This window comes from Heterocephalus glaber, unplaced genomic scaffold (genome assembly GCF_053883595.1).
Source record: "Heterocephalus glaber isolate CG9 unplaced genomic scaffold, H.glaber_assembly_v1.0 deba00000937, whole genome shotgun sequence".
NCBI classification, from domain to species: domain Eukaryota; kingdom Metazoa; phylum Chordata; class Mammalia; order Rodentia; family Bathyergidae; genus Heterocephalus; species Heterocephalus glaber.
The window spans coordinates 955506-1056985 of NW_028258173.1; the positions used below are offsets into that span (position 1 = coordinate 955506).

Sequence of the window (101480 nt, forward strand, 5' to 3'; positions counted from 1 at the left end):
CTGTGTGGTAGGCTGCATGGCTGGGCAGGCGAGGGCTCCCCAAGGTGATTCCCAGCTGGGTGTTTTCATCTCCCAGAGGTTTCTCAGAAGCGCCGTCGGGAGCAAGGAGCATCTGCCTGTGAGGACGGAGAGGCAATGGGTGACTAAGTGGGGTGACTTCTGTGGGCCAGCACCAAGTCACACCCCACAGACACTGGGGCCACGCTCGCCTCACAGGGCCCAGGGGCAGCCAGCTCCCCACATGTCAGGCCCCGGCCCAGGCCCAGGCGGAGGGCTGTGAGGAGTTGACTGAAATGAGGAAGCAGCAGCTTCTTGAAGCCACCCCAGGATTGTTCCAGCACACGGCCCACCCCTGTGTGCCTGGCCCACCGGCGCCCGCCCTTACAGTGCCTGACGCAGGCCTGCTGCCTCCTTTTCCTCTGGATTTTCCTCCTTCCCGAGCCCGTGCTGCAGCTGCCCCTGGGCCCACGCTGGACAGTGTCCTTGGCCTGGAGGACCGGTGAGAGCAAGTGCACACCCGCGGGAGGGTGCTGAGGACTCTTCCTGCATGGGGTGCTACGCGAAGCTCTCACGTGGGCTGTGGACCTTCTCCTGCCCTGGGAGTTTCCCAGAGTTAGCTAAGCTTAGGGTTAGTGCCTAAGGTCAAGGGTGCCACCTCGGCCTGTGGACACACCCTGTGACCTGCACCATCCAGTCCCGCTGCTCACTGAGGGTAGGAAGCGGCAGGGGGCCCATGCTGCCGCTTGGTGGTGCTGGGTGTGTGAACTGACCCTGCCCTTTCTCCTTTGTTGATCCCAGTTCAGGCTCACTTATGAGGCCCAGCAGCCTTTCTCCTAAGGGACTGGTCACACAGCTCCTGCTGTGTTGTTAGAACGATTATAAACTCTGAGCCAGGGCCAGGGATTTAGCTCAGTGGTTCCACTGCCTGCCTGGCAAGGCCAAGGTCCAGAGTTCAATCCCCAATACCAAAAAAAAAAAAAACAAAAAAAAACCAACCCAGTAATTTTCATTTCTTTTTTTTTTTTTTTTTTAGTAATTTTTCTACTTGGGCCCAAACAGACCTTCCTGGGTGAAGACAGCAGGCCGCTCATTCTCTGGGAAGACTATGGCCTTCCCCTTTGACCCCAGGCTTGGGGGGTCAAGGACAGCAAGGGGGCCAGGCATCAGGAGCAGGAGCAGGAATGGGGCCCAGGCACAGGCATCAGGGCACCTGGTTGGGCACAGCAGGAGAAGCCAGCCAGGTCCTCGAGGCAGGTGCTGTGAGGCAGCAAGGTGGGTGTCCAGACAGGTGACAAAGAAATGTCGGGGATACAGGCCCAGGAGAAGGTCCAGCTGGGCCATAGAGTGGTCCCTGTATGGAGCTCTGCCAGGACCACCTCAGGCCCCAGGTCACAGCACAGTACCATGCTCTCAGAGGAAGGTGGGATGGGCAGAAGGCTGTGTCCTGGCCCGCAAGTTCAGCCAGGGGCAGCAGAGACAAAAGCCTGGAAAAGAAGAAAATTGGAAAATGTTCTCTCTCTCTCCTTTTTTTTTTTTGAGGCAAGGTCTTGCTATGTAGTTTAGGCTGGCCTCCAACTCACAGCCATCCTCCTGCCTCAACCTCCCAAGTGCTGGAGTTATCTTGAGTTTGACAAAGTAACTATAATGGATATCTAGTAGTTGCATAATCAGAAAAACTGAAATCATATCAACTAAGTCAAATATTTAACCATGTTGGGGCAGGGTGTAGATGTGGGTGTAGCACTTGCCTGGTGTGTCCAAGGGCCTGGCTTCCATCCCCAGCAGCACAAAAGAAAAAGTCACAGGCCCCACCTCACTGTTGCCCTGGGCCAGCATTTGCTGAGTGTCAGCGAGCCCTGGGTGGTCCTCACTAGGCACTGAGCAAGCCAGGGGGACAGTGCCCTCCAGCTGGGGCTGAACCCTGAACCGGGGGGAGGAGAATACAGTGGGTACCTGGGAGTGCAGATTACTTGCAGTTCCCCTCCTCCCTGAGGCTTCTGTGTGACCCGAACCAGGGCTCCCTTTCCCGGTCATTTACAGGCAAGAGCTGGGAAGAAATTGAGCCCCTTCGGGCTGCTTTCTGCCCCACGGTTCGGGCTGTGCCCAGCAGGGGGCGCCATGGGCCAAGCCTGCCGCTGGAGCGCGGGACCGTGGGAACCTGGTTCCGCGGGCCACGAGGCCTCAGGCAGCCACTGGAGGGCTGTTTTCTCTTTTGTTTTATGGAGAGAGCAGAACCAACAGAATGAGTTGACTAAAATCCTCCTAAGATGTTTGTGTGTGTGTCTCCTAGCAGCAGCGCTGGAGTGTTAATTCAATATTTGACGGTTGCACAACTGTGAACATCATGAAAACCACAAAAGGGGGGGCCCAGGCCCTCTGAGATGGGGCCCCCTGCAGTTCCACAGGAAGCAGCACAGTTCCCATCATAGGGGGAACTTGGGGCACTGAGCTCATCCTCACAACCAACCCCAAGAGAAAAGGGACCCTTGCCTGGTCTGGACCCAGCGGGTGTCAGGGTGAGGCTGCATGAGGGTCCAAGGAATTCTGGGTCAGGAACACGCCAGGTTCTTTTAGGGTTTGGGCAACAAACTAAGCACTCGCATCTGTGTCTGGGAACAGCGTCCCAGGGCAAGGCACTCTAGTTTTTTGTAAGGACACAGAAAGAAGGGGAGGGGACCTGCACTGTCAACAGAAAGTGAGTCCAGAGGAAACACAAAATTGGAGTAGCCCTGTATTTGCTACACAATTTGATTTGTGTGTGTGTGGTGGGAGAGATTGAACTCAAGGCCTCCCACATGCTACGCAAATGCCCTACCACTGAGCTACACCCTCAGCCTTCGTAATATGAATTTATTAACTTTAACAAGAACATTTGCACCAGAAATCTCTAGGGTCAGATTAGGCACAGTGGCACAAACCTGTAAGCCCAGCTACTGGGGAGGCTGACAGGAAGATCAAAAATCCAATTAAAAAAAAAATCCAATCGAGCCCGGACAACATGGCAAGGTCCTGTCTCAACATTTAAGAGAAGGGAAAAAAATGTACAAATAGAGAAATCTCTAAGATCAGATGGCTTCACTGAATGCTACCAAACATTCCAGGAACAAGTGGCAGTCATATTATACAAGCTCAGCAAAGACAAGACATTTCCTAACTTACTTTCTGAGGCCAGCATGAGGCCTGGACCCAGGTCAGACAGATACATTATGAAAAAATGGCCCAGTGAATCTAAATTTACATTGCAATGATAAGGCATTGAGATATCAAAAGGCACTGAGCTGTTATTGGTGTTGCATGCCTGCAATCCCAGAATTTGGCAGGCAGGTGGATCACTGTGAGCTCAAGATCAGCCTGAGCTACACAGTAAGTTCAAGGCCAGCCTGAACTGCAGAGCCACAACCTGTTTCAATAAAACAAACAAACAAACAAAATACCACTGGACCCTGGACAGAGAACAACAGAGAAGGAATTGTGCAGCCTGACCTGGAGGCTCACTGAGAAGCTGCAGTTGCCAAGATGGTGGTCGCAGACAGGCCTGGGGTCAGAGACAGCCCAGGGCAGACCCTCACTTACACTGTCCCTCAGTCTCCTGTGACTCCACCAGGAGACAAAAGACAATCTTCCTGCACATGGTACTGGAAAACTGGATGTCCTGGGGCGGGGATTTAGCGCAGTGGTTTTGCCGCCTGCTGCGCAAGCGCAAGGACCCAAGTTCAATCCCTGGTACGCCCCCCCAAAAAGAATGTAAAGCCGTGCTGCTGCCAGAGAAAACAGTTAGGAAGAATGAAAGAGAACTCAGAAGGAGACCTCTGTGAAGATGACAGAGTGGTGAACAGCACAGAAAGAGCCTCTCCAAGATTTGGTGTCCTGACAGTGGAATATAGTGGTGTGAGGAGAAGAAGGAGGGAAATGGATTCCCAGGACCCAGGCAGGAACTGAAGTGAGAAATGAAGACCATTGGAGAGTGAAGAGAGTGACTTCAATGAAAAGGAGGAGGTAGCAAGTGGGATTTTCTTCCTGACCCCCAGACTCACAGGGCAGGAAGGGCAGCTTGAACCTTCAGATGCATGGTGACTACTGATGACCCCAGAGCCCTCCAGAGAGAAATGCACCAGTGAAACAGAGCAGTGGAAACAGAGGACTGCACTGGCTGGTGAATTATTTGGGTTCAGACATCCCCTAGGAGAGGGCAATTGGCTGGCAGCCATCCTGGAGAGCGGCCCACTGAGCCCGGAACTCAGAACAGCTGCAAGCCGACCCCATCTAGTGGTCCTGGTGTCTCAGTGCAGGTGCTGAGTTCAAGCCTGCAGGAGGCACTTGGAATGTTGTAGGCTCAAGGAATCCGGTTCCAGCCTCACAGCCAGAAACTGGCCTGAACTTCAGTGGAACTAAAGGTGCAGGCTTGCTAGGACTATCCAGTATCCCACTGTTAAGCTACAGCTGACTTGCTGGGATTAATCAACTCATATCTAGACTCTGTCTGCCCACATTGTCTAACAGTGACAGCAGAGACATGCCTTAAATTGACTTTTTTTTCCCTCTCTTTTCTAACTTTTTTTTCTTATTTTCTTCTCTTTTTTTGTTTTTCTCTCTCTTTTCTTTTTCTTTTTTTTTTTTTTTTTGTGCCAAGGATCAAACTTGGGACATTGCACTTGTCAGGCAGGTGGCGGAACCACTGAGCTAAATCCCTGGCCCTTCTTTTCTGGTTTTTGTTCTTTTTTTTTTTCCTGATTATTATTGTTTTTATATGAATGTGAACATAGTTTCTAGTTTTGTTGTTGTTCTGTTCTGTTCTTGTTTTTATTTCTTCCTTCTTTCTTTCCCTCCTGTCTTCTTCACCAGTTTTCCAGAGTTTGCATGATCTTCCTTTGTCCTCCAGCCTTGCTTCTAATCTCTTCCTCTTCTTCTATTTCTCTATTTTTCCACCCTAACCCCTTTTAAATCTTCTCCTCTATGGGTAAAATCATCATATTGAGAGTTTATTTGTTTTGTTTTGTTTTGTTTTGTTTTTTCAGTACCAGGGATCAAACTTAGGACTTTGAGTTTGTCAGGCAGGTGAGGGACCACTGAGCTACAACCCTGGTGAAGGTTTATTTATTATAAATTAAATTATAAATTTATTATACCATTTTCTGGTTCATTTTAGATTTTGCTACATAATCTCAAATCTAGTTCATATACTTAAAAGTGGTAAATTGATAGTTACCACAGTTTGTCATTCTCTAGGCTGTGTTTGGTGCTATTATTATTGCGATTGTACTACTGTACCCAAGGTGACATAATTGACCTAATCAGTTGTTCTTCCTTGTATGCCAGGACTGAGATTGCCTAAAGATCTTCAAAAATACTACAGGCCAGGGATGGGGATTTAGCTCAGTGGTTTCACCACCTGCTGCGCAAGCGCAAGGACCTGAGTTCGATCCCCACTACCAAAAATAATAATAATAATACAGGCCAGTGCCATAGAGCGAGTGGCTGGGCCAAGTGGACAGAAACTTCTCATCCCCCATAAACTGAAGAGGTAAGATCTTGCAACAGATTCAAAACCCAAAAGCCAGCTATACCTGGAAGACACCTCTGAGAAGCAGTCATTTCTTAAGGGTTCTGAATATTAGCAATAAAGCTACCTACTATAAGCAATTTACAAGCATCAACCCAGAAAATAAACTTAAAAGAAATAGAAAATGAAGGGCGGGGATTTAGCTCAGTGGTTCCAGTGCCTGCCTTGCAAGTGCAAGGTCCCAAGTTCCATCCCCAGTACCAAAAAAAAGAAAATGAGAAAATACTTACACAAGATGCACCCCCCCACACACACACACACCAAGACTTTCAGTTCACCAAAGACAAACCCAGGGATCACTGAGGTGGAACAATCTGAAAGCGACCCATCTGGACACTGACATGGTAACAGTGGAAGTAACAAAGTAGATGAATGAGGCTCTAGAAAAAAATCAAAGCAGAAATAATTTCTCAGATAACTACAGAGATGGTGACCAGAATGAAAGACATGCTTAGTGACTCTAGAGCAGATACAGATTTAAAAAATAAAATAGAGGAGCTTAGGATGGAAACTCTGCATGCCCAGCATAGGAAAGAAATGGAATCCGTGAAACAGATTCAAACATATACCCAGGAGATTAAAAGCTCCACTGAAAGTATACTTAGTAGAATGAGGCCAATGTCAGGACAGAATATCAGATATAGAAGACAGGATTGTGGTTAGTGACCACAAAAAGAAAGATTTCTTAAAAATAGCGAGGAACCATGAGAAACCAATCCAGCAGCTGCTAGATGATGCAAAGAAGAATAACATAAGACTGATGAGAGTCAATGAAAAAGCAGGAGAGAGTGCAGATGAGAACTCAGAAGACTGAAAAGGGAACTCTGATGGAATGGAAGCAGCAGAGGGCACACCTGTAGTCGGGGCCATGCAGGAGGCTGAGGCTCCCTTGAGCCCAGGATTTTGAGACCAGCCTGGCAAACACATAAAATCCTGTCTAAACAAACAGACAAAAACAGGGAAAAAAAGGAAAGAAGAAAATTTTGATCTGCACTGCACTGTGGACACACTTTGAGGACACCCTGCCGACTGAGAAAAGCCAGTGCCGAAATAAAAAGTACGGCCTTTGCTTTTCTGCCTTCTCTCTCTCTCTTTTTTTTTTTTGGTACTGGGGATAGAGCTCAGGACCTTGAGCTTGCAAGGCGAGCAGCAGAACCACTGAGCTAAATCCCCGGCCCAACCTTCATTTTATTTTACATTTATTTATTTATTTATTTATTTATTTATTTATTTATTTTGGCACCAGGGATTGAACTTGGGTCCTCACGCTTACACTGCAGGCGGCGAAACCACTGAGCTAAATTCCTGGCCCCCGAACCTTTCATTTTAAAATGAAGAGTATGGGCCAGGGATTTAGCTCAGTGGTTCCGCCACCTGCAGCGTAAGCGTGAGGACCCAAGTTCAATCCCCGGTACCAAAAAACAAACAAACAAACAAATAAAATGGAGAATCTGGGACCCATGCCTGAGAAGGGTCCCATAGAAAATGTTTCCCCAGGAATCATTTCATCATGCTGAGCTATTCAGGCCTCAGAAGCCACTACAGCCGTGGTCCAAGGGGACCCTGCTGCTGCTCCCACTGACAGCAGACCTGGACATCATCCATGTATGTAATGCTAGTTTTAAGGCATGACAAATGTAAGAGCTGTGGTGTCAGGGAAGCTTCCACCCAGATTACAAAGGAAGGACTGGGAGACCAACCAAGCAGTCCCTGAGAGCACCGGTCATGAAACTGTGGAAAGGAAGCCAAAGGTGCAGTTAAGACCCCAGAAAGGAGGAGATGCCAGGAATGTGGAACATGTGCTGAGGAAAGCTGCAGGTCAGAAGTGGAGCCAGCTCAAGAGAGAGGCCATGTGGACTGCAAATGGACAGACCAAGCTCTTTAACCATTCTGTACTCCCAAACCTAGATTCCCTGCTCCAGTACTTGCTCTACTGTTTCAGTCTTTATTTGGTGCAATTCCTTTTTTTTTTTTTTTTTTTTTTGGTGCACTTATTTTCTAGCTTTTTGTTTGTTTGTTTGTTTTGGTACCGGGAATTGAACTTGGGTCCTTGGGCTTGTGCAGCAGGTGGCAAAATCACTGAGTTAAATCCCTGGCCCTCTAGCTTTTTATTCTTCCCTTTTGGGATGTGAATGTTTGCCCTGTTCCACTGTACCCTGGAATTATGTAACTTGTGTTTGGTTTTAACAGAGTTTCATACTAAGAGCACACCTTAAATCTCATTTCAGAAGAGACTTGGACTTGGACTTTTGAAAAATGCTGAAACTGTTGATACTTTGGGGGGAAGGATTATTGTATTTGTGGTTGTATGCTGAATATTTGTATTATGTGGGCCAGGGATTTAGCTCAATGGTACTGTGCCTGCCTTGCAAGCACAAGGTCCTGAGTTCAATCCTGGTACCACAAAACACAACAAAAAAAAGAAATATTTGTATTATGCTAGGCAGAATTATGAACTTGCTATTGGTTTTACTTAGAGACTATAACTTGAGGAGATTTGTTTGGGTATGATGCTGGAAAGAGGTGATTTGTGACTGTTAATCCTGATATGTCAACTTCACTGGATCAAGAAATCCCCATACCAAAAACAAAGAAAAGAAAAACAATGAAATGCCCATGCCAGGTTAGTGAAGCACATTGCTGGGTGTGTCTGGGTGGCACTGAGGTGTGACCTTGGGGACTATGTGGATCCCCTTCCTCTCTGACACTGTCTCCCTACTGGGCTTTCTGGCCACCATCCGCTGACCAGCCTTGCTCCAGCACACCTTCCACCTTGTCCTGCCTTCGAGCCAGCTGGCCATGCAGAAAATGCCCTCAACTGTGAGCCACACAGACTTTTCCTCCTTTAAAAGAAAACAAAAGGACCTTACGACTTCCCTCAGATGAGGCCCTTGGAGTGGCCCAGCCCCACAGACCGGAGGAGAAGGGGGGTTGCCGGGCCCCAGGAAGCGAGCAACGAGAGTGAGTGCTGAACGGGGATGGAGTTCAGGTTTGCGAGGTGCGCGGGGTGCTGGAGATGGGGCCACAGGTGGCTGGGCGTGGAGAACGTACTTAATTCAGCTGAGCTGTACATGGAGAAATGGCTGAGATGATAAAGGCTATGTCGAGTATATTTTACCCCAATAAAACATTTCTGGAATCAGGGCATGGTGCTGTACTCCTGTTATCCCAGCACCAAGGGAACCTGAAGCCAGAGGATTGCAAGTTCAAGTTCCACCTGAGCAACTTAGGGAGAGTGCGTCTTAAAATTGAACAGACAGGGCCGGGGATTTAGCTCAGTGATCCCACCGCCTGCCTCAAAAGCTCAAGGACCCAACTTCAATCCCCAGTACAAAAAAAAAAAAAAAAATTAAACATAAAAAGGGTTGGGGATGTAGCTCAGTGGCAGGGTGGCACCTGAGTGGTAGAGGGTCCCCACTACGGCAAAAAGAAAAAACTCGGAAGGAAATGTCCAAATCAAGCCAAGTGGAACACATATAATCTCAGCCACTTGGGACTCGGAGGCAGAAGGATCTCAAATTAGGGGCCACCCTGGGTGCCTTAGTGAGCCCCTTGTCTCCACAGAAATGAAACAAAACCCAAACGGCCCGCGGATGTGGCTCAGTAGTAAAGTGGAACCTAGAACCCAACAGGCCATGGGTTAGAACACAGGACCACAAAAAAGGGGGGAAGCCATCCAAAACAGAAGTAAAGTTCAAGATCGTAAGCATAGAAAATCCTAAACTATTCATGAAATAATTGTTGGAGCTAATAAAAGAATTCAGCAAAGTTGTAGAATACAAGATCAACACACGAAAACCATGTTGAATGTACACAGCAGTAATGAACAACTCAAAATTACACTTCGGACAACAATTCTATTTAACATCTAAAAGAATAAAATATCGAACAGCAAATTGAATCAAGCATATGAAAGACTTGAACACTAAAAATGATAAATTGTTCCTGAAAGAACTAGAGGAAAAAAAAGCGACCCTGTGTCTGGAGGCAGAAGAGCGCCCCAAGGCGGGGGTGTCCAGGACAGGCCCCGGGGACCTCTGTCCAGCTCCGGCCACTTACAGTGGGAGGAGTTGGGGCATGTCACCGCCACAAGGCCCGGCTGGGCAGGTGCGCACAGGCCAGCTACTGCAGAGCACACTGAGGGACACACCTCATGCTGCTTGTGACATGCTCCGCTTGCCCTGGGCCGGGCAGGACAGCTCCTTGGGGGCCAGCCCCACAAGGAGGACAGACATGGCCCAGGGCTGGGCTCACTGCTGGGGAGGGCCTGCCGGACTTCCCGGGACTGCAGACTGGGGGAAGGACGGGCCCTGAGGGTGCGCTGAGCAGAAAGGGGAGTGAGCAGCCAGCAAAGGCCTGGAGAGAGACCCTCCCTACTTTTTGTTTGTTTTTATTTTTTGAGACAGGGTCTCACTTTGTAGTTCAGGCTGGCCTAGAACTTGCCTCGGCCTCTTGAGTGCCAGGATCACAGGTGTGTGCCACCATGTGCCTCCCTACTACAAGATCTCCAACCCAAAGGGGGTCTTCTCCCTTCTACACCCCAGCCAGGTCCCACAAAGGGTGTGGGGCTCAGTTCCCTGAGGAGGGAAAGGGGCCCACACAGGGGAGCTTTCTGGCAAGGGTGCCCTGGCCTCCTCCAACCCTGGACCCTGGACTAATCTTGCCAGAGGCTGAGCGGCTTTTCCCAGAGTATCATCTTACACTCACACAAACATCCACAGCCCCCCTCAGAGCACCCACCCCGGGAGGGAGAATTCACAGCACAGCAGCTCAGATTATACAGCCCTTGCCCTATGCGGAAGTGGTTAGTGTCTGGGAACGTGGCCAGCTGGGGCCCTCTGCCAGTCCATGCCTCAGAAGTTGTGTCATAATCCCATTATATAACGGGGGTGGAGGGCAGATCTTTTTTCCAGAGAACTCTGGGGGGCAGCTGCCCACTCTGGGACCCCAGCTGGGCACAGGAATCTCACTGTGAGCAGCTTCCTGGGGTGCTGGGTACTGCCCAGAGGGCTTTCCACACCTAGAAGATGCAGGCGGGGGCAGGATCCGGGAGAAAGGCGGAGATCCTAGCCAGTGCTGTGCACGGCCGAGCCCCAGACACCTCTACACTTACCCCTCACTGGGCTCCTGGGGCAGCCCGAGCCCCAGCTTCCCCCTGAAGGAACCACTGAGGCTCAGAGAGCAGGACCAGGACCATGAGGGGCAACCATGCATCAGCTCTGGGGACAGCGGCCTTGCAGGGACCAGGCCACACGGGACTGTCCAGAGAGAGCTGTCCGGAACAGCCAGGTGCCTGTCAGAAGACCTGGGCTATATGTACAGGAAGCCCAGAACCTGCGAGGCCTTGGGGTGGTCCTGGGCCCCGCACTGCGCAGAGCCCAATCCCACCTGGGATGGTTACTCTCAGAGACGCCCGGCCTGGCCAGGATGGGCACCCACCAGGTACAAATCTGCCTCAGCCAGGAGTCCGGGAGCCACCTAGGCACAGGGGTGGGGTGGGTACAGCCACCTCAGGGACCCTCTCTGTGGCCCATACGCCTTCAGGTGACCTCCAGCAGGACACCGGGCCCAGGACAGGGTGGTGACCAAGCCAGGCTACTAGCTGCCACAGAGCATTAAGAGTGACTGACTTCAACCCTGTGTGCCAGTGTGTGCGGACGAGGCTGCTCACGGGTGACTGTGTTCTGTGCGTACCTGTGTGCGCCTGTGTGAGGGTGTGCAGATGCACAGTCATGCCTGTGTGTGTGCACGTGTCCTGCGTGTCTGGCCTTGTTCCTGTGTGTCCACATGGCCCTTGTACGTGCTCACATGTGCCACATGCCTGTGCCCAGTGCAGGCCCACACCCACATGTCCACATGCCTGTGCATGAGTGCACACAGGCGAGGCTCAGGGACAGGGTGGCCTGAGCAGCTGTCTCCCCCTGCCAGGGTGCCTCGAGCTCTCTCCCGGCCAGCCGCTGCCCGCCTGCTCCGGAATCTGAATGGTCCCCACAGCACCCACACTGCCTCCCAGGGCCTGAACTCTGGCAGCCCCTCGGTGGTCCAGGCAGCTGGCCCAGGGCTCCCTCTCGCCCTTGAGTCCACTTCTCCCTAACTCACATGGCGCTGGCCCTGGCTCTGCCCCCATCCTGATTTCTGTGACCCCAGGTGAACCTGGGATCCAGTTTCAGGTAGGATCGCCAAGGTCACCCTCTTCACCTAAAAGTGGGAAATGCTGACAAAACCTCCTTCCTAGGGTGCAGGGGTTCAAGGGGAAGGAATTAGAGACCAAAGTTCAGAGGCTTCTGGAAGGATCCTGTCCAGGTCTTGCTGCAGCCCCTGCCTGTGCCCTGGAGGGTCCCCGAAGGTCTGCATACTGCAGCTCACCAGCTCCCGGGGCCTCTGAGGAGGCCAGAGCCTGTGAGCTACCCCAGCCTCGGTGGCACCTGCACTCTGAGGCCCCAGGCACCTTCTCTGTGCTGGATGCCTGTGTGCACAGGTGCATGGCGCAGGGGGTGGGTGTGTCTGTGCCTGTGCAAGCACCCAGCTTCCCTCCCCAAGGTGCCCCCACCTTCCCCTGGAGCCCTGGGACAGGACACTGTGCCTGGTCTCTGTCCAGTGGCCTGAGACAGCCAGGCCAAGCCAGTTCTTCACTGACCAGCTTTGTGACCATGGACAGGGAGCTGGTGCTACCTCCAACCTGTCCCCTTGACAGGGCACATATCCATAACCCAGTGCCAGCCTTCTGTGCTGGGGGACAGCCATGTGAGAACCACAGTGGCATGAAGGCCCCAAGTGCGGAGTACATGGTGCCCAAGAGATAGGCCCCGGACCTTGTAAACAGGCTTCAAATGGAAAAAGGAATTTGGTGGATAAAACTGAGGTAAGGAAGCCAAAATTCTAGTGAGTCCTTCCCCTGCCAGAAGGACAGCTCCTTCCTGGAGTCACAGTGGAGTCCAGGAGGTTGGGGCAGTGGCCCTCGATGTTCACCTGGCCAGTCCTAGGGGCAAGACACATGCAGTTTCCGGGGAAGACATCTGCATTCCTGAAAGATTCCCACACTGGGCTCCTGACCCACGGGCCAGGAGATTCCCACAGTGGTGGGAAAGGCCACCCGGAAGACCCTAGAACTGCACCACCTCCTCAAAGCATAAAGCAGAACCACACTCCTAGATGGTTTCAAAGATTCAGGTCACGGTGCAGAACAGAACAGACAGGGTGGCAGCTCCTGCCACATCCTGGTTTGACCCCCTCCTCCTCCGCTGTGCAGAAGGCGGTGGGCGGACCCCAGGAAGTGACAGGGAATTCCATGAAATAGTCAGGTGGTGACTCCGCTGAGGCTGGGGTTTCTTAGGAGAACACCGCTACATGAGCAGCACCCCAGCCCCAGCTGTTTCAGCTTCTAGCTCCATGTGACAAGGTCAGGAGCCTCCATGGCCTCTCACTCTGCACACGCCAGGCTGGGCCACCTGGGCATGGGCACGGGTGCGGCAGGGACAGGCTGCAGGGGCGATGGTGTGGTAGATCTGTGTCCCAGAGGGAGGGAAATACATCCTTCCCACGGAGAAGGCAGGGTGCCTCGAAGGGCCCTGGGCTGGGGGGAAGCTCACACTGCATCTGTGCATGTTCCTTCCTCTGCCTGACTCCACAGCTTCTAAGGCCAAGAGCAAGCAAAGGCCAGGTGCGCAGCCAGCAGACCTAATGGCACATGACTCGACCCTGCCAGACAGGGACGCTGTTATACCACTTGGCAGAACCCTGCAGGAAACACCACAGGCCCATGGCTGTTTTTTCTTTCTTTAGTTTGAGCGTGTGTGTGTGTGTGTGTGTGTGTGTGTGGTAGTAGGGATTGAATGGAGGGTCTTCACACTAAGCTACAGTCCAGATCTTTTTAATTTTTTTATTATTTTTTATTTTTTATTTTTTTTGGTGCCAGGGATCAAACTCGGGACCTTGCGCTTGCAAAGCAGGCAGTGGAAACACTGAGCTAAACCCCACTCCCTCTTTTTTATTTGTTATTTTGAGACAAGAGGATCCTACCAGGTCAGTGAGCTACCTAGACTGGGTTTGAACTTGTGTTCCTCAGCCTCCCAGAATGCTGGGATTACAGGCATGCACCACCACATCCAAGTCCACCGGCATTTCAGAGCAAGCTATGACATCTTCCATAGATTATTCTTTTATTTTCATTTTTTATTTTCTATTTTTTTTGGTACTGGGGATCGAACTCGGGTCCCTGCACTTGCTCGGCAGGCGGTGAAACCACTGAGCTAAATCCCCAGCCCTACAGGTTATTCTTTTCAACTGGAGGAGTAGATTATATTTGGTTCTGGGACCCAGAGGACACTTGGCCATGGGCCACCAGTTTACCACGTGACCTGAGCTGGCTGTCATTCATGCGTGTTGTCTGATCCACTACAGCATACAACAGGGACTCTGGAAAGTTCCTGGCCCAGGCAGCTTCTGGAGATACGAGTGCATTTCATGAATGAGCTGCCCAAATGTCTCCAATCCCTGACCTGCCCTGAACCCTGGGACAGTGGCGTTTGTCCCATGCACACTGTCACGCAGAGTGGGAGGTGCTCAGGACACAGGACAGACAAATTTCCAGAAGTGGCATTGGGAGAAGGGTACATTAAGTCCTCTGATTGTTTTGCCAAACTGACCCCAAAGCCCTCAGCCTGAGATGGGGATTTTCTGGCAGGGGGTCAGGGTGGGACTCCTGGGCAGGACAACCCCTTCAGCTTTTACATACTGCTGCAGAGGGCAGGAGGGTGCCTCAGCAGGGCCCTCCAGGGAGGAGGCCCATGCTAACGGGGAAGTGAGAGACACCTGGGAGGGACCAGGTGAGGGCTCTGGAGGCTCAGTGACCATGAGTGTCGATGCCGTCAGGTGGGCAGGGCCACCTTAAGCGGCAGGTTGCCCAGCACCTGGGGACAGGTCATCTGCGTCAGGGAGCTCAGAAAGGGTCTCACTGCCTCCTGCTCTATGGGTGGCTGTCCCCACCCAGGGCAGCAACCCAGTCAGGGATGCCAGAGCAGAACTAGAGCTGCCATGAGGTGTGGACAGCCACCCCATGCCCACGGCACAGCTGCTGTCAGGGAGGAAGGCCTTTCTCTTCCAGTGACCATTACAGGGAAACACTTCTGTCCAGAATAGACAACTCTCCCAAAAGCCACAAAAATTCTACTTCCCTAGGGTGAGGGTGTGGTTTAGTGGAACATCATTTTCTACGGATGCCAAAGGCCTTGAGTGGGATCTCCAGTAAGGTAAGAAATCATATCAAAACAAAACAAAATTCCATAAAAACAAAAACAAAAACAAAAACAAAATTCCATCCCCCGTGCCCTGCTCCCCTTTGCACAGTGCCGCCGTGTCCAAGCGCTTTCATGACCTTACTTTTCATTTACTTTGCAAACCCCAGTACAGAAGTGTGGCTGGAGGGTCTGGGAGTGAGGGCCACTCCCCAAGAGTAACGAATCCTGCCTGCCCCGGGCCACACACCCTCACACCTGCCAGCCCAGATTATAAAATCCAGTCCTCCCCAGCCCTGCACTGGTTCAGCACCATGCAGCTGAATTTCAGCGGTCTGCGGGCCCTGGTAACAGGGGCTGGGAAAGGTGAGTGTAGCAGGAGCTGTGGGTGCCAGAGGCTGGGGAGAGCAAGGGACGTCAGCCTTTATGTGACAAGGCCCCAAGGGGACCCCATCACAGGTTACCCCCAGGCACCTGAAAACCACACCACCCAGGCAGAACTCTGCCCAAACTTGGCTGGAGTCCCACTGAACCAAGATGCCAACAAAAAACCCCTCAGAGGGAGCTGGCTGTGCTCCAGGGCAGCCCTAAACTCAGCCTGGGCCGCTGGGAGTCCAGCTATAGCTCCTCCCTTGGGCACCCTGGGAGGCAGCTGCCTGCAGGACACCCTTGCTTGATCCTGGTCAGCTGGTGCTCTGACCTGGGCCACACAGGGTCTGGGGCCAGCAGCAACTTCTCGAGGCTTATCCCAGGGCAGTAGGGGCTGACCTCACGCCCACCCGCTCCCCTGACGCCCGCTGTGGCCAGGTCCCCAGTGCCACGTAGCCATGAGTCCCCCTTGCAGGGATCGGCCGGGACACTGTGAAAGCCCTGCATGCCTCTGGAGCCAGAGTGGTGGCTGTGACCCGCACCCACACCGACCTGGTCAGCCTCTCTAAAGAGGTGAGGCACGGGACCCCGAGGCTGCAGTATGCACCCTAGCCCTCACTGATGCTTCAAGTGCCACCCCACAACATCTCCACAGTGTCCCAGGATAGAGCCTGTGTGCGTGGATCTGGGCAACTGGGAGGCCACAGAGCAGGCACTGGGCACGGTGGGACCTGTGGACCTGCTGGTCAACAATGCGGCTGTGGTTCTGATGCAGCCCTTCCTGGAGGTCAGCAAGGAGGCCTTTGACAGGTGGGAAGCCATCGGGGATGTGGTAGGGCTGGGGAGGGCCGCCAAGGACTGGCGCGGGGAGACAGGTGGTCACGGCCCATCTCTCTGCCAGGTCCTTCAATGTGAATCTTTGTTCTGTGTTTCAAGTGTGCCAGGTGAGCCAGTGGGAAGGTGTGGCCTGGGGCCAGCTGGCTGGGGGGTGCAGGGGTGAGCTGCCCCCAACTCTTGGCTTCCAGATCGTAGCCCGGGGCATGATCGCCCGAGGGGTGCCGGGGTCCATTGTCAACATCTCCAGCATGGTGGCCCACGTGACTTATCCCAACCTGCTCACCTACAGTGATTGCACCCCACCCACGGGAGGCCTGGGCTCCAGGGAACATCCTGGAAGAGACTCAGTCCTGAGTGGCCTTTGGTGCTGCCCTCCCAACAGGCTCTACTAAGGGTGCAATGACCATGCTGACCAAAACAGTGGCCAGGGAGCTGGGGCCCTACAAGGTGAGTGTGGGGGTGGAAGCCGAGCTCCGGACTCAGGGGCCAGAGGCAGGCACTGGGGCCAGGAAAGGGCTTCCAGGATGAGCATGGGCTGCAGGAGCATTGGAGCAGTAGGGCGAGGGCTTAGCTGAACACAGGAAGCTCAGTCCTGGGGATCCAGGGGCGGCGGAAGGGGGCTAACCCACGGGCTGAGGCCACCAACCCTGCCCTGGCCCCAGATCCGAGTGAACTAGGTGAACCCCACTGTGGTGCTGACCGATATAGGCAAGAAAGTCACGGCCGACCCTGAGTTCTCCCGACAGCTGATGGAGCGCCATCCGCTGAGGAAGTTTGCAGGTAAGGGGGGACAATGGGGTTGCGGGCCCGGGAGAGGCCGAGTCACCGCCCTGACATGCTCACCGCTCTGCAGAGGTGGAGGACGTGGTCAACTGCATCCTGTTCCTGCTCAGCGACCGCAGCGCCTCTACCACGGGCTCGGGGATCCTGGTGGACTGCGGCTACCTGGCTTCTTAGGACCGCGCAGGCTCCGGGCCAGCGGAGCGTCCCGCTGGCACCTGCAACAACGCCTGACCCGCCCCTCCATGGCCCCTCCCACAGGCGCGTGCGCGCTCTGCCCTCTACCGCTCTCCAGGCCAGATAATCGCGCCCCTTTACCTCGCCTAGACCTGGCCTCGCAGACGCTGCCCCGGCTCCGCCCACGCAGACCACGCCCCCGCCTCATAATCCGCCCCTCCCCCAACCCGGCCCAGCCCACCTGCCGGCACCCGTCTCCTCCCCCCATCCGCACCCAAGACCCTCCCCACCGACGGTGTCCCCGCTGCGACCCGGCACTTTGCCTAAATAAATGGACGCCATTGTCCGGTACCAGCGCGAGCCAGCGTTCCGAGTGGGCGCCCCGCCAAGTGGGCGGTACCTCAGGGATGGGGCGGCTGTCACCTCGCAGCCAGTCTCCTCAACCGCAGACCCTGCCGCCCCGACCCAAGGGCCGCAGTGCTTCGCAGGAGGGCGCGCTCCCCACAGCCCGCCAGCCAGGGCCCAGGCCCAGGCAGAGGCGGGGCGGCCGCGGCCACCTCCCTCCCCTGCCAAGGCCGCGTCCCTGGGCGCCGCTGCTGGCGCTGACCCCTGTCCACTAACGGGGAGATGCTCTGGACCGTGGCTCCCTTAGGTCCAGTGGGGCCAGCGTTCAGAGCAATGGGGTGGATCAAGTGTAGCCCACCTGCTCTGGCCCGGTACAGAGTACAACAGCCCTGCAGCCGGGGCTGGCCCAGAATCCTGCTGGCCTTGCTGGAGGGTGGCTGTGCTTGCCTGACACTGCCCGTGCTGTCTGGGAGGCCACCTGGCCTGAGGTGGCCAGCAGCTGGACTGCCACAGGATTCAATGGCCAGGGGCTGGGGTGAGGCCTTCCAGGCAGTGACTGGGAACACAGGGGCACTGGGTGGGCATGGGAGGTGGTGAGGGTACTTCTGATAGTCAGCAGGGCCGGGGAGGGAGGTCCAAGCTTCAGCCATCTTGGGTCTGTGTGGCCAAGGACCACAGGACAGACAGTGGGTGAGGTGCAAACACTCCTGAGGCCAAGGTTAGCTGCTGAAGGAATCTGAGGAGATGACCTTGGGAGGTCATCGTGGGGGATGTCCCTTCCTTAGTCTCTGGCAGGCAGTGGGCAGGGTCTATGTCTAGGAGCAGAAGGTAGGGTTACAGGGTGGCCTTTCGGGTTGGTTAGCAGGGAGAAGGCCTGGGGCCATCTTCCCACGGTCCTGGTCACCCCTGCCTCCAGACTGTCCACCCTCCGGATCCAAAGCCCCAGGAGACCCAGAGGCCCTACCTTCACGCATTTCCTCTTAGTGGCCACAGAAAGTCCCAATGGTGATGACTGTAGACTTTCCCACAGTGATCCACAGAAGAAAATATCTTTTGTGAGGAGACCTAGTGTCACATTTGTAAGTGACCCTAGGCCCAGGTAAGGAATGCTCACCATGTACTTCTATCTTTCCAATCCTATCCTCTCCCATCCTGTTCCTTTTTTTTTTTTTTCCTGTTCCCTTTTTAAAGGTGCTGTCTCAGTACTCAAGGAGGCTGAGTTAAAGGGATCAACACAATTTCCAGGCCGGCCTGAACTCCATACCTAGACCATATGTAGGCTGCCTGGGGGCGACCTCAGAGTTCATCTCTTGTAGGCTGAGGCATGGCATTCTTGCTAATGTGTCATCTTCAGTCTTACTCTATTACCCTAATTCTTTTGTGTGTGTGTGTGTGTGTGTTGTACCAAGGATTGAATTCAGGATCTTGCGTTTGCGAGGCAGGCACATAGCCCCTGAGCTAAATCCCCGGCCCCTAATTATTTCTTTTTGAGCCTTCCATATAAGCTTGGTGACCTGCTGTCAGTGCTGGTCCTGGGAAGGGGTCCATTCGAAGCTCTCTTTGATATGTCAAAGTTAACACTGGGTTCTCTGCTTTGTGCATAGCTTCATGTCCCTTCAGGCCTTTACTACATCTATTTCTTTTTTCATATTTTAATGTATATTAGTACTCTCTGGAGTACATAATGATTACATTCGTCATGGGGAGTTAGTACATGTACATAATATACAAATTATTTTTTCATTCCTTTTCCTCCTTTTTCTCTCCCATCCCTCCACCTTTTGGTCCCTTCCCACTTGCAAAAGATCTATTTCCTATTATCTTTTACTTTACTCTTTATTCATGCTTTGGGTTTCTCATATGAAAGAAACCACGGGTATTTAAGCTCGTGTCTGGTTACCTCTATTCTTTATAATAATCCTCTTGTCAGGGAAAAGCATACTGACCCGAGTTCCCTAAACCAACCCGCCCAAGCGGTCACTCTGGGAGTCTTCGAAAAGCCCCGCCCCTGCCGCGCCCACTGTCCTTTAGCCAATCATTCCCGAAGGAGAGCCACTATTTAAATATCCCCGCCCCCTTCTCAAAAGTCGCCCTGGGATCTCCCGGCCTCGTTCAGTCCCCGGATCTTTTAAGTCCCAGCTGACCGCGGGGCCCTGGACGCGCCACCATGGACCTGGGGTTGGCTGGCCGCTGCGCACTGGTCACCGGCGCCGGCAAAGGTGGGTCGGTGGGTGGGAGCGGGCCAAGCTGGCCGACGGGCGAGGGCCAAGGGCCAGGCCAGGCAGGGTGCACCCGCGCTGAGCCGAGCTCCCCGCAGGCATCGGGCGCAGCACGGTCCAGGCTCTGTCTGCGGCGGGTGTGCGCGTGGTGGCTGTGAGCCGGACACAGGCCGACCTGGACAGTCTAGCTGCCGAGGTAGGGCTGCGGCGGTTGGGACCCTCTGTGCCCCGCCCCCTCTCGCGGCGTTGGGGCTTGCGGGGACCCCAGCACCCTTTCCCGTGAGCGCTGCTAGCGTGGACGACCCTGGGCTGGGGAGGAGGCTGAAGCGTCTGCTGAGCAGGCCTGAGGCCGGAAGGAAGTGAACTTCTGGAGGCGGTCCCGGTTCCGGTAGTGCAGCCCAGGATCTGCTCACAGGCGCCCCTAGACCTCTGACCCTTCCAACTGGAAGCCCCTCCCAACTCCAACTCCTTCCAGTTTGGGCCCCTCCCTCAGGTGGCAGAGGTCCAGCTGTGCCCTCTCTGGGGTATAGAGCCACTGGTAGCTGTGCCTCGCCCCAATACACACAGTGTCCCGGGGTAGAGCCTGTGTGCGTGGACCTGGGAGACTGGGAGGCCACAGAGCGAGCACTGAGCCGCGTGGGCCCCGTGGACCTGTTGGTGAACAATGCCGCCGTGGCACTGCTGCAGCCTTTCCTGGAGGTCACCAAGGAAGCTTTTGACATGTGAGCTGGCAGAGCCAAGGGGACCCTGGGAGAGGGGCTGTTTCCTCCAGCTCCCTCCCCCGACCACGGTCTGTCCATCCACCTCTAGGTCTTTCGATGTGAACCTGCGGGCTGTCATCCAGGTGTGCCAGGTGAGCAGCCCTGAGGGGCCCTTGTCGGGACGGGACCGCAGAATGTCAGGTCTGCTGATTTCCCTTTGTGATTTTAGATTGTGGCCAGGGGCATGATAGCCCGGGGAGTGCCAGGGGCCATTGTGAATGTCTCCAGTCAGTCCTCCCAGCGTGCACTCACCAACCACAGTGTCTACTGTGAGTGCCTTTGCTGTATTCTGATCCCCACCCACCCCAACCCTAGCCCGCTTGAGCTCCATGATGTTCCCCCTCACAGCCTCCACCAAGGGTGCCCTGGACATTCTGACCAAGGTGATGGCTCTAGAACTCGGGCCCCACAAGGTGAGAGGGCTGGGGTGACCCCCACCACTCAGACCACTTGTCCAGGGTGCCCTGCCCACCTTGCGGAGCCCTGCTCATCTCTATGCAGATCCGTGTGAATGCAGTAAACCCCACAGTTGTGATGACGCCCATGGGCAAGTCCAACTGGAGTGACCCCCACAAGGCCAAGGTCATTCTGGACCGCATCCCACTTGGCAGGTTTGTTGGTGAGTCAGTCAGTGGTCCCTGTGCCTGCTTGCGGCAGGGGTCGGAAGGAAGGAGGGTGGCCTCTTCTGGGTCCCTGACCCTCACCTCCCTCACAGAGGTGGAGAATGTGGTGGATGCCATCCTCTTCCTGCTGAGTGACCGAAGTGGCATGACCACAGGGTCCACTCTGCCAGTCGATGGTGGTTTCCTGGTCACCTGAGTTGCCTCCAGCCACACATACTTCTACCCCATGCTGAGCCCACCCCCACTCTTAACCCTCAATAAACCTGACTCTTCTGCCTTGGCTTTGTGCTGATTTCCAGGTGGGCAGCGATCCGTTAGACCCACAGTCAAGGTGGAGGGTAGCCTGGCTGGCATACCTGAGGCTTTCGGGCCTGGCCAGCCCCCTGGGAGAGAAACCTTCCAGCAGGCTGGTTCCTAAAGGGGTGGTGAATCTGACCCAGAATGGCCACTGGCCCTGCCAGGTGTGATTCGCAGGGGAATGCTGGCTAGTTTTCCTTGCAGTTCATGGGTAAGGTGCATGAAACAGGACGACATATGTCAAACCTTCCTCATCTGCCAATGGCCGAGCAACTTCTTTGTTGAAATGGACAATTGTTTTCCAATACTGGAAGAAATTTCCCAAAGGTTTTGTGTTACTTACAAAGATATGAGAACAGGCATGGCGCACCTCAGTTGATCCTGCCTGTGCTCTGTCACCTCAAGTCTAGAAGTTGATGATTAATCAAGCCCTGATCTGTGGAGTCTGCCCACTTTTCTAAGGTGGAAACGTGCACCCGGGCCAACTTCAACCTGATGTCATTGGATCTGTTGAGGTGTATGCAACACCCTCTGAGCCAAGACCCTGGACCTTGGCTTTGGGCCCTCCCGGACTGTCCAGCCTCTTCTCACTTAAGCAACACCAGTTGTTATAGTGTCTATGCCTTGTTATAGTGTCCCTACCCCTCTGCCTGATGCCTTTAATACCAGCCAAAAGGGGGCCAGGTGTGGTGGTGCATGCCTACAATCCTACCACACAGGAGGCTGAGACAGGAGGATCGCCATGAGTTCAAGGCCAGCCTGAACCACATAGATGGACCCTGTCTCAAAAAAGAAAAACAGGAAGTTGTGGGGGGCTGATGAGCTGCTGGGGGTCCCCTAGGGCTCCAGCTGACCACCCTTCTCAGCACATTTGGGAGCTGCTGCACAGCCCAGCCCGCCACACCCCAGCGTGTCTCCCACCCCCCACCAGACCCAGGCCAGCACCAGGCCTGCCTGCCAGCACCTGAAGTCATGGAGACACCAAAGGCACCTGGCCCTTCTTTTTTTTTTTTTGATAACAGGAATCGAACTCAAGCTCTTGCGCTTGCGCAGCAGTAGGTGAAACCACTGAGCTAAATCCCTGGCCCACCTGGCCCTTCTTTAGTCTGGTCTCCCTTGGGTGGCGGAAGCCCCTCCTCTTACCAGAGGGCGGGGGACCCAGCTTGAGGCTTCCTCTAGGTATAGTATTTCTTTATTTTTCCTGGTACCGAGGATCGAACTCAGGACCTTGTGCTTCTGAGGGAGGTCTGGCGCCACTGAGCTACATCCCCAGCTGAGCCCTCCTCTAGGAACTTGTACTCCAAGGTGCTGCTGGGGGAGCCGCAGCCTCCTGCACCTGCTGTGGGGGTGGTTAGGAGCACTCCGAAACCCAGGCGGAGGGCAGTGAGAAGGAGGAAACATTGGTGGAGAATGTTTATTGTATAAAATAAAAAGGGGCTGCCCCTGCCTGGGACCCGACAGACAGACCCCCCCACCCTCCCCATCAGGGAAGCCCATCCTGGGGCTGCCCTGGACCTGTCCCTGCAGCCCTGAGGGAGACCCTGCTCCCTCCTGGCCTCCCATGGGGGCCAGGGAAGGCTGAAGCTGCACACCAGAAAGAGGAGGCAGAGGGGACAGGACCCCATCACCCCAGCCTTGCCCCCATGCTCCCCCTCCCACTCCCCACGGCAGACTTGGACACCAGACAGCTCAACATGACAGCACATTCGGACCAGGGGCTGCCCCTCCACCGGGCTGGGCCAGGGCCAGGGGCTCTAGAAGACCGTGCACTTCTTGCCCGGCTTTTTCACAGGAGGTGGGCAGAGCACCGCCCGGATGGCCTCGTCAAACACTGTCTTCAGGCCCCGCTGGGTTAGGGCCGAGCACTCCAGGTACTTGACGGAGCCTGGCACGGCAGAGGAGGGATGGGGACAAGGACAGTGAGGCAGGGGACGGGAAAGTTGGGGCGGTAGGCTGGGGGTGGAGGGCAGTGCGGGCAGGGCAAGTTCCAAGCCCTCCTCTTCCACTGGGCCTGCTGTGCCCGCTCACCGATCTCTCGGGCCATGGCCAGGCCCTGTGGGTAGGTGATGGGTGCCAGCTTCTTGTCCCGCAGCCGCTCAATGGTGTCCTTGTCATCACGGAGGTCAAGCTTGGTGCCCACTAACAGGATGGGCGTGTGGGGGCAGTGGTGCCGCACCTCTGGGTACCACTGTGGGGACAAAGACTCTGACTCTGAGGGCATCGCGGCCCTCTATGCCTAGGGGCAACTCTCCCGGCCAGGCCCAGAGCAGGCCACAGCTCTTGAGGACTCTTCCTCACTGCCCCTGGACACACCTTTGGTTCCTCCTGCCTTGTGGGGTGACCAGGAAGGGACTGGTGACTTTGTGCGAAAATGACAGGAACGACAGTGCCCAGCCAGGAAACCCTACTCTGGGACTATCACCACAGTGCTGAGATGCCCCTCCATCCCGTCACCACAAGGGGAGCAGCATCTCATTTGCCGCTGAGGTCTTCAGGCAAGAGACCCCTGTTTCCTGAGGGCAGGTCCTGAGACAAACCCTGTCCCAGGAGACCCCCCAGCCCTGTCCTACCTTGGCACGAACATTCTCGAAGGAAGCTGGGCTCACCAAGGAGAAGCAGATCAAAAAGACGTCCTTGGGAGGAAAGGACAGACAGGAGCGGTGAGGAGAAGTCCAGACGCTCCCTGTGGCCCTCCACCTACCAAAGCCACCCACCTCCTAGGGCTGGCCCTGTTGTCACCCACAGTTTGAGGATAGGAGAGTGGCCGCAGCCGATCATAGTCCTCCTGCCCGGCAGTGTCCCACAGCCCCAGGTTGACCGGCTTCCCATCTACCATCACGTTGGCCGAATAGTTGTCAAAACTGCAGAGAGAGTGAGAAAGGCAAGGCTGGACAGGAGCCCCAGGCCAGCTTGGGTCCTCCTGCCTGAACAGTGGGAACGTGGAGGGCACCTCAGTCCCACCGCGGACGCTCAGAACCAGGCCCACCTGGTCAGGACCCTGCACCCACGGGAGAGCCACACAAATGTCCCCTCCCCACTGCAAGCACTCACACGGTGGGGATGTATTCTCCAGGGAAGGCGTTGGTCGTGTAGCTGATCAGTAGGCATGTCTTCCCCACGGCGCTGAGGACAGAAACCAGCACACGTGGCTCACAGCCCAGGGAAACCCTTCCTGCGGAGCCTGGGGCCAGTTTGGGTGGAAGGGTGATGACAGGGGTCCCAGCCCAACAGATTCCCAGACACCTGAAGCTGCAAGAAGACCTGGGCAGGCCGGCCTTAAGGTGCGCAACGGTGGGCTCGAGAGCAGCGGCTCTCCAACCTGGGATACACCTCCCCATCTCAGGCGGAGCTCGGGGCTCCCAGCGCCCAAGTGGGCGCGGCTGTCCAAGGCTCGGTGGAGGTGAGGCCCGGCCCCACCTACTGGCCGCACGGGGCTGGGGCAAGGCGGCAGCAGGTGGGCCAGGGCCGGTGGACCGCGCCCCCACCCCTGGGCCCAGGAGGTGCAGGGTCCGCCCAGCCTGGACCTCGTGCCCGGGCCGCCCCGCCCCGCCAGGCTGCGCCCCGCAGCCCCGACCCCGCCCCCTGCACCCCGGGCCACACACTCACCCGTCGCCGACCACCACGCACTTGATGGCCTGCATGGGCACGGGGCCAGGCGGCGGCGGGCGCGGCCGCGAGCCGAGCTGCGGAGAAATGCCCGGCGCCGCAGCGGCCGCGGACCCGAGCGCCGAGCGAGCGGCCGAAGACAGCCGAGCGCCGCCGAGCGCCGGGCGCGGAGACAGCCGAGCGCGCGGCGGGCGGGGCGGAGCGGGACGGCGGAGAGCTGCGGCGGGGCGGGGCGCAGGCACCCTGTCCTACCCGGCGCGCGCGGGTGGGGTCGAGGCTCCGCACCCGAAGGGGCTGGGGCTGCGCGGGCCGTAATACCGACCTGGACGCACGGTGCTGCCTCGAGGCGCCGCCCAGATCACCGCGGGCAGACGTGTGTTTGCCACACTGTTATGAGCCGGGCAGAACCCCACAGCACTCCCGGCCAGCCGGCGGCAGTGGCGCGCCTGAGCCCCACCTCGGAGGGCCCGCCCGCGGGAGAAGACCCCGGTTGATGGACAGGCGCTGGCCCAAAACATATCAAGTGCAAAAGTTCTGTATTTAAGAAGTTCTGTATTTCCCGCCTCACTTTCGCGGCACGCCAGCTCAGCTCGCGGTCACCTCTCCCACCGCGCTGCTCCGGGAGAAAGAGCCTTCCTGGGCCCGGCGCCAGAGTGCTCCGGGGCCTCCTTGCCTCCCCTCACTTTGGGGGGCTCAGGGACCTCAGGGGGGACCCCTGCACATAAGTCAGAATGGCATTTTGCAGGAAGCTTGCCCTCTGGGCCTCCTCGTCCCGCATGCGCGCGATCTCCGCCTCCTTGAGCCGTAGCTTCTCTCGGAGGGATGCATTCTCGCTCTCCTTGTCCAGCAGCGCTCCCCGGTGGTCACTAGTGATCACTGCAGGCGAGAGGTTCAGGGAGTTGGGGCGGGCCCTGGGGCTGAGACCCAGTCCCGGCTCAGCCCTCCAGCCAGAGTGCACTCACCTTTCAACTGGCGCTCCAGGGCGGCCACCTTCTCCCTCAGCGCCTCCTGGCCTATCAACTCAGCTTGCAGACGGCCTATCTGCTCCTGCAGCTCCACCCGCACTCTGCTCACCTCGGCCACCTTTTCCTGGTCCTTGTTGCTCAGCTCCTAAGGAGCACGGTGGATGAGACAGAAGCAGAGATGGGCACCCCACAACCTGTAGTCCCCAAAGCCTGGCTACCTGTTGCAGCTCCTCCAGGCGCCGCTGCTGCGCCTCCACCTGCAGGCGGAGCTGGCTGGCCCGGGCCTGGGCATCAACCACCATCTGCTTTTGCTGTGTGCAGACACCCTGAGCCTCATCCCGTGCTTGCGCCAGCAACCGTAACTTCTCCTCCATGTGCGCCAGGTGCTGTTGCTGTGGGCACAGGAAGTGCTGTGCACGTGTGGGTCTCCCCTGGGGCTGGCAGCTGGAGGAGTCATCTGCTGCAGACTGACCCTCCGGCCATACACGTGAAGGAAGGATGCCTCCGGTCTTGTTTAGAAGCCACTGAACTCTCCAGGGCTTCCAGCACCCCCAGACTGACTCCACCCATTGCCTGCTGTCTGGGTGCCTGTCCAAGCCCTCCACCTCCAGGCTTGGGTCCAGCTCTGCTGGCTCCCGGCACCTCTCATGTCCCAGCTTAGAGCCCTATCTCTGGGGCTGACAGCCCTGGTCTCCTCCACCCCAGCTGTGGGACTGGCGCCCTTGAAAGGTACTGCATGGGGCTGTGTGCACCTGTGGCTGCACCTCACCTCCTCCAGGCGGGCCTGGTTCCTGGCCTTCATGAGCTCCTCCTCAGCCTGGCCACGCTCACTGAGCGCTGCTGCCTTCACCCGGCTCAGCTCCTGCACCATGGATGGCATCTGCTAGCCGGTCCCCCTGCCTCTGACCCTGGGCCCCTTCTGGGACACCCAGTAGCCCAGCAGGGGAGAACCTCCACTAGCCTCCCAAGGGCCCTGCGGCTGCCTCTTCTGAGTGCCACCCTAAGCCTCCCTGGGCACTGGTGGGCGGATCCTCAGGGTGAAACCTGATTAGGCTGACAGTAGGAAGCTGTGTTCCAGGGTCCTGAGGCCAGGAACAGCAGGAGCTGCCATCCCTAGCTCACCTAGGGCCAGAGCTTGGCCCTTGTCCTGTGGGCTCACCTCCTCCAGGGACAGCCGCAGGGCCTCCAGCCTGTGCACCCTCTCCTGTGTGGCCTTCTGGCTCTCTTCTAGGTGGCGGTTAATGCACTCCACCTAACCCAGTGTTCGAATCAGTCAGGCAGACAGAGGCTTCCCAGCTCTCCCCCTAAGGAATCCCCACCCTGGAAGACAGGCATCTCTTGGGAAAGGGCTCCCCAAAGGGCCTGGCAGGAATCCAGGATGAAAGGCGTGCCTGAGCCCTTGCTCCCCAGGACATGCACCCTGATGAGGGGAAGCTGGGTGCCTCTTCAGTTGCAGATGCCACAGGCCCTGCTGCCTGCCACCCCCAACAGGCAGCTCTGGGTCTGACACCCATTCCGTCTGGTGAAGAATGAGCAACTCGAGGATGGTGAGGAGACCCCAGGAGAGTGTGCTCTGGGAACACTGAACCACGCTGAGGGCAGTCTACAGCCACCGTGGGGAGCTGGGACAAATGGTGGCACTAGGAAGGCACCTCCTTGAAGTGCAGCTTCTCAAAGTCCTCCAAGCTCTGCCGGGCCCTTCTCTTCTCCATGTCCAGGCGCTCTGGAGGCCCAGTGGGGAAGAGCAGGGGTGAGTCTTCTCTGGGGGTGTTCTGTCCCCGAGGCTCCCTGTCCCTTCAGTGGTAGGCCTGCCCCTGGCCTACCCTCAGCCTGAACAGCTCGCATCTTCAGCTCAGCCGATGTGTGGGTCAGCTCCTGCCTGGTCAGAAACAGCTGCTCCTGCTGAGACTTCACCTTCTGCTCCAGCTCATCCACCTGGAAAGCAGGCAGCAGGGGAGGAAGCTGGACCAGCCTACTGCTCCCGCCCTGGGCATCTTGGGTGGCTGGCCCCACATCCCCCCTACCTGGTTTCGAAGCAGTAGGTTCTTTTCATTGGTGACTGACAAGTCCTTGAGGAGCTTAGACTCCCTCTGTGCAGCTTCCTGAGTGGAGGTGGACACTTCCGGTCACCCTGCTGCTCCACGCCACACCTGCCCGCCTGCAGCCCTGCCCCCACCTGCTGTCCCAGCCTGTGCTCCTGCTCTGCGGTGGCCAGCAGCTCCCCCAGGTCCTGGGCCTTCTGATTGGACAGGGCAAGGGCAGCTTCAGTCATCTGCAGCCTGCAAAGAGGAAGGACCAGCACCTCCACAGCTCCACCAGGGGGCGTGACCTGCCATGCCAAGACCTCCCATTCCCCTCCTGCCAGGCGCCTCTCCAAATGCTAGCCAGCGCTCTGCTCTTGCAGAAAGCCTTCCTGAGTCACTGCCCACCTCTGCCTGTGTACCCTCTACCCTGTGGGCATGTCTCCAGCCTCCACGGGGCTCTGGACCCATCCCCTCAGGTGCTTACTTGGCCTTGAGAGCTTTGACGATGGAATGCCTCTCATTCAGGGCTTCTTGAAGCTGCCCCACACGAACTGCCACTGCCCTGTAGGGAGAGGAGAGGCTGGGAACCCCAAGCCGTAGAGCTTTCCAGGGCCCACCTGGCCTTGGCCACAGCTGCCATGCATCAAAGTCTCCAGCACACAAGCGCTGAGCTGGGGAAGTGTGTGGTACCTGCCTTAACCCTCTAGCCACCTCTTTGGGAAGCCCATTATGTTATACTCTTTTTCGGGGGGTACCGGGGATCGAACTCGGGATGTTGTGCTTGCAAGGCAGGTGATGGAACCACTGAGCTAAATGCCCGGCAGGAAGCTCACTATGACCATTCCCAAGCAGACACATACAAGGCCCACCCTCGACTGCAACCCTCCCACCTGAAGTCCTGGGCCCACTTACCGGCTGCTCTTGGCCATCTCTTCTCTCTGCTTATCAACTGTCTCCATCAAATCCACAAACTGGGAACAGAGCCGGCCAAAGCCCTATCAGGGTCCAGAGCCTGCCCACCCTGGCCTGGTCAGGAAAAGAGGGCAGGCTCCCAACACAGCCCAGCAGTAAAGGACTCAGCCTTCCTGGTCCCACTGTCTCATTCAAATTGAGGTGGCCCCTACAGAGGGAGGCGGAATGCCACTCTCAGGTCGGGTCAGGGGGACCCCCTGCCCTGGGTATCAGCAGGTCAAAGGAGCTATGGGGTCTGGGGGAAGGAAGGGAAGATGGGTAGCCATGGGGGTGGGAGAGGGAGAAGCCAGCCGGCCCGCACCCACGGAGCCAGGGTGGGCTGGAAAAAGCTCCAAGGTCTGCGAAGATGCCATGCTTACCTGCTTGGACTTCTCCTCCTGGAGGTGTTGGACCTCCTTGCTGAGGATATGGGTCCGGGCCTGGTTATCCTGGAAGGCAGCATGCTGGTCCTGGTTGTGGTCCATGGCTTGTTCTGTTGGGAAACAGAAGACTGGGTGGGGACGGCTCGGACTCGGGCCCAACAGCTCGCCCTGCGCTGCCCTCCCCTGCCGGCTGCACTGGAAGCTGAAACCATCTCCCCAAGTCTGGTCCCCCCACCTCCAGAACACTAGCAGGTGAAGTGCTTCAGTGGGGCAGGGGCGGAGTGCAGGAGGGGTCCAGAGTCAGGGGGGCTCATACTTGTCGGGAGAGGGGCTTCTCTATCATAAGGGATGGGCACCATGCTGTGGCCTGTCCCCCACCCCAAAGGTCAAGGGCATGACTAAGAGGTAGATGCTGTGTTCTGAAAAGACCCAGGTGGCTGCAATCAGAAGCAAACACAACAGTTTGGCTATGCTGAGGCAGGGCTGGGACAGCAAGAAATTGGCGATGACGCAAGGGTGAGGCAGGAGACAGCAGGAGGCAGGGACCCCACAGCACAGGGGTGTGGCAGAGGCCGGGGTCAGCCCCAAGCTCGCCCTTCAGTGGCTGGCACAGTGGGATGGATGAGGAGCCAGGGGTGTGAATCTGCTGAGCCTGAGACCGCAGTATCATCTACAGGACTTGGGGGTCACCAGAGGCAGGGGAACGTGGAGGCTGTAGCTCTGCCAGAAGCTGCACAGGCCAGGCAGCCCCACACCCACAAATATAGGGGTGACCAGGAGCTACCTCAGGCATCAGCACAGCCACCAAGGGCAGGGCTCGAACCATATAGGGCCTCAGCCTGTCTGTGGGAGGGGTGATCCCCCTTCTACATAGATCCTAAGAACTGAGCAACCACAAGCAAACCCTCTAGCAGCCAGCACTGGGCAGTGAGTGCCCAGCTTGATGTTCACCTTCAGCTCTCTCCCTTCCCTCTTGGTGCTCACCCAGGTGAGGCTGCTCATACAATGCGCTTACCATGTCCTGAGCCCTGAGCTACCCGCCTTGCTGAACAGGCCACTACTCAAAGGCTCCTGGCCTCCCTCCCGAATGTGAGCAGTTAGCAGCCCCATACCCACGGCTCTGAGGACATCACCAGGGACACTGTTCCCAGCCAGGTCCAGCCTCCACAAGGTTCTGTTACTGGGTAGACAGTTCACCAGGGACCTGCCTCCCAAGAGGCCAATGTTATTCCAGCGCAAGTCTAGAAGGAAACCTGTTGTCACCTGACAGAAGGCACCTGTGAGTGGGGGAGCTGGCCTAGGTATGACGGCTCCTTTCGGAGGCTGCCAACAAACCAGGCTTGCAGGCCAGACCCTCCTGCAGCAGAGGAATAAGGAGCAATGAATACAGCCCAGTGCCCCAGGCCTCACCCAACTGCTGGAGGGTGGTGTTGCCCTGCAGGGCCAGGGCCAGCTCCTCTGCACCTTTGTGACTGATCTGGTTGTTTCGGAGGTCCAGCTGCCGCAGGGCCCTGTTGGCCGCTAGGCCCCTACAGAAGGTGGCAAAGGCATCTTCCCATGTTCCCAGGTTGTTCCACTCCAGGGTGAGGCTGCAGTAAGGGTGGAGACAAGGTGCTTGGCCTGGTAGGGTTCCCTGCCCCATGGGGTCCCCAGGGCCCCTGTGTGTGACGGGTTGAGGGGCCTCTGGCAGTCTAGAGGCTCCCGAGTGATTTTCACATGCTTACTCCCAACAACAGATGTAAAACATGGACAACTGGCCTGAAGGAGCAAATGGGCCACAGGACCGTGTTCTCTGGGGCTCAACCTGACACAGAGAAGGGCTGGGAAGGAAGGGCAGTTCGTCCAGGACCACGGCCTACCTCTGAACGGACTGGTTCTGTCGGAGGAGTTTTCCCAGCGCCTCAGCCCCTGCAGCCCGAAGGTTATTGCCCTGGATAGAAATGGCCTGGCCAGTCACTCCTGTCACCCTGGCTGGCCTTTGAATAGCATGTGGGTGCTCCACAGGGCTCTACTCAGGCAGTGGATAAGGCCAGGGAGGCAAGCTTTTGGCAAAGGTGTGCTCATCTTAGTTCTTGTGACCTTGGTGGGTGTCCTGAGACCAGTCTGTTTACGTGAACACTTTGCCCTCAAAACACAGCAACGCGGAGGCCCTGGGACCCTGTGTCCCCCTCTACTGCCTGGAGAACAGCCTGCTCACCTTCAGATCCAGAAGCCGCACGACAGTGTTGGCACACAGGCCTTGAAGCAGCAGTGTGGCCCCTGAGTGAGGATGCGTGTGTAGTTACTCTCTGCCTCTGTGCCCTGGGCCCACCCCGGGGTCCCATTGCAGGGCAGCTCCCAAAGGGACAACTGTCCGGGTGGCCCCAGTGCTCTGTGTTCACACTGGAAAGGAGTTCCCCGTTCAGTTCTAGGTTTATCTTTCAAACAACTGCAGCCCTGCCGGGCAGAATCAGCCACTGTGACCGCTTTTGAGCCTGAAGCCTCAAACTACAAGTCAGAGGATGTCAGAGGATGCTAGGGTTTCTCCTCCCTTAGACTGCCCTCCATGTCTAGTTTTTTGGGGACACTATTGCCACTAGTACAGAGAGAAGGGAGGAGGCAATCAGGGGGCACAGAATTCCTGCCTGCAGCTTGGAAGGCTAAAAGAGCCAGGGAACCTACTCTCAGGCTAGCCCCGAACAAAGGGCCGAGCCAAGCCTGGAGCTGCCGAGGTGCCCTCGTGCCCACCTTCCTCGCTCAGCATGCAGTCGCTGAGGACCAGCTCCGTCCACACTGTCTGGTTCTGCAGCAGCTTGCCCAAGGCCCTGCAGGTGTCCACCGTCAGGCTCTGCCCAGCCAGATCCAGTCGGCCCTGCGGGGGTTGGTGCAGCTGCCGCAGGACCGCATCCTGCGGCTCGGCCCCGCACTCCTTGCACAGGTGGCTGTAGGACCGCCGGAGCTCCTCCATGTCCCCGAGTGCAGGGGACCTTGCCTGCATACTCCTAGAGACAGGCTCCCGCGGGTGCCGGCTCTCCCCCGGGGACCGGCGTCGGAGGCAGACGGGAGCGAGCGGCACGGCCTGAAGGGCGGGACCAATGGGGGCAGAACAGGAGGACCGTGGGGCTGCTGCAGGAGGAGGCGTCCCCGAGCGGCAGGGAAAGCCAGGGAGCGGGGATCACTGGCCCGAAGCAGAGGCCGCGTCGCACCACCTGGAGCCCAACCAGACCTCGCGCCGCGGACCCTGCCGGCCGCCGCCACGCTCTACAAGGCTCAGCGCGCCTAAGTATCCAGGAAGAGCGGGGAGCGCTGGGAAGGACGGCTTGGGACTCTAAATCCCAGGAGGTGCTGCAGGACCAATGAGAGCGAAGGGCGGGACTACGCACCGGACCCAAGGCGGAGTAGAAGAGGCAGAGCCATCTGGCTGGATGGATGGGGGAGGCGGAAGGCGCCCTCCGGTTCATTGGCGGGAAGCCCGGGGCGGGACTCCCGGACCGTGCTCTCAGTGTTCATTGGCTGGGGCTGGAGGCGTGGCCATGGGAGCCCGCGTTCCATGCTCATTGGCTGAGAGGCGGAGGCAGGGCTACGCGGAAGGCGAGCGGAGACGAGACGGCGGTCATGGAGAGCGCCAGCGCCGGCTTCCGGAAGGTGAGGGTTGGCGGCGGGCACTGGGTGGGCGAGGACCCTCCACCCCTCACGTGACACCGGTGCGTGCCCGAGGCTAGCCCCGTGCTGTTTGCCCATGCCTCCAAGGGTGGGCTCCTGCTGCCTGGCGGTGCACGGTAGGGCAGCCCAGTTTGCGGCTGGACCGAAGTGGTCTGCAGAGGCGGACCGGCAGAGAGAAGCCGGGAAGCCTTAGGCCCTCCCACAGGCCGGCGCTGGCTATCAGGTTCGGGGGCGTGGCTCAGGTCGGGACTTCGCCGCACCTCCGAGGAGCCAGGGCAGACACACCGGACTCTACTCCCCACGCCACTCCCCGTGCGGCCTAAGCCCTTTTGCCCTTCGCTGAAAGGTTCGGAGGGGCCGAGCATCCTTCACATCAGCACTGCAGGATGGCCACTACTGCCGAGGGAGGGAGGTCGCGCTGCGCCCGTCCCAGAGGCACGCAGGGTCACCGATGGCGGAGAGGCCTGGGCCATTACTGGAGGGGCGCCCGCCCGGGAGGGGCACAGACCAAGCCTTCCTGGCCACCTCGAGTGCCGAGGGCCCTGGCCCGAGCAGGTGAGGGTGATGGAAGAGAGGGGCGTGCACCCTAGCTGAAGCCTGCTCGGCGCCTGCCGGAACTTGACGCGTCCCAGGCTCCTCCCGGAGGCCACTTCCACTTGTGTGGAGCGATTTCCAGAGCTGTCGTCTAGCCCCGTGCATTGGCCAGTTCTGTGGACTTTTCTGCGGGGTACCCGGGGATCGAACTCTAGTCCTTGCGCTTGCGCAGCAGGCGGCGAAACCACAGAGCTAAATCCCCGGCCCAGTTCTCTGGACTTCTTGTACAGTGCAGTGGGAGACCTGAAGCAGGTCGGGTTTTGCCCTTTCGCCTTCCTGGTAAGTGCGCGAGGTAAACGGGCCCAGCAGGTGGCGCTCCGCCCTCGTGGTTGTTTGCAGGGACCCTTTGGTTCCAGCGCTGCTGGGAAGTTTTTCACCTGCCCCGCCAGGCTCCATCGGGCGTCCGCTCCCCTGCGCCGGGTGTGGCAGCGCAACACCCTATGGCTGGGGGTGTGGCAGCGGAACACCCTATGGCTGGGGGTGTGGCAGCGGAACACCCTATGGCTGGCGTCGGTGCTAGCTCACCTTCCACTGTCTGGGATCCTGGTGCCCAGTGGGCCACCTCAAGTGATTTCTCTTGGGCCCTTCCTGTCATCCTCCCTCCCTGGGAGGTCCCACAGGTAGGCCTTGCTCTGCAGCCTCCCTGGAGACCCAGCAGCCAGCATCCTTCCAAAAGCTCTGCTGCTCCCCTCAAACCCGGAAACAACACCCACTTGTCCCACCAAGGGAAGCCAAGCAAGCCCTTAGCCTCTGTCCAGCCTTCTCACCACACAAGTCACCTCCGACAGGAGTGCACTTTGGTGCCATGGGCACAGCAGGACGGAGCTGGTGCAAGCTAAGCAGAACTGGGGGGACAGCCACCCTCAGTAGCAGGTGCTTCCTCCTAGGGAGGGGAGGGAAGCAATGGGAACACCCACCTCTTCACCTCTCTCTTCCCCTCTTGCTCCCTGGAGCCCCAGAAAGAACAGATAACTGGGGTGGCCCCTCCCCCAACTTCTTGTCCCCTACAGAGAGGTATCTCAAGCCCCTCCTAACCAGTCCCCTACTGAGAGAGGCCTCAGGTGGCACCAGCTCCACGTGAAGTCCCAACCTCCTGCCCAGAATCATTGCCCCTGGCTCACAGCCCCCGGGGGAGCTGTGGCTGGCTGGCACTGAGCCCGCCCTCCCCCTAGGAGCTGGTGAGCAGACTGCTGCACCTGCACTTCAAGGATGACAAGACCAAAGGTGCGGGTGCTAGCAAGCAGCGGGGCGGGAGGTAAGGACTGAAGTGTGGGACCTTTCTAACCTGTTCTCCCCCTGCAGTCAGTGGGGATGCCCTGCAGCTTATGGCAGAGCTCCTGAGGATCTTCGTAGTGGGTAAGCTCAGGGATGGCAACCACCAGAGCACTTGAGGTGGCTGGTTTTATTTTTCGGTGGGAAAACTCAATTTTTCCCAGTTTCTCAGGAGTATCTGAGCTCAGTGCTCTGAGAAGCTTTTGGCAGGTGGGGTGGGGCCAGAACTCATGGCCCCAGCTTCCTCTACCTCACTTTTTCTATGTCACATCAGAAGCGGCTGTCCGTGGGGTGCGGCAGGCCCAGGCAGAAGACACGGCCCTGGTGGATGTGGACCAGCTGGAGAAGGTGCTTCCTCAGCTGGTATGTGGATGTGGGGTGCAGGCCTGGCGGCTGCAGTGCCCTGAAGAGTACCAAGCCACTCACTTTGGGCACCTTTTCCCCCCACAGCTCCTGGACTTCTAGGGGTATCCGCCTCTCCCAGGCCACCCCCAGGAAGCCAGTACTCCCCTGCAAGCTGCTGCACCCCCTGTGGCCAGAAGGGTCTGGGCTAGATTCACACCAGCACTGCCACCTGGTCCCAGTACTGTCCTCCAGCCTCTGAAGGATAACGAGATCTTGGCGGCTGCCGCCTTCCTAGCATCCTGCCTGTGGCTCACAGGCCCCTGGGAACAGACCTGTGGGTCCTAGGAAGGCAGGTGCAGGGGGAGGGGGACTGGTCTGCCTCCTGGCTGCAGCCACCCTAGATAGCCCATGTGTTCTACAAACCGACCAGCTGCCTTGCCACCCAGACATCAAAGCTGGTGTGTAGCTTTTTAGCCACCTGATACTTCCCTGAGCTATAACTTTGTCCTCACAAAGCAACACCAATAAATTAACACCTGTCTCCTAGCCGTGGCCTTCTTGTTGCTGTTTGTCAACCAAAGTCAGCTTGCTTCGGACCCACCCCCACCACCCCACCCCCGCACACACACACACACAGTGTAGTGGTAGGGTGCAGGCAGAAGCCTGTGAAGGGCAGGGTAACAACGCACGTGGGGCCCACTGCCTGACTAGGAAACTAGAGCCCTCACACTTGGCTGGTCTGCCTGGGAAATGACACTCCTGCCTTGGGCCACGGTGGGTTAGGGTTAGGGCCAGGGGACAGACACAGTGAAAATGTGAGGGACCTGGGAATCCGCTGCTGAGCCCTGTGCCTGCCCTGAGACTGTGCTGAAATGGGGACCCTTCCCTCAACCCCACCCAGCTACAGGCCACTCTGACCTGAGAACTCCACCCAAGCTCAGCCAGCTCACCCAGCCAGCTCTGCTTATGCCCCGCTCAGGCATGTTGGATCCCAGCACCCTGCTGAGTGACCTAGACCCCCTCCCTGGAGCTCCCTAAGCTGCTCTGTCAGGGCAGGAGCATTTAGCTCTGAGGTCAGAACTTAGGCTCTAGGAGCCATAGAATTCTTGGTGGTTTCCCCTTCCCCTTCTAGGGAGAGTATACACTCAGACCTCAGAGCGGAAGGGACAGCAGCAGCCCCCTGAGGCCTCAACAGCTTTGGAGGACCTCAGATTAACCTGAAGTTGCAGGTTAGTTTGCCAGGGAGACCCTTCCTTCCATACTCTGATCCTCGTAGAAGGGGAATTGATGAGATCAGCCGGGAGACATGAGAAGAACCCAGTGAGCCCAGGGCTTTGCCTGCCAGGCCTTTTGGGGACACCTGGGCCCCTGCTGACAGGAACACAGGCCACACTGCCGTCTAGCCAGACTCCCTGGGACTGGGTGGGAATCCGTGGATGAGAGCAGGTGGACCAAGGCCTGGGGGCCTTTTCTGTAGAAAGAACGATGGGAAGGAGGGCCTTGAGCATGTCTTTATTCCTGGTCTGGGTAGGGGTGGGGTCCAGCAGCTGGCAGACAGGCACCTCTGGGCAGAAGCTTTCACCTCTTGCTGGCTGCAGCACAAACACCAGGGTGACTGCGGGTCCTGAGTTCCTGCCAGCCACCTTGCCCCACCCAGCCAACCCATGGTAGGTACCTGGCAGCTTCAGCCACTTGGGGACCATGTCCAAGCTCTTCTTCACAGGCTGGCCAGACCCTGGGGTGGTCTCAGCAGTGACTACTGACCCCTCCTCAGCAGCTGGCTCAGACTGTAGGGGCGCGAGGTCAGGGTCTAGCTGTGGTGGTGGGGACCTGACAGCCCTGGACATGCACCTGGGGGACAGACCAGGTGAGGGGGGCAGGCGCCCCCTGGGAGGCACCCCCTCCCTCCCTGAGCACTTACCTAGCCACCAGCATGTCAGCTGCGGATGGGGAGATGGTGCGTGCCAGCAGCCCAGGCTCCAGGCAGACACCTGCAAAGGTCCAAGCCCACTCAGCACGTGGTGCCCCAGGGAGCAGGTATCAGGGCTGCACATCCCCCCAGGCCCACATGAGGTACCCCGCTGCCCTTCCAGGCCATCCAGCTCAGGGCACCAGATGTGCTGGGGTGCAGGGCACAGCGACGGCTGGCAGGGTCTGCAGAGCCCTCTCACCTGCTGGTTCTGGTGCTCCGAAGTGCACAAGGGCTGCAGGGAAAAGATTCGCCTGTAGGGAGGTAGGGAGGCAGGGGGCTCAGTGGGCAGCAGGTGGGCAGAGGCTCCATGGGGTACATGGGGTCCTGGCCAGGGCTCTCCCCTCAGCCAATCTGCCCAGCTTGGACCACAGGGCCCCCACCCACAGGACATCCCTTACCACCAGCTGGGAGCTGCACTTCTCATCTGTATGAATGAATTCCTGCATTTCCCCTCACCTTCCTCTCTGCCTCCTGTCCAGCATTAACTTTCCAGAGGTCAGGGCAGGACGTGATGGTGGCTCACGCCTGTAATCCCGGCACTCGGGAGGCTGAGGCAGAAGGATTGCTGTGAGTCTGAGGCCAGCCTGGACTAGATAGTGAGACCTTGTCTCAAACAAAACTTTTGGGAGGTCAGTCTCAAAACTCAGCATGAACTCTGGGATATCCTGCACAACAGGAAAAGTCCAAGGAGACGGGCATGGGTGGATGGGGTCAGGGATGGAGGGCACTGGGGAAGGGCAGCCTGCTGCTGTCCAGGAATGAGATGGAGGCCGGTGCCTCCCCGCTGACCACCCACCCCAAACACTGGGGGTCTGTGAGTGCTGAACCTGCTGGGGGGCGAGCTCCCCGGAGGGCAGAGCAGCTGGCTTCGAGGGGTGGGCTCCCAGAGCCAACCTCCTTGGGCCCCAGGCTGAGATGTCCTTGGAGAGAGCACCAGCCAGGCCGAAGCTGTCATGATGGGGCTAGGCGGGGCCAGGCAGAGCAGGCCCAGCCACCAGCCAGCCACCAACTCTTCACTCACCAGAACCAGGCAAGGAACGCTCTGAAAACCCAAGTGTGAGGCCTGGTCTCAGCTCCCTCCGTCCTGGCCACTTCCTTAGGAGAGTGGCTTCTCCAGGGCCTGGGCACAGGCCTTGGGCCTCCCAGCAGATGGCTCGACAGCGACACAGCATCAGGGCGAGCCTCCAGTGTCATGGCCTCCCATCCTCCCCTCCTCATCCCCAGGGAGGTGGGGTGCTGTGGTAGGCCCTGGCCATGTGGCCAAATTCAGGACTACTGCGGGAAGGCTGCTAGCTCCTGGAAGGGGCCGCAGCTGCCGGCTGAGGGCGGAAAGCTGTTCAGCCCCAAGCTGCCGGGAGTGCCTCAGGCTGTGGGGTGGGGGCTGGGGTGGGGATGTTAAAAGATTAATAAGAGCAAGCTTCAAAGGCCAGCCTAGGAACGCTGAAACCTCAGCTCCAGCCCACAGCGAGGGACACAAACAAGGGCGGTGAACGCTTTGAAACCCAACTGTGAAGCCTGCATCAAAGCTCCTAAGCAGGGGCCTAGGGGGAGGCTGCCCTAGCACCTCTGGAGAGCACTGGAAGCCCAGGAGTTAGGAAGGAGCCAGGCCCACCCTCTGTACCCCAAAGGTGTGTTCCCACTGCAGAGAAACCGGCCAGGTTCATGGCAGCTGTGGCACCACTTGCCTCGGCTCTCCTGGGAACCCGTCGGCCCTGCCCTGCCCTGCACTGCTCCACCTGTTCCCCATGCACTGCTGGCCACAGGGTCTCCCTCCGAAGGTGGTCAAGGAGAGGGCTTACAACAGTGCTGGCATCACTACAGCCCCCTCCCACGGGACCTCTTGCCTGGGACTGCCTGAGAGGAGGCAGAGAGGGGTAGGAGAGGGAAGGGCTCTGGCCCCAGCGCCACTTGGCCAGCTGTTCAACCCATGCCCACATGCCTGTGCTTAGCCTCCAAGGGACAGTTCACACTGCTGCCATGAGGGCACAGAGGCACCGGGGGCAGCCAGTTTCCAGGAGGCGAGGCCTCCAGATGGGCCCCTAAATGGGCCTCCCCAAGCCCCCACGACACTTTCCTCTCCCACTTGTGGGAGCCCCAGCCAGGTCCTGGGGACAGGCACCCACCCACACAGGACCCCAGGAATTCCCCCACCTTGGTTCACACCCCTAAGAGCCACAAGGCCCTGCAGGAGAGAGAGGTGGAGCAGGGACCCAGGTGTGGTCAGACATGCGGGGGTGGGATGGGGGACTGGGGCCGGGGCCAGGGCCAGAGCGAGGCCCTTTCCTTTAACAAGGCAGAGCAGCTGTGGCTTCTAAGGGCGGGGGACATGGAGGCCCACTGAAGAGGGGCTCATATGACCCTCATGGTCTGAGGCCCTGCGCTGGAGCCTGGTCTCTCTACATCCAGTCTGGGGACATGCCAGGACACTGGCATCGTCCAATCCTGCCAGTAAGCTGGGGGCCCACCCTGCCCCTCACCTTGGAGCACTCAGCAGGGCCAGCCTAGGGGCACAGGGCCTGAGGCCTTGGGGAAGGACCCTCCCTCAGGGCAGAGCCCTGTAGGCCCCTCCTGAACCAGGCCTCTACTCAGGCTTGTGTCTCTGGTGTCCCCATCAAATAAGAGACAAACAGAAGACCACCCTGGCCTGCAGAAAGGGGTTCCATGCCTGCACTTTCAAAGCTCAGTGGACCACTCCTCAAGCACTGGCTGGGACTCCAGACCCTGGTGTAGTCCCACCTGCTAGCCCTAGTCACTCAGAAGGGTGAGGGCAAACAAACTCTCCCCACTGGCTTGGCCTCAGGGACGGGGGGGGGGGGCACAGACAGAGGTGGGTGACAACTGACCCACAGTCCCCAGAACACACACTGAGAGCAAGAGAAGTGAGCCCTCTCCATGCTGCAGGGGCTGTCACAGGGCAGGTGGGGCCTGGAGCCAGTGCCTCAGCCACCATCCTGCTGGCTCGGCTTCCTGTCGGGTGGAAGGGTCCCTGAGTGAGGTGGTAGGTGGGGCTGGGATGGGCAAGGCTAGGATCCCAGCGCTCGGGGGAGGAAGGTTTGGAGCAGGGACTTGGGCATCTGTTCCACATTCTTCTGATCCTGTCCTCACTCCCCACTGCCCCCACCGGCCCTCCCAGAAAACCACTGCTCTTTGTCCAGTGAGACCCACACATCCCCCACACTCCCATTCCTGGAGCAGGCTGGCCCCGGACACCCCTGGGCGACAGGCAGCCAGAGCGCAGCCCCAACAGACATGAAAGCTCAGCCTGCCAGCCCACTGCCGCTGCCGGGGAGGGGGCAGGCTTCCTTCCTCCGCCCTGCCAGCTCGGATGGCAGCAGGCTCCAGGCCGAGCTGACAGATGAAAGGAGACGGCTGCTGGGGGCAGGGGCAGAGTGTCACCAGGAATCAAGGCTGGCTGGACAAGGCACCCCAGGGCTCTGCGGGGCCTCCTAGCTGTGAGCAGGGGCCTGGCCCTCCATCCCAAATCATCTTCCAAACTCGGTGTTTATCAACAGGCTAGCCATGGGGGCACAGAAGTGAAGATGGAGCAGAGCCCTGGTGCCTGGGGGGGTCACAAGCTGGCCTCGCCTCCACCTCCACCCCTCTCCCCATTATCCCTGGTGAGCTTCCAGCTGATCCTCTGCTGCCTGCCTGCTTCAGGCCCCATTTCACCCCAACAAGAGTGGCTCTAGGCAGCAGCAGGGACTGTTACCCTCAGCCCAGACCTCTGCAGAGGCCTTTGGCCACCTCTGTTGTTAATTAAAATATCTGAAGCAACTTTGAAGAGGAAACCATTAGGCCTGAGGGGAGGGGAGGTCTCAGCTGTTCTCCCAGGGGGGAAGGACAGGACATTCAGCCCTCCTGGCTCTGGAAGGAACTGGAGGGACACCCGGTCAGACTTCTCAGGACCTGTAGGGCCCACCAGGGCAGGAGAGCATGGCCCAACAGGCATTTCCACCAGAGGCCAGGGTACCCGGGGAAAGGCTGGGCCCAGGAGATCGGTACAGAAAGGAGCAGCCCCGGACCAGGCCTGGCGCTCCCAGACAGCCACCTCCATCCAGCAAGGGCACCCACCCTCCTGGGGTTCCCATCAGCCTGTGCCAGGCCTGCCTGGCTGGGCAGGGGGCTGGTGTTACTCGGAAGCCCAGGGCCAGGACCTTTCAGCAGCCCCAGCTCAGGACTGAGGCCAGCTAGCAAGGCAGGCCGATCTCCGCCCGGGGCCAGGCAGGAAGCGGAGGAGGCTGGAAAGCCCTGTCAGAAACAACTTCAGAGGCTCCTGCTCCTTCTGAATTCACCGGCTCTCAAAGGCTTTATTACCCGCTGGCAGTGCCTGCCAGGGTGGGTGCTCCTTCCCAACCGCAGGCCTCGCCCTGCATGGCGCCCTGCCCTCCGGGCATCCCCCCACCCCAGTGGCACCCCCAGTGAGGCCCTGGGTACCTGAAAGAGGGTCAGCGTCGGGTCGTCCAGGACTGTTTTGGGAGGAGTGATGACTGCAGGGGTGGGGAGAAGGTGCAACTGTCAGGAAATGTGCTGCCCTGCACACCCCCAGGGACGATGGGTCTCGGGGCCTCTCGAGGGCCCCTCAGGTCTCAGCCCTTAGCCCCCTCTCCACTGCTGCAGAAACCTAGTGGGGGGGGCTCAGGAGGGCTCCTCACAACCCAGATGCCCTCCGGAGGCCGCAGACCCCTCTCTGCAGCTTGAGCTTCTGGGGAGAGGTGAGGCTGGGGAATAGGACTCAGAAACGGGGGTGGCATGAGACTGCCCCCCCATCTCTGGCTCTTCTCCTGTGCTCTGGTCCAGTAGGACACTGATTGGGGCCTGGGGGCGGACAGCTGGAGCAGACAATGCATTTGTATAGAAAGACCACTGGGAGGGAGGCAGTCCTGAGCCTCCTCTCAAAGACAGGACCAGGGACAGGGGAGACCAGGATGGAATTGGGGCAGGCTCAGGAGGGACTCACACAGGTAGAAGGACAGCTCAGGATTCCCCAGGTGGCCCCGCACAAAGTCTTGCAAGTCCCCCACTGCAGAGGAGAGATGAGCAGAAGGCTTTGCAGGACAGGCCCAGGCCACTCGCTTCCAGGCCTTCCTTCCCGTCCCCCCACCCAAGGGCCTGTTGGCCTGGGCACCACAAAAGCAGCCTGGGGACACCAACCTCAAACTTAGCTTCCACCCTCGCAGCAGAGGCTAAATCCCAGGGGCGGGAATTTGATTGTCTCTCCCACACCCCCCGGACGCTGTGCAGGCTGCCACCTCGACCCCACCCAGGAGAGGCCTGGCCCCTGCTAGCCCGGTGCCTATCATGGCCCAGAGTACCCCAAGTCTCACTCGCCAATCACGGAAGTCTGAGCTCCGCTGGCGGAGGCCCTGCACGGTCTGGGACTGCCCCACCCAGCTGTCTCCTGACAGGTCCCAGAAGCCCACTCTGCACTGGAGACTTCGCTACATCTGTCCTCTGGGTACTCCAACCCACTTGTGCCGAGAAGAGGCAGCTGCAAAGAGCACCCAGGACTGAGGCTCCCTAGGATGGCATGGAGGCCCTGTGCTAGGAGTGCTGTCCACGCCTGGCCCCATCTGACACTGCAAGCCCAGGCCCCTCTGAATATCCCTCAAAGAGGAGAGCACCCTGAAACTGCCTAGTCTCCCTGGAGCCTGAAGGGCAAATGGCCAGAGAATCCAGAAGGGCCCAGTGAGCCTCCTTTCCCAACCTGCCAACACCACAGGTCTGCTTACCTGTCTCACTGGGGCGGAAAAAGCCCTGCAGCATGTATCGGTCAGGAAATAGGACCCTCAGGGCCACCTAGGTTGGGACAAGCAAAGTGGTCAGCAGGGATTGCCTCAGCTGAGCCCGCCACAGGGAGGGGCCTCACCACTCAGCCCCTCTCCGGGCCTGGCCAGGCCCCCACGCTCCATCGGAGCTGGTCTGGCACTCTAGTGTGCACACATGTAAATCCGCTCTGAGACTTTCGCCGTAGGACTGGGGTGTAGCTCAGTGACGGAATACGTGCCTAGCACAGAAGAGGCCCTACGTTTGAGTCCCAGTACCACAAAAAAATTTTTTTTCCATCACAAAATGCCAAGGGGATTAGTTGGTTAACAGAGGTGGTTAACAGAACCTGGCTGCGCAGGCCTCTCCGCCAACATCGGGAGACACCTGTGAGTGCCCACTGGTGATAGCTGCTCAGCCATGGTCCATGCTGCAGTGAGTCCCCCCATGGGAGACACAGGACACCCCCCAGCCTCCCCCATACCTTTGGGTAGCGCTGCAGCTTCTCCTTCATCTGAGCCTCCCTAAAGGCCTGGGTCACTAGGGGCGCATCCTCCAGCTGCTTCCTGTGGTGGAGGAGGTAAAGGGTCAGGTCTCCCCCAGAGTTCCCACAGGAAGGGACCAGGAGGTGCTGCTGAGGGCATGGGTGTTGGGGACCTGGGCAAGGGCCCATGCGGGGGGGAAGGACAAGCTGTGGCAGGGAGCACCCACCGCTCACTCCTGAGCTGGGCCAGGCGTCTCCTCACGTCATCCACGGTCACCTCAAAGAACTCATCGGGCAGCTCTGCCGGCCAGGCCTCCAGCAGGTCCTCCAGGTCAGGGTGGCACACCACAGGGTCTCGGTCCGTAGGCTGGGGGCAGAAGGCCTCAGCTGACCTGGGCTTCCTGGGGCTTCAGTCTGCCTGCAGACTGATCCTAGCTGATGCCTCCCCAGGCCACCTGCCTAGACAGGGTGAGGGCAGGACCCCCAGCTGACCCTGTCCAGAGCTGGACCCAGCCCGTTCAGCCTCTGAAATGGAGCCCCTCGCTTACCAGCAGGGGTCAGGACTCTAAGGTCTGGCTCAGGCCAGGATGGGCACCAACACTGCTCAGGAGAACTCAGGGAGTAAATGCATGCCAGTATGGGCAGCTCCCCTGCATGCTCTGCCTAAATGGGAAACCCCAAAGTCAGGGAACCAACTTGGGGAATGGCATTCCTGTTCCAGGCCACGTCAGGGGCTCCGTGGAGGGGAGGGGCAGTGACAGCCACCAAATTAGAGTGTTGGCAAAAACCCTAGCAATCTGCCCCCAGTGCCCTCTCAGCCACAGCCCATGGCCGTGCTGACCCCATCTCTCCCTCCCCTGGGGAGCAAGCTGGCTCTCCTTCTGCCCACCCTGGGGACAGAGGAAGGGACGACGCACTCCTAATTGGCATCAATGGTAGTGAAAATTACAAGGCAGGCCCGCCTGTGTGCGGTGTCCGGGAGGGTGGGACAGGGCCTCAGTGCCGAGGCTGCTCCATGGAGCCAGCCTGACTGAGGTGCCCAGCTGGTCCTGTCCTGCTCACAGAGTACAGAAGGCAGGGGTGGGCGTGCAGGCCAGGACCCAGGCTCAGTTCCCTCTCTGGCCCTCAGTGACCCCTTCAGCTCCCTGACAGTCTGGGAGTCCCACATTCACACAGTCCCGGCCTGAGGCACGCCTGTTTCAGGTGCTCTGGGCCACTCCAGCCACTGTCCCCGAAAGCCTGGCACATGGTCATGCACGTCTCACCTCCTCATGGGGCTCCAGCCAGGGAGCCCTCTGACTTCGAGCACGGGCCTGGCAGAGTGACCAGGAAGGCCTGGTGGAGGCTCGGGCAAGGGCCCACAGGTGGCTGACCAAAGCCCTGGGGGGCTACCCTTTCCAAGCCACAACCACACAGCAGCTGCCACCACAGCAGTCTGTACGAGGCCCTTCATAACAAGCTGCCAGGCGCCAGGCTGCCCCATGCCACAGCGCCTGCATTCCAGCAGGGCCAGGAGCTTGCCTGGACTCCCAGGGGAGGGTGGGCAGAGCATGGCCGCACCCTGAACTAGGAGCTGCCGTGTCCACAGGGGGCCAGCCCAGGCTGGGAGTGGAGGTGGGGTGGAGGGCAGGCGGGGATCCTGTCTGACATAGGCACAGCCTCAGGGCACTGGCCCTCAAAACCCAGAGTAAGGCTATGTGCAGGGGCCAGGCCTCCCAAGTCTCCCGCAAGAACTGACAGTGTATGTAGCCAGGATGATGAGAAGTGTCACTTCCACCAAGCAGTGTCAGGAGGAGCCAGGGAACTCACAGGAGTGGTGACGTGCCATCGGCCCTAGAGTCTCCCCAGGATGGTTTCCAGTACAGATGGAGGGCACTGGGCAGCAAGGGGCTGAGGCAAGGCAGTCTCAGGCAGGAGGCCAGGTGGGCAGAGCACTGCTGCAGGCCATGCCCTTACCTTAGGGAGGTAAGTCTAATCTTAGGTAGGGAGTCTACTCAGGACTCCCTACCCAGCACCTGGCTCTCACTTGCTGTTCTGTTGGCCTCGACAGTTGTCTTAGTTAATTTGCTCATTGCTGAGACAAAATACCCAATGCCCAAAGTTAAGGGAGGAAAGATTTATTGTAGCTCATAGTTTGCAGAGGTTTCAGTTCATAGCTGGCTGGCCCCAAGGCAGGGTGGCACATGGCAGAGGGTCACCTTGGGGAAGAAGGCAGCAAAGCACGGAAATAGCAAACCAGCAAAGGAAGCAACAGCAGCAAGCAACAACAGCAGCCTCTTTCTGTTCTTTATATTCTACCCAGGCTACTCCCACTTAGGGCAGACAGCACTCAGACCCAGGTGGGGCACCTCTAACCCTAGCATTGCACCCTTAATCCCGGAACCACACTCTCAATCCAGCCACCTCTGAAGAGCTCCACCTGTGACCACATGAGGCTTTGGGGGGACATCTAGACACAAGCCATACAGCTGTGTTCACGGCTCTCGTCTTAGGTGGACTTATAGAGAGGGTTTTGCATGGAGGACAGAGGCCTAGGAATGAGATCATCAGGGAAAGAGGAAGCACATGGCCAGAGTCATGAGGGACAGCCAGGTCTGCTGCTGGGAAGACACCCGGGAAAGCCTGTCATCCAGAGACCATGACTCTGCCAAGGCAAAGGAAGGGCCGGCTTGTGCCCAAGGCAGGAAGGAGCTGCAGGAGACAACCTCACCTCTGCTTTGTGCAGTTTCACCAACCCATCTTTTCTTCTTTCCTTTGAGTCAGGGTCTCTCTATGCTGTCCAAGCTGGCCTTGAACTCACTATGTAGCCCAGGCTGGCCTCGAACTCACAGCAATCCTCCTGCCTCAGCCTTCCCAGTGCTGAGATTACAGGCGTGCACCCCCCCCCCAGGCTTCACCAACCCATCTTGAGGCAGCTTCTGCTGCCCCTGGAATAGGACACAGACACTAGTTTTGTATTTTCTAGACACTCAGGGCTCTCGCACCCCTACTCCGCCAACTTGTGGAAGAAGCAACCCTGGCCCTCCAGAGCCATGTCACCAAGGTCAAGACAGAAGCCAGGGATAGGCAGGTGGAGGAGGTCCACAGGTACAAAGTGACCAGGCTGGCCCAATTTCTTGTACTGAAAAACAAAGACCTATAGCCACGTTGGCAGGTGGTGCTATGAACACCTCGGGCCGATGTTAACATCGTCCCACTTCTGCTCTCCCTCCAGTGCATGTGCATACACTGCACACATGCTCCCTGGAACTGTCTGCGGGGAACAAGGGACTTGCTGCAGTCCAGAGCTCATCAGCATCAAGCCCAGGGTACCACTGCACTGGTCCCACAGTGCACACCCCACCCTGGAAATGTCCTCTTGTCCCCCAAGTAATAAGACAGCTCTTCTTCTCACAGGCACTTGTCTCACTGGGGACCACACCCCTCCACTGCCACCCTCCCTGCTTCCTGGGTCATCTCACGGCCAACAAGGGGCTGATTCAAATCCTACCCCATGGAATGGCTTCCACACTCATGCCCGCAGCAGGGCGAGGCCACAGGTCCACGTGGCAGCACCTGAATGCTTCAAGGAGGACTAAGGAGATGGAGCCCAGAAGCTTCTTGGGCTCCTCACAGGTGGCCATCGGAGGCTGCTGAGGGGCCTTAGTGCCTCTGCTGTGTGATGCTGTGGGGCCTAGGTCTCTGGACACACTCAGCCTCCAAGGACGAAGCCTTCCTCCTACTCTGAGGATGCTGTTCCCCCTAGAACTCTTGTGTCAGGAAGAGCCCAAGGCCCGGTCTCTCCTGAGGGTAAAAGGTACTGGAGCCAGGGTAGGGAAAGGCAGACCAGGAGTCCAGCCAGGATGGGCACTGGGGGCATGTTTTGTTTTTTGGTTTTTGAGACTGGGTCTCACAGCAATCCTTCTGCCTCAGTCTCCCAAGTGCTGGGATCACAGGTGTGTGCCACCATGCCTGGCTAGGGGCACACTCCGAGGCTCACTGTGTTGGGCTCCTTAAACCCTCAAAACAAGCTCGAAGGATGACTGCCACATGACAGATGAGGAAACTGAGGCACAGAGTGCCTGAGGGGCAGCTGTCCCTGGAGGGAGGAGTCTCCGAGGGTGGGGTGTGTCACTGCTGCCCCACGGGCTCTGAGACCAACCTTGGCATGAAGTCTGCTCTGCTGAAGCCCTCTCCAGGGTGTCCTTTTCCTGTAAATTCAGGGCCCTGGCAAAGACTTCCAGGACTTGAGCATGCTGTGCAGATGGAGTGGACATTTGAAAATGAGAAAAGAGGCACAGGGGCAGGGGACAGACCGGGCTGGGTCAGACTGAGCAGACAGGAGCAGCAGCCCCCAGTGGTCTGTACACTCTTCAACCTTGACCCCAACCAGCTCAAACCAGACACAAGAGGCCAAAGGTAGACAAGGCTGGAGCTACCTTGGGGCTAACTGGAGGTGTGGAGTCACTGACACCCCAAGCAAGGAAACCCCAGGGCCAGGCACCAAATGGTCTGTGACCACATGGGGTCCACTCTCATCAGAAGTGGCCCTGCAGCCAGGTGTGATGACACACACCTATAATCCCAGCACTTGAGAGGCCGAGGCAGGAGGATCACTTAGAGTTCCAGGCTAGTCTGGGCTACCTAGTGAGTTCAAGGCCGGCACAAACTACACAGCGAGATCCTCTCTCAAAACAAAACACTAAAGAAGTGGCCCTGCTGGGGTTTCCTTTTTTTGACAGTGATTTTCCAGGATGGGATGACACACAGAAAAAAAAATGTAAAAACTATTTAGAGGTGACCCAATCTCAGATTTTCCAGCTTTTCTGGGAAGGTTTCTGTTCTCCCTCAGTACTGTTCTGACACTGGTTTTGTTTCCCCTTGAGGTTTTGAGTTTAAATGAATCACTATGAGAGGGACTCAAGCCAAGCCTCCTGAGTTACTCACCAGGCCCAGCGGCCTGGGGAGGGAGGCGCCGAAGCCCACGGCCACCATCAAAGGCCCTAACCTGACCCCAGGCTTGGGGGCTGCAAGGAGGGTCCAGGCTCAGACATACGAATCCTGGACCTCCCATGCACAGCCCGGATATGTTGTTGGCCGCCCAACACCAAGCAAGGCCTCAGCCCTGCATCCCACACAGAGGAGACGGCACCAAGCCTGGGCCTGAAGACAACAGCCGTACCAACACCATCGGCTGCCTGCCAGCGAGTAGCCACACACAGCCAGGGCAGAGGCCGAGATGGAGGCCCAGAAGCTGGGCTGAGATCCTGGAGATGCCTGGGGTCTATACCGTCCACCGGGAGAAACACAGGCCCAGCCCCAGCCTGGCCCACAATGAGCTTGAGCCCCTGGGCCACGCACCAGCACACCTCCAGGGCTGCACTCAGGCCCAGCTCAGAGCCCTCAACCCCACGGCTACATGCTTAAAATGACAGGTGTGGCTCCTAATACCAAAACATCCCCAAAGCCCCCACCACTCCAGGACTCAGGGGGGGAGGGGAGGGGCCTGGGGTCAGAGAAGATCATCACCTGCCCCCGGCCCAAAGCCAGCCCACACTTTAAGGATGGATGAGCTGCAGGTGTCCCTGTGCAGACAGCCTGCTCTGGCAAGAGCACACTTGTGAGACAGCTGGAGCCAGGCCACAGAAGAGAATCTGCACAACTCCTGTGGGAAACAGGAAGAAGAGGCATCTTCTGGCACAGGAGAGAGTTCAGTTTGACCAACAGTCAGGAAGCTCTACACCAACACGACAGCTCTCTGGGCCGGGGGTTTAACTCAGTGGTTCCACTGCCTGCCTCGCAAGTGCAAGATCCCGAGTTCGATCCCCAGTACCAAAACAAAACAAAACAAAAAAACCAGTTCTCTGCAGAAGGGTTTTCATTTTAGGAGGGCTTCTGTTAATTCTCACCTTCTGTATTATGACTGTAAATTACATCATAAACAGATGAGAAAAGTTTTTGAAAGAGAAGATAACAGAGCTGCTAATCCTGAGTCACAGCAGTAGTGTACTCTTCGGAGCAGACATCTACTGGTGTGCACAAAGCACATGAACACCCCTCAAACAATGAATGAATCAGTGCAGGTGCTGTGAGTCCCCATGTTCACAGGGCCTAGCCAGCCCAGAAGGGACTCCCCACCCCAGAGGCAGGATAGGACTCAAACCCTGGGAGCAGCTTGGCAGAAAGCAGGCAGGGATCCCGGCTCTACAGGGCACTCTCCCCCACAGCTCCCACAGTGCACATCCACCCGGCTTGTCAACACTGAGGTACACGCACGTGCCAGTCACCAGGGATCAAAAGCAGCTGAGGGCCAGGGATTTAGCTCAGTGGCACCAAGCCTGCCTCGCAAGCGCAAGGTCCTGAGTTTGAACCCTGGTACAAAAAAAAGAAAAGCAGCTGAGATACTCATCAGCCACCTGCATGGCTACTGACCATCTGCCAGCAAGCCTCAATGGACATTCCAATTATGCAATACCTTTTTTTTTTTTTTGGTTCCGGGGATCAAACTCAGGACCTTGTACTTGAGAGGCAGGTGGCGACACCACTGAGCTAAATCCCTGGCCCTGGACATTCCAATAATGGCATGGCCTAAGGCTCTTGGACAGCTGGACTTTAGCCCTCAGCATCCAGGGTTGTCCACAAACCCCCAGTGACCATGGTGGGCACAAGGCCAGCCAAGAACCAGTCAGTAGTCGTCCCAGGGCAGAAAAGAGGAGGGCAGCTGGTCAGGCCAAAGGGTCCCCAACCACAGGGCCCTGGACTCCAGCCCTCAGAGGGTGCCAGCAGCAACTGCCCTGCCCAGTGTGCTGAGTTCAGGTAGGGGCATTCTCAGCTCAGGGCAATTCAAATCACACAGCCACAGGCAGGGACAGAGGGTTTGGGCGCAGAGGAAATCTTGAAGGGGAGGGTGGGTGGTCAGGGGACCTGGGGCCTTTGATCAGGATCAGCCCTCATGCCAGCTGCTGGGGAGGCTGCAGGCATGGGGGTGCCTGTCGGGATCAGGCCAGTGAGCGCAGAGATGTGGGGCAGCCTCTGGGGCTGTGGAGGGACTTCAAAGGACAGGGCCAGGGGGCGCCGGGCAGCCCCAGCCTCTCTGAGAGCCCGGTTCTGATCGCCAGTAAAACTACCTTCTAATAATTAATGTTTGACATCAAAGGCAGGAACCGCCCGGGTCTGTGAACCATCCTGGGCCTCAGCGAGGACCTGCCTGTATTTTATCCTGTCTCTTTCTTCTGAGTCTTTATTTAAATCCAAAAACCACACACAGGCAAAACATTAATGGGAAACTTGGAAACTCTGTTTGATTACTAAAGTGTACCTTTGAAGTTCCCCAAAAAAGTCCTGTCTTGTTCCTGCCCCTCCTCCAGGACTGAGCAGGGACACAGCAGAGACGCTTGCTTGTGGCCCCCACCCTCTGGATGTGTGGGTGACAAGAGATGGGAGGCAGTGGACAGGAGACCTTCACAGTCAATCAGCTGCCCAGGCCCCAGATCAAAGGCTGAGGAGGAGCAGAGGAGGCACACAGACCCTCCCCGCCCCCAACCCAGGACCTAGGATCAGTGCTTGGGGGGTGCAGCAGACCAGGCCAGCTGCTTAAACTGCAGCACCACCCACCATGGCTCTGTCCAGTGCAAAGCAAGTTTAAGGAGGGCCCACTTTAGCTGCCCCTGACCCTCAGACGGAGGGGTCCCCAGGAGGATAAGGCTTAGAGGCAGTCAGGCCCCTGGTGTTGGGCTGAGAAACCTGGGGACTTCATAGTCCACAAACATCACAGGGGCTGAAGTCAGCAGGGTCCCCCAAAGGCAGGGCAGGGTGACACCAGGATGGGCTTGGAGTCCCAATCCTGGGACCTGGAGCTCTCTTGCCCCTGAATTCCACTCACGTGTCCACTAAACAAGGGCACGTGGAGGGTGGCTAAGGGTTCAGGGTACCACGACAAGGGCCAGGAAGAAGCAAACTTGTCCAGTGCAGGTACAGTGTGTGGCCAGAGTGGGCCCGGTGGGGCCAGGCAGGCTGTGGGTACCACCACAGTGGCGGACTCTACACACCAAGCCCCGTGTTCTGACACCCACCACCAACTACTGGGCCCTCGAGAGGCCAAGGCCAACACATTGTCCTGAAAGACCTGGGTAAGGGGACCTGGCCAGGGACCTTAAAGGACCCTCTGCCTACTCATGATTATAGACAAGACTTTCTACCACAGTTCCCACAGAGCTGGGCTCATGAGCTAGGCAGGTGAGGTCAGGGCCCAGCAGGCTGCAGGGAGCCATGGGCATCCCCTTTAGGGCCTTTACCCACTCCACAGTGATTAGTGGTCACCTCTTTAGACAAGAAAACCAGAGCATGGAGAGAAATCACAGCCATGGAGATGAAATCTCTTAAAAAGGTAGAATATACCCCCCAAAAATGCCTTTTATAAAAAGAATGAGCTCTGTGAATGGAGTTCCACGGACACGGAAACCACCAAACATGAAGGGCCATTCTGACCCCAAGTTAAGAACCAGATACCACCAAACACTTTAAACGCCTGCAGCAGGTGCGGGGTGGGGGAGTAACATCAGCTGGACCACCTTAGTTGGCAGGAGCTGGCACCTGACCCTGGCTGTCAGCACATCCCTCAGGGACCGTGGGTCAGAACTGCCCTCCTACGTGCCACTGGACCCCCTGGAGCCTCCTAGCCAACCAATGGCTGCCCAAGGTCCCACCTGCTCCTCTGGCAGAGAACTACAGATGCCATGACCATTCTCATTCTTCATACAAGGAAGCTGGGTGGCCAGGAGGTCACAACTGCACAGGGCCAGGACAAGTCAGCCAAAGGGCCACACAGTGCCCCAACAAGCAGTTCCCAGAGAAGGAGGGAGTCCCACAGCAGAGGGCCAAGCCGCGGCCCACAAGGGCCTGCTCAGAGGTCACCGCCCAGGCCAGCGATGGTGAACCTTTTAGAGCTTTCAATGATACAAACAGCCCACTATGGCAGGCATGCCATAGGTTCGCCACCAATGACCTAGGCGATCAGCATGTGCCCATCACAAGCACCAGGTGCAGTGGTGGACAGGGCCTGGGGCTGGCGGCAAAGATGTTCCACAATGGACATCCTTCTACTGCAAGTGCCACTTCCAGGACACAGAAAGGGAAGGGCACTGGTAAAACTAATCACAATGCTAGTACAAGTTTGATATGCAAGCTGGACAAAGACTGAGTAAGAAAAAACACACAGCCTGTCTCATGTATACAGATGCACAAGTCTAACTAAAGTGCTAGTTAACCAAGACGAACAGTGTGGCTGAAAATGAAACACACTGCTGGCAACCAGACAGACCCCTGGAATGCCAGGGCAGCTCAGTATGGAGAACTACCCAGAACCTCACCACACAAGTGACCTGGGGGGTACAGCAGAGCCTCACCCTTGCCTCAGCTGACACTGAGGAGGCTGTCTGCAAACTGCAGCGCTCATGTGTGATAAGGAAAATGTAAGACAATTAGGAATAGTAACATCCTTTGTCTGAAAAAGGCTTTTTACAGCACAATCATCCTTAACAAAGAAACCATCTTGTCCCCTCTAAGACCAGGACAAGGATGTCCACTAACACTGCTACTATTCAACAAAGACTAGTGACCCAGGAAAAAGACAAGAGGACAGATGCAAAGGAAAGACAAACCTGGCATAAACTACAGAGAGCCAAATAGAAACTAGGAGAAAATACTGGAACTAACAAAGGAGTCAGCCAGTCACAACATAACAGGAATTGTGACACTAGCCAGGAAATCGGTCTACAGGACACCTTCATGTAGGAGGGGGAAGATTAATAAAATTCTGTTAAAGAACAGAAGACGACTGAGTGGAAAACAGTTGAGGTCTAAGACGAGACAACACAACAGTCTCAAAATTTTCTTTCTCTCCAAAGTCCAATGGAAACTCAATGCAATTCTATGAAATATCCAAAAGTGATTTGTGAGGAACTGCAAACTTTCTAAGGCTTACTTGAAAGGAAAAAGTCCTTTAACAGACAGGTCACTTCTTTCTCTTCTCACTGGTATGTGTTTGTGATACACAACAATTCATCTGTGCTGAGGATTGGGGTACATACTATATCCTGATCATTTCCCCTACACCGGTCATTTTTTGGCAAAGGAGGGCAAAAATGTGACTTGCTCCAGCAGCCACTCCAAGATGGGCCACAGCTGGAGCCTGAGTGGGGCAGAGTGGGGCAGGAGGCCACAGAGCTGACAGATGGTATTGGGAAAACTCATTTGACACTGAGGAAAGCCAGCTGGATTGTCTCACATCTTGCACGAAGATGACCCCTGGGAAGCCGGGTATGATGGTGCGCACCTGTAATCCTAGTACCTGAGAGGCTGAGGCAGGAGAACTGCCATGAGTTGGAGGCCAGCTTGGGCTACACAATGAGACCCTGTCTCAAAAAGCCACACACACCCACACACACCTCCCCACAAAGACCTCCAGGAAGGCTGAAGACCACTGTGTGAAATACAAGTTCACAAAGCCAAGGGCAGAAAATGCCAGGAGGTGGCGCCTTGACCCCGAGACGAAGAAGGGCTTCCTAATACACCGAAAGCACAACCCACAGGAAAAAAGGTTTGACAGAGCTGTGCAACCACACCTCAAGACTTTCTGTTCAATAAAGGACGCCATCAACACTGCCATGACAACGCGACTGCTATGGCCACCCCACCCAGAACACACAAGGAAATCTCTGCACAAGGAAAAGCAAGTGGCACAAAGGATGTCCACGCACAAGAAGGTAAATCTCAGACAGCTAGTAACTGCACAGAGAGCTGTACTCAACATAGCATTTTTTGTTTTGTTGGTTTGAGGCAGGGTCTCACTATGTAGCCCAGGCTGGCCTCAAACTCATGGCAATTGTCCTGCCTCAGCCTCCCAAGTGCTGGGCTGACAGGTGTGTGCCACCACGCCCAACAGTGACATTGCATTTTATAAAATATAATTCTATGGGCCAGGGATTTAGCTCAGTGGTTCCGCCGCCTGCTTTGCAAGCACAAGGACCCAAGTTCGATCCCCGGTACCAAAAATAAATAAATAAATAAAATAAAATATAATTTTATAACCATCACACTGCCCAAAACTGTCAGACACAGTAATAAGCCAGGGCGCACAGCAAATATGCCAGATGGTGTGGACTGATGCAAGGGAACTGGCAGCACACGGCATAGTAATGGGAGCCAGAAGTGGCAGGTGCACCTTGGTGGGGATGCGGGGGTGCAGAATGCAGCAGAGGTCGCATCTTAAAAACAAAGGCATCCTGCTGGCTGTTGCAGCACATACCTATCTCCTAGCATTCTGAGAGGCTGAACCAGGAGGAGGACAAGTTCAAGCTCAGCCTGGCCAACTCAGTGAAAGTGAGACCTGTCTCAAATAACAGAACAGAACAGAACAGACTGGGGATGTAGCTCAAGGCAAAGGCCCTGGGTTCAATCCTCATGGGGGGATGGACACTAAGTAGAAAAGAGCAGGGGCCAGGCATTTAGCTCAGTGGTTTTGCTGCCTGCTGCACAAGCGCAAGGTCCCAAGTTCGATCCCCAGTACTAAAAAAAGAAAGAAAAAAGCAAAAATGACAGGAAAGATGGGGGCACTAGAGGACAGTATCACTTACGAAACTTTTACAAATCCTTACAAAATCAAACACTCTTTATTTTTCAAAGAGCTGGACATAAACTATACACACCAGACTAAACAGGGGTGAGAAGAGAGCTACGGGACCAGGGACACAAGGAGCCCTGAGTGTGAAGAATACAACGTAGTCATCACTCACCTGTAGCCTCACAGTTACACAGGCACACTCACACCTACCTGACACACACTCACGTGCACATGTGCACACACACACGTGCCAGGAGAGGACTTTGGAAAGAAACTGCTAAGTGTGTCACAGTAAAGGGGCTGGAGTGACTTGTTCTTCAGTTCTCAAATTTCCTCTAACATGATTATTTTATTTTTGATAGTGAAAACAAAGTTGAGCCAGTTGTCCAAGCATCTTGGGAAACCAAGGCAGAAGGACTGCCACTTCAAGGCCAGCCTGGGCAACATAAAGGCCCTGTCTCCAAACAAAAATAAAAGGGCTGGGTGGGGTTCAGTGCTAAAACTCTTGCTCAGGCTGTGGGAGGTCACCAGTACCCCTCCCCCTAAAAAAGAAAACAAACAGAAACAAAGCCCCAGGAGCTCCAAGTTACCACCACTTGCCCACCATCTTTTTTTGTCTGTCTTGACCCCCTGAAATCCCAGCCCCCACCCTAGCTGCTCCTACTCCAACTTCCCAGGTGACCCACAAACCCACAGTGAGCTACCTCCTCCAGGTAGAGCCCAGCCCCACACAGTGAGGCCTCAGAGATGCTTGGGAAGCCAAGAAGGGTAGCAGGAATGAGAAAGCCAAAGGCTGAAACCAGCAAGAACTATGCCATCCAACAGCTGGCTCCTCTGCTGATCGTGCCCCCAGGACAGGTGGTTTGGAAAAGAAAATGAGCATGGAGCCAAGCCCTCACCTGCTGGGCTGCCGGCCTCCCTCCACCCCAGGAATGAGGGCTCTTCCTGCTGGGCCCACCAGATGCCTGACTATGGGGGTGTTACTTCCCACTTTCCCTACATGCCACACACCTGTGGCCTCAGGTATCCCCGCCTTCTCTGCCAGCTCTGTGGCACATCTGAGCACATGGTGTAGGGAAACCTTTGTCCCTTCCTGCTTGTCACAGGGTTTCATCCTGACATGTCTCAGTTATATGGCCAAGCAACCCCAGCCCAAATGCACACCACAGCCTACAGGTTTGGGATCCAGGTGGAGGAGCCCCTCCCTCTGATGTCAGGGTCCTGGCCTATCGCACCAAACCTGAAAGCCAGCAAGCTCTGCTAGGAGACATCCCAGGGAACAGAGTCCTCAGATGAACTGGCCAGAGACACCTGCAGCCACACCACACTTGTTGGGTGCCCAGCACCTGCCCCAGGGACTCAGCCTCAGCTCCTCCTGGTGCAAGGGGCATCACCCCTCCACCCCATGGCCACTTTCATTGAGGCTGTGACGGGTGTCACCTCCCCTCTGCACATCCTACCTCAAGTGCATTAACACTCAAGAACAGGTTGGTGCATGCTACTTATACCCCAGGGCCAACACCCTGGCCAAACTCTTCCTAAGAAGAGCTACCTCCACCACGGAATGTCACTATAATGACCTTTTTATGTCACTTCCCTTAAGAATCCTCCAGTCGCTTGCCACCATCTGAGAATTGGTTTCCCTCAGCAATGGAATCCTTTCTATCAACTTTTTTTTTTTGATACCGGGGCTTGAACCCGGGACCTTGCGTTCGCAAGGCAGGCAGTGGAACCACTAAGCTAAATCCCTGGCCCATCTATCAACTTTTCTGCTTGCTATCTTTTATAGTGCTGGCAATGGCACCCAGGGCCTCGAGCATGCTAGGCAAGTGCTCTACCACTGAGCCACCCCCAGCCACATTTATCAAATCAAACAATGAGTGCACACTGAACACAGCCACATATGGAGGCAGGAGAAGAGCAGCTCTGACTGGAAACAAAGGGCAGAGGAAGGTAAAGGACACACAACTGCTGCCCAGAGGGAGAGACACTCCATCCTGGGGCCAGAAGCTGCTGGCTCACAGGGCCTGCTGAGCACAGCCTGCCTGGCTGGACTCTGAGAAGGCTCAGGGACAACCCAGGAGCTAAAGCCAAGGGGAAGAGTCCAGCACACTCCCCAAACCTGAGGCATATTCTGGGGAAACCTGCAATGAGACTTTTACTCACACAGGGGAGCTGGGGGTCCTCTGTCACCCAGAGGAGCCTGAGAATGAGCAAGTGCTGCACCTGGGCTGAACCCAAGTGATGCCTTCTGGTGGCAAGGATGCCAGAAGGAGTGCTGCAATCTCAGTGCAGAGTCCCAGAAGCACACCAGGTGGAAAACCACAGCAGCCTGCCAGGCAAGAGTGGAGGCCCACACTGTGTCCTCCTGCTCAGGAGCTCTTCGTGGCTGCAGCTGGCCAAGGCCAGTAGACACAGAGGGAAGGCGGCAGGGGGGATGCTGGTGTGGATGGAGAACCCACCAGGATGGAAAGGAGGCCTCCTGCTCTCCAGCAGCACCCGACCTGACAGCCATCCACATGGCGCAATCCAAAACACAGGGCCCTTCCATCCCTAGGGGCTGGGGGTCGACATCACCAGGACAGCAGCAGAATAAAACTCAGGGAATAAGGGGCTGGAGATCTAGCTCAGTGGTTCTGCTGCCTGCCCCACAAGCTCAAGGACCCGAGTTTGATCCCTGTTACCAAAAAAAAAGACTCAGGGAACAAACAGGACTAGGGTTACACCCTCAGCTTCAGGAAGTGCAAAAGAGGTCTCCACTACGATGGGGTTGCTGTATGCAATGACAAGTTCAACCTCAATAAAGCCATAGGATAAAAGACAAGGTGGTAGACGCTCACCTAGGCCAGCAAGATTTCACAAGGGCTCAAGAGAAGTGGTTCTTTCCTCCTAGCCAAGTTTAAACTCAGCCAACAGAAATTTCCATGCCAGAGCATCCCAGACAAGCCAAAGTCCTCCTGCTTAGCTTCTGAATGCATGACAGATCTGACTACTGGGCAGATTTGCCACCGAAGTATGCTTCCACCTCATAAAACCACTATGCATGCCCCCAACACCTGCTGGCCTGCACTGGAAGACAGGCACACTGAAGGACTTGGCTCAGGATTAAATACTTAACATGGGACAGTGCCCAGGGACCTTCTTAACATCAAGCACCTGATCGAAACCTCCCAACAGAGTGGGAGGGTAGACAGCAGCCACTCCAAGTTACCACAAAAGAATAGACTGGCCTTAACATCCCTCATGGATGCAGAGGGCCAAACAGGAACATTCTTGGGTGGCAAAAACATGATGGTGGTGCCATGGGCAATGCATCTGTCAAAACCCTGCAGGTAACAGGTTTGAAGGAGAGCTTCAAGGCAGTGGGTGTAAAACAGAACTGAACAAGTTATATCCTGAGGAGAAAATAGCATGTCCCTGGCTGCCACAACCCCAACTGATCAGCCCCAAGTCCAAGGCCCAGCACATCCCTTACCAGTTCTGGCTCTGGCTCTGGCTCCTGCTGAGGTTTCTCACCAGGCTTCAATTTCTTGGGCTCAGAGGGGCCTCCAGAGCTGGAGAAGACCTTGGGTGACTTTGCTGATGGTGATAACAGAGGCTTCAAGGACTCAGAAGGGCCCCCCAGCCGCTGTCCTCCACCAGAGAAAGGAATGAAGGGGGTAGGTGTGGGCTCCTTCACATTCTGCTTCCTCTGAGCATCCACTTTCTTTGGGCCCACAAGGCCAGTCTCCGAGGTGTCTGCATCCTCTGGACAGCTCAGGTCTCCCCTGCTGAGCTCCCCAGAATTCAAGGGGAGCTGAGGGCTGCTGGCAGCCTGGTTGGCTGACATGGAAAAAGTCGGGCTTCCTGGAGTCTTGCTCCTGATGGCCCCAGGTTCCTGCTTGCTGGCTGGGTCACAATGCTTCATGACAAACCTGAATGGGAGACAGAAAGCCAGTGAGATGCCACAGGCAGGCCCTCCCCTCTCATGGTCCCCTCCTGAGGATACCATGTAGCCTGCTCCCTAACTCCACTCCACCACTTTTCTCCTGGAAAGAGATCCAGGAGGGTCCCCCAGGGCAACTGCAGCCTCCACCAACCCCCAAGACTATGGCCCCACCTGAGCTCTCACATTCCCTCTCCACCCTTTCTTTCAAGCCCTTTCTTCCTTTTTCTTTTTGGTCATACTGGGATGGAACCTAGAGCCTTGCACATGCTAGGTAAAAGTTCAACCACTGAGTTAGACCCCTAGCCCTTTGTAAAATTTAAAACATGCCCTAAGTTGCCCAGGCTGTCCTCAAAGTGCAATCTTCCTGCCTCAGCCTCCAGAGTAGCTGGGATCATGGTTGTGCACCACCACACTCAGCAAGAGCACATTTTTTAACTGAAGAGAACCGAGCCAGGAGCCGCGCTACCCTACCTGATAGTGGCACTGCCCCCTATGAGGCCAAGAGACTGCAGGGTTGTGCTCCGAAGGGCAGCCCCACCCGTCACCTGCAGGAGGGTAAACAGGACATGTGGACCTCTCTGCTGGACCCGTGTGCCTGGGGCAAAGCCCCCATGCTGACCAGGCCCCTTCTCCCACCCTCCCTCACCTGTCCTCACCATACCACATGCATCTATCCTGTACCTAGTGAGGAACCACTGACCATCTGTCTCCTGACCCAGTGTAGCCTCCTTGGCAGTGAACCAAGCCCAGAGGCCAGGGAGGGAAGGCTGGGGTTTGGGGGAAATGTCCTGTAACCCAGAGCCCTGCCCAAAGCTGATGCCCATGGAGGATGGAGGGGCTGGATGAGCTGAGGGCAGGAGGCTGTGCACACACAGATGGCTCCTTGGCCAGCTCCCCTGGGGTAGAGAGAACAGAGAACGGGTCCCACACCACCACTGACACAGCCCAGTTTGCTCCCTGAACACCAGGGCTGCAGGCACCACTGGCCGGCATCACTGCTGGGCCTCCTTGGACAGACTGTGCTGAAAGGAGGGCCCCAGCCTTTCCCTCACCACCCCAGGCTCCCTCCCAACCTACCACAGCAGCACGCAGAAGCCAGGCACTGGAGTGCCAGGCACCAGCCAAGCCCTGTATCAGTTTAATCACAGGTGCACAGGCACCTGCCAGGCTACATGGGTCTGGGGATCATACAGAAGGGGGCTGCCCTTTCTCAAGGAGGCCAAGGGCTGACTGGCAATACTGACTTTTGAAGATCCTCTGAGCCATGGGGGACCCAAATCACAACACCTGGCCTCCCAGGCTCTGCTGGCCTGGCTAAAGCAATGGCGTCTACTCTGAACCCCAAGTGGCTACAGCCACAGCAGCTCTACCCATCACTGCCACAGCCACCCACAGCTGCCCTTCTGGCCAACACTGCCTCGGGGACACTGCCCCTCACACTGACCTCCCTCTCATGGTCACTCCTGACAGCAGCTCACACAGGCCAGGCTGACCCTCCACTGAGCTGCCTACAGAGAAAACAGTCCCTCAGGGCTGGGCTCTATCAGGAGTGGAACACACAAGCCAAGAGGGTCAGCCTGATGAGAAGTAAGCTGAGTCCCTCAGCCCCAAGGACCATCTCCTCCTGGGAGGATGCTGGACCGAACTGTGTCCCCCTCGGGGCTCCCCTGCCCTTCACAGCTCCAGGTCAGGGAACCTCGACTGGGCCTAAACAGGGAAGTCCCTTCCACACCAGGGCCCGCCCGAGGCCCCTCAGGGACAGTGCCTGCCCCCCCAAGCCAGTTAAGGGCACTGGGCCAGCATGGAAACAAAAAAGCTCCTGTGAGGCCAGGCGACGGAGCACTAGGAGGGTCCCTCCAGGCAGGCAGGCTGGAGAATGCAGGGCCTCACTCCCAGGCTCTGCCTGAGCCACGCCACCCTCAGTTTTGAAAAAGATCAAAATACGAAGCAAAGCAAATATTTATTAAAATAAAACCACTTTTGTGACTCTCGGGCTTTGAGAGAAGCTGAAAAAACAAACAGGGCACTGAGGGAGGTTTCGGGAGCAGCCCAGCAGCTGTAGTGGGTTCCAGCGGGGCCAGCAGCTCGCTTTTTTCCATAAAACACATCATGCTTTCAGCAGCCTGCTGCCCAGCCGCCCTTTGATGACTGTGCAGCAGTGAAGTTTCCAGGTTGGAAAATGGGCCGCCTGGTTGGGCAGGCAACTGGGGGTGGGGCAGCGGAACCTACCTCATCCCTCATGTATAAGCAGGCGGGGTTCACCTGGCCCGGCTGCTGCAGATGCTCCCTGTAGGAGAGAAAAGGAAGCATCAGGGACCTGCCCCTCAGGACAGCTGGGAGCCCAGAACTCTGTGGAGGACACTCCTGTGCCCCACAACCACCAGAAGGAGGCAGCCAACAGCTGAACAGAGGTGGGAGAGGCCCTCAGCCATCAGTACAAGGTCTGGGGGCCTCTCCACCCACCCCAGCCTTGAGGCCAGGCCCCACAAGAGGGAGACAAGCAGCCTAGCCCCAACCCCCTCAGGTGGCACGCTGCCAACTATACCATTCTCAGCCATGCTCAGGTCCAGGGGCCTGCCACAGGTCCTGGGGCCTGGGGTCTGGCTTCCACCTGAAGCTGCCTCTGAGAGACTCTCTGCCCATTGAGACCATCAGGACCAGCACCAGGGTGCAAATGCATTAGGTGGACTCAGAGCAAGGAGGCCAGGTTCCCAAGGACATGAGCCCCACCATGTGTTGTCCCCTCCACCCAGACTCTGAGTGGGGACAGAGAGAGTGCAGAGGTTTTGCAGAAGGGCTGGAGCGTCAGTTCCTGACCCGTACAAACACTGGAGTCATGGCTGGTCACCTGTGCCCAGCCCAGTGCCCCAAGGAACTAGACTGTGCCCCACCACAACCAGCCATGTGATTCAGACCATGACACATCCCCTCTGTGCCTGGATGGGGAGGGTGACAAGGTGCTTCCTCATAAAGCACAGGTCAGACAGCAGGGCCAGCTCTCTAGACACCCATTCCCTGACAAGAAACAAGAGCTAACTACAGGCAGTAAAAGGCAGAAGTGGCCTGGACACAGCTAGGACACACAGCACCCTGGGCCACTCCGTCACATGGCTGGGGACACAGGACAAGGAAACAGTAGAAAAGGCTGAGAAGCACCATAGCAGGAGAGATCCTCTCCTCCACACCTGGACTTGGTTGTAGCCTTAGACCTGTATTTGCTGGCAAGATACCCCATGTCTATCCATGTGACTCTGCAGCCACCACCCCTCTACAGAGTCGGATGGCCAGGTAGGGACTCATGCAGCCTGACAGACACACTGACCTGGCAAGGCTCAGATGCTGCTGCTTCCTGGCCCTGCAACATTTCTACCCTGATGCCCACGGGAAATGAGGGCAAGGTTATTCCTGCACTTCCAAACACACAATCATAAAGTTCACCCCAGAAATAAGTGGCTGTACCCAGGCCAGTCGTTCTCCAAGGAGGGAAGCCAGAGGAGCTAGGACCAGGCAGAGCTGAGGCAGAGGAAAAAGTCATGATCCTGCCATGCCTCATGGCCACCGTAAGCCCAAACAGACAAGACAGTCTGGACCAGAAAACACAGGAGCTGGGCTTGTGACCAGAAGGCAAGGCACAAGGATTAGATGAGGAGCTGGGAGTGGTGGTGCATGCTAATCACAGCTATTTGGGAGGCTGAGGCAGGAAGAACGAAATTTGAGCCCAGCCTGGGCTACTTAACAACTCAGTGAGATCCTATCTCGATGGATGGATGGATGGATGGATGGATGGATGGATGGACAAAATGAGAGAGGAAGAAAGGAAGGAAGGAAAGAAAAGAAAAAAGAAAAGTTAATTTAAAAATTAGGTAAGGGCTAGGTTTGGACAGGCAGACCTGAAAGGGCAGAGAGCAGTGTGCTGTGAATGTGCAGGTGTGAGGGCAGGTGTGCATGTCCATGTGCACAGGGCAGGCCTGACCTGTGTGATCACACCAGGGGAAGGGCCCTGGGCAAGGACGACTGCGTGCAGAGCCAGGAAGGCTCATGGTGCAGTGGCAGGCCCTCATGGCATGCCCACATCCAGGGCCTGGGGAGCTGAGCACAGTCCTGCCTGTGGGGTGGGTTTGGCACGTTTTCCTTCACTTCTCTTGCTCTGCTCTTCGTTTTCACTTGTGTGTGTGTTTTCCACTCCTGGGATGCAGTCTTCCCCGCCCAGGGCCTGGCACTGCTCGCCACAGCTGCCTCCTGAGGCCTCACCAGGACAGCACAGGCCCCACGGGCCCACAGAGCGCAGTGCCCACGTTAAGCCCACTCCCCAGAGTAGGCTTCTGGCCCTAGGGGTGTGTGACATCCACATTCAGACCCAGGCAGATCTGCAGAACCCCTTCCTTGAGAGTCACCACACCACAGGCTGCTATATCTACCAAAGGGCCGGTGACTTGGCCTACCAGAGGCCCTGCAGCCTCAGGGCTCAGGGCCGCACAAGACCCCAAGCTGTGCTGGAGTGACAAAGGCTGCAGGCCCAGGCGGGCCGAGTGGCTCCCCTTTCCAAAGCCATGACAAAGGAGAGGCAAGAAGGTCAGTAGGGAAGACACTTGGAGGGAAGGAGGAGTGGGGCCAGCAAGGAAGATCAGGGTAAGTAAACTGAGGTTCCTGCCTTGCAAGAGTGATACATATAACTGACCCACCGCAGGAAGGAGTTGGTCATCCAAGAGCTAGCCACGTCTCTCGGCCTGGGGCTGCCCATGGCCTTGACGCCAGCTGAGCACACCCAGTCTCTCTTCTCTTCTCCAGGCTCTCCCCTGGGGCACCGTGGGACCACAAATCACAAACAGGGACACAGCACAGCAGAATACCATCAAAGGCAGTCCAGCTCTGATGCGCAACTTCTCCCGAGGGAGCAGCAGGCAGGCCAAATTCCCTCGTGCTGCTGAAGAAGCAGCCTGTAAACATACTGGGTGCCCACAGGCTGAGGGAGGGGTAGCCAAAATCGCTTCCAGACCTGTGCCACCCGGACCAGCAAGCACTGCTCTCAGTCCTGAACAGACGCCCAGGAGATGTCCCGACGCAGCAGAGCCTCGCTGGCCCTACACAGACCTCACACATTCTCAGTGTCACTGACCCCAGAGCCCAAGGCCCTGCCCCTGTACCTCAGGCCAGACCCAAAACAGCCAAAAACAGTCCTCTGGAGTGAGAACCAAGACGGGTGGCTCCCATGGAGCCCACCCACCCACACAAGATACCTCTGCCAAGAGGGAGGATGCTGGGGGACCCGCAAAGCCCCACTCCAAGGCCAACAAACTTCCCCTGGCCAGAGCTACGTGCTTCACCCACACAGAGCGTGAGGCACCACCCAGGGCTCAGCTCCCATCCCTACGTTACTGTGCCCGATCGAAACCTCCCCACAGGCAGAAGGGTGGATGGCAGCTACCCTTGCCTGACCAAGCCGGGGCTGGTACAAATGCTAGCACTGCCAAAAAAGCCTGGCGCCACTGTGCTCTCCCCACGCAAGGACAACCCACACTGACAGCACTGGCAAAAGCAGCAGGGCTTCAACTGCAAGAGGAGTGTGGTTCCCGGTTTAGGAGGCCCGTCAAGGGTGAGGCTTCATTCTGAGGGCACCAGGTGTCTCGGCCACCACCACGTGACAGCCCAGCCTCATGCCTCCTATCAGGCTGGAAGGACCCAGGAGGCCCGGGCCACTGAGCCTAGAAGAGTCCGGAAGAGAGCACTCACTGGTCCTGTCCCACCAGCTGTGGCCAGGAGCTCTGAGCCATGTCCTGCGGAGCACAGAAGTGTGCCCCAAGTGTGACCACAGGCTGGCCCTCAGGCCCTCAGCAGAGCCCCATCCTCACCGGCACCCCCTCTCTACAGCCCCACACCCCCCAGTGACTCCAGAGATCACCCAGTCCCTTCAGGATGAGCACTGGGGAAAGGCTGGACTTCCTCAGTGCTGGACCATAATCAGGCTGGGAGCAGAGGGCAGGGGCCATGGGAACAGAAACTGGCCAGGGGGTGACCCACGCAGGGCAGCTGGCACAGAGCTGGCACCTCTGAGAGGGTATGTCCCCTATGTAGGGACTCCATGAATTTGACATTTACAAGAGACCCACACTGTCCCCAAACTGACTTGGGGTGAGCGGGGAGCATGGCAAAGCAGATCCTGAGTCCCAGGATGGCTGGAGTGTAGAGTGCAGGAGCCAGCCAGATGCTGAGTCCTTGCTATGGGCCCTCACTATCTTTTTAAAATATGAGCCAAACTTTCTCACACTGGAGTGTAACCTCTCTCTAGGCAGCTTCTAGTTCTCCCCTCCTCCCAGCTCTTCGAATGGCCCTACTCAACACCTCCTGGCAGCCCCTTCCTGTGAGGCAGCTGGGTGGAGCTGGCTGGGCTGGCTCCTCTCACCCCACACCCAAATGGACTAAATGGACAACCACAGTGGCATCTTGGAACTCATGGTGAATAAAGCTGCCTGAGCAAAGACCCTGGGTCCCTTTCTCCAAGCACTCCTGACCTCCACCATTTGTGTGGCCACATGCCTCAGGGCCTTCAAGTGGTGACACCTTTATCTCCATCTGTGCCTTGCCTAATCACCAAAGGGGCACTCCATCTCACGAGCCTAAATTAAACCACAGGCCCAACCTGGGCAGGCAAAAGCCAAGGTCAGGGTGGCTGTTCAAGCTCATCTGATGGGTGAACTATTGATTACGGAAACACGGGGCAGCCCAGAGCCAGCAGCCCTGAGCCCTCTCCTGGTGCCTTTCCAGCAACAGAGTCCAGGAAGTAGCAGGAGGAGCAGCCAGTCCTAGCTGCACAGTGGCCAGCCAGGGGGAGACAAACTCCAAGTGCAAGTCACACTGGATTTCAAAAATTGTGTACCAATGCAAATGACCTTTCTACTGATCACATGTTCAAAGGATATTTTGGGTGTGCCAATTAAACATATTACTGAAATTAATTATACCTGTTATTACTCTCTCTTTAATGTGGTTACTACAAAATTCTAAGTTTCCTCTGTGGCCTGCAAGTGTGGCTTGTGTGGTATTTCCAGTGGCCAGCACTGATCCAGACACTGGGGGTCAGGGCTGGACCATGGCCATGGTCAAAAAGAAGCTGCCTTCCAAACATGTGCTGCCTCTAGGCCAGGAAACTGCCTGGTGCTTCCCAAATACACAAATCAGGACTGATCCTGATAGCACACTCATCTTTGAGGGCTCCTGAGTGTCCCCTAAAGACCCTGACCTTGGCATGCCCATACACACGCCCACAGGCACAGCACTCAGTAGTTGATGGACCCTCCCGGCTTCCAGGAGGCATCCAGGGGAGAGCCAGCTGGAAACAGGATTCCCAGAGCACAGGCTGCTCCCTCACCTCCCAGGACATCTCCATGATGCACCCACTCCTGGGGACTCTGGCCCTTGCCATGATGCTGGAAACGCACCCACCATAGGGCCTCCTTTTGACTTCATAAAACATGGGAGCCAGCTTCCAAGACTAGCTTGGGCCTGAACTTTCAGAAGTGAAAGTTAATGGTGGCTAGGCAATTCTGCCTCTGGGCGTATCCCAAGGGAGCAATTCAGGGGGTGAGCAGCTGGGCACCTGCCCCAGCTCTGCAGTGCAGGCCACACTCTGAGCAGCTCACTGCTGGCACTCACCAAGTACACAGGGTAGCATGTCCACTCACAGAAGACCTGGCGGGTAGTGACCATCACAATCTTTAGGAAAAGATTCATGACACATTTACAACGAAACCCAGGGACAAATCATTTTGTATTCAATGCTCCTCTGTACAAACTCTCCATAGGCTGCACTGTTGTCACCTATTGCTCAGACCCCAGGACTGTGAACTCGGGCTGTGACCTCCCTAGGGCCCCCTCCTCCCATGGGAAGGGGTGCCCCTACATTTTCCTCCCCTGCTCCTTCAACTGCACCTCACAGCTACAGGACCCACCAGTCCTAAGGGGCTTATGTCAGTATCAGTGTCCCCCCCACCTCTTCTAGCACCCTCAGCTCCTCCTCAGGGACCACCCCAGGACACCTGGGGTCACATCCTTAACTTCATTTCCACCAGAGGACTAAGCCAACTGTAAAGTCGAAGCAGCCCCTGGACCTGAGCATCCCGATCCTCCACACAGCCTGGGGCACCACCTGGGGACAGTGTCCTGGCCTAGATGGCATCTCCCTTGGGTCTTGTATCCTTCCTGACTCATGTTTTCCATGCTTGCTTAGCTTCACGTGCACCCACCTCTCCCTCCTTGAGGGCACCTGGCCCTGGCACAGTGGAGTCCAGAGCCCCTCTCTGGAGGCGCAGCAGATTCCACAGTCAGTGTCAGGGAACCTGGGCCTTCACCCTGATCCGGGAGCAGCTCCTTCTACCCTGACCTCACGACCATGGCAACACAGAGAACCTCAGGACAAGTAGGTCCTCCTATGAGATTCTGAAAGTGCTCGCTGCCCCTCAGGGGCTTTAGCCATGCCCTTCACCCTGAGAGCCGTCATCCTCTTCACCCCAGGTCCTGCATTTCACATGATGCCCCTTGATAAGGGTCTCCTGACATGGTGGGACTGGGCTCACAGAGGCCTCTGGCTGACCTCGGACTGACCTCGCTCATCAGGGTAGAGCCTCTATCCTCAAGGGGACTCAGCCCCGAAACCTGACCAGTGTCACCCCCAGGCCCTGTGTGCCCCACACGTGGTACCGTGCTCTCCCAGGGCCAAACACCAGGTGGGGCACAGGCAGGGCCCCCTCACCTGCCCCGCAGCTACAGCTGACAGATACGCCATTTACTGAGGCACTATTCACTCCTGCACCCCCACATCTCCAGCCCCACTTTTTTTTAAATTTTCAGACAGGGTCTCATTAAGTTACTACGTTGCCGCCGCTGATTTAGCTCAGTGCCGCTGAACCTGCCTTGCAAGCGCAAGGTCCTGAATTCAATCCCCGGTACCCAAAAAAAAAGTTACTAAGTTGCCTAGACTGGGTTAAAATGCATGATTCTCCTGCCTCAGCCTCTCAGAATGTTGGGATTACAGGCATCCACCACCACACCTGACCTCTATTTGTTCTTTACACCCAATTCAAACTGGCTTAATCTCCCTTCCCCTGGAGTTTGATGATGTCGGGTCTCTAAGACCCCAGCCTGCAGACCTCAGCAACCCTATCCATGAGCACAGCACCTAAGGCAGCTGGGCACAAAATGTCTGCTCAGAGTGGGCTTTTCTACAGCAAGGACCCCAATTGGTGGGGAGTGAGGCCATTATAAGCATCCACTCAGAGTCACCTTCTGAATCCCACGCACCACTATGCTACCGTCTGTTCTCAGTAGTCGACACATTAGCTCAGCTCACCTGCACACCACCCATGGTACAGATGAGGCCCCACGGGCCCAGAGAAGGCAAGCGACTCACCTATAGCCACACAGCTAACACTTCTTCCATTCTGCTGGCTGATGCCCTTAAAGCAAGGCTTGCATCCCACAATGTAAGACCCGGACTTAGAAGGGCTACCCTTCATTTCATTCAGGAACAAGTTTAAACTATTAAAAATGTTCCCATAAACTTAATGGAAAAAAAACCCTATTAACCAACAAATGAGATAGAACAGACCCGTATCATTAAACAGACTTCTTTCCATACCAGAGCTTTACACCTAGAGGCTGCCAACAGAGGGGCTACCACGCAGCCATCAACCTGTTCTACCCAACAGTCCCCCAAACACAGAAAACACAAGCAGGGAATGACGCACCTAACACCAGCTCTCCCCTTTGCTGCCCACCAAGTGCTCAGGGGCCCTGATCTCCACCGGGTGGAAGCCTGCCCTTGCTGTGCTTGGCAGGCTGACAGGGCTGTTGGACCTGGAGGCGCAGGAAGATGAGCCACTGGCTGACCCACACCGACCGGTGCTGAGTGGTGAGCAGGTCTCAAGTCAGTCCTCTCCACATGGAGTGCACAGCCAGGCGTGTGTGTGTCAGGCCAGCAGGGTGACCACAGCAGCACCTCTGCTGAGAGGGGCAGGAACGAGCCCAGGACCTGCCCAATGACACTCACCTGGTCTGTGCGAAATGGCTGAGGAGCTCCCAGAGGGTCTGACCCGAGCAGAAAGTGTCCTGCAACCGGGAGCCGTCATCCAGCTGCAAAGCCACCCGAACCTGGAGGGCAGGAGGACCCAAGAGCCTCATTAGGAAAAGCAGCCATCCTGTGGCACAGTCCCAGCATATGCGCCCCCAGGGCTCCCTGGGACTCACTAGGAGGCCCCTGGAGGGCTGCACGAACAAACACGTGCAGGGCGTGCACACCTGTGTGCGGGTCCCCTGGGTGGCAGCCATCACCAACAATTCCTGGCCCAGTAGCAAGCCCTCGAAACCACATCTTGGCCAGCACTGCCCATCAGACTCTCTGAGCAGAGCTGCTTCTGAGCCAGCCCCCCGACCCCTGCTACAGTTGGTGTTTGGTGCCATGTATACCAGGTTTGGGATAATTTGTTATCAGGAACAGACAACTAACATACTGTGTTTTTCTCAATTTTTTCTTAACTGAGCACACTGCTTTTACAAATCTAATTTTAATAATTTTGTGCCCAATCAAGAGAGGCTATAACCTGAAAGGAGGAAAAGTCCCTTCTGGCCCATCAAGTGACAGATGTGCTAATGTACAAAGCCTGGCTGTGAACATAAGTACAACATCCTTTCCATGAGAAACGCCCATCTAGTCATGGCACACGCCTATAATCCAGCCATCTGGGAGGCTGAAGCAGTATTGTGAATTCTACCCTGGCCTGGGCAACTTAACGACTCAGTGAGAACCTATCTCAAAATAAAAAATAAAAAGGGCTGGGGTATATGGCTCAGCAGGAAGGTCCTGAGTTCAATCCCCAGTGCCACAAGAGAGAGCATAAGAGAGAGAGAAAACCTGAATGCCACCATCAGCCCATACACCATGGCCGAGTGTACAATTCTCAAAGTCATAACCCTGCTGTTTAAGCCACAGGATTTTTTTCTTCAAGCTCATTTACATTAAGTCTCAATGACACAAAGGAGGAGGAGCTGCTCTATGTGACAAGTGCCAGAGCCTCTTGACCCCATGCACCTCCCAGGGAGGGACCCCCCAGAGGAAGCAGGGTTCCTTCCACTAAGCAGATGAAAACTGCAACAGTAATGCAAAAAGACCAGTGTTAGGGTAGGTCGACTTCTGGCTTGATGTGGGCCAGCAGTGGCTTTAGGAAGCAACAAATGGCCCAGGCCGAGCCTCCAGGACTCCTGACAAATACGAAACAGCACCTTCCACAGCACGGGGAAAATACATTATCACGTGAGTCAGGGGCCCAGCAGCAACACAGTAAACAGCAACAGCAGCCACAGCTGCCATTTTCACCTGTGATAACCCAGGTGACTTCCTAATGCTTCCAGATATTCATGACGTGGCTGGAAAGGAGCTGTGCGAGCAGGCAGTGCCACAGCCGGGTCCAGCGAGGCCTGCCACAGAAGCCTGGCAATGCCTGGGCCCCTTGTGAGCTGGCAGCTGGCTGGCTCCATACAGCTTTTTGGGTTTTACACATCTTTTGATTGCACACTGGGCGGGTGGGTAAATGCTGCTAATAAACTAGAGCAAATGCACATCATTAACCCCATCAAAAACACCAGTAACAAAACCTGCATGAACACTGAAAACTCTCCTTTCCAGTCATTACGTGTTTGAGTAGAACACATGGCTCTGGTCAGAAAGGCAGACTGGGTCACAGGACTCTCCCCAGCCCTTCCCAGGCCACCCTCGGCACACTGTGGAACTACCCTGTCCTTTGACGATCTGAACACAGCCAGAGAAGCAGGCCTGCTACACTCACAGCCAGCCACATACCATGCTCTTGGGCCCATCGCGGCTCCGGGACACAGGCACCATCTCTAGCTTGGCATTGTTGGGCAGATTGGCAAATCTCCACTGGAGAGAGAGATCAAGCACTGTCCTCTGAAACCTGCAGAACAGAGCACAGCCACATGATACCCAGCCAGCCCGATTCCCCCCAACCCCATCTAGGCCATAGGGCAGCTTCCCTCACCACCTATGCGTGCAAGAGCAGAGTTACCACCTGCAGAGACATGAGTCAGGTCCCTGACCTGGGGAGCCTTTGGGAAGGAAAGAGAAGTACAGCACTGACTCAGCGTCCAGCCTAAGCAGCACAAAAAGTAGGAAGGAAAGGAGCAGGAAGATGGCAACAGGAGTCTCCAGCCAGGCCAAGGGAGATGCCTGCAGACCCTGAAACAGGGGCAGGGGCAAAAGCAGACCCTCAGAAAAAAAATACATGGAAGAAAGCCTGAGGGGAGTTCTCAAAAAGAACTCTGCTCTGGGCTGGGGATTTAGCTCAGTGGTTCCGCCACCTGCCTCGAAGCGCAAGGGCCAGAGTTCGACCCCCAGTACTCAAAAATAAATAAATAAATAAATAAGGACCGGGTTCTGCTCCACTGCCACAGGCACTCTCAAATAGGCAACAGACCCCAGCTGAAGTGGCCACTCTCATCACTCCTGCTTCCTGCCATCCCCTCTATGCCCCAAGGCTGGGTGGGCCCCCAAAAAGATTCAACAATGTTCTAACCCCCAGAACCTGTGAATGTGACCTTATTTGCTATACAGATCTTTTACCTTCCTTGTAATGAAGAATGTAGAATGAAGCCTGGTGTGGTGGCACATGCCTATAATTCTACCTCTCCAGAGGCTAAGGCAAGAGGACCCCAAGTTCAAGGCCAGCCTAAACTACACAGCAAGACCCTGTCTCAAAAAAACAAAACAAGGTTTGGGGATTTAGCTCAGTGGTTCTGCTCCCTCGTGAGCACAAGGTCTCAAGTTAGATCCCTGGTATCAAAACAAACAAACAAAACAAAACAAAAAAGAATGTTGAGGGCCAGGGATGTAGCTAAGTGGTGCCACACCTGCCTTGCAAGCACAAGGTCCTGAGTTCAATCCCCAGTTCAAAATAAAAAATGTTGAATGAGACTGTCCCGGATTACCCAACAGATCAGATCTTAATGCAGGGGCAAGTGTCCTCCCGAAACAGTGGTAGTGAACCTTTTAGAACTTTCCTTTTTTTTCCAGTACAAGGAATTAAACTCAGAACCTTGCATTTGCCAGGCAGGTATGGTGCCACTGAGCTACATCCCTGGTCCTCCTTTTAGAGCTATCAAGGATACAAACATCCCTGTGCAACACTCATGCCATAGGTCCACCAAGACTGTCCTAAGACAAAGTAACCACTGAAGACTGAGGCAGAGACTAGAAAAACACAGCTACAAGCTGAGAAACAACTGGGCCCACAGAAGTTAGAAGAGGAAAAAGAAGTGCTTTCCCTGAGGATGTTCAGAATACAGCTCTGAAACACATATACTAAACTTGGAACAGTACACAGACTAGCATGGCCCCGGCACAGAGATGACATGCAAGTTCAAGAAGTGCTCCATATTTTTTTCAAATGGGAAGAGGATCAGGAGATGGAGAGAAGCAGAAGGGAAAGGAGGGAAAGGGGGATGAAAAAATAATTGAAATGTGTTATGCATATGTACCAACTCCCCGTAAGGAATGTAATCATTATGTATACATGTATTAAAAGTAAAACTGAAAAAAAAAAAAGTAAAAACTGGGGGGAGAAAAGAATACAGCCTTGTCGGCACCTTGATTTTGTTGGGGGGGGGGGTTGGAGACAGGGTCTCCCTCCCTACATAGCCCAGGCTGGCCTCCAACTCTAGGCGATCCTCCTGCCTCAACCTCCTAAGTGGTCCAATTACAGGTATGTGCCACCGCAATCAGCTAGCACCTTGATTTTAGACTTCTGGCCTCCAGAACTGGGAAAGAATAAACTTCTGTTGTTTAAGTAGGCTCTGCCAAGCCAGGGTCAGTACATTTAGAGGCAATGCTGTGAGCAGACAATCTGGGCCCCCACAGGTGAGCCCAAACTCACTTCAGGTCATATTCACTGGGGTTGAAGTCCTGCCGCCGGCAAGTGTCCTCCAGAACCTGAAAAACAAGAGGACAGTGACCCCGTGCATCACCAGGGCACTGACTCTGCAGGCACAAAGGCCAGTTAAGGATGAGCTGGTTGCTTGGTGCCCAAGCAAAACTCAGTACAAGGCCACTCAATATGCAGTGCAATCAACACCGCCAGGTAGGAGACCCGCAAATCCTGTCCACTCTTCCTTCTTCCTGAGAAGACCCCCATGTCCTGCCTTATGCCCTAGTTCTACGACCACAGACTGTCCATGCTTGGTCCCATGTTCTGGGCTCTTGAGGGCCTCTTTCCACAGGCATCTTCCTACCGCATGCCCTAGGGTTCCCCTGCACACACATCCGGGAAATAAAACTCAAAACTCAAACCTACCCACCCAAGCTACCCTGCAGCCTGGCAACCTCAATGCACCAGCTCCCTCTGCCCCGAAGCCTCGCCCCTTCTCCCTGAAAGCCAAGCTCCCCTCAGCCAGCCCAAAAGAGTCTTTTCAGGGGGTCCTGCCAAATCTGCCAGAGCTCCCGCTTTTGAACTGTGCGCACCCCACTCGGTGAGCTGTCATAGACAATGGTGGTGTGTCCCTTGGCATGCTCGTTGTACCCCACAGCAGGCGCTCAATAAACACTTTAAAATGTAACTCATTTGAGGTCACAAGCTGCGCTCAGCAAAAGCACAGCGAGTGACTAGGCAAAATCCGCTTCCGGGCACGAAGCCGGCTAGTTGGGGTTCTCGGACTTCAGGGACGGGGCAGAGGCACTGGTTTCGGCCAGGCGCTGAGGACTCGGGGACCCGTGCGGGGCCATAAGCGGTGCAGCTGGCAGAGCGCTCCTAGGGGTCGCAGGCCCCCGCCCCGCCCCGCCCCGCCCTCGGGACCAGCCGAGGCCCAGCCGCGCGGAGGAGGCGGGCCCGAGCGCGAGGCGCCCCACGGACGACGCCCCGCCCTGTCGCCTGGGGGCAACCGCAGGGTGTCCGCCGACGACTAACCCCTCAGCCCGTCCGCCCCGGGCGGCGGCCGCACCTGTAATAACACGGTGCTCGGCGTCACCTTCACAGTGTGGCGCCGCCCGTTCGGGGCCAGCACTGACACCGCGGAGCCGCCGCAGACCGCCATGTCCCGCTCACGTGACCCGGAGCCGGCACGCCTTCACACAACTTTATCAGCAACCGCCGAGCACAGCCTCGCTGCCGCAGGCGGACCCACCTCGCTTCCGGGACTCCAGGCCCCGCCCCTTCCCCCCCCCGCCCCGCTCCGGTAGCCCAAGCTCCGCCCGGTCAAGCTCCGCCCCGGCGGGAGCCTCGGAATTCCCAGTCCACCTCGGAACTGCGCGGCCGACCTCGCGGACTGGAGCCTGTCCCCAGAAAGGCTGGCAGCGGCCCGGGGACGAAGTCTTCCACAACAGGGACCACGTGGGCCGCGGGATTCCGACCGACCTCCACCCTTGCTAGTTGGCGGCCAGTGCGGGTCCTTGAGAAAGGGCCAGACCCAAGCCCCATGCTGAGTGGGGCCCTCGGGAACCCAGGCTTCAGGGGATCATTGTCCTGCAAATAGCTCCTGTCGCTGAAGGTGCCTGGCTTCAGCACTTGAGCCACTCATGCCAGGTCCCTCTCCCTGGACTTGGGTAAATTCTTTTCTTTTTAAAAAACTTTATATTTCTATTAATACATATTTGTCCTACATATTGATCACATTGGACACAGAAAGTTTGTACCCGTATGTAATATACCTTGATTCTTCTTTTTCCCCTTCCCCTGCCCTCCCTTCAACCCTTCTTCCCCTCCCCATTTACAAAACCTTTGTTTCCATTTTTTCCCTCTATTCTTTTTTTCCCTTTCCCTTCCTTCTCTTCTCCTTCCCTCCTCCCTTGTTCCCCTTCCCGTTTGAACATCTTCTTCCTACTTCCCAGTATCTATCCTCCATTATTCTCTTTGTTTACCCTTTGGGTTTCTCACACAAGAGAAACTGCAAGATTTAAGCTTGTGTGTCTGATTTATCTCACTTAAGACAATAAGGTGCCTCCTTTTTCTTACAAATGACTCAAGTTTATCCTTTTTTATGGCAGAGTAGTATTCCATTGTATTTGGGTTTTTTTCTTTCTTTTTTTTTTTTGGTATGGGGGATTGAACTCAGGTCCTTGCACTTTCGCAGCAGGCAGTGAAACCACTGAGCTAAATCCCCGGCCCTTGTTTGGTTTTTTTTGATACCAGGGATTGAACTCGGGACCTTGCAGCAGGCACCAGAACCACTGAGCTAAATCCCTGGCAGTATTCCATTGTATATAAACTAATTTTTTATTTTAATGGACTATAATTATTTCTTTGGTTGTTGTTGTTTGTTTTTTGGAGACAGGGTCTCACTGTGTAGTCCAGGCTGGCCTTGAACTTGTGGTTATCCTCCTGCCCCAGCCTCCCAAGTCCTGGGATTACAGGTGTGTGCCACCACACCAGGCTCCATTGTATATAAATACCATATTTTCTTTACCCATTCATCTGTTGATGGGCATATGGGCTGTTTCCAAGATTTAGCTATTATTATAAATTGTACTGCTATATGGACTTGGCTAAATTCTATGTGAAACCTGGCTCCCACTCTGCCCCACTTGGCTGCCTGGCCCTGGTCGTCCCATGTGTCCAACTGCCTGTCACCTCCGTGTGCCCCGTGGACCCCTGGCCAGGACTCAGGTGCACAGAAGAGCCTGGAGGACTGTACAGTCAAAAGTTGTCGTTTATTCCAGTGACACCTCTCTGTGTACATACGGTCCCATCTTCATACCAACAACATGCCCACGTCACTCATATCTGTATGTTGACAAACACTTTTACCTCCATCCACATGGGAGAAAATAGGAAAGCTTTCAGGCAGCCTCAGCCCCAGAGACACTGCTCCTGTCTGCAGGCTGCTGTCCACACTCTGCCACCTCAGAGCCTCGCCGAGCTTGACACAGTGCCTGAGCACCATCTGAGGGTTTTAGGGTCTCAAGACAGTCGTGTTTTCCAAGAGTCTGGGCTGTTCTTTTGACTATCCTGTGGTCCAGATCCCCCAGTTGAACATTTAGGGCAGCAAGGTGACGTGGGTGGCAGGCCATCAGGAAATTCAGAGCACCAGGTTCTCTGAGAGCAAGGACATGACTTCAACCACTGGGTCAGGCTGGGATGAGCCAGAGTCCTCCGCGGTCAAGGTCAGTAGTTTCTGTGAAGTAAATAAGCCAAGTGCGGGGTAATTCTTTGAGACCACAAATTGCATGTTTTTCCCCTAACCATTTACCCAACAGTTTTAGTGTCAGTTGACAAATGAATTAATTATTGCTGAATTACAACTTTCCAAGTTTATCATACCTCCATTTGTTTGTTTGTGTGGGTTTTCTTTTGTTTCCTGGGCTGGGGCCTGAACTTACGGCCTTGAATGCAAGTACTCTGTCATGGAGCTGCATCTCCAGCCCCTCGTTATTCCTTCTGATTGCTCCAAACTTAGCCAGAGAGACCCCTTCCCTGCTGGTTCTTGTGCTACTTTCTGTTTGTTGTTTTCTTGGTGGGGGATAAAAATCTTTTTTTTTTTTTTTTTTTTTTTTGGTCCTGGAGATCAAACTCAGGACCTTGCCCTTGGCAGGCAGGCACAGTGCCCCTGAGCTACATCCCCAGCCCTGTATTACTGTATAACTTTGGGGGTGCAGTTCAAGGGCAGAGCACTTTGTAGCGTTCACAGCTTTGATCCCCAGCACCACAGAAGGAGAAGAAGGAAGGAGGGCAGAGAGGAGGAGGAGGAGGAAGAGAAAGAAGAGGAGAAAGAGGAAGAGGAGGGAAGAAGAGAGAAAGTTGCAAGAACAGTGGATGAAATTCCTGTGAGCTGGGCATGGTGGCACACGCCTGTGATCCCGGCCCTTGGGAAGCTGAGGCAGGAGGGCTACCTTGAGTTCGAGGCCATAGTCAGGCTATATAGTGAGTCTAAGGCCAGCCTGAACTACATAGCAAGACCCTGTCTCAAAAAACAAAAACAAACAAAACAACAAGAAGAAGCTCCTGTATACCTTTTAGCCAGACAAATCAGTTGTTTGTTTTCCCATTTGCTTTGTCATATTCTCTCTCCATGTATGTGCAAAACTTTGCTGAACCATTTGAGAATAAGTTGGAGATATTGTGTCCCTTTGCAACTGAATACTTTCATGTGTATTTCCTAGGAATAACGTCACTTTAGGATAGAACCACCATTTTGTTACATCAAGTGGGAAAAATTTAACATCAGTATCATACAGCCAACCCACGGTTAATGTTGCAATAACATTTTTTCTATGTCCTCATTTCCTTTTCCTTCTTTCTTTTTTATTTTATTTTTTGCCATACTGAACATTGAACCCAGGGCTTTCAAACTGAGCTACACCTCCAGATCCCCACTTTGGAAGACATGATCTCACTTAGTCACTAAGTTGCCCAAGCTAGGCTCAAACTTGCAATCATCCTGCAGCCTCCCAGAGTGCTGGCATTACAGGCCCGTGCCTGGTTTGCTGTTGCATTTTGATTGTTTAAGATATTTTTTTAATTCAAAAGTTATAAGTATAATATGAGGGGCAGGGATTTTAGCTCAGTGGTTTTGCCGCCTGCTGCTCAAGCGCAAGGACCCAAGTTCAATCCCCAGTACCAAAAATAAATAAATAAATAAGTATAAAATGAGCTGTGGCCAGATTCATCCCCCACCTCCACAGGAAGCCAACTTCTTCTGTCTCTCTTGGAGTCTGTATTTCTTTTTGCAAAGATGAGCAAGTGTTTGTGAGAACTCAGCAAGGACACAGCTGTAGATCCTTCTTCTGACCCAGCAAGTGACAAAGGACATATCCCCTATGCTATCTTCACTACAGTCCTCCGAAGTCGAGTGGCTCATCCTGAGCAGAAAGCACTCCCTGCTGGATGTTAGGCTCTTGTGGTGTCCAGGCAGCCCTGTGGAATGGCTGAGGCAGGAAGGCCAGGCCGGCCTGCACTAGAGCAAGCCTTGCCACCTCGTTGCTCCTGGCCTCAGCACAGAGCAGACCCTGCCCAGCCCTCAGGGCCTCACCTGTGGCATAAGAACAGCCACAGCAGTGACCTCACAGGGAAGCCACAGAGCTAGCTGTGGCAGTAAGTGCCAGTGGGCTGTGGGTTCACCGAGCTCAGCCAAAAGAGCTTGCAGGATCACCTGGGGCTGGCCTGGGGCTCTTGCCAGACCTGCTGAGCCGCCAGCACAGGCACTGTTTTCTGCCCAATTCTTGTGCTTTCTCTTCCCCCATATGTCAGAGAGCTCCGTGGGCAGCTGTTTCTCTCCTCTCTCTGCTGAGGATAAGCCCTGCCAAGTATGCCTGTTGCCTGTGCCCTGTGTCGCTGTCCCAAGGCAGGACGATCGTCAGGGAACCTTCTGATATACAGGTCCATAGGTGGCCAGACACCTGGGAAGGTAAGACTCATACTCAGATAGTCAAGCAAAACCACAGGACAGTATTTCTTTCATTAAATGCACCTAGTGTCACTGGGTGTGACGGCGCACATCTGTAATCCCTGAGAGGGTGAGGCAGGAAGATGCTACTTTTCGGCCCAGTCTGGGCACCTTAGCAATTTATTGAGACCCTGTCTCAAAAAAAGAAAAATAATAATAATAGTAATAAAATATTGTAGATGTAGCTCAGTGTGAAGGCCTTGAGTTCAACTCCCAGTGTAACAAATATAAAGGGCTGGGGTGTACCTCAGTGGTAGAGCACCCTTGGGGTCAATCTCGATTTCTAGTATCGCCCCCCCCCAAAAAGAATCTAAGTTAGCACTGCCACCCCTTGGCCTGGGACCCTGTGGAGCCTCTGTCCCGTATTCTGAGAGATGGACAGGCCTCTGTAGGACAGTGTGAAGACAGCCCTACTCCGAGGCTGGCTCCTGTTCTGGCCCCCATCTGCCCTCTGTGCTTTAACTAGACTCTGAGGCGCAAACGCAGCACCCTGGGGAGGGCAGGATGGCCCCTGGCCACCACCTTTATGTTCCTCCTCGCTGCCAGCGTCCTCCCTCCGGCTCGCTCCGGCTCCCAGGATCTGCTTCGAATTAAAAGTAGCATGGCCCTTTAAGAGAAGCATCCGCCGCCCTCGCCGCCCCCTTTGATGTCGCCGGCGCCGGCGCTGAAAGGTTCCCGGTGGAGAGATCTGAGGGTTTGTTTCTGCCTCCCCAGAGGCCACGTGCGGATCACAGGGTGGGAGGGAGGGCTGGCAGAAGGTCACAGGGCCGGCTGGCCTCCCGGGGCTGCAGCCGTAGCCTTCGCTGCAGGAGCCTGGGGAGAACAGCTGGACAGATGGCTCGGCCGCTGCCGCTCCTGAGCTCCTTAGGATTGAGCTGAGCGTCCCAGAGCAAGGGGCAGCCTCTCCGTCCTCCCCTGGTGTCCAGGGCCCGACCTGTCCAGGAAGGACAAGGAGCCCTCCCTGGGCACCTGGTGATCGCTCCCAAGGTGCCCCAAGAAGCCCCATTGCCACAGATACCAAAGGCCCTCCAATGCCCATGACCCCCCTCTTTGGAATGGCCATTCCCAAGTTCCCTGACCCTCCTGTTAGCCAAGCCAGTGAGGGTCAGGCAGCCACCCGCAGGGTCTCCAGCTGGCCACACAGGGAGGGGGGACAGGGACAGGGCTCAGCTCCAGGGGTGCTGTATGCAGGGCCAAGTGTGTGGGGGGTCCTGCCAAAGCCCTAGGGGTCACAACCTGAGGCTAGAAGGTCAAACTAGTCCACAGTTCACCATGGGGAGGTGCAGGTATTCACTTCCTCTGACCTTCCCCTAGGAGGGAAGAGGTTCTGACTCCTCTGGAGAGTACCAGGTGACCTGGGCTGCCCAGATCAGGCCTGCAAAGGGCCTAGGAGCCTGAGCTGGGGGACTCAGGAGAGGACAGTCCCCAGTACCAGGCCAAGGAGTGGCTGTCCTTGATGGGTGGGCCTGACCCAGGACCCTGCTCTATCCCCTCCCCCTGCCCAGGCTGGGCCATGGTACCCATGGTGACACCACTGCACCCTCCCTACTAGATAGCCCTCAGTGAGGGGCTTTTAGGGGAAAGGGGGTTCCTGCTGATGAATGAGTGGGGAGTACAGCAAAAGGGACTTTGGGGAAACAAGAAGGGGGCTCAGACTGCAACTGGATTGCCTGGCTTGAACCTCCCACCTGGGCTCAGACTGGAAGTGGGCTCTCAGCCTACTGGGACCAGGCCGTGGGGAAAGGGGTGGCCTCCCAGTTTCCCTGCCCACTTGGGCCTCAGAGACCAGCAGAGATCAGCAGCTGGGGTGCAGAACTTCCCAGGTGGCTGTGTGGAGCAGTGTGGCTGAGGCCAGCGTACAACAGCTGTAGCCCAGATGGCAGGCAGCAGCTGGACTGTGGAGCAGAGCTCAAGGCAGGGCATGGGGGAGCAGCCCCACATTCGGGCAGGGAGCTGGGTCCAGGGTGCTGCACATCCTGACCCCGGGAAGCCCAGTCTCTGGCCAGGCCCTTGATCTGTCAGATCCCACAGAGAGTCTCAGGTGGGACCTGTGAGCTCCTGTCAGCTCTTTGCCATCCTCCTCCTTCCCCCAGCAGCTGTGGGGCCAGCCCTCCCTGCAGCCACCCCAACAGAGGCCTAGCTCTTGTTTCCTGAGATGCTCTATCTTGACTCCTCCTCCCAGGAATTAGGCTTCTGCCCACTAAAACAGGGCTCACAACCCATCAGTGAACACTGCTCACCTGTGCACCCCTGGCCCCCCATCCTCCTCCCCAGAGCGGGAGGCAGTAAACCACACCCTGCACCCCTATTCTCTACTTGGGGTGCTCCTCTGAAAGCACAGAGCTCCCCATGGGCCTCTCATTTTCCCAGCCCCCTTATCGGGGTGGGCACAGGCTCTAACCTCACCAGAAGCACCTGAAGCCTACCCAAAGAGAAGCCAGCCAGCCCGGAGGCAGGATGCACAGCCCACCCCACCATGGCAGGGGCACCTGAGCCAGCGAAGGGTACCTCCACACCCAGTGTCTGAGTAGTGTAGTGCAGCAGCCACAGTCTGAGGGGCTGCTGCAGGAAGGTGACTTGGAGCATTCTCTCCAAACCTCACAGGTGGTCCAACAGGCGTCCTGAGCTGGAGACCTCGGACTGCCTTGGTCCCTAAAGTATCACCGCACCCCCCACCACGGTACCTGGGGGCTGTAATGCTCACCTGTCACACATTCATGACCTGAATGTGACAGCCAAAGGCCCCCACATCCTGCCTCACCTGGGGCTCACAATGACCCAGTGAAGCAGGTGCTGTTCTTGCCCCCGCTTTATAGGTGAGGAACTGAGTCTCAGAGCCCCTATCATAGTACATCCATGCCCCAAATACAGAAAGCCGGGTGTTGGCCACACTGCTCCATCCCTGACTATTCGGGGCACAGTGCCAGAAAGACCAGCCTATCATCCCCAGTCAAGTCCACTTGCCGGGCCTCAGACTTTGGTCCAGCTGCTTGGTTCATTCCTGGGTGCTGTGTACTCACCATCAGCAGTCTGACTCATTGGTATTTTTGTTTTTGTTTTCGTTTTTTGACACAGGGTCTCACTGTGTGGTTTAGGCTGGCCTTGAACTCACTTGTATTTCAGACCAGCCTCAAACTCATGTTGATCCTCCTGCTTCAGCCTCCCTAGTGCTGGAATTACAACTGTGCATCACCATGTCCAGTTCATTTTTAAATTTTATTTAATTAATTATTTTTGGTAGGGGGAAGGGGGAGGGATCGAACTCAGGACCTTGCGCTTCCGAGGCAGGTGGTGGCACCACTGAGCAAAATCCCAGGCCCTCCTTTTTTAAAGTACAACTCGAAAAACACAGAACTAACTGCTTTAAAGTGTACAATTCCACCACGCATAGTGGCACTTGCTTATAAGTACCTTTACTTTTAGAACATTTTCGTCACCCCAAAGCTCAACCCCTCGGCCTTGAGTCTCATTCCTTCTTCCTCCCTGTCCCTTGCCAACCACGAATATAGTTCCTGTCTCTGTGTATTGGCCTCTTTTGGATTTTTCCCATCAGTGGGATCATACAGTATGTGCCTTCTGGTGACTAGGTTATTGCATTGAGCATAGTGTTTTTAAGATGTGTCCATGTTGCAGCATGTGTCAAAATGTCTTTCTCCTTATGGCCAGAACAAACCCCATTGTAGAGATACACTACATTGTGTTTACCCATTCTGTTGACGGGCTTTTGAGTTGTTTCCCCTTTTTGACTCTCATGAATAGTGCTTCTGTGAACATTCATGGACAAGCTTTTGTTTGAACACCTGTTTTCAATTCTTTCGGGTCTATACCTAAGAATGGAATTGCTAGGCCACATGATAATGCTGCGTTTGACTTATTGAGGGGCCCCAAATTGTCTTTCCCAGCAGCTGCACCACTTCACACTCCACCAGCAGTGCACGAGGGTTGTGATTCTCCCACATGCTCACCAGCACTGGTTATCTTCTGTGTTTTTGCTCACAGACATCCCACTGGGTGTCAGGTGTTGGCTGAGCCGGCACCAGTGAGTCCTGAGTCCCCTTCCGTGCACTTGTCAGGGCTACTGTGGCCTCTGGTCTCAATGTAGGTGGCCTGAAAGCAGAGGCCTAGCACCCCAGTGGCTTGAAGAACCTTCCTCTGAGGAGATCCACCAGAGAGAGCACTGCAGACTCTGTGTAGGGGCATCCTGAGTGCAGAGGCCAGAGCCGGCCTTGGAAGAGGGACAGCCACTGTGTCGGAGGCTGCAGAGGACAGGGTTTTGTGCAGCCTCAGAGCCTCGGGGACCCTATCCCTGGCCCTGTGGTAGGGAGTGGAGTGTTGCAGCCCGGACAATCATGAGGTCCTGAGAAGGGGAGTGGGACTTGGAAGACTGAGACAGGGAACAGAGAAGCTCTGGGGAAGGCTGGGTTCAAGCCCCTCTGCTTCTGCTACTAGTTTGGAATAAACCAAAACACAAATTCATTGTGGTTCAATGTGCAGGCTAAATTGCACTACAGCAAGTGCCAGGGAATACAATATGCATGTTCTTCTCTTGTTCTGGGACCTCGCTGGCAATCATAACCGCCACCCTGCTGTGCACTTTCACGCATGGGCTCCCATAATCCCACAACAACCATCCGGAAGAGGTACAGTTATTGCCTGGCTTTGAAGAAGAGGAAACAGAGGCACTCAGAGGTCATGGACCTTGCCCAGGATCTCCTTGCCAGGAAATGGCTCAGAGCCAGGTCAGTGTGCAGCACAGGCCGGCACCCAGCCATGACACCCAGCTGGAAGTTAGCATTTCTCTGCCGGAACGTGGAACAGCAGGTTCCTAGAACAGAAGGGTCCTGGGCCAGGTGGTTGTCCAATGCTGGAGACCACCCAAGTCAGCATTTGCTGCAGGGGTGGCTGGGAGGACATCTCGAGATGATGAAGCTACTGCTTTTGCCAGTCACAGAATGCATGGACTTTAAACTGACCCAACAAGAGAGGGACAGCAAGCATAGATTTCTGAATGAGCTGAGCTACATCCAGGTGTCAGCCCTTCTGCTAGTCTCTCTGAACTCAGTTCTCATCTGGGAAATGAGCATCCATTTGCCCCCGGATGTCTGTGAGTGCACCTGTGTGCCTCTTCTCTGCCTTCATGAATGTGGTGAGGTCAGCTGACCTCCCAGACCTCTCTTGGCCTGATCTTGGGCTTTGCAGTTTACCCCGGACACGTTGCACCCCTCATGTCCACAGCACGACAGTTCTCGAGGGTCCCCTTTGACCTCTGACTGTTTGCCAGAGCAGGCAGCAGCCTGCGGAATGTACAGGATGTTTCTTCCCCCAGGTCCTCACCAGGACAGCGTGCTGCCTGCTGCCATCACCAGGCAGCCTCTGAGCCCCCACCAGGAGGTGCGGCAGTGCCTCCCAGGAGAGGAAGGCTCCTGCTGTGCTGATTTTGGAGGTGGGATCTGGAAACCCTGCCCGTCCCTAAAGACAGGACTGTCTCCTGTCTGTGGAAAGAACAGGCTGCAGGTGGCAGTGTAAAGCAAAAAGGGGTGGGTGGCACTGCCAGGTGGTGGCACCATGGGTAAACGCAGCATACACCTCTTCTTGCTGTGATTGCCCACCACCACTCCCTGAGCAAACATCCATCCCCTCCCCTGACTTTTTTTTGTTTGTTTGTGATAGAGTCTTACTATGTAGTTAAGGCTGGCTTTCAACTCATTATGTAGCCTCAAAGCAGGCAATCCTCCTGCCTCGGCTTCCATAGGCCTGGTGTTGTCACACCTGGCATCTAATTTCATTTCTGAGAGGAATTTCATTCTGCCCCCCAGTAACTTAAACTCTGAGCTGTAACAGGGAAGAGAAGGTGACCTTACTGGGCAGATTCTCTAGGTTGCCAGGAGGTCACCCAGTGCACAGTTGTTCCAATCTTCAGTCCTCTTCCCTCAGGGGTGGCTGGGGGAGGGAGAGGTTCTGGGGATTCTCTGGAGGTGCGGCAGCCAGGGTGCTTGCCCGGAGAGACCAGGACCTTACGCCGCTGCCGCTGCCGTCCGACCTTGGTAAGTCAGTGCCACCAAGAGCTGCCCAGAATCACCCGCTAAGGCGCTGGATAGGGTCACTCTGCCACGGCACCGATTGAGGCGCCAGGTCCCTCCTGCAAGTCGCCGAGGGAGCGGGGCCTCGCGCCACACCTGTCCGCTCCTCCTGGAGGCCCCTCGGCGCGGAGCCCTGTGTCCGCCGCCGCTTTGATCCCGGGGGCCCCGCTGGATAAAAGTCCCGAGCGGCTCCGCGCCAGCGCCAGAGGGGGAGCGAGCCGCTCCGGGCGTGCCAGGGGGGACGCCGCGCGGGAGACACCGAGGAGCCCGGCCGCCGGGCCGCGCGCACTGGCCGCGGTGAGCGCCGGGTTCGGGGAGGATCGTGGCGCGGGAACGGGGGTCAGAGACGGCTTGTCCACCGCGGTGCCGGGTCTGGGCAGCGGCGGGACAACGCGGGGTTCCAGGTGCGCGCTCCCGTCCTGCAGCCCTGCCCCGGCCCGTCGGGCGGCGCAGAAAGGCCTCGCCGCCCCCGGCCGCGGCCGCTCCCTGGGCAGGGACCAAGGCACCCGGCTGGCCTCTGAGATCCGAGCTGCCGGGCCGCGCTGCCCCCCACGGAGCCGGCCGGGAGCGCCTCCCGCGGCCGCGACGGGAGAGTCCAGGCCCCTCCGTCAGGCCTGCGGTTTGGGAAGAAAGGGCGATGCCTCCGCCAAGAGGAGCTCGAGCACGGCCCCCTCCCCCTCGCCGAGCCCAGGCGGCGGCACATCTAACGCGCGGGCACCCGGGCCGCCTCGGCCCCCGAGAGCTACGCCCAGCCCGGCCCCGCCGCTCATTGGCGCGGGCCGGCGCCAGCGCACCCAGACCCCGCGCGGCCGGAGCTGCGGAGCCGACGGTGCCTGGCCCGCCCGAGAGCTTCGACGCCGAGAGCCCACGCCGCCCCGCCAGGCCCGGAGCGCGGGAGGGGGGCGGGAAAACAGCGCCTGCGCCCCCAGCCTCTGCCTGAAGGCCGCCGCTCTCCGCAGGTGGCCGCCGGCCGGAGTGGAGCAGCCATGGGCCGAGGAGTGCGCGTGCTTCTCCTTCTGGGCCTCCTGCACTGGGCCGGCGGCGGCGAGGGCAGGAAGACCTGGCGGCGCAGAGGCCAGCAAGCGGCCCCGCCGCCGCCGGCCCCACTGCCGCCGCAGCGGACCGAGGCCGCGCCCGGCACTGGGCAGCCGGTGGAGAGCTTCCCGCTAGACTTCACGGCCGTGGAGGGCAATATGGACAGCTTCATGGCGCAGGTCAAGAGCCTGGCACAGTCTCTGTACCCCTGCTCGGCACAGCACCTCAACGAGGACCTGCGCCTGCACCTCCTGCTTAACACGTCGGTGACCTGCAACGATGGCAGCCCGGCCGGGTAAGGGCCACCCTCCAGGATCCCGCAGGACCGCCGCCTCGTCGCCGCGTCTCCGTCCCGGCCACCCCCCCCCCCGCGCGCGCGCGTACGCGGGGACTCTGCGCCGGCCCCTCCGTGCTGTCGGGGGGGGGGGGAGCGCTCGCCTCGGCGAAAGGTTCCCGTCGGGCACCGGGCCCTGATCCTGGGAAGGCCGGCTGAGGACTGCCGCGCTCAGAATCGGGGTGGGGGGAGCGCGTGAAGACCTGGTCCCCGACCAGCGCAGGCACTGACCCCTTGGCCACCGTGCACAGCCCCTCTCTCCACTTTCTTCGTGAGTGGCTCAGGTTCAAAACGAAGAGGCGACACGGGGCGGGGGTGTGTGAGGAGAGCCCTGCTGCTCCTCACTCCCACCCCAGCTGACTGCGGTGGAATCCCATTGCGGAACAGAGGGGCAAGGAGGAGGCGCGGGTGGGCTGAAGGACCCAGGGGTCGGGATTCATCCTCACTCCCTAGCCCCAAGTGAAGGAAAGATGTGAGGCCAGGGGTTGGGAAGGGATCGGGGCGCCCATGCGCTCATTGGGTCATCGTCAGGGCTGACCTCGCGTGGAAGGCTGAGACCCCGCCTCGGTGGCGCCCGCGCCCCCACGCCGCCTGGCACGTCTCGCTGCCCTCGCCCACACACAGGCTTCCAGAGCGGGCGCTCCTCTCCAAGTGCCACTGTGCGCCCAGGGGCGCCCCCCACCCCCGCCCGCCGCGGGCGCCGGGTCACAGCGGGTCCCGCGCCGGGCAGGCCGTGGGGATTTTCCACAGACCACACTACCCTCGTGCCCCTTCCCAGTCGCGCGAGCGCCACCTCCCGGGACGGCCTCCCGGCTCCAACGCTCTGTGTGCGCCTGGCCACTGGTGCCCCCGTGTGGCCGTCGCGCAACCCCGGGCAACAGGTGGATTGACCCTTTCCTTGGGGTGGAGGGGTGAAGGCGGCGGGGAGCGGGGGGGGGGGGGGGCTAGCCACGCCCTTCGAAGCGGCTGACCCTCTGGTTCGCGTCCCTGCAGCTACTACCTGAAGGAGTCCAAGGGTAGCCGGCGGTGGCTACTCTTTCTAGAAGGTACGTGCCAGGAGCGGAGCCCCGGGATGGGGACGGGGTTCATGGAACCTCAGCTCTGTTGGGACGATTGTACCTGCAGGGGGCTGGTACTGCTTCAGCCGGGAGAACTGTGACTCCAGATACGACACCATGCGGCGTCTCATGAGCTCCAAAGACTGGCCCCAGACTCGCACAGGTGAGTGTTTAAGGATCTTCCAGGCGGAGGGGCAAGGCTGGGCACTCTGCCACAGTGAGGTCCGCAAGAAGGATGGGGAGGCCCCACTCCCACCGGGTGCACCTTCCCCAGACCAGCGCTGAGTTAGTTCCCTAAGGCCAGGGAATGGTAACCCTCTCCTTAACATCCCCAAACTAGCTGTATTGTGCTGACAGTGGCCTCAGGTCATCTCCCCAAGGTCAAAGCAGCTGGTATAGGGTAGGGAGGTCAAGGGTGTCACACCTCGGGTCACAGCCTGGCTGGGCACGGTGGGCATGACTTTCTGGCGTCACCGAACCCATCCATCCCCCCTTCCCTGGCAACCGTGGCTCAGTCCTCCAGCACCACCCACCTTCCTCAGGAGGCCAAGTAGGGCCCTGCTTCCCTCATACCTCCCTGTAGTCCCCATCCCTGCACAGCTCCCTCCCACTGGGAGAAAGACCCACCCACCTCTGTGTCCCCAGGCACGGGGATCCTGTCCTCTCAGCCAGAGGAGAACCCCTACTGGTGGAATGCCAACATGGTGTAAGAGAAAGGAGGGGGTTCTTTGGGGGTGTTTTCCCAGGGGGGCATCCTAAGGGATAGTCCTTCTTGAGGGGTCCTGGGGGAGCTGGTCCTCCTTGGGGTTCCTTCCTGGAGGGTGGATGTGGTCCTTCCGGGTTATCTTTCCTGGACGATGGGTGTGATCCTTGGCAGGGTCCTGGCCTGGGGGATCTTTCCTGGGGGTCGGAGGTTGTCCTTCCTGGGAGGTGGCCTGCCTAGCAGTTCTGTCTCAGGGCCTTTCCTGGAGCCTCTGGGCTGCAGAGGGCCACAGCGAGCTCACATGTTCTGGCTTTGCAGCTTCATTCCCTACTGCTCCAGCGACGTTTGGAGTGGGGCTTCCTCCAAGTCTGAGAAGAGTGAGTCCCTGGCTCCCGCATGGCAGAGCAGGATGATGGGGTTCTGAAAAGATGCAGACTTTCTCAAGCCCCAGGCAGCTTGTCCAGGTCACCACCTTGTCTGTGACTGGCCTGGCCCCTGCAGAACCCCCACTCCTGAGTGGTCCCGCTTGGGGGATTGCCTCCAGCAGGGCCTCCTGCCCTGGACCCACTGCCCTTGAACCTGCCCAGCCCCCACCCCATTCCCAGGAAGACCCCAGAACGTTTCACCTCCCAGCCTAGGGTAGGGAGCCTTCTCTCTGCCTGGGCCCCACCTGAAGCCCCCTTCTCCGGGCAGATGAGTATGCGTTCATGGGTGCCCTCATCATCCAAGAAGTGGTGCAGGAGCTCCTGGGCCGAGGATTGAGCGGGGCCAAGGTGCTGCTGCTGGCTGGGAGCAGGTGGGCAGGGGGTGCTGCTGCAGGAGGGGAGGAAGGGGAGCCCTTGGGGGACGCTGGGCAGGAGTGGGGATGGGAAGTCAAGGAGAGCCCCAGGGTCCCGTGCTCTGGCCTCACAGAAGCCTGGTGGCTCTGGCTTTGCCATGCCTTGGTGTACATGGTGGCCAGAAGCTAGAGCCAGAGAACATGCATTTTTAGGGGCCTCATGGAGGTTTGGCCTCAGAGTGCTCTATCACTGGGAATTCCAAGGCTATTAGGCTGTAGGGAGTGACCACGGTGGTAGACAAGGTGTCAACAGTGGGCTGATGCCCTTCTCCAGGCCCCAAGTCCTTCTAGGCCAGAGTCACACCTGTTGGTCAGTCACTATCCCAGTAGGCCTGTAGGGCACACAGATGACCTTCATTTTCAGATAAGGAAACTGAGGCAGAGAGAGGGGAAGGGAAGGGGAGAAGGGAGAGCTCAGGTCCTTGCATGAAAGAGAACCCCGTCCTGCCAGCCGTAGATCCAGACCAGTGTTCGGAGCTCACCAGCCTCCTTGGCCTCCAGGCCTCCTAGAGGCCTATGAAATGCTCAACACTTTAGAGGCATTAGGATCTCTACCCCTCCTCAGGGCCTGAGCTGGGATCTGAGCAGGCCCAGGGGTGAGTGGCAAGCACCCTCCTAGCCAGCTGGCTCAGCGTGGCCTTCCCTGCAGTGCTGGGGGTACTGGGGTGCTGCTGAATGTGGACCGTGTGGCTGAGCAGCTGGAGGAACTAGGCTACCCAGCCATCCAGGTGCGGGGCCTGGCCGACTCAGGCTGGTTCCTGGACAACAAGCAGTACCGCCGCACGGACTGCATGGATACCGTCACATGTGCACCCACAGAGGCCATCCGCCGAGGCATCAGGTGGGACTCCAGGACCCTCCCATGCAGAGGGCTTGGGTGGTGTCCCTGGGGAGGAGTTCCAGGCTGACCCGAAGCTCTGGCTCCAGGTACTGGAATGGCATAGTCCCAGAGCGCTGTCGAAGCCAGTTCAAGGAGGGCGAGGAGTGGAACTGCTTCTTGGGCTACAAAGTCTACCCGACTCTGCGCTGTGAGTGGCTGGCTCCATGGGGCACTTGGGCCACAGTGGGCTGTCCAGGCTCGCTACACCTTTCCTGCAAATCCATCCTTAGAAGCAGGCTGGAACCTGCTGCCCTGCCTCAGGGAGGTCGCCGCATCTATACCAGTCGCCCCTCTTTGCCTCCTTCTACCCTGATTTTAGCACTGAAACCCTCAGTCCTAGAGAAATCAGGACAGTTGGTCACCTGTCTACACTGGTGCCTGCAGATAGGCTTTGAAGCTGAATCCCCACGCTGCCTGTCTGTGCTGTGGGGCTCTGCAGGTACTGTCCAAACCCCACACTCAAGATTAATGAGGTCCCATCAAAGGGAGAGCATCACCAAACTTTGGCCAGGCTGAGGTGGTGGCCAGTCATCAGGGGTCCTTCAGCCAGATCCATTGGCACACACCTGCAGTCCCAGCACTCAGGGAAGCTGAGGCAAGTTTGAGCCCTCCCCAGGCAATCTGGGGACTTGGTGAGACCCTGTCTCAGAATAAAGAGAGAGCGAACTGGGGATTTAGCTCAGTGTAAAGGTCTTAGGTTCAATCCCCAGTAACACAAACAAAAAAGGGTCTTTATTCAAAGAAAAGTTCATTCTATTTTTTTGTTTTGTTTTGTTTTGTGTGTTTTTTGGTACCTGGGATTGAACTCGGGTCCTTGCGCTTATGCAGCAGGTGGTGAAACCACTGAGCTTAATCTCCAGCCCCTTTTTTTTGTTGTTGTTGTTTGAGACAGGGTTTCACTATGTAGTTCAGGCTGCCCTTGAACTCACTATGTAGTCCTAGCCGGCCTTGAACTCTGGTGATCTTCCTGCCTTAGCCTCCCAAGTGCTGGGATTACAGGTGTGTGCCACCAAGCCTGGCGGAAAGTATATTTTAAAGAAGGAAGGAGGACTAGAAGTACAGTTCAGTGGTAGAGTGCTTGGCTGGCATGAGTGAGGCCCTGGGTTCAGTTCCCAATATTCCTTCCACACACACACAGAGGACCCAGGGTGATGGTAGCCCTGTTGAGCCCAGCTGGCCTGTGACTGGAGCTGGCAAGGACTCTAGTCCCATGGCAAGCCAAGCTGAGCCATGTCCCCCCAGGCCCAGTGTTCGTGGTGCAGTGGCTGTTTGATGAGGCCCAGCTGACCGTGGACAACGTGCACCTCACAGGACAGCCGGTCCAGGAGGGACAGTGGCTGTACATCCAGAACCTGGGCCGCGAGCTGCGCAGCACGCTCAAGGACGTGCCGTGAGTGTGCGGGGACCCCACTCCAGGGGGCTCACTCAGCCCTTCCAGATCTGCAGTAAGCGCTTGATTTACAAATAGAGGTCTCAAAGTACAGCTCTGTCTGTCCAGGACAGTCTCTTGCCACTGCCCAGCAGGGTCCAGCTGAACGAGGTGGACTCTGAGCAGGATTTGGAGCCACAAAGGGCAAGGGTTTTGGGGAGTATGCTGGCTGGTGGGCACCAGGCTCCCGGCAGGGAGCAGCTAGCTGGCTACACTGTCGGGCAGGTGGTGGTCACCCGGCAGAGAACAGGCCTGGGGAGCAGGCTGGAGTAGAGGGGCTGGGGGTTGAGAGGCTCAGGCCACTCTTCTTCCCACCAGGGCCAGCTTTGCACCCGCCTGCCTGTCCCACGAGATCATCATCCGGAGGTCAGTGACCCAGCCCAGTCCAGCTTGTGTCCTCAGCACTAATTCTAGACGTCCCGTAGTCACCCCCAAACTCACACTTGCCCTCCCACCAGCCCCTCCTGGTTCTACCTAAAGAGATTCCTTCTGGGGCTTCTGAAACCATTTAGTGTACAGCAGTCCGCATGGCCACAATTAAAGCACAGCCCCCAACAGCAGTTGTGAAGCCCCTCCCCCACGCAGCCCCCACATCTGTGTCTGCAGCCACTGGACAGATGTCCAGGTGAAGGGGACCTCACTGCCTCGAGCACTGCACTGCTGGGACAGAAGCCTCCATGATAGCCACAAGGCCAGCAAAACTCCCCTGAAGGGCTGCCCCATCCACCTGGTGGACAGCTGCCCCTGGCCCCACTGTAACCCCTCATGTCCCACCATTCGGGACCAGTTCACTGGGCAGGAGATGAACGTGGCCCAGTTCCTCATGCACATGGGCTTCGATGTGCAGACAGTGGCCCAACAGCAGGGACTGGAGCCCAGCAAGTTGCTCGGGATGCTGAGCAGTGGGAGCTAGGGAGGCTGCCTGGAGGAGAACCCACCCCTGGCTGACCAGGCACCTGCTGCCTCAGTGCCCCCCCAGCCACCCCTGGCAGCCTGCCTGTTCCTCCCCTGCCACCTTCAGCAGACCCAGCCAGAGAGGGTGACCCACCCTTAGCCTCTGTAAGCCTGGGGACCCTGCCCAGCCCCAGCTGCCACCATGGAGAGAGAACCGGGAGCCAAGCTCAGATACCTGCCCAGCAGCTCAGACAGGGCCTGCCCAGCCCCAGTCATCATGCTCTTTTGTATTATTTTATAAAGTAACTTTTTTATTACTTTAATTTTTTTAAAAAGGAAAATAAGAAATATATGATGAATGATACTGTTTTATAACATATTTTTTTTAAATAATGAAAGAAGACAACAAAAGAAGCCACCCTGCGATCTGTTTATTTGAAAGGCTGTTCTGGTCACTTTGTAGCTCCCCACAGGGCAGCAGGGGACCTGAGGGGGGATGGAGACCTCACTCTGACCCCTGCTGCATGTTCAGGGCCCTCACCCCACCCCAAGGCTGTGTGCATGTGCTCACTGAATACCCACTTCCCAGGGCAGCAGTTTATGTTGCTTTTTGTTTTCTTATTGAATTGAAATTTGGTAAAAAAAAAAAATACTATGAGCCACCTCACAGTGAACAACTCAGTGGTGTTTGGAATATCAACAGTGTTGTGGTTTCAAAACTCCCATCATTACAGGAATACACTCCCCACCCAGCTATCAGCTTCTTAAGTTTGCATTTATTTATTTTTACTAGGTTATTCATATATATAGTTCAAATAGGAATGATGTACCCGGGTGTGGTGACACACACCGGGAATCCCAGCACTCTGGGAGGCTGAAGCAGGAAGATGCCAAGTTGGAGCCCAGTCTGGGCAACTTGATGAGATAGTGACTCTGTCTCTAATAACATTTTTAATTTTTTTAATTTTTTTTTGGTACCAGGGATTGAACTCGGGTTCTTGAGCTTGCAAGGCAGGCGGTGGGACCACTGAGCTAAATCCCCGGCCCCTCTAATAACATTTTTTAAAAAATTGGATGGTGCAAACGTGACAGTGAGAATGCCCCCTTCCAAACTAGCTATTTCCAAGAGATGCTGGATTCTTGTGACTATTTCCAGGTATTTTACACACATCCTAGTAACCACACGCGCACGCACACACACACACACACACACCTGTCTAATGCTGTCTTGGTGTACACACAGCAGAGCTGCCATTGGAACAGGCTTTGTGGTTTACACGAGCATCAGGTCCCCAGGCTGCACAGGGATGGGCTCGTGTTGACCTCACTTTGTGTGCAGCCGAGCATGTGGGTGACATTAACCTCAGCATGGGGTTTCTGGGGCAAAGGCCAGACCTGGGCCCACACTGACCTTGGGCACTATGGGTCCAATCTTCTGAGCGATGCATTCTTCACAGATCCGGGTGCTGATTCCCTCTGGTCTCACCATGAGGTGGATTTTGTAAATCTTCACCTTACAGTTGAAGAGACTGAGGTTCAGAGAGGCCCTGTGACCAGTCAGCCTGAGGTCAGCCTGAGCGCCACACTGCATGTCCAGCCATGGACATCAGGGACCTTCAGCTCAGCTCCTGGAGAGGGGAGAAACATGGAGAGCCCATCCCCTCCACCCCCAGCAGGAAGGGGTGCAGGTCCTGGGGTCTGATTATGCCAAGGATTCAGGGCCTCCCGAGCCTGAGAAAGCTGGAGCAGGAGCTGAGTGGGGTGGCCTCAGGGTGCCTGTCTGGGACCCTCCTCACCAATGCCCATTTGGCCCATCAGGGCCCCCTGTGGACCACTCCTACACAGCCTCCCGCACACATCCCTGGAGTCCCTCAGCCAAAGGAGACAGCAGCGTCAGGGACATGATGACTGCAGGCTGGAGATGAAAGAAGGGTACTGGAGCAGGGAGCTGTGGGCCCAGGGGAGCAGTCTGGTCCTCTGGTCCCAAGAGCCAGTCCTGGAAGGGCCTCGGACAGTGCTCCCCACAAGGAATGGCCCAGGTGGGAGAGGGGACAGGAAAGAGGCCAGGGCGCCCCCCTCCCCTGGGGTGACTTTGCTGAAGGGAGAGCTGCTGGGCTGCAGCAGAGGTGGGCGGTGCAGGGAGGTGCTGGCCGGAGGCCAGCTCCTTGGTACCCAGAGGAAGGTCTCGAGCTGTGACTTGGGCATAATTATGGGGACTGCTACACCACCTGAAGGAGGCCAAGGCCATCCCCAGGGTAGTCTTTTGTGTCCAGACGCACCAGGCTTGTTGAACATGACACTTGTGGGTTAGACCCATTGGGATTCTCCAGATGAATAGACTCTTTCTTTCTGCCTTGGTGGCAAACCAGGAAAAAGGCATAGTTCACCTTAGGCCTGGTGGAGGGTTGGTACTGTGACTTCCTTCTGGGATCAGGAACAAAATGAGTCCCAGGATATGACAAGGACAGAGGAAGGAGGTGCCCTGGGTGCCAGCCTCCAACCAGCACATTTGGTGAAGCCACAATGGACCTCTCAACTTTTCTAGAAATGTTAGTCACTGGGGCTGGGGATTTAGCTCAGTGGCACCATGCCTGCCTTACAAGTGCAAGGTCCTGACTTCGATCCCTGGCACCAAAAAAAAAAAAAAGAAAAAAAGAAAAGAAATGTTAGTCACTTCCATCTTCTACATCATATATGATCCCTATCGGTGCGACAATGCTCAGGACATCTATCTAAAACCTCTCCCTCCTCTTTTCTACAAGTGACAGCCAAAGCCAAGAGAACCTTTGTTGTCTGGTGATCTGAAACGTCGAGCTTGAATCCCGTGTCAACACTGAATGCACATTTCTTTTTTTTTTTCTTTTTTTTGTGGTACCAGGGATCAAACTCCAGTCCTTGTGCTTCCGAGGCAGGCGCAGCACCACTGAGCTAAATCCCCACCAGTACTCATTTCTACTCTGTACTGAAAAGAGTAGCTAGGAAGCCTCCAGCAAGGCCCCAGAGGACGTACTCCGCCCTCGGCTCAGTGTCCTGCAGGCCCTGCAGAGCCAGTTCCTGCTCTGCCCCTCTCTGACTCGGACCACCCAGGCCCCTGAACGCTGCACCCCCACACGCATCTCAGCTCCTGCCCGGGCTCAGTCCTCACTCCACCCCAGTTGTCACCTTTCAGTGTGGCCTTTGTGACCCTCACAAAAGGTGGCCCCCTGTTTAGTTCCTTTCTTGCCACTGAGGCACAGTACCCAGCACCCACAAGTTAAAGGAGGAGGGGTTTATTCTGGCTCACCGTTTGTAAAGGTTTCAATCCTTAGTTGGGTGGCTCCAAGGGAGGGGGTGTGGCAGAGGGGCGTCCAGAGAAGTGGCTCCTGATAAGACAGGATCTATCTAAACTGCCCAGGCTGGGCTTGAATTTGTAATCTCCCTGCCTCAGCCTCCCAAGGTGCTGGGAGTACAGGCATGCACTGGCATACCTGATGAGACAAAGATTTTAGTCTCCTTTATCCGTTGCTGTTTCTCAGTGCTTGAATGGAGGCAAGATGCTCCACAACCACCGAAGAAAGACCCGTGTAGTGGAAGTGTTAATCAGAAGGACTAGAAGAAAATAATACATGGCCGGAGATGTGGAATTCCTGGAGAACAGTAAGGGGGAGAAAATGCAAAGTGTTTTGTAAAACTTGCCATTTGCATCATGTCAGGTGTTAGTGGCCTTTGCAGGCTCTCTAGGAGCTACCAAGAATTGCCTCTTTGGACCGAGTACAGTGATGCATGCCTGTAACCCCAACCCACAGGAGGCGGAGGCAGGAGAGTCACAAGTTCAAAGCCAGCCTAGACAACAGTATCAGCAGTATTGCTGCCAGAAAACACACAGGTTGGGCCTGGACAGCACACCCCACACTGTGGGGTGAGGGGACCTGGGGATGACTGAACGAGCCCCCAGGAGCCAAGGCTGGAACATGAGGAGCCGCAGGACAACAGTGCTGCTGTGCACTGTCCACAAGTTGGTACTGTTATAAAGAACTGAATAAGCCAGGTGTGGTGCACCCCAGCACTCTGGGAGGCTGAGGCAGGAGGGTCCCAAGTTTGAGCCCAGGCTGGGCAACCTGACAACCTAGAGAGAGACCCTGTCTCAAAATAAAAAAATTAAAAAGGGCTGTGGATATAGCTCAGTTCAAAGGCCCTGGGTTCACTTCCCAGTATCGTATAATAAATAAATAATTGAATAAATAAATACATGAATAGGGCAGAAGAATAGCACAGAATTTACTTCAATGCTCTGCCCTGGACTAGAGGGACCCCACTCCTCGCTCAGTGACACCTTTCCGGAGAGCACTGGAAGGAGAGGCGAGGTGACAGCTCAGTGAGAACCCGGCAGCTCTACCTGGCCAGGTGATCAAGCCAACGCCAACAGTGAGGTGTCACTGTAGGACAGGGCCCCTGATGGGACAGGACTGGAGGACAAGTCACCTCCGACCTCCTCCCCACGCCCCAGTCTGCTCCTGAGAAAAATATCCACGAATCCACCGGTCACCAAAGATAAGGGGTTCCCAGAAACGCCCAGCCAAGAGGAGCCCGAGGAGACAGAAAACTAAAGGTCATGTGGGAGCCGGTGTGGAACACTGGAGCAAAAAGAGGACATCAGACAAAAACAGGAAAAGTGAATAAATGTGGACCTGAGTTAATAATAATGAATCCAGCTGGGTGTGGTGGAAAACACCTCCAATCCCAGCTACTCAGGAGGCTGAGGCAGGAGGATCACAAATCCAAGGCCTGCATGGGCAACTTAGTGACACCCTGTTTCAAAATTTTTTTTTTTTGGTACCGGGGATCGAACTTGGGTCCTTGCGCTTGCGCAGCAGGTGGCAAAACCACTGAGCTAAATCCCCAGCCCAGTAAAATTTCATTTTTAATTTTTTTTTCAAAATAAAATTTTAAAAGAGCTGGGAGAAGGTAGAGATATAGCTCAGTGCTAGAGCACCTGCCTAACATACACAAGGCCCTAGATTGGACCAACAGCATCAGGGAAGAAAGGGGAAGGAGATCTCCTATTAGCTATGTGCCAGGCATGGTGGTGCACACCTGTACTCCCAGCTACTCAGGAGGCTGAGCCAGAAGGATCACAAATTCAAGACCAGCTTGGGCAGTTTGGAGAAATTCTATCTTAAAATAATTAATAGGGGGCCAGGGATTTAGCTCAGTGGTTCCAGCACCTGCCTCACAAGCACAAGGTCCTGAGTTTGATCCCCGGCAACAACAACAAAAAAAATTAATAGGGCTGGGGATTTAGCTCAGTGGCACAGCGCCTGCCTTGCAAACAAAAGTTCTTGTGTTTGATCCCCAGTACCACAAAAAAAAAATTTAATAAAGGTCAGGGATTTAGCTCAGTGGTGCCATGCCTGCCTGACAAGCACAAGGTCCTGAGTTTGATTCCTGTTACAAAAAAATTAATAAAAAGGGCTGCAGGGCTGGGGATTTAGCTCAGTGGTTTCACTGCCTGCTGCGCAAGCGCAAGGACCTGAGTTCGATCCCCGGTACCAAAAAAAAAAAAAAAAGGGCTGGAGATGTTGCTCAGTTGTAGAGCATCCGGGGTTCAATCTCCAGTATAAAAAATAATAATAATAGTTTTTTTTCTTTTCTTTTTGTGACAGTAGAGATTGAGCCCAGGGCCTTCACACTGAGCTACATCACCAGTCCATTTAAAAAATTTTTATTTTACGCTACATTGCCCTTGCAGTCTTCCTGTCTTAGCCTCCCAGAGTGCTGGAATTACAAGTCTGGGCCACCTGTAATTAGTTATTATTTATAATACAATATTGGTTCATTAATTGGTTCATGAATTAAAACAAATGCAACAATCTCTTGTCAGATGTCAACAAAGGGAAACATTGTGTGGGAACTCCATGCAACCTGCTCAATTTCTCTGTAAATCTAAAACTATTCTGAAAAACAAATTAACATTTTTGCAAGGCCAAGTTTTTTAATTCATACAATATAAATCTGGCTATCACCTTAATTTTTAATGCATAGTAAAACAGACTTTATTTAAAAATTATCCTTATTTCTAGTTGCTTAGAAAGTGCTCTATTTTCATTTTAGGAAAAGAGTCAGGTGTAGTGAACACACCTATAATCCCAGCACTCTGGAGGCTGAGGCAGGAGGATCTCTGTGAGTTCCAGGCCAGCCTGGACTACACAGTGAGCTCAAGGCCAGCCTGCAATACAAAGAGAGATCTTGTCTCAGAAAAAAAGAACTAGGAGGCTGCAGCACCAGGGTACATAAAGAAGGCCTCACTGTGGGTGGGCACAGCTATTGTGAGGTCTCACCATTACTGCCTAGGCTGGCCTAAGCTCCTGGGGTCAAGTGATCCTCCCACCTCAGCCTCCTAAGTAGCTAGAAGAGGAAGTTGATTTTGTTCCCTCTGTTCTCAGGCTGGGCCCCTGAAAGCCCCTTTTCTGAAAAGGACCTCATAATAACTCAGGAAGGACACAGCAAGGAAACACAAGGGCTAGGTCTTTGACTCTTCTGCCTCTTCAGATGCTTCGTTTTTTCAACTTCCCTGGAAGGAAATGGAACACGAGGCCTTCCCTCTCTCTGGGGGTGCTTGGGCACAACAGTCCCATCAGGGTCAGGAAAAGCCCCCCACCCTGTTGGGGACCCAGGCCTTGAGGCCAGTGCAGATGCCAGGCAGGCCCAGCCAGGTGCTGCCCTAGGGTTTTGGGGTGGCCAGCTCAGGGTGGGGGCTGGGGTGGTGCTGGGAGGTAGCATCCCCACATGCAGAAGAATGATAAGGAGAGCCCAGAAGGCTGGGCACCTCCTCCCTGCACTCCAGCCTCCAGCTCTGAGTGCCAGAGTCTGGGACAGGCCAGAGCCCCGGACTCGCTGCCCCTCCTCAGGGGTCTTCCTCTCCAGGCCTGGCCCAGGGACCCTCAGGCCCTGGCGGGATGGACAGCTCTTTCCCGGGCAGGGAGCTCTGGGGGCACTGGCGCAGTCCCAGGCCCTGTCCCCAAGACACTGCTGCCTTTGGCTCCCAGAGCCACTCGTACTCAGAACGCAGAGTCCCTGGTGGGGTTCCTGGAGAGCCTTCCTGTTGTGAGGCAGGTGTGGTGCCACGGAGCTAAATCCCCAGCCCCCACTTCCTGTTGTGACTGCTGTAGAAGGCCGCCAGCCAGCCCTGAGCCTCGGGGCACACCCTGAGGCATCAGCGGTGTTGAGGCTGGGCTTCCCCAGTGCTTGGGCACCACAGCCCTCCTTTGTTGGCAGAGTATAGGAGGACAGAAAGATAGGCCAGCAGCAGGACAAAAGTGACAGTTTATGTGGTTAAGAAGTGGCAGAATTCTACCTGGGAGGCTAAGGCCGGAGGAATGCAAGTTCCAGGCCAACCTAGGCAATTTAGAGAAATGTTGTCTCATAATGAAATTTTAAAATAGGACTAGGGGCCTGAGCATGGTGGTGTATGCCTATAATCCCAGCACCTGGGAGGCTGAGGCAGGAAGATTGCAGCAAGTTCAAGGTCAACCCCTGAACTACATAGCGAGACCCTATCTCTAAATAAATAAATAAATAAATAAACAAACAAACAAATAAATAAATAAAATTAGCATTTAGGCCAGGATGTAGCTCAGCAGCACAGCACCTTCCTGGCAAGAGGGAGGCTCTGAGTTTGATTCCCAGTACCAAAAAATTAAATAAATAAATCATAGGTCTGGGTTGTAGCTCACTGGTAAAGCTCTTGCCTAGAATGAGCAAGCCCCAGCAGGATCTAGTGTCATGATTTCCTCAACCAGGCACTGGGGTGTCAGTATTACAAATCTTCACATGAGATAAGTTAAAGCATTTGCTCCAAGCACAAGATGTTCTTGCAGCCCCTCCTTGTGGTCAGGAGACAGTGGGAGCCAGGATAGCCCCATCCCAGAGCCTGAGGCCCAGTGCCCCTCTCAGTCCCATGTCCTGGGTCACGAGCACAAGCGCCCACAGTGGAAGGAAGACATGTGCGGAATTCTCCCTAAGGGGCAAACAGCACTGCCGAGGGCTGAGGCTCCTCTGGTGTTTAAGAGGGGCTACTGGTTCCTTGGGGAGCAAAAAGCCCAGATGGCTTGGGGACTGACCTTGCAGGGCCTTCCTGCCAGTCCATGGCGTCCAGACATCGTATCCAAGGGTTAGTGGCCTGAAGCCACGGTGAACGTGTATCCTCACATTATCTCGACTGCTCTGGAAACCTCACGAACCACACATGCATGATTCCACTCATTCGGGAGCGCTGTGTTCAGAGAACCCTGCCCAGGGGGAAGCACCAGCAGAGGGCAAGAGCTCTGGGGAGACCCCGCCCCACCAGATGCTTGGCTTTCACAGTATGTCCCAGGTCTGGTTTTCCTGCCAGAAGCATTTAGCTTGGGCTCTAACTAGGAAGAAACAGTCAGGTAATTCTCATTGCAGGACAGTCTGTAAAGCCCCAGGCCAGGCCTCTTCAAAAAGTCAGTGTTAGAGGGCCGGGGATTTAGCTCAGTGGTTCTGCTACCTGCCTCGCAACAGAAGGTCCTGAATTCGATCCCTGGTACAAAAAAAAAAAAAAGTCAGTGTTAGGACCGGGGATTTAGCTCAGTGGTGCTGAGCCTGCCTCACAAGTGCAAGGTCCTGAGTTCCATCCCCCATACCAAAAAAAAAAAAAAGTCAGTGTTAAACTGGGCGTGATGGTGCATGCCTATAATCCCAGCACTCAGGAGGCTGAGGTAGGATTGCAAATTCAAGCCCAGCTTGCATGAGGTAGCAATTTAGAGAGACCCAGACTCAAAATAAATTTTTAAGAAAGAGCTGGGGATATAGCTCAGGGTTCAATTTCCAAGACAGGAAAAAACAAGACAAAACAAAACACAAGTCATTGTTATGAAATTCAAGGAAAGCAGGGAGGATGGCAGGATAAAGAACCGGTGAGAGCCATGGCAGCCACACTTATGGCACAATCCCAACCCAATCGTTTTTTTTTTTGTACCAGGGATCAAACCCGGGACCTTGCGCTTACAAAGCAGGCATCGGAACCACTGAGCTAAATCCCTGGCCCCTAACCCAATCTTGATGAAAAAAAAGTGCTCAGGTACACTGTGGGGACAGGTGGGGAAAACTGAACGTGGACTGGTCAGGTGACCACTCTCAAACCTCCTCATATGACCACATGCTGAGCTTCCCTGGGGCACAGCCTTCTGAGGAGGAAACACCCATGGAAGTGTCTAGAGCCCAACTATCATGTTTGCATAACTAATTAATTAATATGAACAGGCAGACAGGGCAGAATATTAACAATTCTTGGCCTGGGGATATGGCCAAATGGTGGAGCACTTCTCTAGTATGTGCAAGACCCTTGCTTTCCTATTCAGCCCTAAAAATATATATACATTCTTGTTCGAAATAATAGGCACACAGGTACTGATCATATTATTCTGCTCCTCTTCTGTAGATCTGAAAATGTTGAGGAAACCTGGGCGTGGTTGCATGCATCTGTACACTCTGGGAGGCTGACACAGGAGGCTGGCAAGTTTAAGCCCAGCCCGGGTGATTTACTGCCTTAGGGAGACCCTGTTTCAAAATAAAAAATAGAGAGGGCTGGGCTGGGGATGTACCTCAGCAGTAGGGCATCCCTGGGTTCAATCCCCAGTATCCTCCTGCCAAAAAAGGTAGAGTTGAGGTTAGCAGTGATGGTGCAGAAGGATCACAAGTTCAAAGCCAGCTTCGGTAACAGGAAATTTCAGACCAGCTTGAACTAGAGTGCTACCCCGCCTCAAGAAAAAAAAAAAAAAAAGGAAGAACTAAGTGTTCATATGTCTAAAAAGGACAAGAGTTTCATAAGGGTATTCTGAAATAAACACTAAGAGTCAAACCTCCCCCCAGCTGGGGACCAGGCCTAGCATGGAGGTGGACAAACCCCAGGGTCTCTGCTCCACCAGAGGTGTGTGAACCTCAGGGACAATGACAACAGTGTCCTGAAGCTGAGCAGAGCTGTGAGCCAGGCCACTGCGGGGAGGGTTGGGATGAAGGAGGAGAAGGAAGCCCCACAGGCCTCCATTTCCCTGCGCCATCCCCC

The 101480-nt window shown here is 56.2% G+C and overlaps 7 protein-coding genes and 1 non-coding gene across 14 annotated transcripts; 5 read left to right on the top strand and 3 right to left on the bottom strand.

The window, feature by feature from the left end:
- Positions 1 to 15044: 15044 nt before the first annotated feature.
- On the top strand, positions 15045 to 16956 carry LOC101726221 (carbonyl reductase [NADPH] 2-like). Its single transcript, XM_087208282.1, is given in 7 exon segments — positions 15045 to 15159; positions 15638 to 15735; positions 15818 to 15972; positions 16064 to 16287; positions 16382 to 16446; positions 16662 to 16779; positions 16853 to 16956. Coding segments are annotated over 7 exon segments (816 nt in total). The 5' UTR covers positions 15045 to 15107.
- A 2407-nt stretch (positions 16957 to 19363) lies between these two features.
- Positions 19364 to 21181, top strand: Dcxr (dicarbonyl and L-xylulose reductase). Its single transcript, XM_004861002.4, has 8 exons — positions 19364 to 19520; positions 19619 to 19716; positions 20088 to 20242; positions 20331 to 20373; positions 20451 to 20550; positions 20630 to 20694; positions 20783 to 20900; positions 20997 to 21181. Exons 1-8 carry the CDS (start codon positions 19469 to 19471, stop codon positions 21098 to 21100), a joined length of 735 nt encoding a protein of 244 aa, XP_004861059.1. The 5' UTR covers positions 19364 to 19468; the 3' UTR covers positions 21101 to 21181.
- Positions 21182 to 22590: 1409 nt separating this feature from the next.
- Positions 22591 to 24960, bottom strand: Rac3 (Rac family small GTPase 3). Of its 3 annotated transcripts, none has more exons than XM_004861000.3 (6): positions 24445 to 24622; positions 24253 to 24324; positions 23945 to 24062; positions 23772 to 23834; positions 23230 to 23389; positions 22591 to 23086 (listed from the first exon to the last, which is right to left on the bottom strand). In XM_004861000.3, exons 1-6 carry the CDS (start codon positions 24537 to 24539, stop codon positions 22956 to 22958), a joined length of 639 nt encoding a protein of 212 aa, XP_004861057.1. In that variant the 5' UTR covers positions 24540 to 24622; the 3' UTR covers positions 22591 to 22955. The 3 variants fall into 3 exon arrangements, with proteins under 3 accessions (XP_004861057.1, XP_087064407.1, XP_004861058.1); XM_087208281.1 differs by having other exon boundaries at positions 24463 to 24620; XM_004861001.3 differs by lacking the exon at positions 24445 to 24622 and adding an exon at positions 24808 to 24960 and having other exon boundaries at positions 22592 to 23086.
- Positions 24961 to 25326: 366 nt separating this feature from the next.
- On the bottom strand, positions 25327 to 32440 carry Lrrc45 (leucine rich repeat containing 45). 2 transcript variants are annotated; one of them, XM_087208273.1, is made up of 18 exons: positions 32336 to 32440; positions 31858 to 32188; positions 31328 to 31389; positions 30990 to 31060; positions 30541 to 30719; positions 30243 to 30371; positions 29128 to 29240; positions 28709 to 28767; positions 28281 to 28358; positions 27949 to 28051; positions 27797 to 27874; positions 27596 to 27707; positions 27425 to 27495; positions 26932 to 27024; positions 26542 to 26634; positions 25991 to 26164; positions 25770 to 25917; positions 25327 to 25683 (listed from the first exon to the last, which is right to left on the bottom strand). In XM_087208273.1, exons 2-18 carry the CDS (start codon positions 32105 to 32107, stop codon positions 25487 to 25489), a joined length of 2010 nt encoding a protein of 669 aa, XP_087064399.1. In that variant the 5' UTR covers positions 32108 to 32188; positions 32336 to 32440; the 3' UTR covers positions 25327 to 25486. The 2 variants fall into 2 exon arrangements, with proteins under 2 accessions (XP_087064399.1, XP_004861055.1); XM_004860998.3 differs by having other exon boundaries at positions 30595 to 30719; positions 31858 to 32440.
- A 162-nt stretch (positions 32441 to 32602) lies between these two features.
- Positions 32603 to 35529, top strand: Cenpx (centromere protein X). Of its 2 annotated transcripts, XM_021241032.2 has the most exons (7): positions 32622 to 32754; positions 33119 to 33327; positions 33542 to 33645; positions 34539 to 34590; positions 34669 to 34722; positions 34913 to 35001; positions 35089 to 35529. In XM_021241032.2, exons 2-7 carry the CDS (start codon positions 33159 to 33161, stop codon positions 35101 to 35103), a joined length of 483 nt encoding a protein of 160 aa, XP_021096691.1. In that variant the 5' UTR covers positions 32622 to 32754; positions 33119 to 33158; the 3' UTR covers positions 35104 to 35529. The 2 variants fall into 2 exon arrangements, with proteins under 2 accessions (XP_004861051.2, XP_021096691.1); XM_004860994.4 differs by lacking the exons at positions 33119 to 33327; positions 33542 to 33645 and having other exon boundaries at positions 32603 to 32754.
- Positions 35530 to 36479: 950 nt separating this feature from the next.
- Aspscr1 (ASPSCR1 tether for SLC2A4, UBX domain containing) lies at positions 36480 to 73923 on the bottom strand. 2 transcript variants are annotated; one of them, XM_004860995.4, is made up of 16 exons: positions 73727 to 73923; positions 72667 to 72722; positions 70578 to 70692; positions 68772 to 68872; positions 60959 to 61016; positions 59201 to 59274; positions 58277 to 58715; positions 43430 to 43569; positions 43203 to 43284; positions 42685 to 42751; positions 41913 to 41975; positions 41390 to 41442; positions 37155 to 37206; positions 36905 to 36974; positions 36659 to 36834; positions 36480 to 36575 (listed from the first exon to the last, which is right to left on the bottom strand). In XM_004860995.4, exons 1-16 carry the CDS (start codon positions 73817 to 73819, stop codon positions 36562 to 36564), a joined length of 1653 nt encoding a protein of 550 aa, XP_004861052.2. In that variant the 5' UTR covers positions 73820 to 73923; the 3' UTR covers positions 36480 to 36561. The 2 variants fall into 2 exon arrangements, with proteins under 2 accessions (XP_004861052.2, XP_004861053.2); XM_004860996.4 differs by lacking the exon at positions 73727 to 73923 and adding an exon at positions 73251 to 73569.
- Positions 72072 to 72175, top strand: LOC147828728 (U6 spliceosomal RNA). Its single transcript, XR_015450300.1, has one exon. It is a non-coding gene; the product is annotated as a U6 spliceosomal RNA (small nuclear RNA).
- Positions 73924 to 83758: 9835 nt separating the features above from the next.
- Notum (notum, palmitoleoyl-protein carboxylesterase) lies at positions 83759 to 91778 on the top strand. Of its 2 annotated transcripts, none has more exons than XM_004860993.3 (12): positions 83759 to 84207; positions 85203 to 85573; positions 86606 to 86658; positions 86738 to 86833; positions 87316 to 87376; positions 87692 to 87750; positions 88067 to 88169; positions 88861 to 89052; positions 89139 to 89239; positions 90334 to 90481; positions 90839 to 90886; positions 91127 to 91778. In XM_004860993.3, exons 2-12 carry the CDS (start codon positions 85230 to 85232, stop codon positions 91431 to 91433), a joined length of 1512 nt encoding a protein of 503 aa, XP_004861050.1. In that variant the 5' UTR covers positions 83759 to 84207; positions 85203 to 85229; the 3' UTR covers positions 91434 to 91778. The 2 variants fall into 2 exon arrangements, with proteins under 2 accessions (XP_004861050.1, XP_087064409.1); XM_087208283.1 differs by lacking the exon at positions 83759 to 84207 and adding an exon at positions 84463 to 84540.
- Positions 91779 to 101480: the final 9702 nt, after the last annotated feature.

Bases quoted from the DNA above. Each gene is read 5' to 3' on its own strand.
- Lrrc45 (XM_087208273.1), bottom strand. From the start codon at position 32,107: ATGCAGGCAAGGTCCCCTGCACTCGGGGACATGGAGGAGCTCCGGCGG. The intron at 27,875-27,948 runs GTGGGGGCAGGG...ACCTCCACTCAG, and splicing joins AGCACAGGCTGGGACAGCAG to GAAGCTGCACAGAGGGAGTC. The intron at 26,165-26,541 runs GTGAGGTGCAGC...CTGTGCCCACAG, and splicing joins ACCAGGCCCGCCTGGAGGAG to CAACAGCACCTGGCGCACAT.
- Rac3 (XM_004861000.3), bottom strand. From the start codon at position 24,539: ATGGGGAGGTGTATCCCAGGTTGGAGAGCCGCTGCTCTCGAGCCCACC. The intron at 23,835-23,944 runs GTGGGTGACAAC...TTTCCTCCCAAG, and splicing joins CACTCTCCTATCCTCAAACT to GACGTCTTTTTGATCTGCTT. The intron at 23,087-23,229 runs GTGAGCGGGCAC...CTGCCGTGCCAG, and splicing joins GGCCATGGCCCGAGAGATCG to GCTCCGTCAAGTACCTGGAG.
- Aspscr1 (XM_004860995.4), bottom strand. From the start codon at position 73,819: ATGGCGGTCTGCGGCGGCTCCGCGGTGTCAGTGCTGGCCCCGAACGGG. The intron at 43,285-43,429 runs GTGGGTGCTCCC...CCTCCACCACAG, and splicing joins GCCCAGCTCAGGAGTGAGCG to GAAGCAGCTGGAGGATGCGC. The intron at 41,976-42,684 runs GTAAGCAGACCT...TCTCCTCTGCAG, and splicing joins TTTCCGCCCCAGTGAGACAG to TGGGGGACTTGCAAGACTTT.
- Dcxr (XM_004861002.4), top strand. From the start codon at position 19,469: ATGGACCTGGGGTTGGCTGGCCGCTGCGCACTGGTCACCGGCGCCGGC. The intron at 19,521-19,618 runs GTGGGTCGGTGG...AGCTCCCCGCAG, and splicing joins GGTCACCGGCGCCGGCAAAG to GCATCGGGCGCAGCACGGTC. The intron at 20,243-20,330 runs GTGAGCTGGCAG...ATCCACCTCTAG, and splicing joins ACCAAGGAAGCTTTTGACAT to GTCTTTCGATGTGAACCTGC.
- Notum (XM_004860993.3), top strand. From the start codon at position 85,230: ATGGGCCGAGGAGTGCGCGTGCTTCTCCTTCTGGGCCTCCTGCACTGG. The intron at 88,170-88,860 runs GTGGGCAGGGGG...CCTTCCCTGCAG, and splicing joins CTGCTGCTGGCTGGGAGCAG to TGCTGGGGGTACTGGGGTGC. The intron at 90,887-91,126 runs GTCAGTGACCCA...CTGTGTCTGCAG, and splicing joins CACGAGATCATCATCCGGAG to CCACTGGACAGATGTCCAGG.
- Cenpx (XM_021241032.2), top strand. From the start codon at position 33,159: ATGGCCACTACTGCCGAGGGAGGGAGGTCGCGCTGCGCCCGTCCCAGA. The intron at 33,328-33,541 runs GTGAGGGTGATG...CTTGCGCAGCAG, and splicing joins GAGGGCCCTGGCCCGAGCAG to GCGGCGAAACCACAGAGCTA. The intron at 34,723-34,912 runs GTAAGCTCAGGG...ATGTCACATCAG, and splicing joins CCTGAGGATCTTCGTAGTGG to AAGCGGCTGTCCGTGGGGTG.